This window comes from Ochotona curzoniae, unplaced genomic scaffold (assembly GCF_017591425.1).
Source record: "Ochotona curzoniae isolate NIBS_2020 unplaced genomic scaffold, NIBS_Ocur_1.0 scaffold_2587, whole genome shotgun sequence".
NCBI lineage: Eukaryota > Metazoa > Chordata > Mammalia > Lagomorpha > Ochotonidae > Ochotona > Ochotona curzoniae.
In genome coordinates, this window is record NW_024467096.1 from 464551 (window position 1) to 598592 (window position 134042).

At 42.6% G+C, this 134042-nt stretch overlaps 1 protein-coding gene across 2 annotated transcripts; it reads right to left on the minus strand.

Annotated features, from left to right (window-relative positions):
• Positions 1 to 7606: 7606 nt before the first annotated feature.
• On the minus strand, positions 7607 to 76438 carry GPR156 (G protein-coupled receptor 156). 2 transcript variants are annotated; one of them, XM_041002885.1, is made up of 9 exons: positions 76329 to 76438; positions 75974 to 76110; positions 41174 to 41303; positions 40817 to 40927; positions 29983 to 30096; positions 29012 to 29107; positions 25317 to 25553; positions 18944 to 19099; positions 7607 to 8899 (listed from the first exon to the last, which is right to left on the minus strand). In XM_041002885.1, exons 1-9 carry the CDS (start codon positions 76422 to 76424, stop codon positions 7607 to 7609), a joined length of 2370 nt encoding a protein of 789 aa, XP_040858819.1. In that variant the 5' UTR covers positions 76425 to 76438. The 2 variants fall into 2 exon arrangements, with proteins under 2 accessions (XP_040858819.1, XP_040858818.1); XM_041002884.1 differs by having other exon boundaries at positions 29971 to 30096.
• Between the last annotated feature and the right edge of the window lie 57604 nt (positions 76439 to 134042).

A 134042-nucleotide genomic window follows, 5' to 3' on the forward strand; every position in this document is an offset into this window, starting at 1 on the left:
AAAAAAATTTTTTTTGAGATTTATGCATAGTTCTTTGCTCTCTCCTCCTCACCCCATACATGTTTCCACGAACTCTGGAAGCCCCTTATAAAGGAGGCTTCACACAATGTGTTGACTCCCTTGTCCCCCAACCATGCAGAAACACAGCCTTTCTCCCCTCCAGAGGCTGCAGCCCTGGTCCGACAGCTGAATGTGCCTGCAACTTGATTTGCAAACTCTCTGTGGCAAATGCCTTTCTGTTTTTTACCGATTTCCCACTCTGGTCTAGCCAGTTACAGCAACAAAAAGCAAAGCCAGAGTCCTGCCTACTCTGTCTCCCCCAGCAGGTGGGCAGACTCCTCTTCTGGGCAGGCATTCAGCATGGCATGGCCTCCTCCTTCCCGGGGGCATCAGAGCGCTCAGAAATGCTCTGCTTCAAGGACTGTCTGTGGGAAAACCACCACCCAACCATTTTTCATCAGCTCGGGATCCTTCTGGTACAAACAGAAAGGTGGAAACACAGGCAGAGCTGGCCCGTCTTCAAAATAAACCTGGAGATGTTTGTTGAGATCTACTAGGCATCAGGCATTGTGTAAGATCGTGTGGAAACACGATGATGAATTAAACATGGCTCTTGCCCTCTAGTCTCTGCTAATCCATTTGAGAGGCAAGATAAGCGCATGTGAAAAGCGAACAATAAAAGATTTATAGAACAGTCCAAGACAACAATAGAATCACTGTCAGGGGGCCTATCAGGAGTATATGATTTATTGCCTAATAAATCTCAGGACAGCTGGAACTGGACAGAGGAAGAGGAGGCCACTTCAGGCCATGGTGGTTAGAAGGATGGAGATTGGGGGCTGGCGTGAGCAGCTGTGTGGAGCTGTCTCTGGAAGCAGACAGCAAACTTGCTCGGCTGGACCAAAGAGAAGTTGTAGATAAACTGGGCATGGGAGAGGGTGGAGCTCCACCTTGGAAGATCTCAAATCTCAGGCCAAGGGCAGATTTCCTGGGGCAGGAAGTGAGGGAGCAATAAAGGTTTTTCAGCCCAGTAGGGGTGAACTGACCCTTCATGGTGCTTGCGCAGCTTCAGCAGACGGGGGCGCTGCACTGTTTCCAGTTGCTACAGGGTGGGCTGGGTCTCTTGCCAAGCATCACCTCTTTCTTCCAAAAGTTTAATTCCAGGGACTGATGACTGGGGTCGTTTTCAGGATCAACTCGGGGTTAGCGTTGAATGACAGGTAGCTTTAGAAAGTGCCCTCTTAACCTCCTGGACGGTGATTCAATGATTCAGCAATGAAAGGTTTTGCAATAGGTTCGCAGAACCAGACCAGCCTGCTTGTCCTAAGGAAACCTCAGGCTGTGTCCCTACCCTGCCGGGTGGAAATTCCTCCTCTCCTCTGGTAGCATGCCTGCAGCACGTGCTCTGCAAGCAGCCCTGGGAGGCGGGAGAGGGATTTGGAATCAAGTCAGATTTAGGCGCAGACTCTGGCTCTGCTGCTCACCAGCAGTGTGACTCTCCACAACTCGTCTGACTTCTTCCATTCCAGGTTTCCTCATTTGTACAACAGGCAAAATCATTGCTCTTATGAGGTAGTTATAAGTTAAAGCAAGACAAGAATTGATTAGAACATAGAATACACACACACATACACACACATTTAAGATAAATTTAAGGTTTTTTTTTATTTATCTGAGTGACGGAGAGAGAGAGAAAAAGGATACCTTTTATCCACTAGTTCATCTCCCAGCACTTGCAGGGGCTGGGTTGGTCTGAACTTGGGAGCCAGGAGCTTTCTCCAGGTCTCTCATGTGGGTGCAGGGGCCCAAGAAGTGAGCCATTCTCTGCTGCTTTCCTAGGCCATAAGCAAGGAGCTGGATGGGAAGTGGAGCAGCCGGGATTAGAACCAGTGCCCATAAAGGATGCTGGCATTGCAGGCAGTGCCTGTACATATTTTTTTCTATTTCAAAGTGCATGATGTTGCTGCAAAGGATGTCCCTTGTGGTTTTGGCTCTCCCCCAAAAGATTGTATTTCTTTTTTTTTTTTTTAAGATTTGTTTATTTATTTATTGCAAAGTCAGATATACAGAGAGGAGGAGAGACAGAGAGGAAGATCTTCTGTCCGATGATTCACTCCCCAAGGGAGCGCAACGGCCGATGCTATGCAGATCCGAAGCCAGGATCCAGGAACCTCCTCCAGGTCTCCCACAGGGGTGCAGGGTCCCAAAGCTTTGGGCCGTCCTTGACTGTTTTCCCAGGCCACAAACAGGGAGCTGGATGGGAAGTGGAGCTGCCGGGATCAGAAACGGTGCCCATATGGGATCCCAGCGCGTTCAAGGCGAGGACTTTAGCCGCTACGCTATGCCACTGGGCCCAAGATCGTATTTCTTGACTGTCCAACTATACCTTTCCCTCTGGCCTAGCCCTGCTGTTGAAGTCCCCACAGATGGATACGCTTCCTATAGTAGGGGCACATGATTCAGCTCAGGGAGAAGATTCAGATGCCCTTAAAGTAGTTTGAACCAAAGGTCCATCCTCAATTTGACAAACCTTTCTCCTCAGGAATAAATTGAAGACAGAAGTAGGAATTTTGGTTTAAATTGGGGGAACATAAAGAGGACTTCTGATTCTAAACCTGTATTTTTCAGATACCATGCTAAGGCATTTCATGTGTTTAGGTTCACTTAGCAAACAATGCTTGCCGTGTGCCCAGCACAGTTGGAGTTATTCTACAAATACAAAATCATTTCACCCTCAAAACAACCTTGGGGAGTAAATATTATCATCCCAGTTTACAGTTGGGGAAACTGAGCCATAAACAGATTATTCAGCTTGACGAAAGTCACACAGACACTGCGTGACTCTGTGTCCAGACATTGTAGTGAGGGCAAAAAATGTTTATGCAAAAATTAATGGAGGGGCAAATGTGCGGCCTAGTAGCTAAAGGCCCATGATCCTATGCCTGTGTGCCAAGGAGGAAACCCGCCACCAGTTCCCAACTGCAGTTTCCTTCTAATGCGACCATGAGAGGCTATGGTTATGGCTCAAATACTTGAATCCCAGCCACACATGTGTGAGATCTGGGTTGCTTTCCCAGCTCCCAGTTGTGGTCTGGCTCGTTCCAGCCACTATGAGCATTTGGAGGTGAACCAGCAGATGAATATCTCTGCCTGTATTTCTACCATTCAAATAAACAAATACAATTTTTAAATAGAGATAAGAGCCCACCTAAAATGCCTTCTTTTGACATAGGGTTTGGATATTACAGAGCAGTTAAACTTAGGTAACCAGTAGCATTGTCTTCTGTCTCATACTGGTGAGGCCTAAGGCCTGCTTACAGGTGCACATAAAGATCTGCCTCCCTGCTGGCTCCCTTGTCACGTGGCCACTCCTCCTTCTCCAGTTTGTTTCTTTAGGCTGACATTTGTCAGTCATCAGTCACGTGCCAGACTTTGTTCTTGGTACAGTGGAAACCTAGGCAATCATAGTTCAAGATGCTCACAGTATATTGGGAAAGTGAGGAAACAGATTAACAACCACATGCATGGCCAAAACAGGACTCTGCTGGGCCTCTCAGCCTTCTTGAAGGAAACATACCTCACCATCTCTTGACTCAGAACTGGAGCCAACACGTTTCTTTACACAAGAGGCAGGAGCCACTCCCCGCTAGCTGACTAGGTCAGGGACAGTTGGTTGCTTGCCTGGCTTCCTCCTTCACCATCTCCCCCAGTTGTCTTTCCCTTGTTCTTTGGACATTTGCTTCCTCTCTCTCTTCCTTTCCTCTGCTTTGCGCTTAGTCACCCACCAACCTTCCCAGAGCCTGTCTCTGGGCACTTCATGTCTAAGCCTGTGTGGCTTGGGAAAGCCTGACCCAGGTCTTGCCACACTCACAGGAAGTTGTTTTGCTCCATGAGCTTGGGATTTCTCATCTCTGGGAACTCGACAGTGAATGGAACATCCCAAGATATCTCCCTTATTCAAGCATAGTTTGGTCAGAGCTGCTAAAATCAGAAACTTTTCTGGAAGAAACACATCAGAATGGGTGTTAGAGGAGATAGCAAGCATGACCTGAGGACAAAGCAGGTGAGCTCTATCCTGCTCTCGGCCACCTGTATGCCCTCAGTGCATCAGCCCCTCCCCTCACAGGGCCAGGCAGTATTCCCAGGAAAGAGCCACAGCCAAGGGCAACTGGGGAGCAGCTCGGCTTGGGATTTCTAAGAGGACTCACGAAGCTGATGGTGATGAAGCTGAACAGGCTATCCCCCTACTAATGATGCTCTGTATCCATTAGCAGGTGTGTGAACAATACATCTTGAGGAAAAGGTCTTTATTAACTTTTTTGTCTTTCATGAACTCTATTTCCACATCTTAGTTTCCACTATAAAACCTCGAATACTGTCATTTCCAGATTTTGGTTGCCCCTGGATCTGCTTGTGATGTTTCATGTTCGGAACTTGCTGGTAGGAGTGAGGCCAGTGACTCAGTCTTCCTTCTGCATTTGATGCTTTGTTTTTTCTTCTAGAAATGCTAGGAAAGCCAAGTTGATCTGTTCAGGAATAAGGATTTGGGACAGGCTGGGAAGCAGAGGGATAGACTTTGGGATGAGGGCAGATGCCTATCACCCCAACATTTTCATTCAGTGGCAAGCAAGTGCTGGAGTCAGATGCAGGCCTGGCTCTGTGCCACACTCAGGACCGAGAGAGACCAAGAGCGCTGGGATGATGGCAGCAGGGGCAGTGTTTACTTCCCCAGAATTCCTCTGCACTGTTCACTGCCTGTTCTTCAAGAGCAAAGCCACCAAGGCAGATCAAGCATCACAGTTTGCTCATCCCCTGAAGTATTTCACCACAGGATTAGCCGATTTCGGGGAAAAGATTTAGGAAAAGAGCTGGCAAGGATTGGGAGCTGGGAGATGGGATGCAGAACAAACATTGGTTTGGCAGCTTTTCAGGCAGGCAGTCACGGCGTTCTTCAGCATGTAGTTTTTGACCCACACGCTCAGTGCGAACTTGGGCTGGATTCTCCATCCTTTGAGACAGGTCTAGCAAGGATTACAAAGTTGTTCCAGGTAAAATGGATAACAGAAGCTTCAGGCTTACTTGGGTTTGTCCAGGCGAGCCTGAAAAGGAATGTTCCACCTGATTTTAGAAGTATCAGTGACTGCTGATGTTATGTTGGGGCTTTTGATTGATCTGGATTTTACTCTGTTGGCTCTACCTTCAGACCAGAGAAGGTCTCCCCAAGAAGCTGTTGAACTTTTCTGGACAATAAGATGCTGGACTCTATGCTTGGTATATGCTTACAATGAAGGAATTTCAACTGAACTTGAACTGTGGTTACACAACAAGGTAGAGGAATCCACCATGGAGGGAGGGTTATGGGAGGGGTGGGGGGAAATCCCAGTACCTATAAAACTGTCACATAATACAATGTTATTAATAATAATAAAGAAAGAAAGGAAAAAAGAAGTATCAGTGATTCATCAGATGCACCAAGTGGGGGAAAGAAATGATGGGTAAAAGGATGGAGAGGTGGGAAGGCTGAGCTGGCAGGACTGAGGGTCTAGAAGCACGGTGAGGGTCTAGAAGCTGGCAGAACTCAGGGTCTAGACATGGTGAGCAAACTTCAGGAGTGGCCAGGCCGAGTGCCTGCCTGCTCCCCATGGATGAGCAGGGGCTGCTGCTGGCAGTCTTTGGGGAGGAAGGGAGTGGAAGAAGACAAAGCCCAGCCCTAGGCCCCCATGCCCACCCCACTCTGGGATTTCCAGGATTCCTTCCTTCTCCTGTGGGAGTGTTTCTGGAATGGGATGGCTGACAGACAGACTGCAGAGAAATCTGTTCCCTCTGGATGTTTGGTAAAGGATTCTCTTGGTACAAAAATCTGGAGCCAGAGGACTCCAGAAGCAACTCTAACAGTTCTAGCATCCAGCTCCCTTGCCAGATTCAGCCTTCCCCCAGGTCCTCATACCCAGCCTGAGACCATGACAACTGAAGGGACTTGCCTTCACTTCTCTTTTATTCAGACACCACTTGGATAGTGGTCAAACAGCAAAGGCAGAAACTACAAACCCACACACAGTATAAATTATGAAATCCATATTGTACAGTGTTGACAGAAGATGCTGAGCCACAGGAACAGCCTCCACAGTCCAGTGTCTGAAGAGCCTTGAGATGTCTCAGCCCCCGAGAGTCTGTGACAGACTTGTGGCACATATCGAGCCACCATAGCAAGACCAAATTTTCCCATGATCCTGGGCACACCCACAGAGGCACACACTGTAGTGAAGTGGGTTCAGGGGACAGTTTTTAACTGACCGGCAGCTCAGTAACAAGTGAAGTGGACCCAGTGACACCTTCTTGTGGCTTTGGTGGTAGGGAACCCCTTGGCTCCTCTGGGAGTGACAAGTACCCCCACAACAGTGAGGAAGGGAACCCAGTTTTGTTAGCCTGGATATTGGGGGAGCACATCTCAGCTATTCCATGCTAGCCTTGCTCCACTATCTGGCCCACCAGTCCTCACCTATCGCTCCCAGAATGAACGAATGAAGTGCATACCCAGGGACCTGCACGAAACTGGATGGTCCCAAACAGTGAGCCAGAGCTCCTTCAGCCACTCGCCAGCAATATGGTACTGGGAAAGTTACCTCACTCCTCTAAGCCGCCTACTTTCCATCTGTAGAGCTGACAGTGTCAACACCCAGGGTTATCACAGGAATTGCTCAAGTCAGATATTGCAAGAACTGCACTGGACTCAAGTCAAATGCTGAACACCTGCTTTCTTCCTGGCCTCTCTGTCTTCTAGTTCTTCTTATTTTCCCATTTTGTTTTTTCACATTTGTCTGTTGCCAGTTATGGAATACCAATGGCACCAAAATTCTCTGAACCAGTAGTCCCTCCTCTCCCAATACTTTTCCAGTATAAATCTGTGCCGTGGGGATGGCCAAAGTATATGCCACAGGTCCAGACACCATGTGAGCCCAGGAGAGAGAGGTGTGTGGCTTATGGGTACGCAGAGACCTGACACTCAGGAATGAGGGGCTGTGATGGTGGAATGATACGAACAAGGAATTTGAGTCAGGCCAGAAGCTGGAAAACGAGGGTTGGTGCTGTTCATAACTTTTAACACGAGCAGTATCTTCCACCTCTGCCTTTTCCAGGAGTGGGCAGCCCAAGGATAATGGAGACTTATCTTCCAGGTTGGCTTGTCCATCAAAAAGCCAGTTGGATGGGTCCTGTTCCACAGCTCAAGTTCTGCAGCTACTTCCTATCCATCCCATCTTACCTACACATCCCTTTATGCATTGTTATACAAAGCTCTCTAGAGTACAGGCTGCCCTGGACAGAGACCCTGTGTGTTCACTTAGCACCTTAACTTACAGTCCCTTAATTGAAGTCTTTTATGGTAAAGCTGTGAGGTAGTAACACGACAGGTAGCCCCTATCCTTTGACAGTCCCTCTCCTTTGCTAAGGAGCCTACTCAAGGTAACACAGTAAGTATAGCTGCCACACAATAAAACTAGGCCAGTGCAGGACACTGGGCTGATGCCCAAAGACCAGAAATGCACTCTCCTTCCCCAGGCTTCAGTGTCATGGTCCTGGGCTCTGTCCAGACCAACTCCACTACTCTTCATACCAGCGTGGGTTTCAAGTCATCTTTGAAGTTCACGATAGGCTTGGAGCGGGCCCACAGCTTTTCCCAGGAGGCCAGCCCCTGAGCAAGTTCAGGGTCAGAGTCGGAGGTGTCACTGTCACTGGAGTCCAAAGAGCTCTGGAAGCAGATTTCACAGTAGGGCCGGTGGCAGCGGCAGAAGAACTCATCAGAGCTGCTGGATTCCGTGTCAAGGTAGGGGCACTGAGAAACCAGGGAGGGGCAGCCCTGGGCTGGCGGAGGCCACAGGGGCCGCTGCTCTGGGAGGGCAGTGGAGGCTCTGTGGGGGTGTGGTGCTGCAGGACCTGGCGCCTGCCCCTGGAGGGCAACACTGCTCTCTTCCGCCCCTAGGGTTTCTGTCTGGCATGGTTTGCTGCCCTCCAAGAGGCCCAACCTGACTCGAGGGTCTGGGAGGAGTAACGGTTTCATGGGGGAGGGTCTTGGGATCCTGGAGTCAGCAGTTTGGGGGGCCAGCCTGGGGCTACCTGCATTCTGCACCTTCAGCCCACCATGTGTCCCAGAAAGAGTCCGATTTGCCCGACGCCCAGCATATGAGGGCACTGAGCCTGGAAGGTGGGCACGAGCTCGTCGCCTCCTCACCAGGTAGGGGCTGAAGCCCAGCTCCCTGTGGACAGCTGTCTTCTGGGGATTGGAGGCCACGCTGTTCTTTGAGGGCTGCTGGGGATGAGCCAGGGAGCTTAGGAGGGGCGCCTCAGGGCTGACACCCAGGTCTTCTAAGACTTCCTGCAGCTTCTCCCTGATCACAGAGTTGACTCTGGGCAGGCGCCTCGGAGATCCTTCCAAGTTCTCCAGCTGCATTGGGCTCTGGGGACGGGAGCCCCCTCCACCTGGCATGGCACCCTGGCTAGGGGCCACCAGTCCCTGGTCTCCTCTTTCCGGACTCTTGCTGCAAACCAAGTCTAAAGGGTCAGAGAAGTCTTTCATGTCACACATCTTCTTCTGCCTCGTGGAGGGGCTGGTGTTCCCTGAAGGCTTCTGGAGGCACTGCCCATGTAGCAAAGGACCTGGGATGTCCTGGGAGCCCTGGGCAGCACCACCACCATCATTTGGAGAGTCAGGGGGGGCTTCCAAAGGCCGCTGAGCTGTCAGGCCGTGGGCAGAGGCCAACTCCAGGTGGTCCTTGCTCTGGGAGGAGGCAGGGAGGACAGCGGACGGTGGGGGCTCATAGGGGCACTCTGCTGACATCAGCCTCACCAGCTTCTCTTTGGCATTGTTGACTTGTTCCTGCAGGCTCTCGATCATGGCATTTTTCTGTGAAATAAAAGCAAAGCCATCAACCAAACATGCTGCTGGGGTCTCCGTACCACTTCTCATGGGGACTAAATGTCGTGCCACAAGAGCTTGGGCTGAATCTCAGGCCTTCCACTGTACGGGCTGATGACCTCTGAGGAGGCCCCTGCCTCAGGGGATTGGAGCTGATGCACGCTGGGTGCTTCAGCACAGTGACTGACATGTGGTGCTTGACTAGGCCAACCACGACTGGCTGCTGTTAGGATCTGTACCTCCCCATGTCGTCCATGAGGAAGCAGAAGACACATCCTAGCTCCCCATTAGCTCCTAAGAGCCCTCTCCTCTTGCCCCGAACTGAGAGAGCTAGCTGCCTTTGTGGGCTACCTGCTTCCATCTTGGGTGTGTCACACTTTGGCAGAGCACACATACATCTGAGCACATCCCAGGGCATGAACAGACAGAGGAATGAGCACTTGCCTCTTGCTAAGGAGCCTAGTCAATTGGAAGGACAGGGAAGAGGGTAGAGACTCTTTGTTCGAAAGAGTAAGAACAGAGTCAATGAAGCACCACTGAGAATCTCGGGTTAGTTGAAGCTTGGCGAGGGGGGGAGGAGTGGGGACAAAAGGACAAAGCTGCCCCATGGCAATATCAATTGCCAATATCTCCCAAAGAAGTGTGTGCATCAGGAGTATTGGAGAAACGTCATAAGAAAAGGACAACAAGGCTTGTTGGGACCAAGTCTCTGGCTATAGTAGATCTAGAATGGAGCACAGATGAATGAGGCTGGGGCACATCTCCTGCTGAATGGCCTTCCTGTTACATGGATGTTAGTGGAAGGCCAGGCAGTGCTCAGTGGGTTTGGCAGGTAAGAGCACAGGAGTGTGCCACTTGCAAGCACAAGACTGTGGGGAATGGATGGCAGCATGGGCAGTGGGTGTGCTGGGTACAGCTGTGCCCTGCATTTCTGACTGTACATTCACTGCTCGGGCTTACAGGAACAGCAGCAGGACGAGATCTTCACTACAGCTGCAGGTCTCGGGGCACACAGCAGAAGGCAATATGCCAAACCTGAAGTTCTAGGATGTGCTTGTTTGAACAGCAAAATGTTGCTTCTCTGCTACCATCCTCTAGGAGCTGAGCATGAGCACTTGGGTACCCACTGGTGGGGCTCTACAAACCAAACCAAAGCATCTGCCCCCCTTTCAGGAGAGCTAATCCGGCTGCCTATAGGTTGGCCCCGTGGTTTCTACTCAAGTTCACATGGGAGAGTTACCTATAAACAGAAGAGTAACATAAGTAAAATAGCTCAACAATTTGTCCAGCCACAAGGCTAGCTGTCCGTGGATACACAGGGAGAGGAATTTTCTGGTACTTCTGTTCCTCCCAGTTTTACCCTGGCATAGCCTGCTGCTTTCATCATTAGGACAGAGGCCAGGGCCACTGAATGACTGGAGAAGAAGGCAGGGAGGGGGCTTTCAGCCAAGCACCTGACTGCCTGTTCCCCTTCTCCCTGCCTGCAGAGTGATAAGGTCTGGGTGTTGCTAGCTGAGTATGCATGACTCAAGGACTCACCAGGAGCAGAGTGGACGAGGAACACTGAGACATGAGGCTCTTTGCAACATCTGGGCTGTGGCAGCTCTCCCTCCTCTCCCTGTCTGTCTCTGAAGGTCTCCTGGGGGTGACTGTGATGGCTGCACACGACCCCCATCTTCTTCCACACGCCCCTTCTGCAGCCCACCCCACATACTGTCAGGCTGTCTTCAGGAGGCTCCTTCCTGCTCCCAGAGTCGGGGAAAAGCCTTAGCCAATGACAACCATGTTAGTGGGTGAACTGTAAGTGCTGCCTCTCTGTCCCTTTATTGGCAACCTCCTTCGCCTGTCAAAAACCAGTATAAACCGTGACGGAGGAAGGGGCTCCACTCTCAGCAAACCCAGCATCCAAAGCTGTCTGTGGACAGACTTAGACATGTCAGCCCCAACAGTACATTTCCCTTTTACCAGAAAAGGAAGTGGGACTTTGTTTTCCTCATGGCTGCATGCTAACTAGAGGCAGGGTGTGAGGCTCCTTCATTGTCAGACCAAAACCGCTGCAGCTGGAGCCCAGCAGCTGCAGTCACACGAACTTATGAATGATGACTGTGGGCTCTCCGTGAGGAAAGGGGGGAGGGGCGGCGGGAGCCAAACACGAACAGACGCCTTTCACAGGGTGTAGGCCACAGACGAAACACAATCCACCTGTGGTTTCTGTGCTTCAAGGAAGAAAATCAAGAGGTGAATTTTTTTCTGCTGCAAAGTTCAGAAGAGGCATCTTTCCAGTTCTTGGAAGCTTCTCGCTACTATTCTTCCCACATACCCGGAAGTCAATGGCAGATGCTGTTCAGTTGCCTGCAGACCCCCAGTTATCTGGGCAAAAGGGTGATGAATGAGACAATGAAGGCCAAAGAAGAGGAAGGATGCATGGGAAGGAAGTCAGGACTTGCACATGTAACTGTCTACCTAAGGAGTGGGGATGCAGATACTGAGCACCCCTTAGCCTGCCACGGGGCCAGGGAGTGCTGCTGCTGCTCAGGCCAATGCTGGGAAAGGCACACCAGTTGTTGTGTGGGTCAAGGAGGCCAGCTCGCCCAGCCTGCATAGTCTGCACCTGTGCTGGGCCCTTCCTGTACAGGTGCACGATTCTTTCCTCCAGAGCAGAGTCGGGGGGTTCACTGTGTGGGAAGCCAGGCAGCATGGCAGAATGGAAAGCATGTCACAAAGCAACATGTGCCAGGCAGGATGCTTGGCTGTTCCAATCTTAGCTGACTATGAACGAAAGCCATCCTGGATGTTCCAGCCAAGCTTCTGGCCTCCTGTTTAGAAAAAAAAAAAAAGAAAGAAAGAAAAGCTTCTTTGAAGACTTCACAAGTGTCAAGGCAAGGTTATTCCCTTGCCAGGTGTGAAGAGGTCTGATTTTGAAAGCATGGCTAGAAAGCTTCATAAGCAGCTAAGAAACAGGCAGGATTGGCTCCAAAGGGCAGCAAAGGTCCATATATACAGGAAAGGGCCATGGAGCAGAGGGATTAGCTCAGAATTACCTGGGCAAATCTCAACCCCCTCACTAGGAACTCCGAATGCCCTAGTCAAGTCCATGGTGATAAGAAGCAGTTTCCCATAGAATAGCTACTCAGGCATGTTCTGTACCAGAAAAAAATATGGCCTTGTTGTTCAGCTGGAGTCCAAACACTGACTAATTCCCCTGGGCCTGGTGCCTTCTTCCTGAGGAATACAGCCCCTGCATTCTGCCATGCGCTCTCTTTCAGCCTACACCATACTGTCCAGGTCTGGGAGAGGGGCCAGCCCTGGCTCAGGAACTGAGAATGGCTGGGGGCTGCCTGTCAACCAAGTCTCACTCTACCAGTGCTACAGTGACTCTCAGAGGTCCTTGGCTGACCCCCTTCCCTGGCTGTGCACATATCGTGCAACAGCAGAGGTTTGTCAGGAGGTGGACATCTCTTATCCATACTTGAAAAAGACAGGAAGGGCCCTGTAAGATCTTGGACAAGAGGGTACTACTCCACAGGGGAACATCGTGGAAAACTGAAGAAAAATAGAATTAAAAGCTAAGCTCATTTTGGTACCAAGAGTTTTGAAATCCAGATATACAAGGGGTCTTCACAAAATTCATGGGGGAAAAAAAAAGCAACATGTGGAATTCAAAACAATTTGTACCAAAATACACAGAGCCTTTAATCCCATCTCGATGACCTTTTTGAAAATGTCCTCATCTGTAAAGAAAGAACATATCACACAGATACCATTATCCTCTACAACTCAAGGCCTTTGTAATGCTCTCTCTCTCTCTGCTTACAATGTTTTTCCCTAAAACTCTTTGCCTGAGCCAGTTTGTATTTCATTTTCAACTTTCTGCCGAGAGTCTTTGCTCTAATTTTGGTTCCTCAGCCCTTGCTACTCTTTTTCCTTTAAAGTTCTTATCACAATTTATGATTACATGTTTATGAGGGACTTCAGAAAGTTTGCAGAAATGGATGAAAGGTAAGTTTAAAGGTGGGCATTTGGCAGAGTGGTTAAGATGCCTTAGCATGCCAGCAAAACTTTCCTTTGTCTTTGAGAATGAAATAAAATTCTTCCACACTAAAGAAAAGCTCAAAGAATTCAGTTCCTTCTGACCTGCCCTACAAATGACACTCAAAGATGTCCTCTTGACAGAGAAAACAAATAGCACCTAACAAAATCAAAGGGAAACATGGAGAACATCCCAATAAAATGACAACAGAGGACTAAATCAAACAATGAACAACCCATTGCTAAAATGACAGAACCAAATTACTACCAATCCATATTAACCCTGAATGTAAATGACTTAAACTCATCAATCAAATGTCACAGATTAGTGGACTGGATCAAAAAATTAAACTCATGTATCTGATGACAACAGGAGACACATCAACAAAGATGTGAAAGTGGAAATTGAAAGGATAAAAAAATATTCCAGGCTAATGGAAAGGAAAAGCAAGCTGGTGTAGCCATTCTTATGTCAGATAGTATAGACTTTAGCATGAAAAATATTAAGAGATGAAGGGTGCCGCATAATGATCAAAGGATCCATTCAGCAAGAAGATTACCATAATAAATATATATGCACCAGAGCACCTAGCTACATGAAACAAAGATTCATGGATTTAAAGGGAGAAATAGACTCCAATACAATAACAGTGGGGGACCTTAATACCCCATTAACATCAATGGGACAGACTGAGGAGACAGAAACTCACAATGAAACAACAGAGCTCACCCAGACACTAGAGCAAATGGACTTAATTGATATCTATAGAACCTTTCATCCTACAGACAGGTAACACACTTTTTTCATCAGTACATGGAACTTTCTCCAGGATTGACCATGTTATAGGCCATAAAAAAGTCTCAGCAAATTAAAAAAAAATGAAATTACACCATGTACCTTCTCAGACCATCATGGAGTGAAACTGGAGACCAATAGGTCAAAATCCCCCGGAAGATATGCAAACACCTGGAGACTGAATAATATGCTATTAAATGAACAGTGGCTTATAGGGGAAATTTAAAAACTTTTTGAAACAAATGAAGGCATCAACACGATGTATCAAAACTTATGGGATGTCCACTGCACATGTTGGCAGGCACAGGAACTGGAGTTGGGGGCCAATCTAACAGAGTTATGGGGGTCTCTCTGACTGGGCTTCAGCTCCCCCTAGATGCCAAGTGTGTGATGGGCATGGTTGGACTGGGCTGCAGCACCCATTGGTTTACAAAGGAGACAGCAAAACAAATTTATCAACTACTTAGTGAAACTTAATAGCAAACTTCTAGGCGAATGGAGACTCTGAGGTGGACTATGTCAGCCAATTGACCTCTGAAGAATTTCCTCATCCTTGGAGCAGTGATATTAGAACTATCAAAAACATTTGAACGGGACCCTCAGAACCTGATCCACCATGGGGACATGTCTGGGATGACATTGGGTACTGGGGAGGCTGGGTGCGGTCTCTCCCATTGTATCTTCTCCTCTCCCAAATATAGGAAGAAGAAAAAGAAAATGTGCAAACAATGGTCTCACCCACATTCCTCTGATCCATGACCCTTCCCACACTGATCAACTATGTAAACATAATCAAAAATAAAATAAAAATTTATGGGACATGATCAAGGCAGTGTAAAGAGAAAAGTTTATCTCAATCAATGCTTATGTTAAGAAATTGAAAAGCACCAAGTAAATGGGCTAACCATACATTTGGAGGAGTCAGAAAGATAGCAGGAAAGCAATCCCAAGATTAGCATGAAAAAAGAAATAACAAAAATAAGGGAGGAAATAAACCAGAGACCAAAAAAACAATACATAAGATCAATGAATCAAAGAGCTGTTTTTTTTTTTTTTTGAGAAAATCAACAAAATAGATTCTCCCTAGCCAAATTAATCAAAAAAGGAGGGAGAAGATACAAATCAATAGGATCAGAGATGAAAACGGATATAAAACAGATATCTCAGACATACATAGAATTATTAGGAAATACTGCAAGCAACTGAATGCCAACAAGTTTGAAGACCTAGAAGAAAAGATACATTTTTTGACACATACGATCTACCAAAATTGAATCGTGAGGCAGTTAATAATCTAAATAGATCTATAATAAAGACTGAGATTGAATCAGTAATTGAATCCCCTCCAACCAAAAAAAAAGCCCTGGACCAGATGGTTTCACAGCAGAATTCTACCAGATGTTTCAAGAAGAACTTACCCCAATTCTCCACAAGCTATTCCAAACAATACAAAGGGAGACAATCCTTCAATACTCTTTCTATGAAGCCAATATCACCTTAACACCGAAGCCAGATAGAAAAACAAAAGAAAAAGAGAACTGTAGACCAATATCCCTGATGAGCATAGACACAAAGATCCTCAACAAAACACTAGCCAACAGGATCCAACAGTACATCAGGCAGATAATTCACTAGGACCAGGTGGGATTTATTCTTGGCATGTAGGAATGGTTTAACATTCACATATCTATAAATGTGATTCACCACATCAACAAATTAAAAAATAAAAACCATATGGTCATCTCAATAACTGAATAGAAGACATGTGAATAAATCCAACATCATTTGATGCTAAAAGATAGGCATAGAAGGAACATTCTACAGTACAATCAAGGCAATGTAAGAAAAGAAAAACAATGCCAGCATCATACTAAATGGGGAAAAACTGGAAGCTTTTCTACTAAGAATTGGAACTAGATAAGGAATGTCCACTCTCACCAATGCTACTCAATATGGTACTGAAAGTTCTTGCCAGAGCTATTAGGCAAGAAAAAGGAATTAAAGGAATTCAAGTTAGAACAGAGGATTAACATTATCCCTGTTTACAGAGTACATCATTCTCTACATTGGAAAACTAAAAAGTTCAATCAAGAGACTATTGGAACTCATGAGAGAATTTTAGCAAGATAGCGGGATTCAAAGTTAATGAACATAAATCAATGGCCCTAGTATATACAAATAACTCCATGGTGGAGAAATAAATTGAAAGTACAGTCCCCCTTAAAATAGTGGGGGCAGGGAATCTTAAATACCTTGAAATTAACCTAACCAAGGATGGTGGAAGACTTCTATGATTAAAATTACAAAACATCAAAAAAGAAATTGAAAAAGACATTAAAAGATGGAGAAACTTAGCATGTTCCTGGATTGGTAAGTTCAACATCATCAAAATGTCCATAATATCAAAAGTAATATGCAGATTCAATGCAAAATCAAAATCCCAATGACGTTCTTTTCAGAAATAGAAGATACAAAAAGTTCATCTGGAAACACAAGAGACCACAAATAGTCAAATCTATCCAGAATATTAAGGATCAAGCTGGAGGAACCACAATTAACCTCAAGACATACTACAGGACAGTGTTCATCAAAACAGTCTGGTACTGGTAAAGAAACAGAAAAGATCAATGAAACAGAATAGAAACATCAGAATAGAGCTCACACATGTATAGCCAACTAACCTTTGACAAGAAAAGTAAAAATAATCTAGGGGAAAAAACCTGGTTTCTACAACAAATGCTATTGAGACAATTGGATAGTAGCTGGCAGAGATAAGAAACAAGACCTGTCATGTTATACAGAAACCAGCTCTAAATAGGTCAAGAACCTAAATTTATACCTAGAAACTATCCAACTATTAGAGAAAAACAAAGGAAGCACTCTCCAAGATATAGAAATAGGAAAAGACTGCCTAGAAAAGTCACCAAAACACAGGTAGTCAAAGCCAAATAATAAATGAGACTGCATCAAGCTGGGAAGCTTCTGTACAGCAAAGGAAGTGATCAACAAAATGAAGAAGCAACCAATGGAATGGGAGAAAAATCTTTGCACACCACACAAGTGATTAGAGTACTAATATCCAGGATTTACAAAGCTTCAGAAACTCAATGACAGCAAAACAACAACCCTGTGAAGAAATGGGCAAAGAAAATGAACATTCTTCAAAAGAACAGATTCAAATAGCACATAGACATGAAAAAATGCTCAGGCTCCCTAGCTGTCAGGGAAATACAAACGAAAACCACGTTGAGGTTCTACCTAACTTCAGTGAGGTTGGCCTACATTCAGAACTCTACTAACAACACCTGCTGGCATGGATGTGGGAGAAAAGCACCTTTCCTCACTGCTGATCAGAGTGTGAGCTAGTACAACCACTATGGAAGTTAGTATGGAGAGTGCTTAGAGAACTGAAAACTGACCTGCCGTATGACCCAGCTATCCCACTTCTGAGAATACATCCAAAGGAAATGAAATCTGCATAGGAGAAAGGGGTCTGTAATTCTATATTTACAGCAGCAAAATCTACTATAGCAAAGAAATGGAGACTACCTAGACGCCTGTCAAAACAGAAGTGGATAAAAACAAAAAACAAAACAACAACAACAACAAAACCCCTGTGGTACATCTACTCTGTTATTCAGCCATTAAAAAGAATGAAATTCTACCATTTGCAACAAATGGTCCCGACTAGAGAGCATTATGCTCAGTGAAATAAGTCAATCCCAAAAGGGCAAGTGTTATCTGTTCTCCCTGTCATAAGGCAACCTTCATGCAAAATACAAGATCAATAACCCTTTCAATACCGTCTTTGCTACATCTCAGGGGGGTTGTTATTTTTTATTTTCATTTTTTAAAAAATATTTTTTCTTACTAATCTCTTCACTAACACTTCATATGGTAGCAATATTTGCTTCAAGAAGGTTTTTGAATTTTTTTTTTCATTTCTCAGTGACATATTGGTCATTCAGAAGCATATTATTTAACTTCATTCTGTTGTGAATTTTCTATTTTTCTTCCTGTTGTTGGTTTTTTTTTTATGGCTTTTCATTTAAGGGAATATATAGTAACTGTGTAATAGAGACTATAATATCCAGTTGGGAAGAAACAATGCAGTGTACACCTCTACTTTCAAATTAAAGATGGACCACCAATAAAACCGTTAAATATATCTTGACACAAGGATGCTGGACTCTGTCATTGTCCATACCTACAATGTCAAGATAAACTTTAATGGCAGAATGAGGGACTTATAAAAAAGGACTAGACCATTGTAATAATATAGGGGAAATTGGGGAGGGGTGGGACATTTTGGAGGGGGGGAAGGGAAATCCCATAGCCTATGGTACTGTATCATAAAACAATTAAATACATATTAAAAAATGCCTGAGTATGTGAGTTCGGTTCCCAGCTTGGACACCAGATTTGAGTTTCCTGCTAATGCAGATCCAGAAAGGTACTGGGGATGACTCATATAAAGCCATGCAGAATTTTTTAATAAAATATATTTTCATGACTTTTTCTGAAGGCCCCTTCTTATGTACACATTTCCAAACAAAAGAAATTTAGCTTTAAATTCCATTTTCCACAAACTTTTTTTAAAGATTTATTTTATTTGAAAGGCATAAGTTACAGAGTCAAGAGACAGAAATGGAGATCCTCCATCTGCTGGCTCATTCTCCAAACAGCTTCCATGGCCTCGTCTCGACCAGGCTGAAGCAAGGAGGCTGGAACTCCATTTGGGTTTTCTATGTGGCCAACAGTTGCCCACACACCTGGACCATCTTTTGCTGCTTTTCCAAGCATAGTATCAGGAACTAGATCAGAAGCAGAGCAGCCAACACTGTTGCTCACATGAGATGCTACTGAGCCAGAGGGCTGGCCCCATTTCCACCAGCTTTTTGAAGTCACAAAATTGACCACTTCATCAATGGTCAAGACATATTTTCTGGACTAGACTGCGAGATCCATGAGGGTGGGAAGTTGTTGGCTTTATTTACCACAATTATCACAACACCTGGCAAACAGGAGTGAGTATATACAGCAGATAAAATATATTCATCAGATGAAGAGCCAGGGAAAGTCAGAGATTTTGTTTGCTGTTGCAGGGATTGCAAGAGTGGGAGGAAAAGGGAACCTTAGCAATGAGGGCACCCATGGGCGTGGCGCACGATGAGAGCTCTGCCTCCACCAGGCAGGGGAGTCCTTACCTCTGTGAGAAGCCTCTCCATGGAGCTCTTCTCGCCCCTCAGGTGGCAGTTCTCCTCGCCATACTGCGCATGGGTGCTTTTGCTGGGAGTGCTGAAATACTTGGCCATGCATCTGATTGTTTGGTTTTCCTCTTCAAATGCCTTCCATCGCTTCAGCTGTTAGAGAAAAGAACACATGCTGTTTATTTAATTACACACCCAGAAACACATTCCCTCACTCTTCCTTGTCCACACCAAGGAATGGCACGGTCACAGACACACATATGCACGAATTATTCTCCACTCAGAATATACTTTTACCCTGGAGGACTCACAGACAGAAACACCAGAAAGTACAGGGAATGTTAAGATTATCTCAGTTTAAAAATAACAGAGGAAGAAATGACAGGTTAGATAAGCCAATAAAACTTTAGGGGCGGGTGTTGTGGTACAGCAAGTTAAACTGCTGATTGCAACACTGACATCCCATATGGGAGAAAAACAACTCTCTCTCTCTCTCTCTCTCTCTTTTTTTTTTTTTTGTCTCTGTTCCTTTCTGTATCTCCCTTTCTCGCTGTAACTCTATCTTCCAAGTAAATAATAAACCTACCTACCTGTCTACCACCAACTGATCGAAGCCAGAGCTGAAGTATACTTCTAGAGCCCTGTTTCCAAGCCGCAGTCGTCACAGAGATCAAGCAATTTAAGCATCATTTGTTTTTGAAAGAAACTGCTTTGCGTCGAACCTAGTGCTTCTTAATTATTTTTTATTCTTTGGCTAATGGTATGCTTGCTGTCACTGAAAACTCAGCTCTTTCCTTTTGAATGTCCAATCCAATGAATAATCAAGGCTCAGGCAGACAGAAAACCACCCCCATGTCAATGGGAATGATGACACTGCATCTGAGACCAGACCATCATTTGAAGGGCTGAGGAGCTTGATTCATCCAAGCTGACACAGAGTCAGCAGCAAACAGGGTACCAGGCCACAGCACATATCCTCTCACAGTTCCTAAGGAGAGAGCCCATCAGCTACAGTGGTCTTAGAGAAAGTTCTTTGGAATAAGCTAGCCTTGTGAAACAACCTACAGAAGCACAGGCTGGTTAACTGAACAGGGATGGGGCTGAGCCTAGAACATTCACAGGAGGCAGCTGCTCTGGGGCCTGCGGGATGCTGTATCCCCTCAGTTGACGCCAGTGATGTACAGGTGGAGGCATCCCTTTGGCCCACAGGACTCTCCATAATGAAGTGTCCTGGTGATGGGTGCTGAGGACTCTTCTGCTCTAATGAAGCTGAGGTGACCACTGTTTCAGCTCACTCATCAAGCACTGACAATGCAGTGGGACCTACATTTTGTAAATCTCAGATAGGATTCTACATGTCACCATTCATTTCCATATACATCCAAATCCTCTCAGGTCCTCTCTTGACTCAGCGTGAATCTTCTGGGTACCAGGATCTGTGTGGCCTGTGCCAAGTCACAGGCATGCACCCTCTCAGGCGACGGTCTCCTTACAGAGGGATGCCACAGGCTTCTCACATACTCAGGATCTACCGGCCACTAACACCATGGGTCACTCCATGGCTTTCAGCAGACGAGGCAGCTATTATTCTCTTAGCACTGATCCTAGCACTGCTGCCTTGATCTCTCTCAGTGCCCACCCTGTACTAACCACACAGGTCTTCCTTTATTTCCTTGGCATCCCTAGATGCAGCCCTCTCTGCAGGGTCCCTGGAAGACCAGCCCAACCTGGTGTAAATGTTCTTGCAAGACTTCTGGTTCATTGCTCCCTGAGCTGGTATCAAGAGCCAAGGGGCCCCTTGACTAAAATCGCTAGCCTCCTTGGTAAAGATCCTGACTCTTAATACCTGACCCTTTCAGGATTTCCAGAATACATGTGTAAATGATCCTCACATGCCAGTTCCAGGACCGCTCAAAAAAAAAAAAAAAAGTCTTGTTTTCACAGCCTGTGGGCCCCATGGGTGTGGTAGGATGAGTAATGGTCCCTCAAAGACAGTCATTCACCTCATGCCTGGGATCTGGGAACGCATTACTTCACATAGAGAAAGGAGTGATGCATACGTGATTAAGAGTGGTGAGATGGGGCGGCTACTCTGGATTAGCCAGGTGAGCACATGAGTCCTTACAAGAGAAAGACAGGAGGGTTGAAGTGACAGGAGGTGTGACAACAGAAACAAGTCAGAAAGAGAGCCGAAGATGTCTCTGCTGGCTCGGAAGGCAGAAGAAGAGGCCATCTTCCTGAGCCGACAAGTGCAGGAGCAGAGATGAGAAAAGGGACTCCCCTCGTGTCTTCAGAAGGGGACACTCTGGGTTTAGCCAAATAAGTCCTGCCCCAGATTTCTCAGCTCTAGATCTCCAAGATGTTATAGGTGTGCTTGTGGTAAGGTGTTGACTCTGCAGCGGCAGCAACAGGAAATTAATACTCTAGGCTAAATGTCAAGTCTACAACAGGTGCACCAGGGTCCGCAGAAGCTCACCACAGCGGCTTTTCTGCCCTCCTGCCACTTCCTCCTTATTTCGCTCGGTGCTTCTTGGCCAAGCATAGCATACACCCACAGAAAATTGCCCCCCACATCTCTTTGCTGCTGGCTGTGGTGTGATCCCATCTGTGGTGCCACCCACTGTCCTTCCTCCACATGCTCCATGAACTTTCGCTGTTCCTTCCAGGTTGACCCCAAACACCCCACATCCTGCAAAGGTGCGACTGAGTTCCCAGAGAGTCAGGGTGCGCCCTCCTTGACCTTGCATGACTTGCCATCTTCAAAGCACTTAACAGGCATATTGCAATTCCTTTCATGTCAGCTCCCCACTGGACTTAGAGGTGGGGCCATGGCTTTAACTGCATGTCCCCAGCAATTAACAGATGGATGGAAGGCTATAGAAACAAACAAGCTTTAAAAAGCTCACTAGTCTGGCAGAGGTGTTGGGACATCAGTTGCCCATTAGGCAGAGAAGTCCTAAGATCATGGAGGAGCAGGTGAAACCCTTTAGGTGCTAGAGCAGAAAGCAATAGTGTGCCTCAGGACCCTCCTGCCTCTGCGTGGGAGGATGGAGGAATGGGTCGCATTCAGGTTAAGAGAGCAGAGGCGGGCTGACTGCTGGTGATGATCTCAGCGTTTGGCATAAACACTTAGGCATTTCCTGAGTCCCTGTGTAGAACACTCCTTAGTCCACTTGCTGCACTGTCATCCATTTCACCCAACTCTCTAGCACCGCCTAGTGCCCTGGGGGTGCATCTGTGCCTTTGCTTTTAGCAAACCCCTGCCATCACAGTGCCCGGTGAAAACTCAATGGCAAGCAGGAGTCCACTCCATGGCAAACTGCCATCCCTGTCCTCTGCATAGCTCTCCTTAAACACGTTACCAAATTTACCTAGTGTCCTACTTTTTTCTAGGGAATACACAGTGCAAAGCTCACTGGGAGAACCATTCTTCTATATCAAAGTCCTCGGAGCCAGAGGAGAAAATTAAATTCAGGGACAAACCAGAAAAAACTTTGCTTTGTCAAAAAAGAATGTGCCGGGCCCGGCGCGGTGGTGCAGTGGTTAAGATCTTCGCCTTGCACGCCCTGGGATCCCATATGGGCGTCAGTTCTAATCCCGGCGGCCCCTCTTCCCATCCAGCTCCCTGCCTGTGGCCTGGGAAAGCAGTCAAGGACGGCCCAAAGCTTTGGGACCCTGCACCCACGCAGGAAACCTGGAAGAGGCTCCTGGCTTCGGACTGGCATAGCATCAGCCGTTGTGCTCACTTGGGGAGTGAATCATCGGACGGAAGATCTTCCTCTCTGTCTCTCCTCTCTGTATGTCCGCCTTTCCAATAAAAATTAAAAAAATAAATCTTAAAAAAAAAAAAGAATGTGCCTTCTATACTGAAAATACAGTAGATTGTTGCAATTTGTTTTTAAGTTTTATACCATGTTTAATTCAAAAGGAAAAAAGAATCATGAGAACAAATGAAGGAAATAAAGGAGAGAGCAAGAAAACAACGGACGGAGAGGGCAAGTCCAGCCAAGGAGGTGAGAGAAAGGCCGGCACTGTGTACCCACTAGTTCCTGTGTTCTCCAGCAATCCCCACTGCCACTCCCACTTCGCCAACTCCACAGCTTACTGCTGCTTAGCTCAACCCTAAACAGCACAGTCCAGGCTGTGCTTCGCCCTGCATTTTGTATCAATGAGGACTGGGAATATACCAAAAAAAATTGCCACTGGCCATGGGTCAAGACTCAGACACCAGAAGCTGAGGCTTAGAAATCAAGGTGGGCAGTGGGGAGGGGTGAAGGTCAAGAGAAAGCCATGTCCCACGAATTGCTGATTTGTTCCTCTCCCAGAAGGCAGTCTTGTTTCAAATCAAGAGGGTTGATCTTCTAATCGTTCCTTAATGATTACTTCCTTTCCAAATTCCAGTGTTCTTTCAGAGGCTCCCGCTTTATTCATAAATTTTATTGATAGGTCTGTTCCCTATATTTCTAGTTTCTCATTTTTATTGGTTTTGTTTCCTTAAATTAACCAGTCATTGGATTTTTTTTAGTGTCCAATTGCCCATCCCAAGCTTCTACTAGGGGTTGAAAAATTTTTTTTTGTTTAAAGATTTATTTATTTTTTATTGCAGAGTCAGTTATATAGACAGAGAGGAGGAGAGACAGAGAGGAAGACCTTCTGCCCAATGATTCACTCCCCCAGTGACCTCAACAGCCAGTACTGCACTGATCCGAAGGCAGGAGCCCAGATCCTTTTCCGAGTCTCCCACATGGGTGCAAAGTCCCAAGCCTTTGGGCCGTCCTCGACTGCTTTCTCAGGCCACAAGCAGGAAGTGGGATGGGAAGCAGGGTTGCTGGGATTAGAAACAACACCTATATAGGATCCCAGCATGTCCAAGGTGAGGACTTAAGCTGCTAGGCCATGGCGCCAGGCCATGGGGGTTGAAATTTAATATCATATCTTTCATTCTTATTCAATATTTCATTCTCTAAGATTTTGTCCTTTGACTGGTGGCTTATTGTAATTGAAAAGAGACAATACTCTCTGAATTTTATTGATGAGACAAATCCAATTCCTTCTAAAAATGCATACTTAAGAATTGGTGTATGTGTGTTTTCATATTATCATGCCTCAAAGTGAATTTTTCCCTTTTGTAAGTACACTAAAACCTACACACTTAAGTTTTGGACGAGCTCTTTCATGAGGAAGTAGTTCATCATCACTCAGAAGTTGTGGTGGGAATCAGAATGGTATCCCAACAAGAGAGGTGCGTGAGAGAAGCTTCACGAGGAAGGAAAGAAAAGCTAAGACGACAGGAGAAAGTGCTTTCTGCCAAGTTCATTAACTTGGGTAGATCTTGTTCATTGGTCCTTAGAGCATAACATGAACCAAAAGGCATCACTTTCGTCTCTGATGCCTCAGATTCCTGTTCTTCCTCTTCACTGTCTAGCTATTTCTACTTCTGTCCTCCCTCATTTCATTTCTTTCTTAATCCTGATAGTTGAAACACATTTTGATTTCTCCTTCTTTGTAAAAAGAAGAGGAATGTTCTAAATTTTCCTCCAATAAAAACAGAAAGGAGCTTAAGTCAAAAAAATTCCAGGGCCCGGCACGGTGGCGCAGTGGTTAAGGTCCTCACCTTGCACCCCCGGGATCCCATATGGGCATCGGTTCTATGCCGGCAGCCCCGCTTCCCTTCCAGCTCTCTGCCTGTGGCCCAGGAAAGCAGTCGAGGACAGCCCAAAGCCTTGGGACCCTGCACCTGGGTGGGAGACCCGGAAGAGGCTCCTGGCTTCGGATCGGCATAGTATGGACCATTGCGCTCACTTGGGGAGTGAATCATCGGATGGAAGATCTTCCTCTCTGTCTCTCCTCTCTGTATATCCACCTTTCCAATAAAAAAATAATAAAAAAATAAATCTTTTAAAAAAAATTCCAAATTGGTTTTTCACTGTGACTCTGCAATAACTAATTAGAAAGAAATACCAATTTCCTCATTCCCAGAACAATACTGTTAAGATGGAGAGGGGCTTGGGAACGAGTGAAGCAGAAGAGGGATGCTGGGTGGAAAAGAGGTTCGTGAAAGCAACTTCTGAGGAACAGGCCCTGCAGCTGTGAAGGTGAAGTGGGTCAGCTGCTAGAGCTTGGCCACTGTGGCTGTCCCTCCTGCTGACCAGAGCACAGAATCCGCCTCCTGCAGGACACAGAGCAGGGACAGAGGAGGCCCAGCTCATTAGGATCCTTGCCTTTCTTTAAACTCTCTAATAAATGACATAAAACACTATCAGCAAAAAAACAAAGTAAGCCATGTCATATGGCTGGAGAAATCATGGGAGTAACCAAGATACCTGTTCCGGTACCTCCCTCCCCATCGACCTGGGCCCCGAAAGCATACCTGGGGAACGAAGATGAAGCAGTTGACTGTGGTTGTGCAAACAAAGATGCCTCCAGACGTGAGTCCAAAGACCAGGTTGGGCCAGGACTGCAAGTATCTGGTGACCACCAAAAGCAGCCCAGCAGCCAGCAGCAGGAGGTTGACCCCTACCATGAGAGTTAAGGACTGATTCACAGGGGGTGAGCTGACATGGTCAGTCAGGCCGGCCAGGTAGGCACCACACAGCAACAGCAGACCCTGCAAGCGAGAGGAGAACCCAGGGCTCAGAGAAGTAGCTCAACAGGTCCAAGAGCATCAGGCTCGGGGTCAGGGTCAGCCCCTGTAGAACTGGAACAAAGAACACCTCTCTTAAAGGGTTGCTAGGAGGGATCACAAAGAGAATGCACAGGAAAATCCTCAGAGCAGGGCCTTGCACCTGCTAGGTTCTTAATCAGTATGGTTTCCCTTACCTTGACTGAGCACCACTCAGTCAAATCAGCAAGATAGTCATCAGGGCTCAGGGGTAAGGGTCATGTAGTGGGGTAAAACTGTTCATAAAGGACTGTCAGGTACCAGGAAGGCAGTGGGCACTTGGTATTGCTGGTGGGGGAGTGTCACGGCAACTGCCATGCAGTTTTATATTGCACAAAGCTGCAGGCCACGTGCAAGCCAGAACTGACCTGTGGTCTGCTTGTCAAGTCATGCACCATGGCAGGGGCAGGGCCTGGGGGAAGGGGCTCTTTTTCCTCATGTGCCCACAGGCACCATCTGCTTGCCAAGCTCTGCACCTGCGAGACTGCATCTGCCTGGAAGGGATGCCTTTTTCCAATCTACACAAAGAATCTCTCTAGGCCAGCAGAGGCTCTGTGCCAGTGAATGTTTATGGGAGATGAGGGGTAGAAAAAGAGGAGAACAAAGGCAGGCTGGGACCCGGGTAAGGCTGTAGCGTAGCACTGGCAGCAAACGCTCCATCTACACTTTCCACTCATTGTGATATTCCCTGCCCCCACACAAGGCACCCTGGGTCCTATTCTTTCTTCTTCCCAGGAATAAAAACCTGCTCTCAGATTTCTCATCTGTACTAAGGCAAAAATAACTCACAGCACCTCTTAGTGAGTGCTGCCTCTCCCAGAAGGTGCTGCATTCAAACGAGATCAAAGCTTTAATCAATAATACAGACACTGGAATGCAAAAAACACTCACCTCTGCGACTATGTGCAATGTGCTACACCAGGCATAGGGCAGCAAACAGTGGTGCAAGGCAGAAGGCATGGTATAGGCTTTCTAAGTGCCAGGTCCGGTAGGATCAGGATGAGCAGGATGTCTATGCTTATATCAAAGATGCCAGAGGGGAAGGGGTAGGGGAGGGAACAGGCACTTGGAGGGAGAGCTAATAATGAGATTGCAGTCAAGTGTCAGCAGGACACTTCCCAGTAACCCTGTCATCACATGACCAGCCAGCCCCACTGGCAGAGATAGCTCTAAAGATATGGTTTGGGGGGACTGGTTGGGCCAGTCAAGGAGGAGTCCGCAGGGCAGTGGTGCCTTCCAGGTGTCCTTAATGTTCACTGTCCCACACCTGGATCATCACTGAGTCAAGGACACAGGAAGCCAGTGAGGCTTTTGGGTGGCTGACGCCATCAGGTGTAGAGTGAAGACATTAGTAAAGCACTAAAAAATAAATGAAAGAGGTCAGCATTGTGGCAGGGTGGGGTAAGCAGCTTCTTGTGACTTCAGAATCCCATATATTTGCGTCCCAGTTGCTTTCCTACTGACTCAGCTCCCTGCTAATGTGCCTGGGAAGGCGGTGGAAGATGGCCCAAGTGTTTGGGTTCCTGTTATCCAAGGGGCAGACCAGGATGGAATTCCTGGCTCCTGGCTTCAGCTCAGCCTGGTATACACCCTGGAGCATACAGACCTGTAGGTATCTGGGGCATGAACTAGCAAATGAAAGATCTCTATCTCTGATTCTGATGTGTTTATTCTAGAAACAAATAAGACTTCCTAAAACTGAAAATAATTTTGTGATTCTAAAATGGTCAAATATGATTCTACTAAAATGTTTTCATTCCATAAATTCTTGATCAAATTCTTGATAATAAAGCTTTTATACATTCATGGCTCCTGTTGAATGGCTCACGGCTGATCTTTGTGTCATTCACTTTCACTGTGGAAGAGGAAGGGGTATAGGGTAGGCAACAGGCTCCGATGGGGAGTCTTGGAACTTCATGTGGAGACTAGGGTGCTGCTCTGGTGATGTTAACTTATGGCAGTCTGGCTCAGTTTTCAGATGTTTAACATCTTTCTCCTTTTTGTGCAGACATTACAGTGAAGTAGAAAGAAATGGTAGTGTATAAAAGGCAATGGAGATGGACCAGCATGACGGTTCCATTGGCTAATCCTCTGCCAGCAACCACCAGGATCCCATGTGGGCATCAGTTTGTATTCCAGCTGCTCCACTTCCCATTCATCTCCCTGCTTATGGCCTGGGAAAGCAGTGGAGGATGGCCCAAAGCCTCAGAGACCAGGAAAAAGCTCCTGGCTCTGGATTGGTTCAGCTCCAGCCATTGTGGTTGCTTATGAAGTGAACCAATGGATGGAAGGTTTTTCTCTGTCTCTCCTTCTCTCTGTAAAAATCTGCCTTTTGAATAAAAATTAAATAAATCTTAAAAAAAAAAAAAGCAGGGCAATGGAGAAAGATCCGTTGGGCCAGAGAGTGTCTTGCTGGGGGAGTGGGGCTAGGTTTCTGTGCTAGGGAGGGCATGTTCTCCCACAGGGACCCAGCTGTCGGGAGAGGCAGTGTGTGTGCAAAACCACTGGGGGCAGAGGGAAAAAGAGCAGCAGCACGGACACTTCTTGAGCTTTGGCCATGGGCTGGGACTGTATGAAAGCAGAATGTGGAACTGCTTCCAGAGGGCATGGCAGAATTCAAGCTCAGTTCTGTTGCATGCTGAAAAAGTCCACGTCCTTCAACATTAGCAAGATCCTAGAGACCCATACCTATTCACTTCCTGGAAGCTCCTTTAGAAAAACGCACATGGTTTAAAAGCAATGTTCCCTGTGCGGGTCTGTCCATCTCCAGGCCTGTGTCTCAGAAGCAACCACCTGAAAACTCTTCAAGGGGTAGTAGAATCGGGAAATTGACCTTTAAAGAACTCCAACCTCTGTCAAAAACTCCGTCTGCCCTGTCAGTGCTCGGTCAACCAGATAGCTCTGCCCTGATGGTCAATGTGCAGACTCCACCCACACTGGGTTGTTTGGGGGCTGAGAGGCTCCATGGGGCAGCTGGAGCCCCTCAAAAGACACCATGGATACTGATGTGTCTATAGTCAGTTTTGCCCCTAACCAGCATGAAAAAGTTAGGTGGGCCTGACCCAAATATTCAAGACACCAGAGGCACGATAAGGGCCCTCAGGAGGCCAAGTGCAGCTGGATAGGCTGTTTTCTCATCATTGCCCTTGAGTAGGAGCAGGAGAGACCAAGAAACAAGATAAGCAGCGGGTAGATTCCAGGTGGTCTAGGGGAAGACTTAAGGAAGGCACCCAGAGTGGCTTCCAAACACATCAGAAGTATAGGGAACAGAAAGGGTCATGGCTGTGAGATAATACATTGACAGTGCTCTCCTCATCAACAGACCTCATCGATCCTGTGGCTTCTTCTTCACGTGCATTTTGTTCATGACAGACAGATTCATCCAAGGAGACGAGGCTACCAACCTTGCATCCCAAAACAAGAGTGATCCAGACATCAGAGTACCGGGAAGCACAGAAGTGTGTGTTGGTCAAAGAGCAGGACACGTCTCTCCCTGTCACCTAGGAGGGACACAGAGTCAGGCCTGAGGACACCCACGATTACTGAAGACACACACACAGTAGATCTTGGTGAACACCTCAGAGTGAGAACTCTGCAGCACACGAGTTCCCCTTTAGGCAGTAATAACCATAGAGCACAGTGACACCACTGGAAGGAGAGGCACTCTGAACTCAAGCATATGTTGGTTTGGTTGTGCTGACATGGGGATGCTGTGGCAGCAGGGCTTGTCCCTCAGTTACATACTTCCCTGACAAAGCAACTCAAGCATTGGCTCAGCAAAATGACCAATTGTCTAGTGCGAAACTAGAGACACACACACTACTTCCTATTAGCTGAGTGTGATATACCAATACAGTTAAGTCCTTCAGCTGATTGCTTCATTTAATTTTCACCTTAGCATTATGAAGCAGTATAATTACCGCCATGTTCCTTATGAGGACACAGGCACTTAGAGAAGTTAAATAACTTGGTAGCTTGGTAGAACTGGGATCTGAGTTAAATCTTAAAGATCATCTCCAAATACAACCTCTACCTCTCTAGAGGTGGAGAAAGACAACTTTTGCAGCTCACAGTTCTCATTATTTCGCTAATGTGGAAGCAGAGACCATAATCAGATAGACTGCAGTGTGCTGACATCTCAGTGGATTGCCTCCAGAGAGGCATGTGGGGCAGGAGGGAAGGCAGCTGCCCAGCAGAAGGGATAAGGTGCTCATGGTAGCCACAGTCCCTGATGCTCCTTCCCCTCAGAGTCCTTTATCTTCTTGTTCCAAGGAGAATGCTGCTGGGACAATGACCCCTGTGTTTCCACAGAGGCTTATACGGTACACACATACAGTACACACCCAGGAACTGAGCCCCTCACCGTCACACTGACACCAAGGATCTGCAGGCACTGGATGGGATCAGTCAGCACCCAGGTCACGAGCAGGATCACATCAGCCATCACCAGGGCTGTCACCAGCCCCAGCAACTGCAGGTCTTTGATGATCTGCAAAAGAACCAAGGTTCAAACTTGCCCTTGTTTCCTGGTTATACAACACCGGAGTGAAAGTGGCTCGTGTGCTCTGAACAAGGCTCCAGAGTCAGTGCCCCCAGGAAGCTTCAAGTCTATAAAGATGAAACACAATAAACTTTCAGGAACTCTATATTGACATCATCATTGTCACCATGAACTTTATCATTGTTTAATTTATTCATATCCTACATTTTGGCCAAGGATTTAAGGGGTCTTAAATACAATAGTTTTTCTAGATATGTTTATATGAGCACATAGAGATGTGGTAGTTTTCACATCAAATTGCTGATAGCTATTTTAAAAATGTTCATTTATTTTTATCTAATTTGAAAAGCAGAACGAAGGAGGAAGAGACAGCTTTCATATATACTAGTACATTCTGCATATGTCTACAACAACCAGGGTTTGATCAGGAACTCTACCAAAGTCTCCGACATTAATAGCAGGGGCCCACCTACTTGAGCCACCCTTTTCCCTGCTGTGGCTGCACTCGCAGGAAGCTTCAGCAGAAGCAGAGCAGCTTGGACTCGAAACAGCATTCTGATGTGGGAACTCGGCATATCAAGAGGCAGATTAACCCCCTGCACCACAGCACCTGCCACTCTTGCTTTTAACACCTGGGGTGGTATTGAAGGATGAAGTGGGTAAAGGAGAAATTTTTAGGATTTTCATAAATGTATGAACTCCTTCAGTTAAAATAATGAGAATGTGTGATTTTTGCGACTATAAAAACTAAAATGAAAAATATACATGCCGTGACAGGATAAACACAATGAAAAATATCAAGGAAGAGAGAAAAAAGAATTATGATGTAGGCTCAGGCAAGGAGTATACACAGCATTCATAAACTGGGACAGAAACGAGGATCTGAACTTTTAGCAACCTATAAAAGGAAAGGAACCCAGCCAGTTCGATGGTTTAAGGTTTCTGCAAGGGAAATACAAATCAACTGCCTGATCAAATTGCTCCACACCAATGACAAAGACAAATTAATCAGAAAAGGCATACTATGTGTAGAGAAACATAAGGGAGAAAACAGACTTATCCGAAACAAGAGCAAGTAAGACAACAGTGGAAAATCAGCTTCAAGGTACTGAAAAAAGAAAACGAAACCTTCATACAGAATTCTACACTCAACAAGGTATCTTTTAGAAACAAAGGCAAAATAAAGACTTTCAGATGTCTAAAAGCTGAAAGCATTCATCACTAACATGCACTAGGATGGCAGATAATGAGACAAAAGGAAAAATGATGCCAGATGAAACTGTGGATTCATGTAGAAAAATAAAATCATTGGAAAGGGTCATGACATGGCAAAATACAGCATTTACTTCTGACAAATATCTTCAAAGATAATCGATTATTTAAACAAAAATAATAAATTACATGGACTTAAAACATATGCAAAAGCAAAAACAGTAGTGTTTTTTATTATTACTATTTTATTTGTATTGGAAAGGCAGATTTACAGAGAGAGAGACAGAGAGAAAGATCTGTTTCCTGGTTCACTCCCCAAGTGGCTGCAACAGCTGGTGCTGAGCTAATCTGACGTCAGAATCCAGGAACTTCTTCTAGGTCTTCCACGCAGGAGTAGGGTCCCAAGGCTTTGGGCCATCCTACCCTGTTTTCTCAGGTCAAGAGCAGGGAGCTAGATGGGGAGTGGAACTGCCAGGACACAAAGCACCATCCACATGGGATCCTGGTGCATACAAGGAGAGGATTTAGCCACTAAGCCTTTGGGCCGGACCCAATAGTGTTTTTCAATAATACATCATTGTGAAGTACTTAAAATATTTTTAAGTACCAATTGTACAATCATATAAAAGGTTTCCAGAAATTGAAAGAAATACTTTCTAACTCTATCAGACTGCATTATCCTAATATTGCTACTAGCAAAAAATTGCAAGAAAAGAAAATTGTAGAGCAATGTCCGTTAATAACATGAACACAAAAACATTAAGCAAAATTGTATGAGTAAGAACCTAACAATACACAAAGAGGACAATACATCATGGTCAAGTAGAATGTAACCCAGGAATGCAGAGTTGCTTTGACATTCAAAGATCATTTATTTTAATCCATCATCTGAATAAACTAAAAACAAAAGATCAACTTAATAGACACATTAAAAGCATTTAACAAAACTCAAAATTCTTCACAAAAAGACTAAATAAAGTAGGTAAGCTGGAACTCCTCTATTAGAACAGATTGGGAGCAGCCCAGACCAGGTGGGTCAGGTCACCTGACCAAGTGGGTCAGGTGTGGAGGAAGGCCATGCTGGACCAGTTCATAACACCCACTAGGCAGGAGTCCAGGTAAGTCTGAGCAGCAGAGTGGGTGTCTGGATCCCCCAGCCATGTGGCTTTGGTTGGAAGTACCCGTGCCAGTCCAGGCTTCATGTTGGGGATCCTAGCTCCCCATTCACTGCTGTTAGGTGGGGGAAGGGTCCTGAGCTTGTGGGCCTTGGCGCCAGGCTTCGCACACTGGCTGTTTGGTGGTGAGCTCTGGGGACTTGGGTGTATGGAATTACTGCCTAGGGACATCCATGGATAAGGCCACTGTATGTGTAGGTGAGGAATGAATCCTGAGGGACACCCAACGACAGGGCCATTGTACTTGCAGGTAAGTGAGGGGATTGAGGCCTGGTGGTTAGGAGGGGAGAGACCTGAATATCTTTATGGATCAGACTGATGCACCAGCCTATATGGGAATCCTGTGTTGGGCTTGTTAGCATGGAACGTGGCTGACCACCACATGCCAGTGCACATGCAAGCTATGGCTGAAGGCCTGTCTGTCAGGGCTAGATCCCAGTACTTGACAGTGAGAGTCAGATCAGGGGATGGGTCACATTAGATGGGCCATGACACCAACCAGCATGCAAGAGAACGAGGTCTGGGTATAGATTTTGTGGCGGATATGTGGGCCCAACCCTATGAAATTACAAATCCCGCTGGTTTGAGAGTTGGGATGGTGATGGGCTGAGCTAGGAGTGACCATGGAATTCATGAATGCTCACCAGCACAACTTGGCTGGGAACAAGTTAAGCAGGTCTAGCCTGCAGCACCCCTGTGACCACCCTAAAACATGTTGTTGGGTAGATCAGACTGCATCAACTCATACAAAGGCTGGCATGGATAGGGCAGACCATGTCAAGTAAGGGCCAAAGTGCCTGCTGGCATGCATGAGATCTGGGTCTGGGAGTGTGCCAAGTGGGGGAACCTGAGTAACTTCCCTAGGGGTCATAGTTCCTGCTGATGAGCATGTGGTCAAGGCCTGGGTGTTCAGCAAGCTGGGCAAGGTGACTCCAGCCGTCGGCAAGTATGTGAGTTGGTTTCGGAATGGGGTGGACCGGGCAGGGTGGAACAAAACCATAGCCCACTGGCAAGTGCAGAAACAAGGATGCAGTGCATGGTAGGTCGGGCTAGGCTGCCACACCTACTGGTTTACATGATCGGGGGATGAGAGCAGACTGAACAGGGCCAGGTTGCAGCACCTGCCAGATAGAGTTAGGACTGGGGGCCAGCTGGGCCAGGCCAGGCTGCAGTATTCAAAAGCAAAGGCCAAGACAGGGGAGTGGCTACGTTAAGCTGGGTCAGAGTAACCATTGCCATGCGTGAGATCCATGGCTGGGATCAGGCCTGGTTGGGGAGCTAAAGGGGACACTATGGCTGGGTTGTGGGTCCCACTGTTGAGCACGAGGGCCGGAGTGGGGGCTGCAGTCTGGTCTGGACATGGTTTTAGTCTCCCTTGACATGGATGCTGACTGTGTCTGGGGCATGCCAGACTGGGTTAAACTCCAGCATCCATTGGTGTCATGATAACCAGGGTGGGTGTAGGATAGGCTGGGCTAGGTCTCTGCCCCTATTGAGCCATGCATGAGCTGAGTTGGGTATGGACTAGGCTTGACTGGCTGGGCTATATTACCCAACAGTAAGAACCAGAATCAGTGAGGACCGGTCAGGAAACGCCACTGTGCCTGCCAGCACAGTGTAGGGCTGGCTATGGACTCACTGGTGTGTGTGAGATCTGGCACTGGGAGAAGTTCTGATGGAGGAGCTTGGCAACTCCTCTGTCAGGACACAGTTCCTGCAGTTGAGCACATGAACCAAGAAAGGGAGCAGCCCAGACCAGGCTAGGTTATGGTACCCATGGGCTCACCTTTGGTTTAAGTAGGGGCAAGCCTGGCTGCACCAGTTCATATCACCTACTGGCAAATACGAGAGCCAGAATGGTATATGAGTGATGCCAGGTCAGGCCGCAATACCAGCCAGTTCACATTAGGGCCAGGACTGGGGGATGGTTGGGCTGGTTAGGTTATAGTCCCCACCAGCGTGAGCTGGAACTGGAGTGGGCATGCTGAGCCAGGCTACAGCACCCACTGGAAAATGCCGAGGTGAGGTGAGCCATGCCAAGATGAGCCTTGTACCCAACCTTGTACCTGGGGAAAGTGGGTGAAGTCAGTAGGGGGGCTGCAGGGAGCTCCCCTGCTGGGCCACTATTCCCACGGGTGAGCATGAGAGCTGGGATTGGGGACCAACCAGGCTGGGCAGGGCTACAATACCTGTTGGCCTGCATGTAAGCTGGATCAGAAACAAGCCAGGTTGGGTGGACTGTACTTACTGGTACATGCATAAGCCAGAGGGGATGAGGACTGGCTGTGCTTTGCCACAGCATCAGCTAGCAGATGCTGGCACAAGGGGATAACTCTGTCGAGCTAAACTGCAGAACCCCTGCAGAGTGTAAGATCCAGAAGTGGGAGTAATCCCATTAGGGAAACTGTGGACACCTCCCTCTTGGGTTGCCATTCCAACTGGTAAGCATGAGAACCGGGGCTAGGACAGGGATGGCTAGACCAAGAGTGGCACCTGCTGGCACATATATGGGCTGGATAGGGGGTGCTGTTTGGGTTGAACTAGGCTTCAGTGCCCATTGACACATATAAAAGCTGAATGGGATGTGAGTCAGACAGAACCAGTGTGCTGTACATACTGGCAAGCATGGGAACCGGGGCAGGAGGTGCGCCTATTGGGAGTTATTGCAGGTTGTTCCGACAAGGCTTCAGCTCCCACTGGTTCGCATGGGGGATGAGTGTGTGGTGGGCAGGATCAGGCGGGACTGCAACACCCATTAGTTTGTATAGAAGACAGGGCTGGAGACAACTGACCCAGCAATTGCAACTAACAGTGTGTGTGTAGGCCAATTTGGGCGACAGACTGTACTGTATCTAGTATTGGCATACACACACAATAATCAAGTCTGGGATCACTTCAGATGAAGTAAGTTTGGGAATCCCCCAACTGAACCACTTGGACTCAGAACTCCAAACATGAAAAGAATTGCAGGTTCCATAGTCTGACCATGGAATACATGTGTCAGAGCTGGGCCTCCTCAGTGGCTTAGACAGAGCAGTGGACAGCATATCCAGGTGCACATGGAGGATGTGGCAGCACACTGGAACCTGCAGAGGACACCTGGTACTATAAGAGAGGATGGAGGATAGAACAAATTGATCAACTACGCCAGCCAACCATTGACAGTGAAGATCTGGGCAGATGGAGACTATTTCAGCCAGTGGCATCTGGAGAGATTTCATTGTTATTGGATTGGCAAGATTGGCAACAATACAGAACTTTTGAACTATCAACACCACTAGAGCAGGACTCTTGGAGCCTGCCCCACATCAGGGACCTTGGGATGGTTGGAAGGCTGGATGAGGCTTCTCCCCTTATCTCTCTCCTCCCCACAGATACAGGAAGGAAAAAAGAGAATGTAAAAACAATGGTCTCACACCACTTTCCTCTAGCCCTTAACCCTTTGCACCCTAATCAAATATGTAAAATTATCAAAAATAAAACTTATATAATTAAAACAAATAAACAAATAACACTCACTGATAGATAGATGTAAGAAAAAAGGATGGGTGCAGGACAGGCTGGGTTGGGTTATAGCACGAGCCAGTTCATATTAAGGCTAGGACTTGGGGACAGCTAGGCCAAATTAAGCCACAGCACCAACCAGCATGAGCTAGAATCAGGCACACTGTGCTAGGCCAGATTACAGTATATGCTGGCAAATTCTGAGATGAGGCACGCCATGACTGACTGGGCCATGGCACCTACTAGCACATGCAAGGCCATGGGGATGGGGAGGTAGTTAGCCTGGTTAGGGGGTCTGAGGACTCTCCTGCTGGGCCATTGCTCCCACTGGTAAGTGTGACAGTTGGGACAAGGAGCAGACCTGGCTAGGCAGGGCTACAATACTCATTGGCCTACATGTGAGCTGGGTTAGTGGGAGAGTCAGGCTGGGCTAAGCAGCCATATCCACTGGGGTATGCATGAGCCAGAGTAAGTACAAGCTGGTTGGGCTTTGCTGCAGCATCAGCTAGCAAGTGCTGGGAGTGGGGGCAAGTCCTGTCAAGCAAGACTGCAAAACCAACTGAGATTGCAAGATCTGGGTCTGGGAAGGCCTAGTAGAGAAACTGTGGACACCTCTCTGATGGGCGGCAGCTCCAACCAGGGAGCATTAGAACCAGGACTGGGGTGGACCTGGCTAGACATGTAGCACCCATCAGCATAAGTGTGGGCTGGATAGTGGGACTGGTTGGGCTGAGCTAGGCTGCAGCACCTATTGGTGTGTACAAAAGCTGAATGGGATGCGAGACAGACTGGACCAACATATCAGCATGCGCAAGAACCAGGGCTAGGAGAAGGGTTATTGGGGGTTGCTTCGACTTGGCCATAGTTTCTGCTGGTGTACATGAGGGCCAAATGTGTGGTGGGCAGAGTTGGGCTGGGCTGCAGCACCCATTGATTTGCATAAGAGATGGAATGGGAGACAGAACTGACCCAACACTGCAGCCATCAGTGTGTATGTAGGCTGATGTGGGTGACAAACTGAGCCAAACTGTACCAGCTAGGACCCAAAAGAATCAGGTTTGGAGTCGCCTCTGTGGAGGTTCCTTTGGATACCCCTCCCCTCCAGCTGAACTGCTGGACTCAGAACTCCAACTACGGTGAGAATCATAAAATCTGTGGTCTGACTGTGGAGTGCATGTGTCAGAACTGGGCCTCCTTGGTTACTGAAGACAGTGCAGTGGATGGCATGCCCAGATGAACATGGGGGATATGACAGTCCATTGGACCTGCAGAGGACATCTAACATCATAGCAGAGGATGGGCAACAACAAATTGGACAACTCTTTCAGTCAAGTGTTGTCAGCAAGTATCTGGGAATAGGGAGACTTTAAGGTGGACTATGTTAGTCAGTAGATCTTGGAAGGATTTCTTCATCCTTGGAGCAATGAAATAAAAAGCATTTCAGAACTATCAAAACCATTTGAGCAGAAACCTCACAGCATGCTCCATATCCGGCATCTGGGGATGACACTGGGTTTCCATTCCCCATCTCCAGGTACTAATGTGGTTAGGATGCTGGGTGTGGCTTCTCCCCTCCCCTCCCTTCTTTTCCCAGATACAGGAAGAAGAAAAAGAAAAATTGGAAACAATGGTCTCATCCACTCCCTATTCCTCGACCTTCCCACCCACTAGCATAAAAAAAATTAATTACATGCTTTTATATTAACAACAACTAACTTGATGATGAAATTTAGGGGCCGACACAGTGGCATAACAAGCTAATCCTCCACCTGCAGTATGAGCATTTCTCTTGGGCAGCTATTCCTGTCCTGGTTGCTCTACTTCTGATCCAGATCCCTGTTAATAGCCTGTAAAAGTGTCAGACGATGGCCCACGTCTTTGGGATCCTGAATCCACATGAGAGATATGAAGAAGCTCTGGCTTCTAGCTTTGGACTAGCCCAGCTCTAGCCATAGCAGACATTTGGGGAGTGAACCAATGGATTCAAGTTTAAAAAAAAGTGAAATTCAAAAAATAATTGCTTGTGCATCAGCACAAAATACTGAGGAATAAATATGATAAAAGATGTGGAAGGCTTACTTTGAAAATAGCCCCCAAAATTGCTGAGAGAAGTTAAAGACTTAAATAAGCAGAGAAACATACTACATTCATGGGTCAAATGACATAATATTAAGAAACTAACTATCTACAATTTCATCTATAGATTCAACACAATCTCAGTCAAAATCCCAACAGAATTATTGTGTAAATTAGCAGACTGGGCCTTGTGTGGTAGCTCAGTGACTAAATTCTTGTCTTGAATGCTCTGGGATCCCATATGGGCACCAGTTCATATTCTAGTTGCTCCAGTTCCTATCTAGCTCCCTGCTTGTGGCCTGAGAAAGCAGTAGATGATGGCCCGAATCTTGGGGCCCTACATCCACGTGGGAGATCCAGAAGAAGCTTCTGGCTCCTGGCCTTAGTTAGGTTCAGCTCCAACTACTGTGGTCACTCGGGAGTGAAACAGCAGATGGCAGATCTTGCTCTTTGTATCTTCTCTCCATAAATCTACCTTTCCAATAAAAATAAATAAAGCTTTTTTTAAAAAAAAATTAGGAGATTGACTCAAAATTCACATGAAAATTCAAAGGACTTGGGCAAAAGAGAAGGACAAAGCTGGAGAGCCAATACCCTCTGACTTGAAAATTTAATTCAAAGCCATAGAAATCAAGGCAATATGGCATTGGAGTCAATATGAACAAACACATTAATAAGGCAGAATGTCCAGAAATAGATCATCACATCTATTTTTAATGAAGGCACAGATGTAACTCATTGAAGAAAGGACAGTGTAGGTTGTATAACAATGTATATAATAGTATCTCATTGTGACTTTAATTTGTATTTCCCTAATGCAGTTCTGGCTATCTTTTTCTAGGCTTATTTGCTGTCCACATATCTTTCTGGATGGAGAATGTGCTCAGACCTTTCACTCATTTTTAAAAGTTAGATTTTTTTTCTCCTTGTTATTAACTTGATTTAGTTCTTTCTATACTCTGAATGTAGTTTTGGCTTTATTGCACATATCATTTGCAAAGACATTCTTCCAGGTTTTATCTTTCCATTTTATTCACTTAGGAGTAGCTTCCAGGAGCTGGTATTACGGCACAGTAGGCAGAGTCAACACCTGATATGCCAACATCCCACACTGTTACTGGTTCACGAACCAATTGCTATACTTCCAGTCCAGTTCCCTGCTAATGGCTTAGGAAAAGCAATGGGAGATGGGCCCAGAGCTTGGACACCTGCCACACATTTGGGAAACCTGGATGAAGCTCCTGACTCTAGGCTCCTGGCTATAGCTTTGGCCTGGATTAGCTCTAGCTATTTCAGCTGCTTAGGAAGTGAACGAGAGATGGAAGAGCTCTCTCACTATCTCTGTATCTCCCCCTCTCTCTGTAATTCTGACTTTAAATAAATGAACTTCTTTAAAAAAATAAGTGAATAAAATATGTCTGACAAAAGAGTACATACTGTGTGACTCCCATTGTAACACTCTGGAAAATGTAAACTAGATAGAGAAAGCAAATCACTGATTTTCTGAGCACAGGGGAAGGAACATAAAGATTGGGTATGAGAGGAGACTAGGAAAATGAGGACGCTATGTGGGTTGATGGATATGTTCACTTCTACCATGTTTCATGGGTGAACACATCTGTCACTTTTGTGTTGTCTATTGTGTCCACCGCACCTCAGTAAAGCTGTCTGTAGAAAAGGAGTTAGGGTTCTTGCCTGATGGATGAACTTTTTGTGCCTTTAGGCAGTCTTCTTCATTTGTATAGTTACTTTCTTTCTTTTTTTTAATTAATTTATTTTTTTTTATTAACGTTGTATTATGTGATACAGTTTTATAAGCACTGGGGAGTCCCCCCACCCCTCCCATACCCCTTCTCCCATAGTGGATTGCTCCATCTTGCTGCATAACCACAGTTCAACTTCAGTTGAAATTCTTCCATTGTAAGCATGTTCCTAGCATAAAGTCCAGCATCTTATTGTCCAGATAAGTTCAGTGGCCTCTTGGGGAGACCTTCTCTGGTCTGAAGGTAGAGCTAACAGAGTAAAGTTCCGGTCAGTTAAGACCCCCAACAAAACATCAGCGTCGCTATACAATGTTATGGGGTGCCTGATAACTCTTCACCAGGATTCACCAACATTTACTTAACAAAATGCCATCATTCTGAAGAAGCAGGCTCCAATGGAGTGATATGCTGGGCTGGAGAAGGCTGACACGTCTAGGGAACCCTATCACAGAACCTGGTAAGACAGGGATGTGGCTCAGGTGACACCTGCTATTAGGGACATGCATATGGCCTGGATGACACATAGCTTCTAAGTTCACTCTTGGTGTCCTCTCCCTGGCTGTCTGCTTTAGCCCCATTCCATCCCAGTTCAGAGGAGTGGTTTCTACCTAGAACAGAATTGTGCTTCAGGAATGAAATTAACTTCCTTGCAATAGCTTCTCTATAACCATACTCTCCCTCCTCTACTGGCTTATATGTGCACCAAGCAACAGTCTTTCAGGGTTTCTTATTCTCTCTCATACTGGTGCCAGGTAGTGGCCAACTCCCACGTTCTTACAGGGCCCGAGGCCTTTGTTCAAACATCTATCTCCCAACAGTGCTGACTCTCTGGGGCCTTGTAGGCCTGGATATCCATGATGCCACAGGACTCCCAAGAACGTCAGCTGGACCCAACAATCCACACAAGCTTCTGTAGCTTTCAGTCCATAGTGGAGCTGCTGTTTGCAACCACACACAATAGAGTGGCTGCCTACTCACCACTCTCTTGTCCGGAACCCTCTGAGTAAACACCTTATAGAGTCGCCAGCTCTTCCCCAGTATGGGGCCAAACACAAGGGAGGTGCCGATGCACAGCATGGACAGTCGTACCTACAGACGCAAGAGTCCCAAGAAGAAACTGTCAGCTCTCCGTGCACTCTGATCTACAGAGCCTTATCCCACAGAGGGCACAGAGGCGGAAAGTGGGCCTCTCTGCCTAAGTGTCCCAGGGAACCCTGCCAGGGCTCACATCAGAGGTACAGGGAGCCAGACCCTGGAGGAGCAACTGATTTAAAAATGTAGCAAAATTTTAACGTTACTTTCTAAAAAAAAAAAAAATCTAAAAACATCACCTACCTGAATGAGAGTTTCCATTGAGGTCCCCACTGAAACATCCTGAATCCCAAACAGGTAAGCACTGCTGTAAGTCAGACAACTGCCCAGTAAGGTCACAATATTCAGATTGGGGCTGGACATCTTCACAATCCTACAACAGAAGTGGGAGCGAAGACTTCAACCCTGATTCTTGGAGTCATGGACATTGCAAGATCAAAGTTTCTCCACACCAGCTTAATCTCCAAGGCAACCTCAGAAGGAAGGACCACTGTGGAAAGACCACACCTTACATCCTCATGAAAATGTATGACATATTTTAACTTATTTTCAAAAGGACCAAACCCTGACCCTTCTTTCTTGTAGAACTCCAAGTCTTTTAAAAGAAACCTGACTTTCTACAAACAGGTGGTATGAGAGACAGAATTTTATCTGGGAAGTTGATGGTTGCTAAGGGACTGATCTATATGCAGTTTAGTGAATAAACAACCAGCAGGTGGATACCCACAGAGACAACTGGAACCTTTAGAATGAGCTATGAAGTAAATTACTAACTAGAAAAAGGTTTGGGAATTTTTTTCTACAGTATTTATTTGATATGCAAATTGTCTTTCTTTTCCTATAAGATCAAGAGAGAATGAAGAAACAGGGATGAAAAGTAGAAAATTAGGGGAAATATTTTCTGGAGTAGTTTTAAATGAGGTCAGAGAGCAACCTGGAGGTTCACGGAAGATGTGAACAAATCCTGGGCATCAACAGAGTTTTAGAACCTGAATTAACCTAAATGGAAAATTAGACTTGTTGAAGTGACGGTTAACAAACGAATCAGAGTAACAAGTTGGAATGTAATTTTAAAAATGTAAATACTTTAAACAGTCATGTGATAACTGCATTTAGCTATACTTTTAAAATATGTATTTATTTAAATTAGGGAAAGAAAGCACGACGGAGAGAGAATATGATAGAGAGATTCCATTCACTTGTTCACTCTTCAAATGCCTGTAACAGCTGGAGCTGGACCAGCACCAGGCTGAAATTCAATCCCTGTCTCCCATTAACAAGAACCTAATTACCTGAACCATCATCAGTACCTTCCACAATCCACATTAGCAGAAAACTGGAAGTGACAGTAACACTGGGCAGGAACAAGGGCACTCCAATGTAGAATGCAGGTGTTCCAACCAGTGTCTTAAAAGCTGGGACAAGGAGCAGCATTGTGACATGGCAGATAAAACTTCTGTCTGTGACACTGGCATCCCATATGGGCACAGGTTCAAGTCTCGGCTGTTCCACTTCCAATCCAGCTCCCTGCCAATGTGCCCGAATGCTTGGGATCCTGCATTCCTGTGGGAGACCTGGATGAAGCTCCTGGCCTTGACTCAACGCAGTCTATTGAGGCTATCTGGGAGTAATCCAGATGGAAGATCCTTCTTTGTAACTCTCTGTGTAACTCAAATAAATAATCCTTTAAGAAAAAGAAAATGCTGGGCTAATGCCTACCTCTGCTAATTTTAAATAACAAAGGAAGAACACATTCTTTGCTAGGTCTCTTGATTATCTTAAAGGCCAACACAAAACTATCCACTTCATGAGACTATTTCAAATATACTATAACCAAATTTAAGGTCTAACCCCATCTACTACTTATTTAAGGTCTGCCTCCTCTGACTCCATGTAAGAACAATGTTCACCAGTAGCTTCCCAAACACTTTTTAAAAGAAACTAGTTCCTTAGTAGTGAGACCAATGTTACCACTGATCTAAAACACAGGTTACCACTGATCTGAAACTGGTCTACAGGTACAGCCAGAAGCAATCTTCCCATGGTCATATCCATGATCCTATATGTAAGGCATTGCGTGCAGTGGACAAGATGCTGCTTGGGACACCGGAAGCCTATATCGGAATGCCTGGGTTTGAGTCCTGGCACCCCTTTTAGTATGAGCCTCCTCCTTATATACACTCAGGGAGGGAGCAGGTGATGGTTCAGGAAGAGATGCAGATTAGATTCTGGGTTCCTGATTTCTGCCAGCCCCAGCTCTGCCTACTGCAGGCATTTGGTGAATAAATAAATTAGTAAATAAAACATTTACAAAGGCTCTTCTGGTGGTCTCATCAACAAGGAATAACCTGGGTCTCACAGTGATGTATTAGCTTGTTTAGATCACTAATAACTAGGTTTCTTGCTTAATTTGTCTCTGAGCCCATTTTATCAGGACACAAGTGTTCAATCAGGTGTCCTCTGAGGGATGTAGCACTGTATGACATTCCGATTTGGACTTCCTCTCTTTACTGATTTTGTTATGAGGAACTCAATTAATTTTTCAAAGGAAGATTGGTTTGTTGCTAATTAAGTAATTACTTGACAAAGGCAGAGAGGGGAGAGAGAGAAAAAGTATCTCCCATGCTCTGGTTCACGTCCCAGATGGCTGCAGTGGCCAGGCTAGGCCACAGCTGGGAGCCAGGAACTCCATCAGGTCTCCCACAACGGGCAGCTCCTACCTGGGCCTCCCTGTGGCTTTCCTCCAAGCATTTCCAGGGAGCTGGCACAGAAGTGAAGCAGCCAGGATCTAAACTGGCACTGTGATGTGAGTTATTGGCATCACAAGTGGCAGCTTAACTCTTTGCACAACAGTGTCTCCTCCTCAATTTAGTCATTTTTTTATGAAATAGACATTACATGGTCACATCTCACTTGTTGGTACAAATTCCTTGTTTAATTATACATTGTTTAATTATACTTTTATTGTTTTAATCATGTATATTCTGATATTTCTCTTGAACAATTTTATAGTAAACTTGCCTCAAGAAAAAAACGGATATAACATGATTTCGTTTGGCCAAGTGAGCACCTGTGAGACCCCTGAAAGGTTAATCATCTTCAATTCAGACAGTGAATTACGTATGTCTAGGCAAAGTCAATCATTTTGATAGGAATTCAACTACCAACATCATTTATATCTTTTTGCTGAACTGAAAGATGAAGCCTACACAGATGAGTATTTTTGTTCAGTCACAAACACAGTTAATTTCCACCAGGCAGGCAGATTTAAGTATTATACACAAATTTTAATAGCTACTACCATTTAAATTATGACTTCCCCCTATGAAGACTTAAAAGCCTGGAATGGGTGACTAGTGGGAAACAAGTAGATCATCTTATGTGTTTTGATTTTCATTTTCCCTTTAAAGGCTTAGACATCATCATCGCTTCTTACTTTGTTGACTAGAAATGTAAAGCAAAACCTGTTTTGATTTTTTTAAATTCTCAAATAAGGTTTCAATACATGAACTTGTCTATACCTGCAGAGCCTGTGCAATCATGCATGATCAACTCAATAGTCTTCCACAAATTCAGATGTTGAAGTGACACTCATCAGCACACAAGTATAATGTTTTAGCAGTTTTAATCAAATATTGGTTTCTGGACTTGGAAGTTTATAATATTTGGAGTTACTATCAGGGAAAAATCACCTGAAAATGAGGCAGAAGGTACCTCTTGGCATGCTGTATCAGAATATTTTCCACTGATGTCATAAGATCATGCTTTTCAGAAATGCTTCCTGAGTTGATATGAGCGGCATAAAGTGAAGTTTAACATGTTTAAAGCAAAATAAAAATGTTTTCCCCAAAATATTTTTAACAAAATAATTAGTTTTAAGATGCAAAAATTAATTTTCTTTTTCAATCCAGTTTTTGATCCATGCCACTATGGGATTATAAATCGATCTAAATCATATGAAGTTCCAGTTATATCATAATAGCATTTAATGTGTTTCAGCAAGTCTGACATTTTTGCTATTATCTTATACCTAATATTTTGGTCAATCTCAACATAATTCAAATTATGTATACCTCAAACTTTATTAGTGTGGCCTCTCATAATTTATATTTAAACTCTGTAAGTACAAAGACCTGGCTCTTCTCCTTTTGTCTGTACCATCATCCCAGGAGATTTAATTAACTTTCAACTGTCAGAGTTATAAATTCTTTAATCATAATGACTTTACTTTATATTCCAGTTCAGACACCATTCCCCAGGGTCACACCATAGGTCTTATGACAAGTCAGAATAGTTGCACTGCAGGAATTTTAAACATCACTGTCCCCTCTTTGGCCACTAGTTATTCAACATTTAACTCCTAGACTCCTACCTCAATCTGTTCCTCCTACATTCTACCCCAATTCAGATTATGGGAACTACATCCTTCCAGTTGCTTAGACCAAAACCTTGGGAGTCATCCTTGACTTTTGCTCACCACCCACATCCAATCTGTCATGAGATGTTGGCTCTTTCCTGAACACACATCCAGAATCCAATGATTTCTCTCCATATCTGCTATCACCACATACCTAAGTCATCCTTACTTTAGACTCCTAGCTGGTCTTTCCAGTTATGTTCTGGAACTTCCCTATATTTTATTTTCAACGCAGTAGCCAGAGATCCACTGAAGGTGGATCATGTCACTTTTTTGTTGAAACATCCATGAAGGCTCTGCATCTTACAGAAGCAAAGCCAGTTTTCACCTGGGTCTACAATGCTTACACATTTGGGCCCCTTCACCTCCCTACCCTATCTCCTACTTCACTTTCCTGCTGCACTCCAACCTCTGAGGCCTCCTTGCCATTCCTTGAAAACGCATGGCATTTACATGCTTCAAAGCTTTGAGGTGGATGTTTTCTTGATCTGGAATATTTCAATCCACCCAACTGCACAGCTTGCTCCTTTCTCCCTTCATATCTAGTACAAATGTTGCTTTCTCAACCAAAGTCATAATGACAATCCTATTTAAAATTAGTCTCTTCCCTTCCCCGCCCCTAGAATTGCAAATCCTTACCCTTCTTTATTTCATCCTGGCCTCCCATGGTACTTGTTACCTTTTTGCACATTATATAATTTATCAATACTACTTTTTTTTAACCCCCTTTTCTCTCCCCAACTAGAATTGTTCATAATATACTACAAGCATTGGAACACTACCTGGACATCGAGGGCACTTGATAAACACATGATGAATGAATTAATGACGTTCCTTACACACTTGTTCACTGGCAGTCTCCACACTTTCATTTACTTGGTTCTTTTGCTTACTCACAGCCTTTCTTTAATTACAATGATCAAGTTGGCCATTCAAACTCTTCTTTCAAAACACCTGGTTCCCTTCCAAACTTTTGCTGCATCTGCTCAATAAAACTCAGGTGAGAATTAGCATCTGCTGTGTGCTATTACCTCTCGTCTGCTGAGCGTGGCCAAAGAAAATGATGCAATTTTAAAGATTGTTGCCACCCAATTACGTGGGCTCCAACATCAATCAGTCAAATTACTGTGCTGCCAATCTTTCTACTTGTTCTGTAAAGTATTTCTTGACATTTTCTCTGTGAGTGACTCATCTCACTGCATGCAAAGAAATAAGGGCATATATCTGTCTGGATGATGTTCTCAATCTAGGTTTGGTGCCATTTGCTATGTCCCTGGATCACCCCAGGGTACACAGATACCTGCATCAGTACACAGCTGTCATGTTATACCACCTTGCTATATTTGTTTCATTGGACAATTTCTACTTTGAAAAAAGTCATGGTGTCTCTGATTTATTGATAACTAATCCTCTAGTGGTTCTTTGGAAAATGTCCCATAACCATTTGTTGAATGAATAGAGAATTGATTAAAAGATACAGAAAGTCTCCTACCTACTCTCATTTTCCCCCTGGTAAAGTTCCCCTCTGGCAGGTGAAGGGGCAAGAGCCAGGCAAGTAAGCTTAGGGATGGAAAGTGCCAGAGATCCCCGAGTTAGGGCTGGGTGGGTCAACACCTGTGTCATAGGTCAATAAAGGTATATTTTGGGCACTGGAGGTGTTTTCTCTTCCCTATGGTCTCTCTGGGAATGGCTGAGAAATCCTCAGTATTACTGAATAGAGAAAGGCCAGAGATATTTTGCACATTCTGTGTGCCAGAGACGTCCACAGACACCGAATCATGACTACCTGACAAATCCCACACCCCAAACTCACAGTGAACAAGCTTGTCATACGGGTGAGCCTCTCCTTGGCTTCCCCTCTCAGTGTTGTGCTGAAGGAAATTTAAATACACAGGGAGAAAGGATCTTAACAGAATACTTGTGAAGCTTTCTGCTTTCCTTTTCTCTGCCTGTAGGAAAATTCACCCTCCCAGGGGAGTCAAGATTCACAAACATATAGGCACGGACATGTTTATTTGTAACCAATGAGATCAGGCCACTTGAAGGGTTCCCTTCCCTTGGCTGAAATCATCCTGGAGAACTCCCTAAGGAAATGCTTTCATCCAATAAGCCTCTTTCATCATGTGTTGAGAACCACATAGGCCCAGAGCTATGACAGCCCTTGTTGAGTATTTGATGGATGAGACTTCATCATTATGACCACACAGATTACCGACTCTCAGCTGACATCTGCAACAGAGGTTAACCACACGCACCCCACTCCTGGGCTTCAGAAAACCTGCTGATTCTGGCTTGATCTGCTGCTTGCAGCTGGGCTAGCAAGCATGCCTTCTTTTTACATCCTGAAGCCAGTAAATCATGTTTTGTTCTAAGCCCCAACGCTCAGCATTGCCTGTTGTGTTGAATGGGTCTGGCATTCTAAATTCTTTCCTGTAGCCCTAAGTGTCTGTACAGCTTGGTGAGCATACTCAGCACTGTCAGTTCAGCCCTGCAGCTGCTGACACTAGCGAAGCCCTGCAGGAACACAGGCATTCTGCCCTTTGTGCTCTGAGGTGGTAGAACACGATGCGAGCTTTCTCCTGCTGCTGATTTATTGATAAGCTAGGCACACCTGCAGTTTTGCTTCTTCCTTAACCAGCATCATCAGGTTGCCCTGGTTATCAAAAATGCAGTTGAATTTACATCCCAATTGATCAACCAAACAAAACATTTATTTAGCCATTAGCACAAAAGAAATCTTACTAAATATTCCACCCTTAAATTCTCCCGTAGTTTATGATGTATATGCTTCCACGCCCCACTAATTATCTCTTAATGCTCTTCCTGCATTAAACATTAATTCAATAAGTCCTGAATATCAGTTTTAATATTAGGTTTTAAAAACTGCAGCTGGGAGGGCAAATGAGACATGTTCTCTGCTCCCAGCTCATTAGTCAGTACTCCTTGCTTTCTTTTGCTCTATAAAGACATCTTTCTCATTCTTTTAAAATAGAGCAAGTTCCAAATGTAATCATGAGAGCTGTTTTCATGTATATATTGTACCATTCATGTATACACTGTACTATTAACAAAATTTATGTATGTGGGTCTATATTATGTGTTACTGTGTGAATGCAAATATAAACTTACAGTATACGCATTTCTGAATTCATAGTTCTCCTGGATGATAAATAAACCTAACGACCAATTTAAAAGGGAAATCTTGCAACAATATTAAAAGCTGAAATGCAGGAATCTAGATATACAACCACGTGTTCATGAGTTCATTATAATTGCTCAAGTTTAGGAACAATAGTGAAAAGGCATACTGAAAGCTGAAGACAAACTGGTTGTAAAGAAGAATCAGACTGCTAAAGGATAAACTTTCTTAAAAGAAGTCTGTGCGGCTTTACCTAGCTATATTATGGCCACATTCAAAACTGTTTTTAAAAATACAATTCTCAACTGTGTTTTTTAACATCTCATGCAATTGTAACACATTTTAAATCTGCTTTAAAATATCAGGATGAAAAAAAAAATCCACCCCCCCCCATTTTATTTTTGTTTCTAGAACCTCGGAAACTAAGGTTACAATCAAGACATATATTAAAATTTACAAGGTAGCCAGTTCAACGTCCTGTCTCTTCGCAGCTGTAGGAAAAGGCTTTTAATGTGTCCCATCAGGAGACCTGCAGCACTTCCAAAAGGGCTGAGCAGACGCCCCCATTTTAAGTAGGGCATAAAACACAGGCACAATTAGCCATGTGAAATGACCAATCACTGGGAGTCTGCTGTTAAACCAGAATGTCACCAGCTACCAGGTGGCATGGCAGTTGATCTCTCTCAAGCACAAAAGAATTCCTGTTACAGTAGGGGCATTTCCTTTCCCTCTGTTTTCATCCCTGGGTTTGCAGAAGGAGAACTTTGGACTCCACTATTTCTGAGAGGAATCCTGGATAATCCCCATAGCTACTGCAATCGTTTCCTATCAGCCAGAAGCTGGGAGTTCATGATTCTGGGACTGGGCTTGACTCAGTTTTGTCAGTAGCTCCTTTGGGGCCTGGAAGCCAGCAGAAATGTACTAAATATCAAACTGGATAATCCACCTAAATTAGAGAGGATCTTAGGAAGATAAAAAGGGTGAACTTGGAGCTTCTGCATCACCTCATCACCTCCCTAGGCAGGATGAGAGACCTGGGGTTCTGAAGAAGGCCAATGAACTCCAGTTAGCTGCCCCAATCACCTCACTGTACGAAGAAGGGACTCCTGACATGGGATCACATGGCCAGCTCCACATGTGCTAACTCCAGATTCCTCCAGATTCCTTTCACTTTTTTTGTTTAGCGTGGTTCTCTGGGACCTCATGTCCTTCCTACTGATTAACAAAAATCTGCCAAGAGCTCTCCTGGATTTTAATGTTCTGAGGTAGTGCTGCTAGGTCCAGGGTTACTGCTAGCATCCTAAATAGGTGCTCTTTTGGCTGACAAGTATCAGAGACTCAGAAGGAGTCTCCAGTGCTCTGGGCAGTATTGAGCTTACAATGCCTTCCGCTGGATTTCCCTGCCATGCAGATTCTGCTTGCTGGCTCTTATCTTGGACTTGGCAGAGTGCCCATGATGCCTTTTGGATCTGTCTATGGGCTGGCACTCCAAACTGAATTCTTGTTGCAACCCACTTTGAGTTCTTGGTTTCTGTCATTGTCTAGTGTCCCTTAGACTTGACCTTTGTGGTAGTCTGGAAGGGCTACCCTGGACTGTGATAAGGATTAGATATTCTGTGCTACAGTCTGATATTAAATAGATAATGTGTGTTTGGTGGGTGGGGAATCTGTTGTGGACTGAGGTAGCATGGTATAGAGGAAAGGGCATGGGGAAATCAGACTAATTTAGATTCCCTAGTGGTATGAATCAGGTGATTTGCTTTGACACTCTGAGGCAGTTTCTTCAGCTGAAAATGAGGGAAATACTACTTATCCTGTATGCTGCAAAGGATAGAGAGAATGCACCTAAAGGACAAAACACAGATACAACAGAAGACACAATAGGCACTACAGAAAATAACTATGCATTTTAAGTTGAATTGAATTAAGACACACAGGGACAAAATCCTGATGTTTCGAGTTGGAAGAACTGAAGGGTCCTAAAGCACCACTGAGTCTTCAAACATTTCATTCACTCAGAATCATCTCAGTGTATTTCCTCCTACTTCTCATAATGCATCTATAACATATAACATCTATATCACAATGCATCTATAACAACATTAGAAAAAAATAGCCAGCACTGATTATATATTAAGTATGTGCTGGTGGTTGTGAAGTACTTTGAATAGATCATGGCATATGTTCTCAAAGCATCCTGAAATTAGTCTTATCATTCCTATTTTGAAGTTGGCAATTGGGGTTTTACACAGTTAGGGGTGCAATCAAGCCACGTGGCTGCTGACAGAAATGGGATCTGAGGAGGGTTTGGGCCTGAGCTCTTACATTGTCTCCTCACTGTTCACACACATAACCTTTGTGAACATTGCTACAGATGAAACCTTACTCACTTCTTTCTTCTTCCTTTCCCAGGCCTTCCCAGGTGGGAAGCTGCTTGAAGGATATTTTCTTCTCTCACATCACCCCACACTGGACATCTCACCGGGAGCAGTCTATTCTAGTTCAGCTTTCACCAAACACCCCTGAGCTTTCTTTATTTTGTAATGATTTGAGATGCACAAGCAGTTGCAAAACCAGCCCAGGGGATAGTCATGAAGCTTTCACTCAGCTTTCCTGGGTAACATCTTACAAAAATCAGCACAAAAGCAAAACCAGGAAGTTGACGCTGGTGTAATACTATCATCTAAACTCCAGACTGTATTTGCATGCACCCTTTGTGTCTATATGTGTGTGTCTATGTAGTTCTGTGAAGTTTATCCCATGTATACAATAATGTAACCACAACTATAATCAGGATACTGAACTGCTATACATGCCTACCCACCCACTATCCACACAACTCCCTCACATCACCCCTTTGTATTCATACTGTTTTGCCAACCCTAACTCCTGACAATTAACCACTCATCTTTCCTCCATTGTTATAATTCATCTTTTTACAACATTATGTAAATAAAATCATGTAATGTCTAAACTTTTGAGATTGGCTTTTTTGTCACCTAGTATAATGTCACTGAGACCCATCTAAGTTGTGGCATTTATCGATATTTTGCTCCTTTTTTACTATTAGGTAGTATTCCATAGTATTTATCCTTTCACCTGTTTTAGGACATTTGGTTTATTCTTATTTTTCCCTCTGATGTATAAAAGTATAATCAATAAATATTGCATATTTACCGCATACAATGTGACATTTTGATATATGTTGCAACACAACTAAACCAAACTTTAGCATATCAAACAGCTCACATTCTTTTATGGCAAGAACATTTAAGATCTGATCTCTTAAATGCAATCTTCAAGTACACATTAATACAATATCTCTCCAAACCTTCTCCTAACTAAAATTTGTAGCTTTTGACATAACCAAAATCTCCTCACTTCTATGCCCACGCTCAAGCGTGGTATTCATCATTTTATTTTGCTACTGTGAGTCCAACATTTTAGATTTCAAAAGTGAAATCACATAATTTTTGTCTGTGTTTCACTTTATTTCACTGAACATCATGTCTTCCAGATTCATTCATGTTGTAAATTATAAGATGTCTGGCTTTTTAATTTTCTTGAAAGATTTATTTATTTTTATTGGAAAGGCAGAGTTACAGGGAAAAGTAGGGATGCAGAGAAGTCTTCCATCTGCTGATTCACTCCCCAAATAGCTGCAATGGCTGGAGCTGAGCTGAGCTGTAGCCAGGAGCCAGGAGCCTCCTCTGGGTCTCCTACGTGGGTGCAGGGTCCCAAGGCTTTGGGACGCCCTCTCTTGCTTTCACAGGCCATAAGCAAGGAGCTGGATAGGAAGCAGAGCATCTGGGACACGAATTAGTGCCCATATGGGAACCTGGAGCTTGCAGGTGAAGGATTGGCGTATTGAGCCACTGTTTCAGTCCCAATTCTTTCCTTCCTTCCTTCTTTCCTCCCTTTCTTTTTTTCTTTCTTTTTTTACAATATACAGACATATCACATTTTCTTTATCCATTCCTTGGTCAATAGACCATTAGGTTCGTTCCATAACTTGGCTGTTGTGAATAATGCTGTAATGAATATAGGAATGCAGATATCTCTTCTACACACTTATTTCATTTTTGTTGAATATACACACAGAGGTAGGATCATTGTATCAGCAGTTTTACTTCTAATTTTATAAGGAACCTCCATACTGTTTTCTCTAATTATATTCCAATCAACATTGTATAGTTCCCACATCCTTATCAACACTTATCTTTCATCCATTTGATAAAAGCCATTCTCAAAGACAGAAGCTGGTATCTCATTGAGATTTTAATTTCTATTTTCATGATTAATGTACTGAGCATTTCTTTTATTTGTAATGTATGCCTTCTTTTGAGAATAGTCCATTCAGTTCCTTTGCCAATTTCTAAGTTGGGTTATTTGTTTTCTTGTTATTGACTTTAGTTCTTCATATCTATTTTGGATATTGATTTCTTACCAGGTTATGGTTTGCAAATATCTTCTCCCATTCTGCAAGGTCCCTCCTTACTCTATTGTTTACTTTGATGAGCAAAAGCTTTTAAATTTGATGTTATGTCATTTGTCTATTTTCATTTTGTTTGCTTTTACTTTTGAGCCCATATTTAAAAACTGACATGTAGATCAACATTACACAGATTTTCCTTATGTTTTCTTTTAGTAATTTTATGATTCTTAATCTTACATTTAACTCTTTAAACCAGTTTGAGTTTATTTTTGTATATGCTGTGAGAAAAAAGGATCATTTTATTCTTCTCCATGTGGATATCCAATTTTTTTGTTTGCTGAAGTGACAGTCCTTTTTTCTCCATGTCTGAAAATCAATGAACTATAAATATGTTGACTTATTTTGGGGTTCTCTATTCTGTCCCATTGGTTCATAGTCATTGTTATGCCACTATTGTGCCATTTTGATTACTTTAACTTAGTAGTAGTCTTTGAAAATCGGTAATATGATTCTGCCAGCTTCGTTCTGTTTTTCTTTTTTTTTCCACTTAACTCTGCTTTGGATAATCGGGGTCTTTTGAGTTTCACAGAATTTAAGACTGTTTTCTCCAGTTTTGCAAAAAATGGTCCTGGATCTGTCCATCACTTGGGTAGCATGAACATTTTAACAAATCTTCTTCCAGTCTACAACTACCAGAAATATTGTCATTTATTCGTGTCTTCTTCAGCTTCCTTCATCAGTGTTTTATAATTTTCAGTGTACAGATCTTTTGCATCCTGATTTAAATTTATTCCTGTTATTTCTTAATAGTATTATAAGTGGGATTATTTTGATTTCCTTTTCAAGTATGTATTCATTGTTAGTGTTTCCAATTTTTGACTAACATAAACCAAAGCTGTTGTAAACATCTGTGTACAGATGTTTTCTGTGAACATGCATATTTATTTATCTAGGGTAATACACAGGATTCTAACATCTGAATCACACAGTGAATGAATAGCTAATAGGTTAAGAAGCTGCCAGTCTTTTCCAGTGTAGATGCATACCAATGTATGAACATTTAATTTTTTTGCATCCTTGCTAAGATTTGGTTTTAGTAGTGTGTGTACTTTTGGTTTATATTGGCACAAACCAACAATGGACAACATTTGATTTTCAATCCATATTTGTTTATACTCCAGACTAAATCCTAGAGAGGAAAAGAAGAATCTTTGCATGGTGATTTCTACTTTTGTTTGTTCCTAACGCAGAGAGAGAGACAGGGAATACACACATGCACTTACACACACACACACACACACACACAGAGAGTGAATAAGGAAGATCCCATTTGCTGGTTGTTTCCAAATGCCCACAATGGCCAGAGGTGGAATGAAAGTGGAGTCAGAAGTAGAGAATGCAATTCAGACCTCCCATACAGGTACCAGGGACCTCATTATTTGAGCTACCATCTACTGTCTGTCAGGGTTCCCAGCGGTGGAAGATAGAACTGGAATCAGGAATCAGACTCAGGCAGGAAACAAACTCAGTGATGGTCAGTGTGTTTGGAAATTCAGGTATCTTGACCATTTGACTGCAAGGTCAAATGCCTGCTTCTAAGATGCCAAATTTTTATTAAATACCTCTGATATGCCAGACATTGTAGCAAGTGCTACAACACTAGATACTGTATTTGACTTGGAAAACTCAAAATTTAGCAGAGGAGATGGATAAATAAACATGATTATGAAATAATGTATTGGATAATACAGGTGTGTGTAAATTGCTATGGACACTGAGGGAGGAATTACAGCTTAGAAGGGTAGTTCTCAAATATTAGAATGCATCTGAATAACCTGAACAGTTCATAAAATACAGATTGCTAACCTTTATTCCCCAGAGCGTTGGATTAGAGACCAGGATGAGCTCTGAAAACTTGCATTGCTAATAAGTTCCCAGGAAATGCTGCTGCTTCTAGCCTAGGATCCACGTTTTGAGAAATAGAATTTATCCCTGAGGATGGAAAGAAGTTTTTCAGATGAGAAAAGAATAATGCAGTAAAGGACAGCATGAACAAGACATGGTGAAGGATGTACATGTTGTGACTAAGGAATAGCTATTTCTTTGTGTAATTAGAGTACAACTTAACTGAAAGGAAAAAAGTGGAAATCATATATTAGGGCCAGATTATAAAATATCTTAAATACTTACTTAAGAAATTGCACAAGCAGAAGTCTGCATCTGAAAACCAGGTTGTATTTGAAAGTAAAAAGTTGTCAAGAAGGCAGTAGCTGAAAACATGGGCAAAACTAGAGGACTACTGTAATAGTCCAAATGAATAATGTATGAGTCCACTCCTGGGTAATGGAAATGAGCAGCACAAGATGGAATTGTGAGACACTTCCGAGATGAAGGCTTTGGTACTGCCTGAATTTCCAGAATGAGAAATGGATGAATTGTCCTACTAGCAACCAAGATGGGAATGACACAGATGGAGAGCAAGATTACTAGTAAGATATGACTCTGGTTTTGGTTACTAAATCTAGACTAACGATGAAAAACCTGTTTGATTATACCAATTAGGAAGTTAGAAAATGGGATCAGAGAGGCAGGGCTGGGGTTGTGTCCTATAAAAGGTTAAAATCAAATGTACCGTGGTGTAAGAAGCAAAATAAAATTAGAAAACAGGTTGATAGCAAAATTAAATGAACAGATGGAATTCTGGAGCTAGTGAAAGCAACTGGGGGCAGTGCGGTAGGCCATGCAGCAGTATGGTACCTTAAGCTACTGCTTGGGATGCTTCTATTCCCTGTTAGAGTGCCTTGTACAAGTCGTGGGTGCTCTGCTTCTGGTCCAGTTTCTGGCTAATGAGACAATTCTGGCTAATGGTAGACAATACATGATGGCTCAAAGACTTGATCCTTGTCAGCCACATGGGAAACCTGGATTGAAATCCAGGCTCGTTCTGCCTGGCTCAGCCTAGAAGTTGCAGGACATCGAAAGTGACTAAGAGTTCAGAAGATTCTGTGTGTGTGTGTGTGTGTGTGTGTGTGTGTGAAATTCACCTCTCCCACCCTCCTCACTCTGATTTTCAAATAAATGTTAAAAAAAAAATAAAACAGAATGAGAGAGGGAACACCAAGCATTCATCTATAGAATACAAGAATAAGTTCAGAAAGGTGGGGCAGAAGAAATAGTTAATGGTATTTTATATATATGTATATATGTATGTGTATGTATATACATATATGTGTATGTACAGATATAGATATATATACAGACATATTTCAACTAAATATATATTTATAGGTACCCAAATATATATAAGAATATAAGATATATTTAGATATACAATATCTATAAGATCTATGACATATGTGATATATATTTAGATATGTAAGTATAATATAGCATATATATATCTTAATATATATATCAGCTGTATATGTATATGTAGCAGCTAAAAAGGATGAAGTCTGAAAGTGTTGCTTGATCTAGTAATCTTATCAACAAGTCAAACGTAATGATCTTTCGAAGAAGTGAGAAAAATGAGTTAAAGAGTGAACTGGAGATGAGGAAGCAGAGCTGACCAGCAGACAGTATTGTAGAGAACTCTTTTAAGCGGGTTAGTGGTACACAGGTAGAACAATACTGGGCCAATAGCTTGAGGGAAAGCCATGATTAATGGAAGAATTTCTTTTGGAGACTTTCAAAGGTTTCAAGAGACCCATCAATAGTTTCTGGTGATTAATCAGGATTTGTTCTCTCCACCTGACTTGAAATACGCATTACACAGAAAACTCTTTGATCAACTGCCTATTCATTGGCAGCCATAGGAGTGTGATCACCACTTTGGTATCTTTCTCAATAAATTAATAGAAACATGATTAATTTAGTCAATTTTTTTTGTGGTGCCTGAGCACTTCTTGTATTCGGGTAATACCATCAAAAGATTCTTAATAGATTATGAAAAAAATCTCTTTATATATTCTGGACTCTCTTCAAAAATGCCCCTGAAAGCTTTCCCCCTCCCCTATTTTGTACCTAACTTGACATACTCTACAGGCTTCCTGGTCTCCTCTGGGCAGCTTTCTACATTCTTTGATAGATGTCATTTTTCCTCCATAACTATCACTGTGACTGTAATATTTTACATGCTTGAATCTCTTCAAAAACCTATTACTGTTTTCCTATACTTTCAGTAAAGTTTGATAAAATTTTCTAATCTTTCAATGATGTTTAAGAGCCTGTCTTTCTCTTGAAAATATTTTTGACATTTATTTTCATTTTGTTCAAAAGGCAGAGAGGGACAGATTCTTTCTGCTGGTTCACTCCCCAAATGCCTGCAACAGCTAGGGCTGGACTGAAGCCAGGAACAGTTAACTCCATCTGGGCCTCCTGGCAAGGAGCTAAGTGCCTGGTCATCTCCTGTTGCCGCCCCAGGTGTTGATTAACAGGAAGCTGGAGTCTGAAAGCAGGGTTAGATATTCTGATATGGGATGCTGGCATCCATTACAGTATCCACTGCACTGAACACCTGCCCTGAAATCCTTCCTTTCAATTTCTCCCATCTAATACTAATGATTTTTTTTTTCAATTTGCTTAGTGAGCACTGAACAGTTGAGATAAATTTTCTGCGCTTATGAATGCAACTGCATTATGATTACTCGTATTTATTGTACCCAGGATTACCTCATAAAACCCAGCTCCTAGCTGCTGGGCAAGAACGTAGCCAGAGGATTTTTCTCTTCACTGTAGGTGAGTTGGAATTTCCTGTCACAGGAAAATTCATCTTATCAAAAACAGTTATTAAAAAGCTCGCTTCTAACTCTTGACCTGATTGTGGACTTTGTGAATCCACATTTGGGTCAAATCTTCCATTTTAAATGCCTGGCCAAAGTCTGAAGTTTCTAAGTCCTTAACATTTCTTTATTGGTATCATCAACTTACCTAGTCTATAGCAATGTTTCTCAAACATGAGTAAATAAAGATTTGTTTGCAAATGGCATCTTGGCTCCTGCACCTAGATGCTTTAATTCAACTGGATCTAGAATAAGACCTGGGCACCAGGATTTTTTTTTTAACTATCCCGGGAGACTCTAACGGTCTTTAAGTACTGAGTAAGGTTGACACTCAGCAGTATTAACCTTTTTTTCCATACATTTGATATCACTGACAGAAGAAAAGCTATCGGACTTGAAACTCAGATCATGGCTTAAGAGTTTAGACCATGAGTTTTAAATTCAGGAGTCGAGGTGGATGCATAAGACTATAAAGACGTATATGAGATGCTAGGAACATGAAGGTTAAGGACAGCATAATTTAGGAATCAGATATGCTAGGATGCTGAAAACTAGCTGATGGTAACTAAGAGAAGGCTGTGAATGAGAACCAGTGTAGCAAGCAGGGTGTGGGAGTACAGAAAATTCTGAGAGCTCCTCGTGAGTCAGTCAGAGGGTGTACTAGAAAGGCCCATGCTAACATGGGGCTCTGTGGCAGAGGTCTAGGATTTGGGGCATCTGGTGAGCCACCAGAAAGAGATGAGCAGACTCTCAGTAAACACTGTCCACTTCTCTTTAACTTCTGCTACAGGGAATAGTGACTTAATGTGAGATGCTGGGTAGAAGAGAAATACAAATAAATCAAAGGAGCTTAAACTGGACTTTGGGGTTGACTCTCAACATCCAAAGGGATATGGCTACTTCGACTTCCATCCAGGCTGGTGTTATCACAAATTAGATTTGGTAAGATTTACATGGAGATCTGCAGAGTGGTGATGTTTGGGGCCAAGGCAGTGTTATTTATGGCCTGAAGTTGTGGTTGGGCTTACTATTACATAAATTGAACACTAAGTAAAACCCAGATCACTTATTTTCTTGTGTCTAAGGCCAACATTCTGGTGGCAGGAACTAAATTGATCATTCAAATTAAAGAGGTCAGTAGTACAAAGGACATAGAGGTTAGAAGACAATTAGGTCTTTGCCATGCTGGGCTGGTTGGCATGACACTGATGCAATGTGAAAATTCTCAGGATGGGAAGTCATGGTTCAGATGTTACAGAGACAATATTACCAGTTTGTATTCTCTTTCCTCCACCTCATTGAAAAAAAGAAAAAAGAGTCAGTAAGTACAGATGTGTAGAAAAAAAAAACATCCTTTCGAAAATTAGTCTTACAGATATGCTGTTCTAATTTGCTAGTTCTTTTGTGCTGAGGCATGTTTTCCAGCAAACAAAACACACTAATAAATCTATCAAGGGTAGAAAGGCAGTGGGGGACAGCTGCAGCCGCACCATCCAGGAATGACAATGATTAATTCCTACATCTGCTCAGTCAGACAGAAACAAAGGTCACTGTGCATAGATTAGCATCCTGATCACCACCCCCTCCCATCACACACACACACACACACACACACACACACACACACACACACACACACACACTTTCACCACTAACAATGGCAAAATTCAAGATGCCTTTAAAAATGCTTACTCTCTGACCAGAAGAGAGAAAAAGCAAGCTTCTTAGCAGGGTGGTGATGGAAGAAGGCTCAGAATAGGATCAGGCACTGTTTAATGTCAGATTACTCCCTAATCTTGTTAGCATCCCGATTGAGTGAAATTTGGATGTTCAGTTACATTCACGAGAGCAATGAGAACAGCAAATCGAAGAACAAATCCTGATGCAGTGATTTGATCAAAGGATGAAAAATAATCATGATGAGGCAGCTGAACACATGTGAACATTTGGTTGATTATTACTACATGTTGTGGGGCTTAAACAATAGCAGCGTATCTTCTCACGGTTCTGGGGGCTGGAAACCTAAGCTCAAGGATTAGTCAGGCATGGTTTTCTGGTGAGATCTCTCCTCCTAACTGATAGGTGACTGTCTTCTCATCATGCTTCGACAAGGCCTTTTCTCTGTGCAGGCATGGAAATCTGGTTCTCCTCCTAGTCTTTCAAAGACACAAGCCTATTAAATTAAGGACCTACCCTTACTACCTCATTTCATTTGAATTACTTTCCAAAGGCCCTATCTCCAGATATGATCACACTGAGGTTGGGCCTTCAACATGTGAATTTCAAGGCGAACACAGGCAATCCAAATATCTTTTATGTAGCAAGGCATCTGGAAGCAGAGTGTTTCTCCTCACGCTCACTAGTCTGCTGAAATCATTGCTTCTTTCTGTTCATGACTCTTATCGCAGTAGATCCCTGAAAGATTGCCATTAAAAAAATATCTTGGGCTAGGAAAGGTATTTTTAAGTTCACAAATTATAAACATACAGCTCAGAGAATTATCACAAGCAATTCAGTTCCACAGAGAAGAGTACAATGCCTCAAAATCTCACCCTGTAATTATGAACTTTTCCTTCCCTCCAAAGGCAAACTTCTGTATTGACTTTAAATAATGGTTTAGTTATGCCAGTTTCTGAACTTGATAAAGGGGATCCCCCAGTGCATGCTGCTTTGCACTGGGCTTTTCTGTTGGATGAAATTCATTCATGTGGCTAGGAAAAACTATAGCATGTTCATTTTCACTGATGTGTTATAGTATCTCATTGCAGGATTATATCACCATCAGTTTATTCACCCACAACTGACAGACATTTGAATGATCACAAACAATGCAACTATGACTATGTTTATGCATATCTGCTTATCAATGTATACATAGCTCCACTGAGTGTAATTTACAAGTTGACTTGCTGGTCACGATGTATATGTATAAATTTTGGAGGATATGTCAAATTATTTTCCAAATTGATTATACCATTTACACTCTCACAAGCAGATCAGACTTTCATAGTTTTGCATTTTTATTTCAATATCATTACTATAATATAAACAGTTATTATATCTATATATTTTAATTTGTATTTCTCTAGCCATATAAAACCATTCATCTATTTTCCCTTTCTATACATTTGTCTATTCTTGACAATTCATATGAATGGAATCTTATATCCTGTAGTCTTTTGTGGTTGGCTTTTTTCAATGAACATATTTTCAAGTTTCATCTATTTAGCATAAACCATGCTGAACAATGTTTAGTATATGCCTGTGTCACATTTCATTTACTCATTTATCAGTTGATGAATATTTGGGCTGATTCTACGTTTAGGCTATTATGAATAATGCTGTTATAAACATTCATGTACAGATTTTTGTTTGGACATTTTTTTTTAAGATTTATTTTATTTATTTGAAAGGTGGAGGTACAGGAGACAGATAGAGACAGAATTATCCATGCACTGATTTACCCCCCCAGATGGCCAGGGTTGGATTTGGGTGTTGGAACCCAGATACTTGAGCCATCTTTTGCTGCTTTACCAGGCTGGGAAGTTGGATGGCAAATGGAGTAATTAGAACTTCATTGTTGAGTCACATAGCAGCTCTACATTGAGCATTTGGGGAACTGCAGGCTATTTCTACCGTGGCCCCAGTTTTTATAGTTCCACAGCAGTGTAGGAGGATTCTAACTTCTCTACATCCTCACAAACACTTGTTAAATTTTTGGGTGTAAAGTGGTATCTCATTGTAGCTTTAATTTGAATTTCCCTCATGTATGATGATGTGCCCACTGGAAATTTACGTATCTTTGGAGGCAGATCTGCTCAAATTCTTGTCCATTTAAATATTGGATTACCTGCCTTTTTTGGAGTTATAAATATTCTTGGTGTATCCTAATGCAAGTCCCTTAAAACATATTTACATTGATGATACTTTCTTTGTCATGTGGGTTCTTTTCACTTTCTCAACGGTGTGCTTCCAGGCACAAAAGTTCTTAATTTTGGTGATACTTAATGAACCTATTTTTCTTTTTTTAAATTTTATTTTTTATAATATTTACATAGTTGATTAGGTGGGAGGGGTCAAGGATTAGGGGAAAGTGGGTGAGAATATTATTTCTACATTTTCTTTTTCTTCTTCCTGTATCTAGGGAAAGCAGGGACATAAGGGGAGAAGCCACATCCAGCCTCCCAACTGCCTGGGGATGGGGAACCTGTGCAACCTGTGTGCCAGTCTAAAAAGGAGCATTACCTGTGCTCTAGAACCTTCTGCTCTTTTCTGATCAGCCCTGTCCCTCACTTCTAACCACCAGCATAGCTACTACTCTGACTTGTGACATTCTAGATTGGCTTTGCCTGTTTTTCTGCTTCATGTAAATGGAATCATGTAAGTTATGATCTTTATATTAGCTTTTTGTCCTCAGCAATCTTTTTGTGAGCGTCTTCCCTACTGTGGCATGCAGTTGCTCACCGTTTATTTTCATTGCTGTATGGGATCCACGCATTGAAATGTATTCAGACAGTAACAGCTAATGGACATTCGAGCAGTTTCCAATATGGGCCTATTACAAACAGTGCTGCTAAGTATACTCTAGTATATGTGATAAATACTGTTGACCTTTTATATCTGAAGATTTTGCATCTGTGGATTCAACCAATTTCAGTTAGAAAACATTTGAGAAAAACTGCTTGTATTGAACGTGTACAGCCTTTTTGATCATTCATCCTCAAACGATGGAGGATAGCAATTATTTGAATTGTACATACATTATATTAAGCATTGGTAATGAAGAGTTGATTGAAAGTATACAGGAGGGTGTGCTTAGCTTTTATGTGCATAGTTATATGTAAATCCTTATGTAATTTTGCATAAGGCCTTTGAGCACTCACATTTGAGCATGAGGCATCCTGGAAGCACTCTCCTGTGAATACCAATGAGTGACTCCATGTATATGCAACTTTGCTGGACTTATTGGGACATAGGATATGAATTACGGTGAACATCAGTAAAAATTGCTACATAGTTTGATAAAGTGGATCCTTGTGTATTCCTGTATTCCCACTGCTCCTCATCCTTCCCAAACTCAGTCTATTTTTATTGTAGACATTCAGACAAATCCTGTGTTATCTCATTGTGTCTTTTGTTTGTTCTTCTCTGATGACTAACGAGGTTAGTTGCCCACTAATGAAGCTAAAAATTTTGGTCTTGTGTTTTTCTTGTTGATTCATCAGTCTTTATTCTGGATAAAAATTCTTTGAAGACATACACACTGTGAATTTATTTTTCCAACCTATACCTTGCCTTTTCCCTCTCCTACAGGAGTCTTTACTAAATGGAATTTCTTGATTTTAATGAAGCACAATCTTTTCCTTTAAGAATAATGTCTTTTGGGTCCAGTGCAGTAGCCTAATGGCTAAAGACCTCACTTTGCACACGCCGGGACCCCACTTCCCATCCAGCTCCCTGCTTGTGGCCTGGGAAAGCAGTAGAGGACAGCCCAAAGCCTTGGGACCCTGCGCACGTGTGGGAGACCAGGAAGAGACTCAGGACTCCTGGCTTCACATTGGTGCAGTCCCAGCTGTTGCGGTCACTTGGGGAGTGAATCAACGAACAGAAGATCTTCCTCTCTATCTCTCCTCCCCTTTATACATATATCTGACTTTACAATAAAATTAAATAAATCTTAAAAAAATAATAATGCCTTTTCTGTTTTGTTTGATTGCTTTCTTGTCCCAGGATTAGAAAGACATTCTCCACTGTTCTTTTTGGAAGTTTTATTGTTTCACCTTTTTATAGTTTAGCTGGAATTGCTCAGTTGCATTTTTCCCTTGTGTGGACTGCCAACTGGCCAATGTACTGTTTATTAAAAAGTATCTGCATCCCAGTAGCATATTTAGTATGTCTTAATTACTAGCTTTGTAATACATCTTGTTTTTTTTTTAAGATTTATTTATTTATTGCAAAGTCAGATATACAGAGAGGAGAGACAGAGAGGAAGATCTTCTGTCCGATGATTCACTCCCCAAGTGAGCACACCAGCCGATGCTATGCAGATCCGAAGCCAGGATCCAGGAACTTCTTCCGGGTATCCCACACAGGTGCAGAGTCCCAAAGCTCTGGGCTGTCCTTGACTGCTTTCCCAGGCCACAAGCAGGGAGCTGGATGGGAAGTGGAGCTGCCAGGATTAGAACCGGTGCCCATATGGGATCCCGGCGCAACCCTGGCACGTTCAAGGCAAGGACTTTAGCCGCTAGGCCACGCTGCTGGGCCCAGCTTTGTAATACATCTTAACACCTAAGAGAAAATCTTTCTTCCCCTTCAGTCTATTTCTCCCTGCCCCCTGAATTTCCAGATAATTCTGAAAAACAGCTTGTTGGTTTTCTCTCTCTCTCCCTCTTACACACTCACACACACACACAAACACACACACACACAGCCCAAGCTGGAATTTCTATTGCAATTGTATTGAATCCATGCATCAGTCTGGGGAGAAATTACATCTACACAATATCAAATCTGCCAATAGAGCCGGATCAAATAACCCCACTTAAAATTCCCAGTGAACATCTCTTGGCTATTTTGGTTCTCTGTCCTTAGATCTGTCAGATTTCTCTTGACTTTCTGTCTCACTGACACACATGGCACAGTTCTGCGGCCACAGGTGGTCTGTCCCTGGAGGAACATCATGGAATCAAGGTTTCCTATCACTGTGCTTTGTATTGCTGCCCTTGATGCGCTTGTCTCTCCTATCTGCACTATTTTCATGTGGAGATTCAGCAGCATCTAAACTCTACGCTGCCACTGCCAGATGCCCAGAGTCCCTTGCCACTTACTGCTATTATTACAATTATTTACTTTACAATGTTTTTATTTATTTAGCTTATGGGAAGGCAGAGATAAATACAGACAGATGGACACACACACACACAGAATACAGGGCACTCAGTCGCGGTCCCCCATATCGATCACAGTGACCCAACTACTTGGGGCATCACCTGATGCCTCTCAGGTCGTACACTACTATTACAGCCTTGTCACTTACTCATTCTAAAAACTTAAATGAATACTTTTTTGAATTATTTATACATAAAATTGCATTATCTTTAAGTAACTTACTTTCTTCCTCATCAGTTTTCGGTAGATGATATATGATAGTCCTTTCAATTTATTTTTAGCGCCCATGTTTGTTCTGTAACCCAGGCTTCCTCTAAGTGTGTACAAGGAGTGTCCCTGGAAGTAGACTTGCTACTTTGAGACTCTCATCTCTCTTGGCTTGGATAAAGAAGGGCTCTGGCCCTTGACACATCTCTGGTGTACTGCCAACCTTAAGGTATTGCTGCAGCAAAGTGTGTAGAGCAAAGGCCACATCCATGTAGTTAGCACTCAGCCTATGAACCCCAGCCTCGCCAGAGACAGAGTTGGTGCTCACCCAGCCGGTATGAGCAGAAGGGAACCAAGAAGGACTCCCCCAAACATCTAAGTTTTTCAAGTCTCACATTTAGCCTTTCACGTCCTTGCATTAAGATACCCAAGGAGGGTTTGGCATGATAGATGGCTCAGTGGCTAAATCATTACCGCGCAAGCGCTGGGATTTCTTAAAAAAAAAAAAAAGACAAGGAGGGATACCCAAGGAGCCTGATTTTATTCAAGATAGTGGTACAAGTATCTCTTTCCAATGGTAAAGGTCTGTTCTTGGGGCCAGAGCCGTGGGTTAAGGGCCCACCTGCTGTACCAGCACCAACTCAACTCCCAGCTAGTCCACCTGTAATCTAGTTCCCTGTTATTGCACCTAAAAAGCAACCTAAGATGGTCCCGAATCTTTGGAACTCTGCATCCACATGCAAAACTGGAAGAAGCTCCTGGCTCCTGACTTTATCCTAGCCCATTCCTGGCTACTGTGGCCATTTGAGGAGTGAACCGCAGATGTAAATCTCTCTCTCTCTCTGTCTCTGTCTCTCTTTGCAACTCTGCCTCCCACATATATAAATAATTCCTTAAAAGAAGATAAATGTTAAAAGTCTATTCTCAATAGAGCAGCCAAATTTTTTGATAAAGTAAATCAAATTGCGTCATTCATCAGCTTCAAAACCCCACAACAGCTTCCATACACTCAGAGTAAAAGCTGAAGGCTTCACATTGACCTACAAGATCCTCTGTAATTTTCCATCTCCTCTCCTACCCTCTGCCTCCTTTACTCAGCTCCTGGTCTGCTTTTCCTTGAACACTAAGTATATTGCCACCTCAGTGCTCTTGCATTTTCTTTTCCCTCTATCTGGAATACGAATAGAGAGATCATTTGTCTCAAAGACCAAATGGTTTCAATGCTTTGCTTTTTAAAATGCCTTTCAATTCTATTATTAAATGTTATTTTCTTAGTGAAGCCTTCTGACAGACAATCTAAAATACTAATTATTATCCCATTTTCTTCTAGTAAGAATGGTTTTCCTGTTTTGCTTGTTTTTCTGTTCACTATCATTTAATGTATTTTATAATATTTAATTTATTGTCTGCTTATTCACTAGGAAAGCTAGGTTCATGAGGCAAGTGATTTTTGCTTAGTACCTAGCACACTATCTGATACATTGCTGGTCAATTCAATGCATATTTAAAAATTATTTGTTTGAGAGAAAGAGAGAACTCTCTCACCTTCTGATAGACTCCCCAAATGCCTCCAATGGCTGGGACTGGGCCAGGCTGAAGCAAGCAACTCAGTCTGAGAGACGGATTTTATGTGAAGTTGATACTATGTTTAACAGGTTAAAAAATGTGTGTCTTCTAACGACATAAACTTTATCATCATATCCTACTATATTTTAGTCCAGTTAATATGTTCATTCAGGAAACAGTGTAGTATAAGCACAAATAAGACACAAAGATGAGTAAATTCAAGTTGCTTGTGATTGATGAAGGAGACAGAGCCTGCTCTCCTTGCAATCCAGTAGGTGCCAATCAGCTGTGATGGGGCAATGCTAGCCAAGTCTGTAATAGTAGGTGCACTAGGAGGATGTAGACACTTCATCAAGGCCTGATGTTGATGGAGGCCTGACTGCATCATGGACCATAGTCTCATACTACTTCTGTGTGTAAACTCTTACCCTGCCTCACAACTGCCACTGACTCATCCACTTTCTACTCCACAGTTAGTAGCCAAAAAAGACTTCATCCTTGTTCACAGTCCCAGACTTACCACTCTCACCTCTATATTAAATCTCATTTCCCATTTATGCTTACATTCCAACAGCTTTTTCTTTAAAGATTTATTCTTATTTTTGTTGGAAAGGCTGATTTACAGTGAAAGAAAAAAGATCTTCCATCTGCTGGTTCACTACCAATGGCTGCAACAGCCAGAGCTGAGCTGATCTGGAGCCAGGAGCCTCTTCTAGGTCTCCCACATGGGAACAAAGTCAGGAGGACTTTAATCATTCTCCACTGCTTTCGCAGGCCACAAGCAGGGAGCTTGAGAGGAACTTCCTACATGGGATGCTAGTGCTTGCATGCAGAGTATTAGCCAATTGAGCTATCATGCCTGACCCTATCCCATCAGTTTTGACATTATTATATACTACTATCTACTTTTGGCTCCATGCCCAATATCTACAATTGATGACCAAGTCTATTCTTTGTGTTGTGAATTTTAGCTTCCTTTTTGGACAAGGCTATACAGGATCCTGGATGCTGGGCTTCATCTAGTCCTTGGACTTGCAAGACTACCCTTTGTGGAGTTATAGAGCAGGTGTTTTATTCTGGGTCTAACAGGGTTCTCCTTTTCCTCCTTGGCCAATAGTCATCAGAGAAGATTCCAGAAATACTTGTCAGCAAATATAAAGTACAAATCGTTTCATGACCAAAAAGATCAGTACTGCTTTCCTTCATCTCTAAGTATGCAAATCACAAAGAAGGATAGACCTGAAGCAGTTAACGTGAAAGGTACAGGCCCCCACTCCTGCAGCAAGGCATCAGTGCTTGAAAAGCTACTTTCAAAAAAAAACCCAGGATGTACTCTTTTGAATCGCTCCTGCTTTCCCTCTAAGGTGATGCATTTAGAGCTGCTAGAAATCCTTGAAATTCTATCTTATACAGTATCTTGAGCACAGTATGTGGTCAGTTCAGCACATAGTTATTAATATTGCTGAATAAACTTCAGTTGTATGAAAAGGGTGATCATGAAACAATAAAGAGAAAAAAATGAATGCAGTCCTCTTTGAAAGCATAGAGATCCTGAGGACTTTTATAATAATAAAGGACAATGAGAGATTCTCAAAAGGGTATGGAAATAACAGGCTTGAGAACCAGGACTCACGCAGTATGTCAGATTTTCTGAAGGTGGAGAAAATGAACACAGCAGGTGGACATTACAATAAGTAAGGCAACTCTTTCAGATGCAGCCAGAGGGCCTGTACAACGACCTTAACCAGGAAGGAAGTGATAACCAAGTGAGGTGACCTTAGGAATGGACAGAATTCAGTCACTCGCCAGTGTCTGAGTCTGCCTGCCACTCCAGGCCAGGGTTCAAGTAGAGATGGCAGGTGCCTCTGTGTACAGTTCTCAGTGTTGGGGGATGCAGCCCTGAGCAGCACTGTACATTTTTGCTGGGTACACCAAGAGGCAAGACCTTAATTGCTCTCTATTCAGCCATTTCTTAGGTTTACCTTGCACTGAGTACCTTGAGGGATCAGGTAAAATCTACTACCAAACAAGGAACAGGCTTGTTATAACTCTAAAAATAGTCAGCCTTCTAGGATCAAGGCTTCTCTGCACTGTGTGTGCAAAAACATCCATTCATTGTCAACAAAGGATACAGTAAGGCAGGGGTGGAGAGCCAGCACAAACCCAACCTCAAGTTCTGACTACTGCTCTTGCCAAAATTAAGTACTTTGTTTCTGAGCCAAGAGTCTAGATCTTTGCTAATATCCACGATATAGTACTAAGCTAACTTGTTAATCCACATGTAAAGTAAAAGCTCATACTCTATACAATTCATATTACTCAAAATTCTTGATTTCCCAGAAAGTAAAATTTCCAAACTGGGGATTATGATGCGAATGCTACCTTTAACTATGAGAAGTAAAAATATGTATATCACAATTACTATGAATTAATATTCATCCCTCCACGTGTCTCTTTGTAACTTTCCTTTCCTACCCCTGTTCATTAACCCTATTCACCTGCAGGCAATCATTACTCTGCTCTTTGTAGCTACAGACTAGCTAACAACACAACTGTTCCATTTTCTAGAATTTTCTATGATTGAATTACACAGCTTGTAAATTTCTTCTGTTTCTTTCCTTCAGCTTAATTATTTTGAGACTTATCCATGTTGTTCCAATATCAACAAATAATTGTTTCTATTGCTAAATACTATTCTACTATATGCATATGTATAATTTATCTACTCTCTCACTCTTGGTGGATATTTGTGCTATTTTCAATTTTAGGCTATTCCAAATAAAGCTGTTAATAGTGTACACTTCTGTGCAGACATTGGTGGGTACTTTAAAACATTTGTGGAAGAATGCAACTGAAAGGTAATATTTCCCATAAAAATTTTCAAGAGTCCTCATATAGTTTCACTTCTCTTGAGAAAAAAAAAAAAAAACAAAACTCAAAGGCCTAACAGTATAATAGGGTACTGTTGGATCATAGGGAAGGTCTGTGTTGAATTTTTACATAAAATGCCAGAGAATTTTCCATAGTGGTTGTACTATATTATCACCAATAAAATAAGCAAATGCTTGATTTAGCCTTTTAAACTTTCAAAAATTTTTAGTCATTTTACCAGACAGTGATAATTTATTGTCATTTTAATTTGCATTTCTATAATAACTAATAGAGTTAAGTATATTCATATCTTTACTTGCCATCAACTGTTTTTTTGGTGAAATGCTTGTTTAAGTCTCACTCTGCAGACCCAGTGTGATACTGCAGTAGTGAAAGTCCTCACCTTGAACGCGCCAGGATTCCATATGGGCTTAATCCCGGCAGCCCTACTTCCCATCCAGCTCCCTACTTGTGGCCTGGGAAAGCAGTGGAGGACAGCCCAAAGTCTTGGGATCCTGCACCCACCTGGGAGACCTGGAAGAGCTCCTGGCTCCTAGCTGCTGGCTGCGGATTGGCTCAGCTCCAGCTGTTGCGGCTGCTTGGGGAGTGAACCATCAGATGGAAGATCATCTTCTCTGTCTCTCCTCCTCTCTGTATATCTGACTTTCCAATAAAAATAAATAAATCTTTAAAAAAGAGTAGATTTTCATTATCAATTAGTTTTCAGATTTCTGAAGAAATCTGAGTATAGGAGTACTTAAAAATGTTCACAAAAAATGAAACTAAAATGAAACTAAAAATGTTCACAAAAAATGAAACTAAAAGGTTCTAGTGTTCAAAATTTTGAAATGTCTATTTTTTCATAAAATGTAAGTTATGAACTTTTTCAAGACTCCCCATGTGCATGAATTTTAAAAATTTGCACCAATATAAATCTTTATTTTAATTCACATTTCCATGAACTCTTGAAGTGCTCACATTTTCTGGATACAAGTATATTACCTGGGATCTGCTAATTTCTGAATATGGTGTAATAAATAAAGCAAAGTTCATTTTTGTAAATGGATAGCCAATTCTCCCAGCACCATTTGCTAAAAAAAATTCCCCTTTTCTACTGAATTGCCTCTGCATTTCTGCTGCAAATTGGTTGCTAATGCATTTGTGAGTGTATTTTTGGAATTCATTCTGTCTTTTGAAGCATATTTTATCTTTGCCCAATATCAAGTTGTTTCCATTACTCTAGTGTTATTATTAAGTCTGGACACCATTCCACTAAGCCCTCAACTTTATTTATCTTTAAAATTGTCTTGACTTCCTAAATGCTTTATACTTTCATATCAACTTTAGAATCTGTTTTTTTTTTTTTGATATGTGTGAATAGGAAAATATACTGATAGCTGCAGTTATAACCGCAGGTCACCTAGGGAAGAACTGAGATCTTAACAAAACTGAGTCTTTAATTCATGAACACAGTACCTATTCATTTATTTAGGCTTTCTTTAATTTCTCTCAACAAAATTCTATAGCTTTCAGTGTTCAGGTATTTCATATTATTTGTTATATTACTCCTGAGTATTTCCTATTTATTCATAATATCCTAAATGGTTGCTTTCAATTTTACTTTTCAGTTGTCTATAGTCAGCATATAAAAACACAATTATTTATTCATTTTTATTTATTTGAAAGGCAGAAAGAGAAAGACAAAGAGAGATCTCCCATGTTCTGTTTTACTCCCTAAATGCCACAACCATGGCTAAAACCATGACTGAATCCAGGAACAAATAACCTAATCTAAATCCCCACATGGGTGGCAGGGACCAAATCCCTGAACCATCACCTGCAGCCCTCTAAGGTGTGCGCTTGCAGGAATCTGGAAATAGAACTAAAAAGAGAGCTGAGACTTAAGGCCAAGCACTCTGATATTGGATATATGTATCTCAAGCAACAGCTTACCCACAGCATCAAACACCTACTCTTACAACCAAGTTTTGTACATTGTTCCTGTGCCCTGGAAACTTGATAAATGCATTTATTAATTCTAAAAGCTTTTTAGAAACAGATGACACTGAATTTTCTATATAGGTGGTCAAGCACCTGAGGTAGAGATATTTATTTCTCCAATTTTAAAAGTAAGCATCTTTTATTATGTCTTTTTCATGTATTATTACAGAGGTTAAAAACTCCAGTGCTGAAGCACAGTAGTGAAAAGAATTGTCTTCCTCAGAAGACAAAACAAGTCAAACAACCACCTCAGCTATTTGTTGGCAGCGAAATACTGGGCAAATGGAGACTCTATGAGGGACTGTGTCAGTCAGTGGATTCTTCAACGACCTCATTGTGCTTGGAGTGGCGAGAGTGGCAGCAATTCATAAATGGAGAACTATCAAAACCACTTGAGCAAGTATCTCGGAGCATGCCCCACATCTGGGACTTGGGGCAGGTGGGAAACTGGGTGGGGCTTCTCCCTCAATATCCCCCTTTACCTCAGATACATGAAGGAAACAATATGGAAATAATAGTCTTACCACTTCCCTATAGCCCTTGAACCTTTTTACCCTAATTAACTATGTAAAGATTGTCAAAAATATAATTTAAAAAAAGACTATCAGTTTGAGAAAAAAAATTGTCTTCCTTCTAACTTTAATAGTAAAACATTCAGCCTTTTATTAAAAAAAAATAATGTTAGCTACAGGTTTTTCATATGTGCACTGTATCGGGTTGAGGAAGTTTTCTTCTATTTCTAACTTGTTGTCACTTTATTGATAATGAAATCTATCAAATGTGGGTGCTGTCACAGGGGCATAACAGCCTAATCTTCCACCTGCAGTATTGGCATCCTATTTAGATGTTGGTTCTAATCCTGGCTGTTCTGGTTCTAATCCCAGCTGCTCCACTTCTGATCAAGCTCCCGTTATGGCCTGGGAAGGTAGTGGACGATGGCTCAAGTTCTTGGGCTCCTGCACCTACATGGGAGACTTGGAAGTATCTCCTGGTTCCCAGATTCAGACTGGCCCAGCTCTGGCCATTGTGACGATCTGGGGAGTAGCCCCCCTCCTCCATATACACACATTCCTTCTTTTTTTTTTTTTAAGATTTATTTTATTTTTATTGGAAAGGCAGATATACAGAGAGGAGAGACAGAGAGGAAGATCTTCCGTCCGATAATTCACTCCCCAAGTGACTGCAACAGCTGGAGCTGAGCCAATCCGAAGCCAGGAGCCTCTTCCGGGTCTCCCAGGCGGGTGCAAGGTCCCAAAGCTTTGAGCCGTCCTTGACTGCCTTCTGGGGCCACAGGCATGGAGCTGGATGGGGCCGCTGGGATTAGAACCAGCACCCATATGGGATCCCGGGCGTGCAAGGCGAGGACCTTAACCACTGCGCCATCGCGCAGGGCCCACACATTCCTTCTTCTAATATCTTTGTTGGGTTGGGAACTCAGGGTAATGCTATCTTCACAGAATGAATTAAGGAATACTTTCTTATTTTCAGCTTTAAAGAAGAGTTTAAGTTGACCTGATAATATTTATATCACAGTACAAGCACAACTCAACTGGGTGCCTCAGGTTCAGGGTCTTACAGAAGTTGCAGCCAAGGTGTGGCCATGGTTATCTTCCTCTAAGGAGTGACAGAAGAGTTCTTCTAACAAGCTCATTTACATGGTTGATAGCAGGCCTCAGATGGTATGTTTGAAATTCACTAACGTGGTTGTTAGTAAGTCCCAGGCAATTGCTAGATGCCAACTAAAAATATCAATGCCCTTCCACGAGGTGGCCACACCATGATGACTAACTTTCCTCAGAGTGAACAAATGGAAGAGTGAGAGTCCAAAATGCAAGCCCGTCATTTTTTTGTGTGTACTTTAACACCAGAAGTGATATAGAATGAAAAGGAGAATCAGTGAATCTAATTCATGCTCAAGGAAAGGAAATCTCATTAGAGCATGACTGCCAGGAAATGGGAATTGTTGGAAAACATTTTACAGGCTTCCTACCATAATTAATCACAATTTTAGCTTATTATCCTTCTAACAGCTATAGAATCTACAGCGATTTCTCTTATTCCTTATTCTAGTAACTGTGTCTCTCTCACTTTTCCTGAACCTTTTGTCCTAAGATTGGTCAATTTCATTACATTCATAGACAGCTTTTGGGCACACTGACTTTTTTTTCTACTATTCTTCTATTTTTTATTTTACTGATTTTTCACTGTGATTTTCATCATTTCCTTTCTTCTAATTTGAAGGCCTCATTTGACGAATTTTTTTCCTTTCATAAAGTAGAAGCTGGAGTCATTAATATGGAACCATTTCCCTCCCCCCCAGAATGGAACTTAGTGCTCTAAATTCCCTCTCCCCCAATTTGATGTGTTATATGCTTATTTTCATTTAGTTCAAAAGACTTTTCTAGTACCTTTTGATTTTTTACTTACGATTTTATTTATTTGAAAGGTAGAACACAAAGGCGGGGAGGGGGGAAGAAGAGGAGAGGAAGACAGAGAGGAAGGCAGGGAATGAGGCAAGAAGAGGGAAAAAGAAAGACAGAAACAGATTTTCATTCACTCCCCAAATGATTTCAACAGTCAGGGCTGGGCTAGGCTGAAGCCAGGTCTCCTGCAAGGGTGGCATGTACCTGGGAACTTTAGCCATCACCCACTGCCTTCCCAGGCACATTAACAGGAAGCTGGATTGGAAGCACAGCACCTCAAGACTTAACCCAGCACTCCTTGGCAAACAATGGCTTAAACCACTGCACCACAATGCCAGCTCTTTGCTTTATTGTTTGGTAGTAAGTTATTTTGAACTGTTTTGTTTAGTTTACGATTAGAATTTTCCAGAGACTTTTCTGTAATTGATTTTTAATTTGATTCTATTGTGTTCAGAAAACATACTTTGCATGACTTGTATCCTTTCAAATTTAATAAGATTTTTTTTCCTATGGCCTAGAATGTAATCTGTCTTGATAAATGTCTTACATGGATTTGAGAAAAATGTGCATGATGCTGTTGAGTGGTGGATTATATAAATCTCAATTAGGTCAAGATTGTTGAGAGTGTTTTTCAAGTTTTCTGTGTCTTTATGGATTTTTCTTGAGAGACTACATTTTAAAAATTCTGATAAAAATGCAATATCTGCAACTGAGTGTAAGCATTGTTATGCTAGTAAAATATTGTTATTCATCTGGCATCCACACTCACATGTTCACACAGAGTCACATATTTAGAGACCACAGAACTGAAATGAAATAAGCATCTGATTGGGATACTTGCTGCACCTTTGAACAAGCATGATTGTTCAGTAAAGCGGGTTGTTTCATCTTTCCTTGTTTGACCTTGTAAGCTACTTAATTGCAAAATGTGTTTTCACTCACAGATCTTATTACTTTACTCTTTATGCCAAGTCATGCTCCCAACTGCAAACAATACAAGCTGAAAAATCTTTAAGAGAATGAAAGAAATATAGGTGTTTCTACTTTAATGCTGCTTACAGCTATTCCTGTTTGAATAGATAAATAATTCTTGGCAAATCTTGCATGCTGCAAAACTGTACAGAAAAAAATTATGATGGGGTCATAACACTCAAAACATTCTTATCTTTGTAACCAGAGTACTAATACAATGACTATCCCAATTAAAATACAAGTACAACCTTTTGTAGCCAGTATCAGGAAGACAAAAAAGGGTCATTGGATATGAAATGAGAGCATTGGGTAGAGACTTTGATAGATAGTTAAAGCGAGTCTTGAAGAAGAGGTGACAAGAGTACCAAGACCTAGAAGATGAGGAGGGACCAATCATGGAACGACGTGAGGAAGACTGTCAGGTAAAGGGAAGGGTAGGAGACAGGAGTACAAAGCCTTGAGATGGGCGTTAGCTTGGTGTGCTTGAGGAACCAAATGAAAAGTGACTGGGACAGCCTGAGGGTGTACTCAGGTCAGGGTGCCAAGTGCTGATGTCATACTAAGGTTGACCCTGCCAGCCAAGTGTCTGTTGCTTAACAATTCCCCATCCTCTGTGCCTAAAATTCCAGAATGCCTGCCAGACAATTACAGTTGGCTGATCCTTCGCCAAACTGACAGACTACGGAGCCCAGCATACTTGCTCACCACAAGGTATAATGCTGGAAGAGACTGACCTTGGAGGGAGTTGTTGGATTCTGAAGCGGGTGATACAAAGGTGGGCTGGGGGATAGTGGTGAGCGCTGCAGTAGAGCCTCTTAGGAGCCAGTGGTAGACAGCCGAGCAGGAGGAAGGCAAACAGTGCCTTTGTGGGAGAGACATGGTGGCCCTGAGGCAAGGCTCCAGTATCAGCAACAGCAGGGCCTTGCAAGTCCTTTCTAATGAAGTCATCACTTTGCTTCTGCTGTCAGCCTTGAGAGATACTTTTCCGGATTAGCTAGTGAATTCACAGGCAGCCAGAACTGTCTAGCAGAACAGCTGGGTAGCAGGGTTTGCTCAGAATCCTTAACCCACCCATACTGGTTCTTCCCTCCATATGGTCTCTTTTTGTATCTGTGTTAAGAATAAACACAAACATCTCACCTTCTATGAGGAGAGACTCCTCCTTCTCTTGGCTTGTGGAAACTAGTACAATACTACGATGGACCTGCCTCCTCTAGAGGGAATCTGTACTGCCAGGTCAGGACAATTTCAGGCAGAGTTTGTGCCTGAGAGGGTGAGACAAGCTTTGCTGCTCCTGACTATCCACCTCTGGGAGATAAGAAACTGGACCCGGGGCTGCTTACCTGTTGTTTCTGCAGCGAATGGTGAAGGCGAGAAAAAAGAGCACCAGAAGAAGGCCACAGCTGAGAAAAGTCCAAACAATACCCAAGAGGACGGGAGACAATGAAGGGCTGCTCCTACTGCTAGGGTGTGTAGACGTCTGAGGACAGAATCAAGGAAAAATGGTTAGGAAGGCAGGTTCTCCCTAGGTCAACCATGGGCTACCCCATCACCATCAAAGCTGGGAAATAATATGTCCTGCATGCGTGGCTCCTTTTCCTTTCTCCATCCCTCCATTTCCACCCTCAATGACAACACGACCAACACCAACAACAGGACTGTCAGAGCAGTCCTGCTAGCTCACGGCATCTCACTTACAATTGTTGTCCCACAGAGATCGTGAAGGGGTCTCCTCTCCAACTGCTGGCCAGGAAAACTGTCACACAAGTCAGAGCAGTTGATTTCAGACTCCATGTCACCATTCGCTGCTGTGGTGTGTACTTCCTCACAGTCTTAGGAGGGATGCTGCTTCTCTCGGACTCAAACACAACAGCAGATCAAGTCTTTTCTTCAGAGACCCCATTTTGGAGCCGGTTCCTGGCTCAGAATGTGGGATGAAAATCCCATCCATGTGTAAGTGAAGGGTTATTTCATGAAGCTCCAGCATTAGAGGCCCTCCAGCATCAGACATGTCTAACTGGTCCCCTGCTGCCAGGGAAATCAAGAAAGGGACCACTTGGCAACCATCTGTTCCACACAGAGACGATTCTGGCTTGCCACCAGAGGGCAGTCACTGCTCCAAGTACTATCACCCTGAGCCCTGAAGAAGGAAAGAAACTGGTTACACACACACACACCACCTATAATACAATGTATCACAGAGGTCTAAAAATATTTCATATATTTTACTTACATATAGCTACACTTTTATTACATATGGGACACTTCAAAAAGTTGAATTAAAATGAGTTTATTTTGATACAAAATATTTTGAATATCATACATAGTTTTTTCATAACAGACTGTCAAGGAACTTTTGGAATTATCTTCATAAATGTATACACTTAAATATATCACAAAGGTTTAAAATGGATTTTAAAATAATTGTACAATATCTTAAAAACAAAGGGAAAGCATAGCTAATAATTTCTTGGCTTGACTGTCTGTAGTTTCTCCTTGGGTCTCATGTGGACCAGCACCATAAGAATTTCAGTTTAGGGGCCTGGCACGATGGTGCAGTGGTTAAGGTCCTCACCTTGCATGCCCGGAATCCCATATGGGCGCCGGTTCTAATCCCGGTGGCCCTGCTTCCCATCCAGCTCCCTGCCTGTGGCCTGGGAAAGCAGCCGAGGACCGCCCAAAGCTTTGGGACCCTGTACCCCGCATGGGAGCCCCAGAAGAGGCTCCTGGCTTCGGATCGGCATAGCATTGGCCATTGTGTTCACTTGGGGAGTGAATTATCGGATGGAAGATCTTCCTCTCTGTCTCTCCTCTCTGTATGTCTGCCTTTCCAATAAAAATAAAATAAATCTTAAAAAAAATCAATTTTTAAAAAAAGAAGTTCAGTTTAGGCTTGGAGAGCACATTGCCCTTTTTACTTCATTGGGAAGCCGATGCCATTCCAAGATCTCTGGGTTAGGCTCTATTTGATGCTGCGAGGCATTTGGCTTTCTCCATGCATGACTGCTGCTCATTCAAGTTCTCTCAGTGAGTGGAGGAAAAAATTATAGATTTATTTTTACTTGAAAGGCATAGTTACAGAAAGAAGGAGAGAGAAAGAGAAGTTTTCCATCTTCTGGTGCACTCCCAAAATGGCCAGTCTGAAGCCAAGAACTGCTTTCCAGTCTCCCATATGTGTGTTGGAACCCAAGAACTTGGGCCATCCTATGCTGCTTTCCCAGACCATAAAGCAGGGAGCTGGATTAGAGGTGGAGCAGTCAGGACAGAAAAAGGCACCCATGTGGGATGCCAACACCACAGGGGGAGACTTAGCTTACTACATCACAGTGCCAGCCCCAGAGGGAAATTCTATATCCCATTAGCTGAGTCAGAAGGGCAGCCAAGCTCTTTACCAAACTATTAGGAGCGAGACTGATTATTCAGGTAACTGGGAAGAAACAGCAAAGTAGGAATACCCGCAGAGTCCATGGCCAGGAATTTTTTTCTCAAATGGTGCTTGCAATATGAATATTATGATTTAACAAGAAATTCAACCTTGTGGAACACAGGCAGAGAAATAAAAGCTCAAATTAGTGGCAGCAGAAAAGGCAGACGCAATCCTAATTCTGTGAAGCAATCCATATCTTAACAGAGAAAATGGAGTTGAAAATCTACTAATTGGAATTTAACAGAGAATGTCACTCCTGCTTTATGCTTTTTTGAAGCAGCTTAGCATAGTCTTCTTTGATTGTGGGGTAAAATTGGCCAAGGCAAAAACATATCAATTACTATAATTTCAATAGGCATTGAACATAGGACCCAGTTTCAAGACAGAACAATACTGACAGGTGTAGAATGCCATCTTTGGATTCTGTGTACTTAGGCATGAACAATACAACACCAGGTGCTGCCCATTCAGTAGCCTCTCAAATGTTCCTGAATTATTTACCAGGTTCATTACAATGAAATCCCAGAAGAATTAAAAGCCACTATCTCCCATTAAGACATTTAAATTCTTGTACAGTCTGATCAGATCACTGAATGCAAAATGAAAAGCAAATGTAAAATTCTGGCTATTTGCATTCTAATTTAGATGAAATTTCAATTGATGGGGAAAAGACTTTTTTTTCCCCTTTTCCTTCTTTTAAAAGATATCTCCTGTTGAGCCTTCAGGTATAAAGCAATATCAATCCATGGAGGACTAAAATACATGATGTACTGGATAAAAATTATTTCTTCTACATTGTCTTGACAATTATACTGGCAAATAAGTGTGCTTGTATTTGAATCATTAAATCTATATTTGTGTTTTCTTATATAAATATAGTTGTGTAGATATGAAATTTCCTTTGGCTTTTACTACTGTAGTATTGTGTGATGTAAACAACATTACCCCTCATTTTCAAATAAGAAAAATGAGGAACAGAGCAGAGGAAAAAGTTGTCCTGTACATGCAAAGGAAGGACCTGAATCTAGGAGTTTATACTCCAAGGTCAATATTTTCCCAGTATACTCTCTACATGGGCCTTCCACTTGGACTGACTTCCCCCAAGAAGATATCCATAGTCTATTGGGTCTCTCCAGCATTTGTACGTGTGCAAATCCCCTGGTGCATAGTACATTATAGTGCATCAATACCAGTGTTTCCCAACTGGGGTAATTTTGTACCCCAGAGGACACTTGGAAAAGTCTGGAGATATTATCAAAACTGTGATGATGGTGCTGCTGATATGTAACAGGCAGAAGCCAGGGATGCTGGTAAGCATTCTACAACTACAGCATGCTTGAAACAACTAAGAATTATCTTTGCACCAAGTGCCATCAGTGCTAAGGTTGAAAAAGTCTGTGGATCCCAAAAGGGTGGACAATCTTAAGCCTAGATTCTCTTTGAGAGATCCTACAGACATGATGTGATTGTTCATCAGGACATAAAGTTCCAGGAGGTACAAATCTGACTCTTGGGTCAAAATGAACTTTCTTGCATGGAGGTTTAAAATGCTAATCCTTCTTTCAGTCTCGGATAATCTGTAGGAACTTTATATGCCATTGTATTGGGGTCCCACAGAGTAGGTATTCAACAGCAACACACATTGGCAAACAGTCACAGAGACTGGCACTTGAGGAGAGGGTAAAACAATAAATGACTCAGTTACTCAGAGGAGAGAGCTGAATGGTGTCAAAGTTTTGGATAATTGGAAAAGTCAGTGGCATTTAGTCACAGGGTAACAATGAGGCACCAGAATCTAAGGCATAAAGGTCTTACAGGTCCCTCCTAAAGCAAATGTCCCCACACAAAGTCACTAGAGATAAGCCATACATGTCACAGACATACCAAAAGCCATGCATGGTAGTGAAATTTACTAGAAGTACACTACAGAATCCTGCCAAAGATTTAGATCATAACAAAATAGATGCTGCATTGGGTATACATTGGTGCCAAGGGCAACATGGTCTTTCACAGGCTCATAGCTCTTAACAGCCCCCTGTTTTTCCACAAAAATCTTCCCTGTTTGTGTTCTCCATTACTTCTGGCAACTGAAAAACTAGTCATACAACTACTATCTTATAATTTTTTTTTGCAATAGTAAGGATTTTTGCTTTATCTCATGAAGAACTGACTGGTATTGGAATTTTTTTTTCCCCAAACAACAAATTGAAAGCCAGACAAAACATAAGAAACAACACTCTGCAGACATTATAGGAATGTGGTTCCTAAGAGAGAGTGTCTGGACCACTGCATATGATGGGAATAGCAAATAGAACTTAAAGTCTTGCAAAGATAAAAAGAATAGACAGAGGCATTGGGTGGTTGGGATATGTAGAACTTGTGTGAATAATGAATGGTAAAGAAGAGGAAAGGCAAGATGGAGGGAGAAATGGGTAGGGGAAGAGAGGGAGAAAAAGAAGAAACAGAGAGAGGAAGGATGTACTTTGGGAATAGGATGGTGTTTTTCTAAATACTGGTATCATTGTGAGAAAGAAAAAGTTACTCAGAGTTGGAAAAGTAACTACTGGTAGGCAGTGGCTGAGCCCCACTAACAGAGCACAGAGACCCTATCATCTGGGTAGAATCCTCAGAAAAGCCAGTTGTTACTATAGGAACTAAATTCTAGACCAAAAGCTACTCTGCGCTTTCCTAATAATGCTCAAAGGAAAGCCTTAAAGATCAAAGTAATCCATAAAGAACTGAATGTCAATTCAGAACACAACCAAATACTCAATATATAAGATCTAGCACTCAACAAATAAAATCCAAAATGTCTAACTTCCAATTTACAATGAGCAGGCATTCATGGAAGTGACAAAAATGATGTAGATTTTTTTTTTAAAGATTTACTTATTTTTTATTGAAAAGCCAGACTTTACATAGAGAAGGAGAGACAGAGAGAAAGATCTTCCATTCACTGGTTCACTCCCCAGTCGGCTGGAGCTGAGCCGATCTGAACCCAGGAGCTTCTTCGGGTCTCCTACATGGATACAGGTCCCAAGGCTTGGATCATCCTCTACTGCTTTCCCAGCCAACAAACCAGAGGGAGCTAGAAGAGAAGTGGAGCAGCCAGGATACAAACTGGCGCCATATAGGATCCCGCCACATCACAGCAGGCCTGATGTAGATGCTTTTGAAAACATATTGATAAAAACAAATAGAAAAAAAAAAACCCAAAATTATGTAACTAGTACACACAAATTTTAACTACTATAAGTGTGTTCTAGGATATAAAGTAAATATGAATAGAATGAGGACAGGAATTAAAAATAGAAAAATGATTGCTAAAAGTAACATTCGCCTCAGTGGCCACTGAGCACTACTTGTCTAACATATTGTAGTTGGAGATTTAGAGGGAAATTGAGAGTAGGAAAAAATACTTGAAAGAATTGATGGTCCAATTTTTTTTTTCTTACATTTGATGTAAATTCTAAACCCATGGATGCAAGTTCAACTAGCCACAAGAATACACACACGTACACAAATACACATCAAGATTACTGAAAATGGTGATAAAAATGAAAATTTTAGAGTAGCCAGATTCTATACAGAGGAACAGGAGAAATATCTATGGCAGGGGCTAGCATTTCGGCATAGCAGGAAAAGCTGCTGCCTGTGACACTGATATACCAGTGTCCCAGCTGCTCCACTTTCAAGCAAGATCTCTGCTAATGAATGGCCTGGGAAAAGCAACAAAAAGCAACAAGAGAGGCCCACAGACTTGGGTCTCTGGAAGACCCTTCTCGACCACATGGAAGACTCAGAGGAAGCTCCTGACTTGGCCAGACCCAGCCTTAGATATTTCACCCATTTTGGAAGTGAACCAGCAGATGGAAGACCTCCTTTTCTGTCTCTCTCTATATAGACATATAACTGATCTTCAATAAATAAATAATAAAAATAGTAGTAGGAACATTTGAAAATAAACACTACATAAATTATGCAAGACAAATAGAATGGAATATCTTTAGAGTGCAGAATATAATGCACACTGAAAGTCTCTGAAATGAAGACCAAGTATATTTTCAGAGAAAAAAAAATCTTAGGGATTTGCACTGCATGAAATGTTAGAGGTAATTTTTAAGGCAGAAGTAAGATGGTACTAGATGCAAATACAGATCTATGTAAAAGATTTAAGAGTTCTGTAAAAAAAATGTGGGCAAGAATTAATTTTTTTTGCTTTTTTTTAAAAGCTATTCTCATAAGCATGTACTTATTGGTAAAATAATTAATCTTTCTTTTTCCAACACAATCACTGAGGTTCATATTCTCCCTGAGTTGTAACCTGAATTGGCAGCAGTAAAATTGAATCATGATGGAGTTTGAGGGCTAGTAACTGATGTGATGAATGTGTAAGGAAAGAGTTTTCATACGTTAATATATTTCTCCATGATTAGAAATTCCCTTTTTTTTTCCAAGAGCTGTTCCTGCTGGTATTCATTATTTATCAAAAATGATTTTGAGTATCAACAATGTGGGGGACCTCTGTTGCAGGCACTGAACACACTGGTGAAGAAAATAAAGATCACCAACATTCAAAGAATTTGTATTCCAGGGGAAGACAAAGAGTAATCAGTGGACACAATACATAAATGAATGAAATATTCTGTTAAAAGATATTGAAGAAGGGCTGGTGCTGTGGCATATGGGTTAAGCTGCCACTTACAAGCACCAGTATCCCATACAGGTGCCAGTTTTAATCCCAGCTGGTCCACTTCCAACCCAGCTTCCTGCTAATGCGCCTCGGAAAGCAGAAGATGGCCCCTGTGTTTGGGCTCTTGTACCTGCATGGTAGACCTGGAAACTCTGGGTTTCTGATTTCAGACTGGTTCACCACCAGCTATTGCCTGTCTCTCCTCCTCTCTGCCTTTCAAGTAAATAAAAATAAATAAGTCTTTAAAAAGTATAATAAAGTATTGAGTACAATGAAGGAAAGGGCAGATCAGGGAAAGAGCATTTGGGAATTTCAACGATAGTGTGAAGAAATTCTAAATGGAGTTGTTACATTTGTCCTCATAACCCTAAAACATCAAATGCTGATTCTGCAGTGACAACTATTACAACTTACTGCAGTAATCTTTATTATCAAAGAGAATATGGCATTTATGACAAAAAAGTAACAGTCAACTGACAATTATTAGCTAAGCAAACTAAATTTGGGGAAGATTCATTTTCTTTCTTTTCTACAACAAATTTCTCACATTTTTGGTAACCTTCACAGATTGTTTAGACATCTCTGCTTAATCCCAGCTCTATTTTCTATAGAACTTTCCCATGAACATCGTCACTTGAAATCCCTCCTCTTTGTTACAATTCCATTTATTTTTCATATTTTAGTGTTTCCTGAGAGTTTTGTTGTCTTGGTGTATAGTTCTGTTTTACATTGCTTTTAAAATTAAATTTTAATCCTTCTGCTGTGGCAACAGCATCCCATATGGGTGCTGGTTTTTATCCCAGCTGCTCCACTTCTGATCCAACTCCATGATTCTAACCTGGAAAAGCAGCAGGGGATGGCACAATGTCTTGGGATCTTGCACCCATATGTGAGATTGGAAGGAAGCTCCTAGTTCCTGGCTTTGGATCAGCTCAGATTCAGCCATTTGGAGAGTGAACCAGAAGACGGAAGACCTATCTCTCTCTCTTTCTCCATCTCTCCTTCTCTCACTGAAATATGCCCTTCAAATAAAATTAATAAAATTGTTTGAAAAATTATAGATATAATTTAAACTCAGAAAAGAGAAGGGTCCAAAATGAATCATCAATACTGTGGCATTCTCATTCCAGACCACCTGATCCCATCTACTTGGATTGTCTCCTCCAACAAAAGTCACTCTACCATTTATTTTAAACACGTAACATGTAATTCAAAAAGAGTGAGAATCTCAGCTTTAGGCAACTGCCTAGGTTGCCTTGTACTTAGGCAAGTGTTACACTGCTGGGAGAAAAGCAGGCATTCTGAGCTTGGTAAATGCCAAACTTGTGTTGACTATACAAGTATGCCAGCTATAAAATCGAGCTCCATTTTCCCTTTTTATCTTTAAGATTTTTTTTTTAATTGAAGAGCAGAGTTACGTAGTGAGCAAGAAAGATAGACAGAGAGACACATCTTCCATCCTCTGGTTCTCTCCTCAAATGTCTATAATGGCTGGGCCTGAGCCAGGCCAAAGCCATGAGTCAGGAGGTTCACCCAGGTCTCCCACATAAGTGCAACATCCAAAGATTTGGGCCATCTTCTGTTGTTTTGCCCAGGCCATTAGTACGAAGCTAGATTGAAAGAAGAGTAGCCAAGACTTGAACCGGAGCCCTTATGAGACATCAGCACTGCAGGAAGCAGCTTAACCCACTGAGTGACAGGACTGGCCCCTAGTGACCTTTTATCCTTGGTCCTGATTTCTTCATCATTTTAGCTTTTCTGTCACTACAAGTTTTATTTTAAAAGCAGAAGGAAAAATTGGAGTATTATGAACGTTCCTACCAAAGATGAGCAAATAGATACATCATTTGAAATATTTAAGCTTTAGGTTATCCACTAAGCAAAATAAAACAGATTTATATACAAATCCACACAAAAACATAAATATGATGAGGTTTTAAAAGTTCACGGAAAAAAGCTTTAGGGAAAAATACATGGATTCAAAACTTTCAGCACAGTGAGCCCCAGGGGCGTGGAGTCTGAAGAGGTCTCGGTAGTCTGTCCCAGACCCTTGGGCCCACCTGTGAGAACTGGTCCTCCTCAGTAGAAAAGGCAGAGTAGAGGATAGCTGGCTCAGATCCACATAGAGGACATTGCAGCCCATGGGGGCCAGCAGAAGACATCTGTTACCATTAGCAGTGGAAGGAGAACAGAACAAATCGGACATCTACCCTAGCCCAACGATGACAGCAAACCTCTGGGAGAATGGAGACTCTAAGGTGGACTATAGAAGCACCATATGGACATTGAAAGTGTTCTCTCATCCTTGGATTGGTGAGATTGACAACATTTCAGAACTTTCTAAACCACCTAGGCAGAACTCTCAGAATGCACACCACACTAGGACCCTGGCTCAATAATGGGAGGCCGTGCCCCATTCCTAGGTGGTGCTGGGGTGGGTGGAAAGCTGGGTGTGGCTCTCCCCTTGTCTCCCCTCTCCCCTCAGATACAGGAAAATGAAATAGAAAACCTGGAAACAATGATCACTCCCACTTTTCCCTAATCCTCAATCCCTCCCACCCAGATCAACTATGTAAGCATCATTTGAAAATATATATATATATATATTTTTAAGTTTCAGCACTACTTTTCATTGACATGAAAAGGCAATAGTGTCATAGGAGGCATAGTGTCACTAGCATCCCATATGGGCACTGATTCAATTCCCAGATACCCTAAATCCAGCCATGTGGGAGACACAGATGGAGTTTCAGGCTCGTGGCTTTAGCCTAGGTCAGTCCCGGCTTTTGTAGCCACTTGGAGAGTAAACCAGCAGATGGACGATTGATCCATTCTTTATGTGTGTGTGTGTGTGGTGTGTGTGTTTGTGTATCTCCCTTTCTGTCACTCTGATTTTCGGATATACAAATGATTTTTTAAAAGATTTGTATATTTGAAAAGCAGAGTGACAAAGAAAAAGGAAGAAACAGAAAGTGGTATGCTCCAAATGACTGCAATGGCCAAGGCTATCCCAGGACAAAGCAAGGAGCCAGGAACTCCATCTGTTTCCCATATGAACGGCAAGGGCCTGAATGCTTGGGCCATCTTCAGTTGCCTTCTGTATTGTGTTAGTAGGACCTGGACCAGAAGCAGAGTAGCCATAATTCACATTTCAACAGAAGAGTATAGGAATAAGTATTGGGACTCAGTACTTCCTCCCAAGTCATGTAAAGTGGACTGACTCAATCTGCTTCTCAAAATCTCAGGTTTGGAGGCCAGTGTTGTAGCAGTAAAACTGCCACGTGCAATGTCATCATCCCATATGGATGCCAGTTCAAGGCCCAGCTGTTCCACTTCTTGTCCAGCTCCCTGCTTGTGGATTGGGAAAGTGTAGAGGATGGCCCAAAGCCTTGGGATCCTGCACTGTGTGGGAGACCCAGAAGAAGCTCCTGGCTCCTGGCTTTGGATCTGCTCAGCTCTGACCATTGCAGCTACTTGCGGAGTGAACCAGCAGATGGAAGATTCTTTCTCTATAAATTTGCCTTTTCAATTAAAAAAAATTTAAAAACAGTGTAAAGATATATGCAAAACTAAATGATGTGTAATAGGTCTTTTGAAAAATATTTGCTCCTTTCATTTCCACAGTTTAGAAGGGTCACCTAACAGAAGATTTGGGCATAGTGCTTAGATTATTCACGTTACTTCCCTACATCTACTGGAAGAATTCCCAAGTTCTGAGTCATTAAAATGTCTTCTAATTTGAAGAGCAATGCTCTTTATACCATCTTTAAAAATAGATTTTGTAATAAAATGAATTATAGACTCCCCCAGGGCAGAGATCAAGTTCATTAATTCAATGAACATTGATTGATAACTATTGCACACTAATCATTATGTTAACAGTCAGTGAAATGGCAGGGAACAAGCCAGTGTGGTCTCTTGCTCAAGCACCTAGAAGAGTGCCAGATACACAGTAAATAATCAGTACATATTTGTTAACATGATCCAGAATTATTTAAAAAACATGATATGAGGCAGGCATTGTGGTGCAATGGGTTAAGCCACTGCTTGATGTCAGCATCCCTATCAGAGTGTATGCTGGAGTACTGGCTATCTAGTTCCAATCCTTCTTCCTGTGAATGTCTGGGGAGGCAGCAGAGCATGGCCCAAGTATCTGTATCTCTGCCAGCCATGCAGGAGACTCAGCACTGCTGGTTCCTGGCTTCAACTTGGGCAGATCTGGCTGTTGTGGCCATTTGGGGAGTGAGCCAGTGGAGGGAAGAAGGTCTCTTGCCAGTGGGTGGAAGGTCTCTCTCTATCCCACTCTCTCCCTCTCTCCTCTTTGTAACTCTGCCTTTTGATGGAATGAACAAAATATGTTTAAGAAAGAAAACAGGGGCCAGCACAATTGTGCAGCCCAGGCATCCCATATGGGGGCTGGTTTGAGTCCTAGATGTTTCACTTCCGATCAAGCTCCCTGCCAATGTGCCTGGGGAAGCAGTGAATATTGATTTAAGTGTTTGTGTCCCTGAACCCATATGGGAGACCCAGATGAAACTGCTGGATCTTGGCTTTGACTCTGCTCAGCCCTGGCTATTGTGGCCAACTGCAGAATGTACCAGTGGATGAAACATCTTTCTTTCTCTCTCTGTCTCCTAACTCTGCCTTTCAAGTCAAGTAAACAAACAAATCTTTAAAAACATTATATAGCATAAAGTCCCAGAATAGTCCACAGGAATGACTGGCTATTTCTGTCACTTAGGAGAAGCATGAGAGCCAATTCCCATACAGCAAGGGTTGGCACATCTTTCCTGGGTATCACAGGAGCAGCTCCTACTTTCCGACACAGTTCCTGATATGTTCTGCTAACTCTCGGGCACCAGCTGCAGGACTTCACAAACTGAGCTTTTTATTCAAATCCTAGAAGCTTGGTAATATTCCACACTATTACAGGGACTGGGATTTAGGGATTAAAAAAAAAATAAAACAAAAACCCTCACCAACTTCCCAGAGTTCTTGTCACCCAAAAAACACTTATATACTATTATGCAAATTTTACTTGCATGAATTTCCATAAAAACCAGTCACAAATGTCAATTAGTACTCATTAATATGCAATAAAATTCTCATTTGAAAACTGCTGTGAGCCAAGAATGAATTCCACTTGGCTGCCCTTCTTTAATGAGAAGTGCTGGGACGCACCCTAGGCTATTTCTTGCCAGCAGAACAGTAAGATGCCATAACAAATCAAGCATCAGCCAACAGCAGGACCAGAGAGAAGGAACACTTGAAGCTTTCAGGGGCTGCTTTGGGATGGCTCCAGTTTTCTATGTTGACACTTCTGTCCTGATGGTTCCCTGAACATTGGCTGAGTGAATAAGTGAAGCAACTTTGCCACTGGACTGTGGTGATCCTGAGTGTTGTGTGGAAGGGCATTTGAGGGAGCCACCCAGTCAGGAGAGGGCTCAGTGCATCCCAGGATCTGAACAGTCTAGCCTTCCGAGGAGGCTGAGAGGCTAGGCCCCTGGAATGGCCTGGGACTATATCCCTGAAAGTGCTCCTGGTAAGATGATGTTTCAGAGTGGACTCAGACTGTGTCTCCAAATTCCAACTCCAGCTGGACACTGGGTTTCTTTAAATAGCTGCTCAGTGTTGCCAGGCAACCCAAGAGATTTGCGAGAAAGTGACTGGGGCTCCTTGAGGACAAAGAGACGGAAAAAATAAGCCATCAATATTAGCTTGGTCATTGTGTAACTATTTTCTTAACAAATTTTTTAATAATCCTTTTGTAAAAATATTTTTAATTGGAAAATTAGATATACAGAGAGGAGGAAAGACAGAGAGGAAGATCTTCCATCCAATGATTCACTTCCCAAGTGGCTGCAACGGCCAGAGCTGTGCCTATCCGAAGTCAGGAGCCAGAAGCTTCTTCTGGGTCTCCAATGCAGGTACAGGGTCCCAAGGTTTTGGTCCATCCTAACTGCTTTCCCAGGCCACAAGCAGGGAGCTGGATGGGAAGCAGGGCCGCTGGGATTAGAACTGGTACACTCATGGGATCTCGGTTCTTCCAAGGCAAGGACTTGAGCCGTTAGGTTATTGCGCTGGGGCCTTAACAAATGTTTTAAAACATGGCCTGGAAACAGGGAAGGAGCCAGAATTAGTCTAATCTAAAGATTATCAACTTTGGTCCATACCAGAATCACCCAAGCTTCAACAATACTGGTTGTTACTCCTCACCTCCAGAAGTTTTGGTTCGTAAGGTCTGGACTGGGCCTAAGAAAATTCATTTCTTCAAAAAATTTTATTTATTTATTTTTATTTGTAAGGCAGACTCACAGAGAGACAAAGAGACTAAGAGACAGATCTTGCATTCATTGGTTCACTGCACAAAAGGCTGCAACAGCCAGAGGTAGGCCGGTCCAAAGCTGGGATCCTGGAGTCTTCTGACCTGCACATCTGCTGCTTTCCTAGGATCATCAGCATGGTGTTGGGTCAGAAACAGAGCATGCAGGACTTGAACTGGCCCCCACATGAATGCTGGCACTGCATGTGAAGGCTTAAACTACTATGCCATGCACCAACCCCAAATATTCATTTCTTCTTCTTTTTAATAATCTTACTTAGTTGATTAGGGTACAAAGGGTCAAGGGCTACAGGAAAGTGGGTAAGACCATTGTTTCCACACTAATATCATCATTGGCTTCCCTGTATCTAGGGTCAGGGGAGGAACAAAGGGAGAAGACCCACTCAGCCTCCCACCCAACCCAGGTCCCCGAGGTGGGACATGCTCCAAGGGTCCTGCTCAAGCAGTTTTGATAGTTCAACAGTTCTGAATTGCTGCCAATCTCGCCATTCCAAGCATGATAAAATCTATTCAGAATCCACTAGCTGACATAGTCTCTTCATGGTTGGGCTTCTGAGATCAGCAGTTCAGTTGAGTTGGAGGGATCTCCAAAGAAACTTCATCTGGGATGATCCCAGACATGATTCTTTTGTGTTTGTCAGTACAGGGTCTGGCACCGTCTGTTGCCCCAATCAGCTTATGCACATGCTGGTCGTTGCAACTGCTGGGTCAGTTCTGTTTCCAGCCATGTGTTCCACGTGAACCAATGGGTGTTGTAGTCTAGCCCGATCCTGCCAACTTCATACTTGGCCCTCACATAATCCAGTGGGAGCTTCAGCCTAGATGGGGCAACTCCCCATAACCCCCACAGGCCTGCCCCCTACCCTGGTTCCCATGCATGCCAGTATGTACCACAGACTTGTTCAGTCTGTCCCACATCTCATTTAGCTCCCGTGTATGTCAATGGGCATTGAAGCCTAGCTCAACCTAACCAGCCCTACTATCCAGCCCACACACATATTGGTGGGTGCCTTTCTATCTAGCCATCCATGCCCTTCCTGGTTTGAGTTTCATGCTCTCCCATAGGAATGGTAACCCAAGAAGCAGGTGCCCACTATTTCCCTCCTAGGCCACTCCCACTTCCGGATTATGCACTCTCCAGGTGCTTCTGCAGTTTCGCTTGACAGAATTAGTCCTCCCATCCCGGTGCCAGCCTCTGCCAGCTGATGCTGTGGCAAAGTCCATCCAACCCCCACCCACTCTAATTTTGGCTTGCACCAGTCAGAACAGTCAGCCCAGCCTGCCTTTTCCCTGATCTAGTTCACATGAGGCCCACAGGTGTTGTAGTCCTGCCTGGTCTGGTTTGCCCCCATCCCAACTCATGCTCTCCAGTGGGAGTGGTTGTCCAGCAGGGGAGCCTACATTCCCCCTTCCGGCTTTGCCTCCTCCCTCCCTGGTTCTCACGTGTGCTGTTTGGGCGCTGCGGCCACATCTGGTATGGCACACCTCGCCTTGGCATTCCGTAATGTGCACTGATTTGTGTCGCGACCAAACCTGGCCTGACCCACACTCTATTCTGGTGCTCGGATTCACCAGCAGGTGATGTGAACCGGTTCAGCCTGGTTTGCCCCCAACCTATGCCAAATGTATGCCAATGGGTAGCTTTCTCTGGCCTGGTCTGGATTGTTCCCTATCATGGATCTTGCGCTCACCTGCAGGGACTGTGTCCTGACAGAGGATTTTCCCAAGCTCCTCCATCAGAACATTTCCCTATGCCAGATCTTATGCATACTGGTGGTTCCATGGTCCAGCCCTCCTTGCTGGCCTTCAGTCCATTCTGGTTCTTACTAAGGCAAGTGGAATTTAAGAGCTAAGTCTCAAAAAGAAGAGAAACTCATTGAGTGCTCCCTTCTTTCTAGATTGTTTTCCCCTTTGAGACATTTATCACTTATTGAACAGAACCTGAGGAGAAGCTAAGAATCAACCCATAAGCAGCTGCTAAAAGTCAAAAAAAGCTAAGTAGAATATTCTGCAGCCTGCATGACTGGGCAGGAAGAAAATGGAATTGAAGGATACCACGTGAACCAGTACGTGACAGATCATAATTATTAAGGAAAATAGGCGCAGCAAAATCAGCCCAGTTGTTCAGAGTAATTTTTCTTCAAAGTCATTCACTTCTTTATAAGTAGGGCAGGCCAAGAGGCAAAAAATCCAGACAGAAAGCATGCGTTGAAAAGCTTAAAAACCAGTCAGAGCTACTTGTCATCTTAATGTGCTGGGAAGAGAAAAACTGGAGTGTAGGGAACACCCGAAAGCCAGTCTTAACTTTCCACTGGGGCTCCTGAGCAGTGAGGAAAACCAAGGTGGACTCACTTTCATTCCATTTTGGAATACAGGTCACAATCAGATGAGCCATTGATTGGGTTAAAATGAGCTATTTTTATTTTGACACCCTCACAGAGGCCTTCTTTGAATATATTTTTCCTCTATAGTTTTTGGAGAAGAGAAAACTATTCAGAGCTTCTATATTTGCTATGCAGAATTTATTCAGTGAAATAAAACAAAAAGAGGCATACGAAGATCCAGTTTCTACAATATAGCACAAAGAAGAAGAAGAACCCAGGCTCCCAGAGTTAACACAAAATTTCAAGTCTAGGGAGACTAAGGCAAGTAGAATTTGCACAGCAGTTTTCTAGAGGAGAAAACTATAGCAGAAATTTCAGAGAGCCTCGCAGGGCATGAGTCAATTAACACCCTAAATACAGGTCAGCACATGTGTGTGAGAAAACTACTTAGGGTTTGCAGAAAGACTCTTCCAAAAGGATTAGGGAAGACAGTATTCAGCCAGAATTGAGAATAGTAGTACCAGTTCCCACCAGTCAGAGTAGAAAGCTCATTATCTGTAGGGTATTGGGTGCTGTGCGCTAAAAGGCCACCATGCCCTATTAAGAAGGAATGTTTAGCCGTAAACCGGGAAATGCTCTGATCCTGCCCAGCAGATCTTAAAAGCAGACCTGAAAAGAACAACTTGGACTCACATTAGTTTAACTGCATCTCAGAACAAACAAAGATCACCACTATTTAAAAATATTTGAGCTATCAATATTAAGTATCTGATAAAGTATTGCAAAGCAAATAATATTATTATCAAGGATAAGGAAAGTCATTTCATAATGACAAAGGAGTCAATTCATCAGGAAGACATAACAATACTAAACATTTATGCATCTAATTACAGAATTTCAAAACACATGGAATCAAAATTGATAGTACTTCAGGGAGAAATAGACAAATCCATAATTGTAATCCAAAATTGCATTATCCTCTCAGTAAATGATAAAACAAGATGACAGAAAATAATTAAGGATATAAAAGAGAGTAATAATATCATCAACCAACTTGGCCTCATTGATTTTTATAGAACATTCTACCCAACAATAGCTAGATACACATTCTTTTCAAGCATGTGTGAATCATTTTGAAAAAAATAGGCTGTGCTTTGGAACATAAAATAGTCTCAATAAATTTAAAAGGATTTGGCTCATACAAAATGTATTATTGACTATAGTGGAATTAATTAAGAAATCAGTAACAATCTTCAAATATGTGGTAACAAACATACTTCAGGATAATCATGAATTAAAGAAGAAATAAAAAGGAATATGGTCATTTATTTGGGTCTAAATGAAAGAGTCACTTTTGGAAACGCTACTTGACTGGAATTTATAGCATTAAAAGCTTATAAAAGTTCCAAGTCAGCTTTCATATTAGTAAACTAAAACAAAAGAGAGCAAATGAAATTCAAAGTAAGCAGAAGAAAGAAAATAGGAGCATGAATCAATAAAAATTGACTTAAAAATAAAGAAAATCAATGAAAGCAAGTGCTGGTTCACTGAGAATATCAATAAAACTGATAAACCTTTAGACAGACCAATGAGGAATATATGGGAACAGGCACAAGCAGTGAGATGACATCACCACAGATTCTGCAGATATTAAGGATAGTCAAAGAGCACTGTAAACAGCTCCAGGTTAACACTTTATTGGAATGACACAAACTATCAGAGTTCACTCAAATATTCAAGAATATTAAGTCCCACACCTATAACACATAAAGTTAAAAAAAATAGAGGGGGGGAGTAGAACTTCCCTAACCCAGTAAGTGCAATCCATGTAAAAATTTTATCTAATATCTTTAATGGCAAGAAACAGAATACTTTTTCCCTAATATCAGGAGCCAAACAATGCAGTCTTACTAGTCCTATCCAACACTGTTAGTACAATAAGCTCACAGGAAGAAATGAAGGGCAACCAGTCAGGAAAGGATGTACTAAAACCATTTTAATTTTTTCTATATAGATTTGATCATCTCTCTAAACAATTCAGTGGTGTTTACAAAAGAATTACTAGAACTAATTGTTTAGCATGGTTGTGAAATAAAATGTCAATATGCAAATATCAGTTGTATGTCTCTGCATAATGCTAAACAACTAGAAATGAAAGTTTAAAATGTTTATAATAGCATTGGGAATAGGAAACACTCAGGGATAAATCTAGGAAATGTGTCCAATATTTGCACGCTGAAAACCACAAAAGGTTTCTGGGTTGTTTTTAAAAACTGAAATAAATGGGACCCAGTGCAGTGGCCTTGTGGCTGAAGTCCTCCCCTTGAATACACCAGCAGGTTTCCTCTAATCCCAGCAGCCCTGCTTCCCTCCCAGCTCCCTGCTTGTGGCCTGGGAAAGCAGTTGATGACAGACCAAAACCTTGGGATCCTGCACCAGCTTGAGATACCTGGAGGAAGTTCCTGGCTTCTGGCTTCAGATCAGCTCAGCTCCAGTCGTTGCAGGCACTTGGAGAGTGAATCAACAAATGGAGGATCTTCCTCTCTGTCTCTCCTCCTCTCTGTATATCTGACTTTGCAATAAAAATACATAAATCTTTTTTTAAAAACTGAAATAAATGGAGAGCCATACAGCTTTCCTTGAGTTAGAAGCTCAGTATTGCTAAGATGTCAATTTTCTGATTCATCCGTATAATTTTGATTTTCTTTATATAGAAATTGCTAACCTGAAAAACTCATATAAAATTTTATAGCACCTATAATAACAAAATCAACTTTTAAAACATTACTTATTTGAAAGGCAGAGTTACACAGAGAGAAGGAGAAACGGAGAGAGAGCTTTCATCTATTGATTCGCTCCCTAAATAACTGCAAGGGCTGAATCTGGGCCAGTCGGAAGCTAGGAGCCAGGAACTTCTTCCAGAGTTCCCTCTAAGTGCAGGGGCCCAAACACTTGAGCCGGCCTCCACTGCTTTGCCAGACCAAAAGCAGGAGATGGATCCAAAGTGGAACAGGAAGTGAAGCAGTGTCCGCATAACTGCTATGACACAGCACCAGCTCCATTTTTTTAAAGAACTAAGCTGGAGGAGTTTCACTATCTGTGCATTGTTTTGGATGTAAGAATGGTTTTACGTATGTGTGTCAAAACTCATCAAATTGACACTTTAAAAATACAGTTTGTTGCAATGTCGTTTATGCTCACTGAAGCTGATTTTCCAAAAGCTAACAGGGAAATGGGATAATAGAAAATACCAGAAAGGGGACACAAAGCAGGTTTGACAAATAAAACATGTAGTAATATAATAGACTTTAAATTATACCTTCAGTGAGTAACTCCATCAGACAAACTGTGAAACCAGCTAATAATTGTATCCAAAATGACTTAAAATATTCTAATCATTTATCATCTTACTACGTCATACTATATTAATGGGTAGTCACAGTAAGAAACATTTGCACTTATGAGAATGCCATAAGGAATAATAAAAGAAACGATGTTTTCATCCCTGGCTTCAGCTGAGTTGTGGTTTCAAATCAAGTTTTTTGCTGGAGGTGACTGCGCTTTGCAAGGGGTTTCCTCTATCTTTAATCGTATACATTCAACATTGTGTTTCCATATACTTTTCCAGGGGAGAGTCCATAGTTTTCACCTATTAGGAATCATATGTTTAAGAATAGAAGAAGCCAGTAGTCTCAGCCACAGAGCTTCCCAGGAAGCTGCCTGAGCCATGGAGCAGCTAGCAGTGCCAGTATCCATTTTAGAGCCCTGGTTGGAATCTCAGCTGCTCCGCTTCTTATCCAGCTCTCTGATAGGAGACTTGGGAAAAGCAACAGACAATGGGCCAAGTATTTGGGCTACTGCCATCCACATGAGAGATCCTGATGAAGTTCCAGACTCCTGGCTTCAGCCTGACTCAGTTCTGGCTATTGTGGCCATTTGGAATGTGAACCAGTGGATAGAAAAAAATCCCCCGCTACCCCACCATGTTACTCTGCCTTTCTAACAAATAAATCTTAAGAATAAATTAATTATATATAAAATAGAAAAATAGTGCATAGGTTTCAGATGTTTTTGCAGCAAAATAAACTTATTTTTAATTTCCCATGGATTTTTGAAGCACCACTGTCAATATTACAAATAAAACACTGTATGTGTGAAGGGACCTTGGAAGGCGAATATTGCTGCGACCTTCACTGATACAGAATGGCCATGAGCTTCCATCAAGTCTGTGCTAATATTCATGACAGCAGCTTTGTGTCTCCTCCTTCCTTTCTCCTCACAGTTGCCTTGGAAGTCAGCAATACTTGCATGTGATGATTCCCATGAATGGTTATCTAATCGTCTTCCATTACAGTTTCTCACAGATAACTGGGCACCCATGACCTCAGCAGGTCACTACTGTTCCCCTCTCTGACTTCCACTGATATTGTTCCCTCTCTTTACTCTGAACTTCTGGGTTTATCCCAGCAGCATCCCAAAGCAGGCAACTGTCCATGGCTCGGACACAACCACAGAATCACTGAAATGTCTATCAAGAAAAGGCACTCTATGAAGCCTGTACCCTGTTCAGCCATTCAGAGGAAAGACTGGTTTTTGAGAGACCTCTCTAGCATAAAATCAGAAATATTTTAGATTGGAGCCAAGAAAGGCTTTTGGGGGCTGAGATTTTGCCAGACCAACCACACCAGCAGGCCCTTAGCACTTCCCTAGTTAAGAATTCATCCTGCCAGGCTTGGCACGATGGTTCGAAGGCTAAACCCTTACTTCACAAGCACCAGGATCCCATATGGGCACCAGTTCTAGTCTTGCCTGCTACACTTCTCATTCAATTTCTTGCTTATGCCCTGGGAAAGCAGATGAGGATAGAACAAAGCCTTGGGAGACCTGAAAGAAACTCCTGGTTCCTAGCTTTGGATCAGCTCGACTCCACCCATTGCAGCCATTTGGGGAGTAAACCAGCATATAGGAGATCTTTCTGTCTCTCTTTCTCTCTGTAAATCTGATCTGCCTTCCAAGAAAAATAAATGCATTTAAAAAAAAGATTTATTTATTTTTATTGGAAAGTCAGATATAGAGAGGAGGAGAGACAGAGAGGAAGATCTTCTGTCCAATGATTCACTCGCCAAGCGGCTGCAATGGCTGGAGCTGAGCTGATCCGAAGCCAGAAGCCAGGAGCTCTTCCGGGTCTCCCACATGGGTGCAGGATCCCAAGGATTTGGGCCTTTCTCGACTGCTTTCCCAGGCCACAAGCAGGGAGCTGGGATGGGAAGCAGGGCCACAGGGATTAGAACCGGCACCCATATGGGATCCAGGCGCTTGCAAGGCGAGGACTTTAACCACTACACTATCACGCCAGGCCCCAAATACATGCATTTTTAAAAATCACTTTGCCCTGTTTCTCAATTACCCTTGGTAAATCAAGGTGCAGAGCTAATCCTGCCCTGCTCATAGCCTGACATTCCAGTATAGGCAAACAACAATGGGAAGGCCCAGAGCCTGAGCAGAATCATGGAGTTTCCCTATGAAGACCTACCATGTTCTTTCTCATATTTATCCCAAGAAATTTCTCCCTATTAGCACTTGAGAGGTTTCTGGCTACTCTCTCTCTCTTTCCATATATACATGTGTACACACACACACACACACACACACACACACACATTTGGCCCTCTGTATCTATGGACTTTAAACCAACTGCAGGTCAAAAACATTCAGAGGAAACACACACACACACACACACACACACACACACACACACACAGCTGTGTCTGTATCAAAAATGCACAGGCTTTTTTTTTCCTCATCATTATTTTCTAAACAGTACAATAAAAACAACTCGTTCACCTAACATTTTCATAGTGCAGGCTATGATAAGTAATCCAATGATGATTTAAGCACTTGGGAGGATGCAGTTAGGCTAGATGCAAATACTATGCCATTTTACATAAGCAACTTCAGCATGGGCAGATTTTAGTGCCCACAGGGAGTCCTGGAACCATTCCCCCATGGGCACAGAGGGACAACTGTTTAGATAAAGCTCTGACTTCCCTAGGGCCATTACCTCCACAATGATCTCTTTCTGATCAAAAGCTCAGGGTAGAAATGACTGACAAGTTACACCCTCTCTACTCACTATTTTCATTCTGGTTTTAAAAAAGTACCCTAGGGGCACTTCTTAGTATGATCCTTCCTGCAAGCTGGCTGCACATGGAAGTTGGCCAGCAATCCTGTCCATGGATTAGCAAACTGTATGACCTCAACCTCTTCTACATGTTTCCTCTATCGTCTCAGCTCTCTGGCCGTGCTTCTACAGGGAAGGGTCTGTCAGCCTCAGTTCTTCCTCCGTTGCCTGGCAACTCAATTGGAAGTACACTGGCTCAGTTTTGGATTCAGGTGGGAAGGAGAAACTTAGACCTTCTCACTTCCCTCACTGAGGCTAAGTGGTCATGAGGAAATCAGAGGATGCAGCATGCAGCCTGGGAATTCAGGGTGCCTTGTAGCATTTGGGGCGACATGTACTGCGGAGCAGGAAGGTGGGAGGTGAGGCCTGTTTCCTCTCAGGCCTGGAAGTGCACTGAATCCATCTAACTCCACTTATCCGCCTCCCTTACGCTGCTGCTGGGAGTTTCTAGCACTGGACACGGCAGAATATTCTGGAAGTGCCTTGCATATAAACATATCTCAAGGCCTTGCTGGGGCTGGAATTTTGACCCAATCTCTAATCAAAAGTCATATGGTTCCCTAAGGCAAACAGACTAAAGTCCATACTCCTGTGTTCTTCCTAAACTGACCTTGAGTGCCCTTCTTTATCTCTTACTGCAGCCTTGCCATGGTTCTCTTCCACCCACTTCTCTACTCATACCACACACACACTTTACCCCCAACTCTAATATCCATCTGCCCAAGTATTTATTCTGTCTCTCTGAGTATGCCCTTCCACATCATAGCTGCTCAAACAGGCGTACCTCCTTCAGAATCTGACTCAAATGCCACTTTTTCTTGGGAAGAAACTAATGATTTCTCCTGGAATAGTGTTCTGTCTTCCACTTGGAAGCCCTGGTTAGCCTCCCCCATTGCCTGAAGATACACAATAGGTTGGGATAAGTTATTTAGACTCTCGGCTTAGTTTTAACTTATAGGCCTTGCTCACATCAGTTCCTCCATGTAGAATGCAGGCATTCAACTTTAACAAATCCCGATTATCCCAACAAGCTCCTTCCACTCTCCACTCTGAATCCACGCCTTCACAGGCACGACAAGGACAGGCTCGTCTTTCGCCAAGCCACTTTCATCAACACACATGGTCTGCTCTTTCCCATTCCTAGAAAGCAGAGTGCCTCTGTAAGGTGAAGTTCAACAACATGGGTGCTTGGACCGGCCATCTATCTGTGGGTGCTTTATGATTGTGACAAGCAGCTCAGAGAAATAAACTCCTGGAGAAGTTTAGATGGAAACCAACGCTCCATGGAAACACATCAATATTTCATCAGGCTCTGAACAAGACTCTGGCTCATTAATATTTAAACTCCTTGGCAGCACAGCGCTTGGCGGCTGATTAAAGTTGGCTTGTACTGAGACTGGGAGGCTGAGGGGGTGGGCTCACAGACACTCTCCAGTGTTCCTTTTAAGGATCTGAAAACACTTCCAGTACACTGGAGGAGCCCTTCCACAATGTGTATGGGTACTCTTGCTCCATGTGCTCTCCTTGGGAGGTGGGGGTAAGTCAGCTTGCAGTGGCGCTGTCTAGAGAGGGAGCTGGCTGGCTGCAGTTAAGCTGCCCCATCAGTCCCTGCTCCCATAGTTTTATCCTATGTCTGTCACTAGTGGTGACGCAAGGAGGATGTTCAAATAATATACAGAGGACTCAAAATGAGGCAGATCTTATAACAATATTCATGGCAACTTTCTTTAAACATAGCCTCAACTTGGTAAGAACCTGAGTTCATCGGTAAGAGAATGGATAAATACATGGTCAATGCTCATACACTAACACCCTGGAATAAAAAGAAATATTCTAATATATGCAATATGAATGAATACCACAAATACTGTGCTGAGCCAAGATAATCCAGACACAAAAGCACATCCTGTGTAATTCTATTTATATGAAGTTCAGTATGTAGCAAAACGGATGCATAACAGATATCATAGCAAAGGCTTGATGGTGCAGAATGGTGCATAAGGAAAACTTCTGGGACTGCAGTTCTTTACATCTTATGTGCGTTGTTGGTTTCTCAAAATGAGCTCAGTTTCTAGCACAGGATTCAGCTTAGAAGCATGCTGAGGAGAATTGAAGCCACTGATCTCCAGGATCAACATTTACCACTAAAATATTGATTGGCCTGAATTACTTTAAAGGACTTCTAGTGTTTTACCAAGAGTTTCACAAACCCTTATGGGAGCCAATGCCTTGTTTGTGTCATTTCACTATCTAATTAATTCAATAATTACTGCTTATACAGGGTGACCAGTGCCATGGCTCACTAAACTAATCCTCTGCCTGCAAGCACCAGCATCCCATATCAACATCTAATCCTGCCTGCTCCATTTCCAATTCCAGCTCACTACTTACAGCCTGGGAAAGCAGCAGAACATGGCTCAAATCCTTGAGCCCCTATACCCATGTGGGAAACCCAGAAGCTCCTGGCTCCTGGCTTCAGATTGGCTCAGCTCTGGTCATTGCACCCATTTGGGGAGTAAACTAGTGGATGAAATATCTCCCTGTCTCCTTCCCTCCTGTAAATCTACCTTTCAAATAAAGACAAATAGATCTTTTTAAAAATGTGCCCACAGGAATGTGGCCAAAATAAATAAGATAAAAATATCTTGTCCTTACGGATTTACACCTGAGAGAAAGAAATGTACACAATTTAGAAAGATAAACCATAGAACATCAGGTACTGATAAGTACCAAGAAGAAAGAGGGGGCAAGGTTGGAGGATAAAGGGCTGTTTTAGATCCAATGGCCAGAGGAGGTCCCCTTCTGAGGTCTCAATGAAGAGCGCTCTAAATGAACTGACAGAAGCGTCCGTATCTTTATTCAAGGGCAGAATGTTCAGGCAGAGGGAAGAGCAAGGCAGACAAAGTGACAGAAGAGTGACAGGCAGATCGTACAAGAAAACAGACAAGCTAGATTACACAGGGCTTTGGCCTGCCTTAGTGGAGAGTTAGATTTTATTCTGAGTGTGAGAGAAGCCACTGGAAGCTCAACTGCATAACATAAACCAACTGACCTCTTTAGAATGGGAAAAGAGGATAATTAATACACTGGCCCAAGATTTTTATTAGAGTCAAAAGAATAAGATTCTTAAGTTTGTTGATTTTTTTCTCAACATCCTTCACACAATTACTTCTTAACCACCCCTGTAAAGTCAAGTTCAGTCCAATGCCAGATCACATTTATCTGCATTCTAAACTCTAATCTTTATTAACAAGTTTATATGTTTAGCTAAAAGGATGTGGGTAACTTTTCTATATTTGTGACTTTTTTTCTAATAAAATGATGGAAGGAAAGCAGGGAAATAATTTTTGTATCCTTTATCAGACAAAATTCATCAGCAACAAAATATGAAGATTGTGAATATGAAAATATGAATCTTCATTATTGTAAGATCAAGGCTCTGGCTTCTGACTAAATGTAGAACTTTCCTTTCACCTCTCAAATTCACTATTTTGCCTATATCAATGCATGTTTCATGATTTCTGTGCAGGGCCCAAGCCTTGGAACTTTTTTCTTCTCTCTCATCACCTCTAACTACTCTCTGACAACTCATACGGGAATGGAATAAAATGAGAATTAGGGAAGAAGGGCCACTTTTCAGAGAAGGCCCCATCCTCTGGACATGCCCTTACTTCTATTTAAAAAAAAAAAGGCACAAAGTGAAATAGTCAAATTTTCAACAGGCAACAGAAAACAAACAGGTGTCTATTCTTTCCAGAGACTGTCTCTTCTCGGGTCATTCCTCTTCCACCCTGGGAAAGCTGTGGAGGCTGGAAACTGGTTCACGCCACCCACTGCTGACACTTGATCTATGACTCGACTTGGTTCAACCTTTGTTCAAATGGAAGTTCCCATTTCCCCAAGTTCCCATCAACTCTTTCTTCTGGCCAAGCTTGTCTCCACACTTCACTGGGGAACGGGGAGAGGTTAAACGCAGGAGGTGGGAAAGCAGAGAAAACACAGGAAACACTGCAGAGACAGCAGTGGCCCTGAAGTGGAATTAAGCTGCCAACACCCCCCCAGAGAGCCAGCCCCACGGCTCCCAGGAGAACCCTAAGTCAGGTCAAACAGACCACCGCATTTTATTCTTCAGACTCAAATTGCCTTAGCCTATTGGCAAGCACTTCCCCAGCTGTGCCCCCACCTGCAGCTGCCCAAGGAGCCACTGTGCTTTGCTAGTCCAACCGCTAAGTAGCCTGTAGGGAGACACTGCACACAACTCAACCACTGGTGCAGATAAGCTAGTTTCTCTCTGCCGGCCTGGCTGCCTGATACTCCCACAACTGTCTCAACAACACTGCCTAGTTTTTAATCTCCACCTGAACATCTCTCTGCCTTTTGCCCGGGGACTCAGAAATGCAAGGTTATCGTCTACATCCCGGTTTTAAAGAGCTACACAAGGAAAGGCCTTTCATTCTAGGCTATAATTCGCTGTTATGCATGCAAATGCCCAGAAAACCAGCAAAGAGGTAACAGTAAGCCAGGCCATGACTTGTCTCCCCGCAGATCTCTATCTCTAAACGTCTATTTAGAGATGCCTACTTCCCAGTGGGAAAAACAAAACTGATTTTAAAGAAAGATCTCCAGGTTCTGCAGTAGCCAGCAAGCACCCAGAGCAACAACAAGACCAGGGTGGCCTGGGGCAGAGCTCACAGGCAAAGGCGGCTTGCCCCAAGCAAGACTGGCTTGTGTCCAGAAGCAAGACCCTAGGTCAGAAGGCAAGGCAATTACACTTTCTCTTTCCAGGGCCTCACAGATTCCCGAGCAGGGGCACCCATCCAGGGGCACCCTGCAACTTGGTGGGCCAATGTTGCTTTAGCAAGGCAGATTCAGGACAGGGTCAGCGAGGAGACTCTGGGACATCTCCAGGCGGTGGGACACGTTGTCTGAGGTCTGTAGCTCACCCAAGTCCAAGCAAACAGACAACTGTGGTCTAACCTTTATTCTCCCCTATCACAGACCTCTTACGCCTCTGTGGCCCAGAAAGTGCAACTGGCCACAGGTGGCACCGTGGCGTCTGAAAGTTTCTCAACTGTCCGGAGGAGAGAGAAAAGCCCTCTCTCTTCCCGCTCTATGATGTTTAGTTCACAGAAGAATCCTTACAAACAAAACCCCAACTGGGTATCCTCAGGGCCGCAGCGCTCACCTCACCGGGTCTTTCCTCAAACAATCCAGACGCGCCGAGCCCTCAGCTGTTGGCAGGACGCTAGCTGTCCTCGGGTCGGTGGGGTTCGGAAAGGACCAGGGCGGGCAGGGCAAGGCACAGATGGGGACCCATGCCCATCACCTCCAGGACAGTGAGTCGGTCGAGGGGGGCGGCCGGAGGGTGGCGCCCACGTCTGCCCGGTGCGGTGCCCTGCGGGGCCGCCTGGAGTCGCAGAGCCAGTGGCCCTGGCGCTCCTCCCGCCGCTGGCCCTGGCGCCTCCCCCTCGCGGCGCGCTCCGAGCCGCGCCCCGCCGTGCGGACCCCGGGCGCCGTTCCCGCGGCCGCCGCCGTCTCACGCCTCGCTCGGCCGCCGCGCGCCCCGGGCAGCCCCGCCTCCGGCGCCCCTTCCCGGGCTTGGGGCCAGCGGCTGCCGGAGGAGCTGGCTCCGGAGCCTGGAAGCCCCAGGTGCGGGTCCCACTCGAGACCCGGGAGCGAGACGAAACGCGTTCCACTCAGATACTCGTTTTTACTTCTGGAGTGGGATTACTGGTGCGTTTTCTTATTTTGATACTCTCAGGGGCGTCCCGAGTCTGTGAGTTTGGGTTTGTTGTTTCTTTTGTATAAGCAGGAAACAGAGAATGCAGAATGAAAGGGCTGAGGACGCTGTCGCCCCATGTTCCTCACGCTGTGAGAGGAGAAAGAAGTCAGACAGGGGACAATGGGTCTTGGGGATCTGTTTGGACTTTTTTTTTTTTTTTTTTAATCTCAAAGCTATTGTGCTGTCGTGGGAAATGCCACTGTTTTTCCCGTCTGTCTTGAGGAAACCCTTGGCTGTAGAGGAGGTAAAAGCTGGGTAGAGCAGCCTCACTCGGGGACTAGAGGTGGCGGCATTCTTAGATGCTTTACACACGGTGTCACCTCAGGGCGTTTTTTTGTTTGTTTGTCCTCAGAAAGGATTCTCCTGAGGAGAAAAACAAGAGAGAGAAAAGCTAGCCAGCCAGGTCTTCCTCGGGGTCGTCACCCTCCCCCCGGGATCGTGGCTTTGGTGTGACATTTGTCCCGGGATCGCTTCCGGGGGGCCTCGTTGTGCACGGCCCGTTTTCTCTTGGCCTCGAGGTTGCAAGGCTGGGGGTTCGTCTTTCCTTGGCAGCTGACTTGAGAATCCAGAGCCACTTCTGCCATTTTGTGGGTCTAGATGGAGGATTTATGCTGTTTTGATCCCTGTTGGGTTCCAGAACTCCTCCAGGCTCTGAGCCTGTTTCCCCCATTGTCCTCTCTGGATCACTCAAGATGCTGGAATCTGGTTCTCCAAGCCTGGTCCCCACCTCAGTGGAGTAACCCCAACCTCCTCAGCTGCCAGACCCCAACATTCTTATCTTCCAACCTCTGCCTGCCATGTTTACCTCAGAGATGTTTCTGAAAGGGGTCCCCTCCTCTGTGGCCCCACACTGCTGCTCTGGTTAGATTCGATTGCTTTGGCTGGATGGTTTTATGGCTGTTTACGTGATTTTCTTGCCTCCTGTCTGTCCTCACTACCAACACAAAATTGTTCTTCGGATTACACAAGCAAATCTACTCGTCCTCTCAGCTCCTCCACCCCAACCTGCTGTGGCTCCCTGTGCAATTGAAGTTAGGGTCTAAATGTTTACAGTTGGGATCCACTTTACTTTTCCAACTTTCTGTTCACTCATTATTTGGGTTCCAGTTGCACCAAGCTAGGCCGATTACGATCGTCCCTGGGTTTTTAATGCCTCTGCTTGTTTTGTTCATTATGTGCTCTTATCCTGGATTTCTCTTCAACCCCACTTTTACTAATGAGCTCTTCACATCTCTAAGACCTACTGCTTTCACAATGTTGTTCCTTGGCTTCCCAGTCACACCTGCAAGGTCAGCTAAGGTCTCTCTCCCAACACTCTGGACTTGTTAAAGTCTTTAGGAAATCCACTATAGGTTGCAGTGTATTGTCATTCTGTCTCCCTCAGAGCCTGCATGGCAAAGAAAGTTTCTGAATCATCTTCATCCCCAGAGCAATTGGCCACACATACGTTTCAAAATAAATAACTTCTTTGTGTATATAAGCCATATGCTTACTTTTAAAAAATCAAATACATGGAAGAAGAAATAAATAAATGAACTGCCACATTCTTCAAAAAACACTGTTAATATTTCAGTGATTGGGACCCGCACAGTGGCTCAACAGGCTAATCCTTCAATTGCAAGCACTGGGATCCCATATAAGTGCCGGTTCATGTCCTGATCGCTCCACTTTCCTATCCCGCTCCCTGCTTATGGCTTGGGAAAGGAGTAGAGGATAGCTCAAAGCCTTTGGACCGTGTGTCTGTATGGGAGACCAGGAGGAGGCTCTTGTTTTCTGGCTTCAGACTGGCTCAGCTCTGACTGTTGCAGCCATTTGGAGAGTGAACTAATGGATGGGAAGATCTTCCTCTCTGTCTTTCCTTCTCTCTGTAAATCTTCCTTTCCCATAAGAATAGAATCTTTTAAAAATATTTCATTGATCATATTTTCACAAGTTTGTGTACTTCTCTGTGCACATATGCATAGATGGAATCCTTTGTGTGTGCTGGCTTCTCTTTTGGCCCCCTTTTTGGTGTTTATTTTATTTTTGTTTGATAAGCAAAGAGAGAGAGATAGAGATCTTCCCAATGCCTGCAGTAGCCAAAGCTGGGTCAATCTGCAGCCAGAAGCCAAGAATACAATCTGGATCTCCCACATGGAGAAGACCAAAATACTTGAGTGATTTCATCTGTTTCCCAGGATGCCCATTTCAGGACACTGGGATCAGGAGCGGAACCGGGTCTGAACCCCAGGTGTATCCAATATGGGATGCAGACATCTTAACTGCTGAATCAAATGTGCACCATTCTAGGCTTTCTTAATCTGATTTGCTTTCTCATTACTTTCCCCCACTTCCAACTATTTGAAAGTTAAGCAATTAATTTATAATGTCCCTTAATTTTTCAGTACTTATATCTATTCAGAGTTTTATCCCAGTTTTCCTTATAAAATGAAATATGTTAAATAGAGTTCTGTTTCTTGTGGTTTTTATTAAACAGGAAGTCATAAGACTCCTTCTAATTCAAATGGATAGTTTCCAATTCACTCTTTTATTTTAGACTCTCCACAAGGCTCCAGAGCATAGTATATTAAAATTTTTAAGATACATTTATTTATTTAAAGCAAAGAGATAGAAGGAGAGAGAGATTTTCCATCCACTGACTTAGTCCCCAAATGGCCGTAATGGTCAGTGCTATACCATGCCAAAAACAGGAGCCCAAAGCTTCTTCCAGTTCTCCCACACACGTGCAGGGGTCCAAGCACCTGAGCTATCATCTGCTACATTCCCAGGCTTATTAACAGGAACTGCATCAAAAGCGGAGAACTTAAATGGAGCCCATATAAGATGCCAGCATCATAGGGTATAGCTTAATCACCTACAGCGAAGACCAGCCCTAGACATATTAAAATGTATTCCAGTATTCCCCTGCCCATGACATTTGACTCCATTTAATAGAAAATGCCACAGTTATGAATATTACAACACATTTCCAATGTATATCCAAATGCTCTGATGCTCCAATTTCTATGGGACTTACGTTCAAAGATCAGTTTGATCTATTTGAATGTTAATAAATTTCTATTTACAAGGTTGTAAAATTTTTCTGAGCACAGTTGCAGCCATTCTAATAAATGAGATAGAAACGTTGAATAAGTTAGGACGTGAACTTTGATTGGGTTAAGGCCTTTAATGTTTTACCTCCAGTTACCCATGCTAACCCTTCCTGGGAAAAAACTTAATCTTAGTTCTCCTGCCTCTTGCCTTCTCAATTCTTTTTCATTTTGTTTCACTTGGAATTAAAAATAAAGCTCTAGAATGTATATCTTGAAACTGACCAGGAACTCCTGAAGCTTTATTCTTTTTAATCAACATCAGAAGTTGAAGTTTTAATGTAGCTCAAGTTCCTGAACTTCCTCTGCCTGACCTCGAGTTGAACTCTACTGGCTGGCCTTAGCTTAACACCAGGATCTAGAGTGCTGTGGCTAATTGTGAGAACATTTTAACAATTAACTAGTGTCAAAAACATTAATTCTTTAGTTATTGCTTTTTCAGTAAATATTAATTGTGAGGAGTAAAACCTCTTTTCAGTTTTGTTTTGTGTTTACTTTGACCCTAAAACAGCTCCTTGGCATTCTCAAATGTGTTTGGGAGAAAGCTTCAGACCTCCAACATTTTGCCTCCTACTTGCTTTCCATATGGAAAAGAAAGTGATTTGTAGAATTGTTTTAGAAAAAGGATCATTGGGCCCAGCGCAGTAGCCTAGTGGCTAAGGTCCTCACCTTGCATGCGCCAGGATCCCATATGGACATTGGTTCATGTTCCAGATATTCCACTTCCCATCCAGCTCTCTACTTGTGGCCTAGGATAGCAATAAAGGATGGCCCAAATCCTTGGGACCCTGTACCTGTGTTGGAGATCCAGAAGAAACTCCTGGCTCCTGGATTTAGGGCTCAGTTCTGGTCGTTGTGGCTACTTGGGGAATGAACCAGGAGATGGAAGATCTTTCCTTCTATCTCTCCTTCTCTGTAAATCTGCATTTCAAATAAAAGTAAGCAAATAATTAAAAATAAAAAAGGAAAAAAGAATCGTTGCAATCACATGGCCAAAGCCCTCTGTGACTTTCTTTTGGAATAAAGCTGTCCACAGGAACTACATAACATTGTCTTCCTTAGGTGAGCCCTATTTCTTAGGATAGACTATGGTTTTGTGGTTTTCCAAGTTTTACCTGTATCAAGTTGGGGGAGGAGTATGAAACCCATTTTGACCTCTAAACCAAGCTGTATTCTCATATCTAGTCACCATATAATCTTGGGGTTATAACGGATTCCAGGATTGATAGCATATTGGTCAGAAAACAGGGCAAGATATAATTCTCATTCTCAAACTCTGATTACTGATATTTCTTATGTACAACTCACAGTTGGAAGATGTGAGTAAGTCATAGAATGTATGCACATGTACCATACCCTCATGAAGTCTGCAGATTTGGGGCCAGTCTTGTGGCATAGCAGGCAAAGCTGCCACTGGGTGCCAAGTGGAGTCTTACTACTTCACTTCCAATCCAACATGCTGATAATGGCTTGAGAAAGCAAGGGAAGCTGGCTGAAGTATTTCTACATTCAAGAACCTTAGGGATGCATTTTTGTAGCAAAAAAAGGTGCTTGAATTAGTGTACAAATGGTAAGATATTCTAAGTAGAGAAAAGAGCTTGAGCATGAGCAGAAAGGAAGAGCTCTCCAGGCAAATGGTCCACTTCAATAGGATTGGAGAGATCTTACTGGAGAGTAATGGGAGATTACTAGGCAGCTAGATTGTGACTACTTAGCACAGTTTCTTGATTGCTTTCTAAGGCAGCAAAACTTAATGGTTAGTGTCAGTGATCCTGAATAGAGAATAAGGATCTCACTACAGGTAAGAGAAGGAAAAATGCCCCTAAATAGATATCTTCCCCTACAGTTTATTTGTTATACACCCATAGAATGGACAGAATGTCAAAAATCTTGGAGATAATCTAATTTAATCTATTCACTTTACAAAAGAAAAAAAAATGCTCAGAGAGATGAAGTGACTATTCTTTTGAGCACTAGCCGCACATCTCAGAAAATTAAACACAATTTCAATGTGAGAAATCCACCCCAGGAAATAAAAGCACCAGGAGTGCTGTATTGGAAGGAAAAATGCAAATGCCCTCCAGGAGTCCAATAACAGGGAGTAAGAATTATTTCAGGAACACAAAGTAAGCAATTTTCCATAAAACAAGTGGGAAAAGTGCTGGTTCTTACAGTTGTGGATACTGGTCCTGTGTGAACCAAAGGCATTGAGTCACAGTAATTAGTCGTTTATTGTTGGTTGGTTGCTTTTTTGTTGTTATTATTGCTACAGTCATGTACCTAAATGACTCCTTAGTTAATTCTTCAACCCCCAACAAGGCTTTGAAAAGCTAAGAGGCATCTTCTGTTGGTGCTTGCTGGGATAAATGGGAGGGCATCAGGGAACGTAACCATTTTGAGTCTTAAGAGGAGAGCTTTCTCCTAGGCTTCACTTGTCAGACTGTGTATTCCATGGGGTAGGCAGTCACGAGATGCAGAGGGGAACAGCTGTGGGAAACACAAGTCAACACTATATTAAGAATAACTAAATTAAGCATGGATATTCAGCAATGCACTTACATTATTAAATATTTTATATGATATGACCCCATGGAACCAGAGAGAGAGTTTTAAGAGGCACATCAGACTCCTCCAAATCAAAGGTCCAAGGTAGATGTCTGGTATAGCAGCTAAGATACTGCTGGGGATGCCTAGTTGCATATTGGAGAATGCCCTAGTTTAGAGTCTTAGATACACTTCAATTCCAGTTTACTGTGCATCCTGGGAAGCAATGGGTGATGACCCAAGTACTTTCGAGTCTCCTGATTTGGGCCTTTGAAGAGACATTTGTAAATCTGTGTTCATAGCACACAATTCACAACGGCAAAACTTGGTAGCAGTCTAAGTCTCCATTAGTGGATTAATGGGTAAAAAAAAATATATGATATCAGCGTACAATGGAATATTATGCAGCTTCAAAAGAAAGAAAATTTGGACACATGCTATATCATGAATGAATTTTGAAGACATTTTGCTAAGTGAAATAAGCCAATCACAAAATGTTAAATATTATATGAATTCCTTTACCTTGAGTTGTCAAAAACAATAGAGAAAGGGTAGAGTGGTAATTTCTCTGGGTTAGAGAAGGGGAGAGTGGGAGTTGGTGTTTAATGGACACAGAATTTTAGTTGGGGAAGTTTAAAACATTCTGGAGTTGGGTGATGATAATAGTTGCATGACAATATGAAATATGTAATGACAGAACTATACACGTAAGAATCATTAAAATGGCAAATTTTGATATTTAAATATTTCTCACCTTTTTAAAAAGAACAGCTCTCTTTCTTCCTTTCAAATAGAGGAACCATTTTTAAAAACAACTTTTTTTTGAGAAGAGAGTATTATTCATACCAGTCTCCAACACAGCCAAAAGCCATAACATCAGGCCACAACAGTGGCAGACAAGCATCCTGTAGAGGCAGACAAGCTTGTCACCTTCTTTGCAAGCCATGCAGCCAATACATCCTCTTCTTATTACCTCTGTGACTTTGAGAATATGGAGCTTTTTTGAAATCTGAAATTCTGTTGGACCACTGTAGTGTGTACTCCCCAACATCAAATGCTGTAAAGCACATATGGAGCTAAGTTTTTGAAAATCCCATACTCTTCAGCTATCACTCTCTAGTCCCTGTCTCCCTGCCTCACCCCAGCCCTAAGAAATCAATAACTTTTTTTTTAAGGCTTTATATACCTTTTTTCAAATTAGAAATGCAAACCAAATATATGGAGAGAAGTAGAGACAGAAAGATCTTCCATCTGCTGGTTCATTCCCCAAATGGCCACAATATCTGGAGCTGAGCCAAAGTCAGGAACGGAGCTTCTTCTGGGTCTCACACTGCAGGTACAGGGTCCTAAGGCTTTGGGCCATTCTCTACTGTTTTCCCAGGTCATGAGCAGGGAGTTGGAAAGGAAGTGGAGTAGCTAGGACACAAACTAGCACCCAGTTGGGATCTCGGTGCTCACAAGGTAAAGATTTAGCCATTGAGCCATTGAACAGGACCCCAGAAATCACTAATCTACTTCCTGTCTGTAGGATTCTCTATTCTGGGCTCTTCTATCAATAGGATCACATATAAATTATTTTCCTTGACTGGATTGTTGCCTGTTTTGCCCTTAGTAAAGCTGCACAAAAAGGAACTTTACAATCCCTTGAAGTTGGTGTATTTTAAGAATATGTCATGCCATTTTCTATATACTTCATTCTCTTTAGCAGTTTTATTAGCGATTTGTTTGTTAATTGAGAAATTTGCTTCATTCCTTTTAACAGTTTCTAGTAGTCCATTATATGAATGTACAACTATTTGTCTCAACATTCTCCATTGATAAAATTTGTGTGTCTTCCAACTTTTTACTGAGATGACACAATCAAGATATTTTACTTGTTTTCTGTGCTGGCATTTCCTAGAAATGAAATTGCTGGGTCAAAGGGTATGAAAATACACTGTTGTGTAAGCTGATTTTTTTACCCCGTTAATATATTGCAAAACTTTCCCCAGATCATTAAATATTTCATCTGACAGTCTAATTCTACAATTTATAAAGATGATGAAATGTGTTTTCTCAATCCTCAATACTAGATATTGAGTTATTTTTAAATTTATAGATATTTAATTTATCATAGTTAAATCTTAACATGTATGCTTAAAATTATATTTTTAAGATGAATTCATACATACGTAATTTCTCATTCAAGAAGGATATATATATATATATGTTAGTGCCTTTAATTTTTCTTATTATAGAAACGACATATAGTCATCCTAGATTAAAAATGCACAAAATCAAGAGTCAAATGCACATAACTTCACCACTCATTGGTAATGTAGTGGAGATGGCCACTGGTAAATATTCTGTTTGCATACTTTTTAAATATGAATGCAAACATGGAGTACACACTACTTTGAGCCACTTATAATAAATTTTACTTTAAGATTTATTTATTTGTATTAGAAAGGCAGATCAGATTTATAACAAGAAGGGGAGACAGAGAAAAATCTTCCCTGGTTCACTCCCCAAACGACCACAATGGCTGTAGCTGAGCTCATCTGAAGCCAGGAGCCAGAAGCTTCCTCTGGGTCTCCCACACAGGTACAAGGCTTTGGACCATCTTCTACTGCTTTCCCAGGCCACAAGGAGGGAGTTGAATGAGAAGTGGAGGAGCTGGGACATCAAAGTGGATTGAGTCATGCACTGAGTCCTATAATAAACTTTTAAATTCATGTCCATTGTCACTTTTAATATTTGCATAGCATTTTATTTTATAGATGTACCAAAATTTACTTGTTCTAGTCCTATTCCTGGGCATTTAGGTAGTGAATGTTCTTATTTTGCTTTGGGTTTTTTTGTTTATTTTTGCTTTAAAAAAGTATTTTTGTTAGAAAGGCAAATCAGATTTATGGAGAGAAGGAGAGACAGAAAGATCTCCCATATGCTGGTTCGCTCCCCAAATGGTTGCAACGGCCAGAGCCAAGCTGATCTGAGGCCAGGAGCTTCTTCCTAGGTCACACAAGCAGGTGCAGGGTCCCAAGGTTTTGAGCCATCCTCTTCTACTTACCATAGACAGGGAGCTGAAAAGAGAGTGGAGCAGCAGGGACATGATCAGGCACCCATATGGATCCTGGTGCTTGCCTGATGAGGACTTAACCATTGAGCCATCACACCAGGCCCGAATGTTCGGAAACCTTTTCAGTTTTGTGGTGCTATGGACAGAATCATTTCCCTGTCAAGAACCTTGAACATCCAATTCCTGCCTCTTTATGAATCCAAAGCCAGGGGGCAGGAAAGAAAGAGAAAGACTAGGAATGGAACAAGGTGCCTAGCAAGAATGCCTAGCCAACTTCTGAATGGAGGCACCTGCAAGGATGCATAGGAGTATGATTTGTAGGGGTTACAGGCAGGGATGTCTGAGTCCTAAGTTGCTATCTGCAGAAAGTTGTCAGACCCTGGCCGTGCATCAAGTGTAGTATGAGGGTACAGCACCTCCTCTGTGAGGCTTCCTGGGACAAGCCTTGTAATTGCCTATGTTTGGCAAAAATAAATAAATAATGAAATAAAAATAAATCACACACTGGATTTTTACCTGGAGCTATACTCCTCTGTAAATAAAAGGTAATTGCCAAAATTAGTCAGGTATCCCTTGTACCAGAGCATGTAAGAGTGCTGGTTAAATGGAAGTTTAGAGTGGGCATTGTAGCTGTTTGAATCACAGCTCCTCTGCTTTTGTTCCTATTTATGCTCCTGTGGGCAACAGACAATGGCTCAGTATTTGGATTCCTGCTACCCCTGCGGGAAACCTGGTGTTCCTACCTTTGGCTTCAACCTTTCAACCTGGTCCATCTTTGGCTGTTGTGGCCATTTGTGGATTGGGTGAACCAGCAGACAGATCTCTCTCTCTTTATCTCTCTCTCTCTCTCTCTCTGACTCAGTAGTAGCAGGTCAAAGAGAGATCGGGCAACAGAAGGAGCCCCAGAGAATCCTAAGCAGACTGTGCCAGGTCTGAAGTAATGGCAACCTCCTTTGAAACTAAGTCAAATCCATTCATCTCAACTGATAGCTGTACTTCCAGAGTGGTTCCAAAGCACTCATTTTGTAATCTTGGCTGTGCTCCATAGCCTCAGACAGTTATAATACGTTCCCTGAAATTTATTCTTCCTGAAGAAATCATCTATATTGATGTATCTTTCTTGAGTTTCCGTTCAATTTTTTTTTTAATATTTTAAGCTGGTATTATTTCTTTGAAATGGATGTGAGTTACTGTATGTCCTGCTTGTCTTCAGTTTTCCTGCTTCAAGGCTGAAATACCTAGAAATTTGATGGAGAGTGAGTCCTCTCTGGTTATCTACCCACACCCTTTATGACTCATGCCTTCATGAACTTTAATCACATCTCTTTTCTTTTTTCTCTGTCTTGGCCTTTTTAAAAAAAAATCACAAAATGAATAATTCTCAAGGCTTTTGGTCATCATGTGTTTAGAAATATCAAGTAGAGAGTGAGATAGATATTTCATGCTCCAGTGGATGTCTATGTGGGAACACCTGTGACTACTTGACATGGGGACAAGAGGAAGACAGCCTAGCCGTCTGCTTTATAATGCTTGGGAATACAAGGACTCTTGCTTGTTGAGAAGCTTGAGAGAACTCTGCAGAAATTCTCTGGATTTGGTTCCATTCCAAGTATCCTGCCCAAGAAACTCACCCAAGCAAGGAGCAACAGCTGTGAAGGAGGCACCAATGTGTCTGCGGGCTGGAAGAGATTGAACTGGAGTACAATTTGGAAAATGTGCCACCACCAACTCAAAGATCTTAAATTCTTGATGCCTGACATACAAGTGACACCAACCACCTGCCTGTGTTAGCCGGAGAGGCAGCAACATCAACAATGTTTATTTACTGTAGAGAGGTATTCGCCTTTGCCCAAACCTCCATTCTTCCTCCCTACTTCTAGCACTGAAGGATAGAAGAGAGCACTGAAGCAGCTTTTAAGTTTTAAATGCAATGGGAAACTATGGAATCTTCTCGAGGCAGCCTCAAGATTTTAGGGAGTATTCAGTTTAACGTAATTCAAAGTAATGTTTGAAAAAGCAAAGCACTGGGGCCGGTGTGGTGATACATCAGACTGACCCTCCTCCCTGTGATGTCAGCATCCCATATGGCACCGGTTCATGTCCTGTCTGTTTCACTTATTGTATGTGTGTGTTCCACTTTTGATTCAGCTCCCTGCTAGTAGCCTGGGAAAGCAGTTGAGGATGATCCAAACCTTTGGGACCCTGCATCCATGTGGCAGCCCTGGTTTTCAGCTTTGGATTAGCTCAGCTCTGGCTGTTGTGGCCATTTGGGGAGTGAACCAGCAGATGAAAGACCTTTTCTCTCTGTAAAATCTGTCTCTTTAATCATGCAATTCCAACTATGAATTGGGACTTCAGATATAGTAACTGTCATGCAGTAGCATGACAAATTATATACATAGGGAAATATTTGTATTAGCAAAAGTAGCAATGGAAACAAGGAAAAATAAAATGCAACAACAAATTGAAAGTATCACGTCATCAACAGAACACTGGATAAGTCAATTATCTCACAATTACACATTCAGAGATGACAGAAACAGACAACTGTTTGGCATAATCGTTAAGACTCCATTTGGGGCCCGGTGTGGTGGCCTAGTGGCTAAAGTCCTTGCTTTGAAAGTCCTAGGTTCCTATATGGGTGCCAGTCCTAATCCCAGCAGCCCTGCTTCCCATTCAGCTCCCTACTTGTGGCCTGGGAAAGCAGTTGAGGATGGCCCAAAGCCTTGGGACCCTGCAACTGCGTGGGACACTTGGGAGAAGTTCCTGGCTCCCGGCTTCGGATCGCTGTAGCACCTGTCATTGCAGTCACTTAGGAAATGAAACATTGGAAGGAAGATCTTCCTCTCTGTTTCTCCTCTCTGTGTATCAGACTTTGTGATAAAAAATAAAATAAATCCTAAAAAAAACCCCAAACAACAGCAACAACAACAACAAACCTCCATTTGGGGGCCCAGTGCCGTAGCCTAGTGGCTAAGGTCCTCATTTTACATGGGTCAGGATCCCACATGGGTTGAGGATGGCCCAAAACCTACCCTGCACGCATGTGCAAGACCCAGAAGAGGCTCTGGGCTCCTGGCTTTGGATCGGCTCAACTCCAGCCATTGCGGCCGCTTGGGGAGTAAATCAGCAGATGGAGGATCTTGCTCTCTGTCTTTCCTTTTCTCTGTGTATCTGACTTTCCCATAAAAACAAAGTAAATCTTAGAAATAATAATAATAAAAAAAAGACTCTTTGGGATACTCACATCCCGTATCAAAATGTCTCAGTTCAAATTCTGGCTCCACTCTTATTTCTAGCTTCATATGAATGTGTATCTTGGGAATCAGCAGGTGATGGTTCAAATACTTGAGTCCCTGCCACTCCCTTGAGAAAGCTGGATGATTCTTAGCTCCTGGCTTTAGCCTGGCCAAGCGCCAGCCGTTGCAGCCATTTGGGGGAGTGAACTAACAGATGGGAGATCTCTATCTATCTGACTGTCTCTGACCCAATAAATAACCAAAACCAAAACAGGAAAAATGAAGTAGAGTTGCCTGTGATGTTTCCATGAGAAACTTCATGGTAGTCTCCTTTGGAAAAAATGACTGGAAGATTTTTCACTTTTCATTTTACAGTTTCAAGTTCTATTTGAATTTACACTAAGAACATGCAATCTGTTTTTGTTTGTTTAGTCTAATGTAAAAAGTAATAGGAGCCAGTGTTGGGGAATAATGAGTTAAGTCAGTGCCTATAATGCTGACTTCCCATACGGACTCCAGTTTGAGTGCCAGCTGCTCTGCTTCCTCTCCAGCTCCCTGTTAGCATGCCTGGGAAAGCAGTAAAGGATGGTCCACATGCTTAGGCTCTCACACTCACGTGGGAGACTGGGAAGAAGCTCCTGGCTGCCTGCTTTGGCCTTACCTGGCCCTGGCAATTATGTTATTTAAGCAATGAGCCAGCGGATAGAAGTTCTTTCTCTCACTCTGTATTTCCACCTTTCAAATAAATAAAAATGAATCATCAAAAAAGAAAAGGGAAGTTAACAAGTTGCACAGATATGTGCCTGGTGCTCCAAACTGTATGGATAAAACAGTAAAGTTTGTTGTGCACTGTTCCACAGAAAGGCAAATAAAAAATATGTGTAAGTTCATTTAAAATAGAATAAATACTGGGACGAGGCTAAGCAGTTGCCGAAAGGAAAATGATCTGAGAGTGTGAGACATTCTGAGGCGGCAGTAAAGGCAGGTTCAAGGCTGGCTCAGGACTCTCACTGAGGCTGTCGTGTGGGAGGTTTTTACGAGGGGTTCAGAAGGAGCCAGGACATGTATATTTGTCTGGAAGAAGTTGGGGAAGGGATCCTGGCAACCTTTTATTTCCAGTTGAGTTGTGATTAGACTCCACACGGCTGCGTGAAATTAAAGAGCAGGAGGATTTATTGAGCCATGTGAACAGTTTTCTCACTGACTAATCTGAGTTTGACTTCTACAAGATCCTATAAAAAACCTGGGCTGGATTCTTGGTGGAGGGAAAACTGACTTAGCCTTGTGGCCAGCTGAAGTATTAGAACTGAAAAGAATGAGTAAAGAGTCCTTTCACCTGAGGATTCTGAGGGCAAGACGACCAAAAAGGATCCAAGTCATAACAATGGCAAAATGACTCTAGTTGGCTATGTAGCTGGGGTCTCCAGTCCCTGGACAAGTACTGCTTTTGTCAAAAATTTTTAAATTTTTAGAAGTTGACACTATTACTCTTTCAAATATGGCTTATCTCCTTCCCCTGATTTCCTGTTGTTGTTTTTTTTTTTTAGATTTTTAAAATTTTATTTTTACTGCAAAGTCAGATATACAGAGAGGAAGATCCTCTGTCCGATGATTCACTCCCCAAGTGATCACAACGGTCAGCACTGGGCCGATCTCAAGCCAGGAGCCAGGAACTTCCTCCAGGTCTTCCACGTGGGTGCAGGGTCCCAAGGCTTTGGGCTGTCCTCGACTGATTTCCCAGGCCACAAGCCGGGAGCTGGATGGGAAGTGGGGCTGCCGGGATTAGAACCGGCACCCATATTGGATCTTGGTGTTCAAAGTGAGGACTTTTAGCCACTGGACCACCGCACTGGGCCCTTCTCTTCATGTTAATGGCTTAACTACTTCTTGGAACTAAGAGTTTATTATTTGTTTTAAAATATTAAAAAAATTTTTGTATTTATTTTACTCAGAAGTCAGAATTACAAAGAGAAAGGGAGAGAGAAAGAGAAATAAATTTGGGGCTTTGACCATTTTCCACTGCTGTCCCAGGCAGAAAGCAGAAAGCTGAATCAGAAGTGGAGCCACAAAGAGTGGACCAGGGCCCTTGTGGGACGCTGGCACCAAAGGTGAAGTCTTAATGTGCACTGACAATTCTGGTTGCTAACATAATATCTAGAATGCTTGTGCCTGCATTTCCTAAGTGAGATAAGCTTACAGTCATCTAGTTTTGTGCTACTATATTTTTACCAATTCTATGATCTGTACTTTGTTCACATTTTAGTATCTTTGAAATCAGCATGTCTCTGACAATTGCTGTTGGCTAAGCCTAAGTTACTACATAGCTGTCATCACTGGTGCCTGTGCCTGTATGAACTTGACTGAAGCCTTGCATTGATGCCTGCTGGCATCAAAACTTACAAAGGAAATGTCAGCAGGTTGGAAAAAAAAATCCCAAGATATTAATGTTGTTTCTTTTGGAAGAGGTCATGTTAGTGATGCTTTTGATGGTTTAGAGAACATTGTATGGAAAAACACTAACATTACCTATTGAATAGAAAATGATCAAAAGAGCATGACTTTGAGTATGACATTTCCTTTATGGATACACAAAGATGATAGATGACAAGCAAGAAAAGCCTAAAACTGAGTTGGCTTTGTGGCATACAGAGTTAAGTCTATGCCAATGATGCCAGCATCCCTTGTGGGCATTGCTCTGAGTCCAGGTTGCTCCACTTCCGATCTCAGAAAGTAGAGGAGGATGGTCCAAATGCTTGGGCCGCTGCACCCGTGTGGGAGACCTTGAAGAAACTCCTGGCTCCTGGCCTCAGCCTGGTAGGCTGTTGGGATCATTCAGGGAGTAAAACAGCATAGGGAAGTATAACTCCTACTCTCTGAAACTCTTTCACATAAATTTTTAAAAAAATATTTTTTGAAAAAAAACCTAAAATAATGCTTTCAGTAAAACTTAAACCAAATGAATATTAAGGGAAAGAAGAAAATAAGAGAATGAGAAGGAAGAAAAGAAGGAAGCAAGGTAACAGCACCAAAAATCATCAATGGTGCTATTGTCTTTTTAAAATTTATTTTAAGATTTATTTATTTGTTTGAAAGGGTTACAGCGAGATGGAGAGACACGGACAGTGATCTTCTACCCAGTGGTTTATTCCACAGGTAATTACAATGGCTGGGGCTGGGCCAGGTCAAAGCCAGAATCCAGAAGCTTCATCTGGGTCTCTCATACTGATTCAGGGCCCCAAGGCTTTGCGTCATCCTCTGCAGACTTCCTAGGCCATAAGCAGGAAATGGGATGGGAAGTAAAGTATGTGGGACACTAACTGGCACCCACATGGGATCCTGGGTGCAAAGCAAAGGATGAGCCAATCAAGCCATCAGGCTGGGCCCCGAAGATTGGTTGCTAACCAGTGCCTAACAGGTCCCCAGAGCCCCTACATGTGCCCCTGGACTTGAACCTGCCGTTTGAGGCTTTGGATCTTCCTAGATAAGTGGTTAAAGAACTATGTCCACCAGCTCTCACCCAAACCTCTAGCACAGAGCAAGAGTCTAGCTGCTGGAGAAGGAACAGGAGGAGGAGCTTGGATGCAGGGCCTCTTACAATTGTGAAATCTGGCACAAAATAAAGCCCAAAGGTCTTTATTCCCATGTCAGTGCTTGCCAACTGAGCCCAGAGTGTTACTCGAGCATTAGAGAGCTACATCTTTGTGTGACAGATATGGTTCAGTGTATGTCATCACCAGCCTCACATGGACCAGGCATCATCCCCAAAATGGAACGGGCTTCAGTGACTCTAAGACCCAAGTGTGCCCCATCATAGTACCAGCTTGAGCAGTCAAGGGTCCCCATTTATCACTCTTCCTCCATCCTTGCTCATGTAGTAAAGAATTGTGGAGCTCCTTTTTTAAAAAATCAGTTTAATAACGATGCATTTTTCAAGATTAATTCACTTTCATTTAAAAGGTAGAATTACAGGGAAAGAAGGAGAGTCAGAGAAAGATCTTCCATTTGCTGGTTCATTTCCCAAATGGCAGCAACAGCTGGAACTGGGATGTCCGAAGCCAGGAGCTACAAACTTCCTTCAGGTCTCTCCCCAAAAATGAGCTATCCCTCACTCCCTTCCCTGGCCATCAGCAAGGACCTATGTCAGAACTGGAACCGCAGAAACAAACCAGCATGTGGAGGCTTAATGTACTATGCCAGGGTACCAGCCTATGGAACTCCTGGTTAAAATTCAGAGTTGGGCTGGCTAGTAAAACCCACAGTAGGCAGATATTAATAGTCTTTGCTTCTAGGCTGTTGGGGTGCATATGGCCTGCAGATGGAGCCTGGAGACCTGCTGCAGCATTAGAGACTTGCACCCTGATGGGATGGACTGCTTTGGCTGTGCATTACTGGAAGCCTGATGTGGACCAGGTACACATCTCCAGGATTACCCAAAACTTAATGGTAGCCTGGACAGACAAGGGGCTACCATGGTCACTCCTCCCTCATCCTTGGATAGATATAAGAAGCCATAGGACAGTATCTTGAGACTCGGTGCTAGCTGGAGTAATAAAAAGCCAACATTAGAGCTAACACTGTGTTTTGATAGGCTTATCTTCCACCTGTGGTGTCTGCATTTCTTATGGGCACAAGTTCATATCCTGGATGCTAAACTGATTATCCAGCTCCCTAGTTAATCCTGGGAAAGCAGTAGCAGATGGCCCAAGTGCATGGGACCCTGCACCCACATAAGAGACTTGAAGAGGCTATGGCTACACAGTGGCCATTAGGTGAATGAACCAGCAGATGGAAGATTTCTCTCTGTAACTTATCTTCCAATTAAAATAAAATAAGTCTTTTTTTTTTTTTTTAAGCCAACATAGAGCAAATCTCAATCATCCCTACACCCAGGTCTGACCTAGCAGTGCAGTGTTTGTGGCCACAGGCCTGCGTATTTGGGCCTTCCTTGGCCTCAAGAGAGGCTAATAAGATGAGACTACCTGTTGTTGAATACCTTCTGGTTCCTTCTGGGCAGCAGACGCTGGATTTGGGGCAAATCTGAGTTCAGAGCACCCCTGACCTGATGACTACACTCTGGCAGAAGATATGTCCTTAGCCTTGACCCAAAGCGCAAGTGGTGACGTGTAAAAGTCTTCACTGGCTGAAGGTAAATAAATGATTCCTTAGAATTTCTAAAAGAGTATCCGCAAACGGGCCAACGTCTCGAGAAAAAAATTAATGCTCAATATGCATAAAATATTATATGGTCTCTGAAGGAAGCATGGCCTGACTTAAGGAACTCAAGGTGCTAGACTTCAGTTACCTTCAATCTAAGACTGTCAAATGTACAGATAAAGAGCTGAAAATGGCTGTTTTAAGGATATTCAACCAGCCTCAAAAGAACACAGAAGTGTTTTTACAATCCTTAAAGATTTGACAAAGATGGGAATACATTTTTTAAAAAATAAAATAGAAATACTTCAACTAAAACTATACCAAACAAAATTAAAACCATAATAGAAAGCATAGAACCAGAACAGATCAAACAGAAGAACCAGTGAGCTCAAAAACAGGCTATTCGAAAATTCAAAGGATAAAAAAAGAATTAAGAGGAATGAGAAAAGCTTCAGAGCAAATATCTGCAGAATTAGGGTTTAAGAGGGACTTGAGAACATCAAAGGAATATAAAGAATATTCAAAGAGATAATCACTGGACCTAGAGAAAAATGTACCTCTCAAGGTATAGGAAGGTCTGAAGTCACCAGTCATATTCAACTCAGTTAGCTCTATTCGAATCTATACATATTATAATCAAGGCCTACAAGTTAGACAACAGGAAGACTCCCAAAGTGGCAAGAAAAGGAATAACACCAAGAGAAGGTCTAGTTTTCTGACTGTAGACCAAGTGGCAATGGGATGAGACTTCCACAGCACAGAAGCTAAAAGAATTGCCAGTCAAAACTACTATAACAGGGGCCCAATGCTGTGGCATAGCAGGTTAATTTGATGCATTTAACTCTAGTTACAGGAAACACATTCTTCTCAATAGCATGTGGAATATTCTCCTAGAGGGATCATATAGTGGGTCACAAAACAAGTCTCAAAACAAAACAAAAACCAAAATAACAACTTTTTGAGTGCATGTGAAGCACTTTTTCAGACTAGAATACAATAAAACTAAAACTCGATAACAACAATAACAAGCATAAATACATGGACATAAAATTTATTCTTTTTTTAAGATTTATTTATTTTTTTATTGCAAACTCAGATATATAGAGAGGAAGAGAGACAGAGAGGAAGATCTCCCATCTGCTAGTTCACTCCCAAAGCAGCCACAATGGCTGGATCTGAGCTGATCTGAAACTAGGAGCCAGTAGCTTCCTCCAGGTCTCTCATGCAGGTGCAGGATCCCAAGGCTTTGGGCTATCCTGCACTGCTTTCCCAGGCCACAAGCAGGGAGTTGGAACAGATAAATTCATTGCTGAGTTATATCAAATATTTTAAGAATTAATACTAAGTTCTCTTAAAGCATACCAAAAGTTCAAGAACAGGAAATACTTCCAAATTCATTTTACAAGCCCACCATTGCTTTTATGCTAAAACCAGCCAAGAACATAGCAAAATAAAGGTTACAGGCCCATACTTCTGATGAATATACGTATAGAAATTCTCAACAAAATACCAGCAAACTGCTAGGAGCGGATTGAGTTGAGCTAAAGTGTAGCACTCCCCCTCCTCCTACCCAGTGTGTATAAAGACTGGGTGGGGCTGAGCTTTGGGGTCACCCTAACTGGGACACAGCACCTGCTGGTGCATGCGAGAGCTGAGGTTGGAGGTGGGACTGGCCAGGCAGCTGTACCCAATGGTATGTGCTTAGATGCTAGAGGAGGCAGACTGAGCCCAACCTTACACCAGCTATCACACACATGAGAGCATGGTCTGATGATATCCCAAGTGAGGTTGGAGGCGCCCCAACTAGACCACTGTGCTCAATCCCCAAACTTAGGGAAAATCACATAGATGCATGGTCTGACCCCAGAGCACATGTTGCAGAATTTGACCACATGCAAGAATGGAGAGCATACCCAGGTGAACATGAAAGATAAGACAGCCAACTCATGTAAGCCAACAGAAGAGCTCCAGTACCTTATTAATAGATCGGAAGAAGGACCAGCTTGAACAACACTCCAGGCTCTACAATGAGTGCCTACATCTGTGGGTACACTGAGGTAGACAAGGACAGTCAACAAGCCTCAGAAAGAATTTAACACCTCTGGTGTAACAAAGCTGACAACTTCTCAGAACAATCAAGATCACTCAAGTAACTCCTATGAACATTCCTACCCACGTGGGGCCTCAGAGGTGACTATCTCCATTTGAGTTATGATGTAGTGTGATATCAAAGAGCGGAGTATTCCTTCTCGCCTTTCCTGTGCCCCTCCCACAGATACAGGAGGAAAACTGAAACATTTGTCTCACACATCGTGACCCTCTCCATCTAGGCAGAGGCCCACATGGGTCTGCAACCCCCCATCTTTGTAATAAATATTAAAATAACGTGAAAATTTAAAAAATAACAGCAAATCAAATCCAACAGTAAAAAGCATATTCATCATGATCAAGTGGGATTCATTCTAAAGGAGTAAGAATGGTTTAATATATGCAAATCAAGAACTGTGACACACCACATCAACTACATTAAGGATAACAATTATATTATTAACTCAATAGATATGGGAAAGGCATACGATACAACATCCTACACTTTTATGATAAAAAAAGATCTCTGAATAAATTAGGTAGAGAATGAGCATATCACAACATAATAATAAGTCAGTAGCTAAAATCATACGTGAGAGAAAAAAAAAAAAAAACTGAGGACTTTCTTTCCAATATCTGGAGCAAGACAAGAAGAGTCACTTTCACCAAGATTATCCAATGCAGTACAGGAGGTCTACTATCCTGAGCAAGTAGAGAACAGACAGAAATAAGCAACATCTAAGATGCAAAGGAAGAAGTCAAACTGTAAATTTTTTTGTAGAATTAAACTCCAAGACTACACACACACAGAAAGCTGTTGAATTAATACATTAATTAAGGAGGATTACAAAGTTGATGTACAAAAATCAGTAGATGTCACCTGCAATGCCAGTGTATGAGTGGCGCTTCATGTTCCTGCTATTTCCTCCTCTAATCTAACTCCTTGTCAGTGTGCCTCAGAAGGTAGCAGAAGACGATCTAAGAACTTGGACTGCTCCATCCACATGGGAGATTTGTATGAAGCATATGGCTCCTGGTTTCAGCCTGGTCTAGCTCTAGTCATTCCATCCCTAGTCACTGTGGTCATTTGGGGAATATAGGGAATGTGGTCTTTTGGAGAATGTAAGTTTCTCTCTCTCTCTCTGTTTCTTTGTAACTCTGCCTTTCAGGTAAATAAATACATTAAAAAAAATCAGTAGCATTATTATGCAACAATAACAAGTTATCTGAAAAAAAAAAAACAAGAAAGCAACCCCATTTCCAATAGCCATCAAAAATATATGAAATACATAGGAATAAATTTAACTGAATAAATGAAAGATTTTTACAATGAAAACCATAAGCATTGATGAAAGAAGTTGAAGAGAACATGAAGAAGTCAGAAGATATCTGTTCATAAATTAGAAGAGTAGGTGTTATTAAATGTCCATACTACCCAGGTAACACACTGAATGCTAAAATTTGTGTGAGACCAAAAAAGATCCTAAATGGCCAGAATAATATTGAACAGCACAGGATGCAGCATGCCACCTAATTTTAAAATTTATTATAGGACTACAGTAACTGAAATACCATGATATCAACATAATAGCAGACAGATAAATGAATGGAGCCAAATAGAGATCCTGTAATACTAAATATCTACATCCATTCACAAAGATACCAAGAGCACAAGTTGGAAAAATGACAGTCATTATTTCAACAAGACCTGCTGGGGAAAGCAGATATCCACATATGGATGACCGAAACTAGATCCAAATGTACAAGTCACCTGAAAGTGGATTATAGACCTAAATGAGGGTTCTGAAACTTTGAAACTACCAGGAGAAAGCAATGCGGAGATGTTTCCAGACATTGGAATGGGCAGAGTTTTGTTTTTTTTTTTTTTAAGATTTACTTATTTTTATTACAAAGTCAGATATACAGAGAGGAGGAGAGATAGAGAGGAAGAGATTCTGTCAGCTGGTTCACTCCTCAAGCGAGCGCAATGGCAGGTGCTACGCCGATCCGGAACCAGGAGCCCGGAGCCTCTTCCAGGTCTCCCATGCCGGTGCAGGATCCCAAGGCTTTGGGCCGTCCTTGACTGCTTTCCCAGGTCACAAGTAGGGAGCTGGATGGGGAGCAGGGATGCTGGGATTAGAACCGGCACCCATATGGGATCCAAGGCGAATTCAAGGTTTCTATAGACCAAAATAAAAAGCACAGGAAAATAGAAGCAAAAATAGACACATAGGATTTCCTCAAACTAAAGAGCTTCTGCACAGAAAAGGAAACAACCACAGGGTGAGGAGACAGCTTAGAGTCAGATCAAATGTTTGCCAGTTCTCCATTTGACAAAAAGCATATAACCAGAATATGAAAGACGTGGAAATGACTCAACAGAAGACAATTCAACTATAAGTCGAGCATGAGCTCTCCACAGACAATTCTCAGAGGAAGACGTGTAAATGGCCAAGGGGTACATGAAAAAAATGCCCAGCATCAGTAATCATCAGGGAACTGCAAATGGAAATCCCAGCAACACATCACCTCATTTCAGTTGGATTTGTATCTATTTTTTAAAAAAAGATAACAAGCACTGCAAGGAATGTGGAGAAAAGTGAGCAGTTGCACACTGTAGGATGGAAAACAGCATGGAGGTTCCTCAAAATCCTAAAAAAAATGGAATTACCATATGATCCAGAAATCCCACCACTGGGTATACATTAGGGAAATTAAATCCTCTGTCAAGGAGACATCTGTACTGTGTTTACAGTAGCACTCTTCACAATAGCCAAGAGACAAAAGCAACTGAATCATCATCCATAGATGAACAATTATCATTTGCAGCAAGCATAGAACTGGCAACCATTATGCTAAGTGAAGTAAGTCAAGCACAAAAAGACAAGCTTTGCATAATCTCACTCATGTGGAAGATAAGAAAGTTGATTTCAAAGAGGTTAAGAGCACAATTATGGTTATTAATGGCTGGGGAGGTAGAAGGGAAGTCAAATTAAGGTAAGCTTGAGGAACTGGTCCCAATGTATGATTGTACAGGAGTAAGTTTAGATGTTCTACAAAGTACAGTGACTATAGATAACATACTGTATATTCATAATATATCACCCTGAAGAAATGTTAAATAAAATAGCTCAGAAGCCAGGTATATTTACCTTGATTTGACAGTGTCTAAATATATAGAAATGTCACATGGAATCCCATAAATATTTATGTACACTTTTAGGTGCTAGTTAAAAATAAAAAATTTTTTTTTTTTATTGTGGCTTACATTGTATTATGTAGTACAGTTTTATAGGCGCTGGGGATTTCCCCCCACCCCTCCCATACCCCTCCCCCCATGGTGGATTCCTCCACCTTGTTGCATAACCATAGTTCAAGTTCAGTTGAGATTCATTGCTTGCAAACACATGCCTAGCATAAAGTTCAGCGTCTTATTGTCCAGATAAGTTCAGTGGCCTCTTGGGGAGACCTTCTATGGTCTGAAGATAGATCTAACAGAGTAAAGATCCGCTAGCATTGTTGTGTTGGGTAAAACTGCTGCCTGTAATGTAGGCATTCCAATATGGGCTCCAGCTTGTGTCCCAGCTGCTCCAGTTCTTATCCAGCTCTTGGTAATAGTCTGGGAAAGCAGTAGAGGATCATCAAACTGTTTGAAGCTTCTGGTTTCTGCCTGGCCCAGTTGTAACTGTTGTGGCAATATGGGGAGTAAAGCAGTGGATGAAAAAAATCTCTCCCTGTCTTTTTGTAATTATGACTTCCAAATTAAGAAAATTTTGTGAAAATCTTTTTTTTGTACTGAAATAAACTTATTTTAAAATTTCATTTTCCATAAGCCTCTTGACATTCTCTCAGGAGGGCATATAAATAATCAAAAAAGTTGCTTTCATATTTAATTCACAAGAACTTTGAAAAAGGTTTCTACCACTAATAATTGTTAAGCTTCAGGATTGCTAAAGGAGATTCTTCCCAGCGATAACATGATGGTTAAGTTATTCTTTTGCACAAAGTTGAACTAAAATGACTTTCCAAGTTCTTGCTGTGAAATCTTAGATTCTGTGATCTTTGATTCTGTAAAATCTTTGATTCTGCGATTTCACTAGAGTGAAATTCTGGAAGCAGGTCGGAGTTAAGAATGTAATTATGATTATCCCACAGGATAAACCACAGATAGGCATGTAGTAACCATCTGATTAATTCTCCTTGGCTGGCCAATTGCACACACGCCTTTCTTGGAGGGGGGGATGCTATCCTGAGCAGAAATAACAATCTAAGATTACTTGCTTCAAAGCTGCCCATCAGGCCTGTACCATCAGAAACTTTTAGAAGTGACAATAAAGGGTGGAATTTTAATTAAAGATTAGGTGTAAAGTTCTCATTACCCCCACTAACTCTGCCTTTGGCGAAATGTGTTTAGCTTAGAAGGAAATATGAAAAGAGCTAGAGATGGTTAAAAAGGGTGTGGTGAATGACATAAGAATTTACAAATATTTGAGAAATAAAAGTTTTGAGCACAAATAATTGTCGATTTTTAAAATCAACAAGATCTTCAGAGAGCATTGTTAAGATTACAAAGGTGTTAAAATTAACAACAAAAATAAAAATGCCTATAATTGCAGATGGTTTCTAGCAGTAAGATAAATTACCAAGAAGTTATACTTGTTACATACCTTTATCTAGATCAGCTTCTAAAACTCCTAAAATGGCATTTTAAGCTCAGTCTTTATTTGTAGGGAAATATACCTGTAACAACATTCAAGAATATTTTCTCTTCCAAAGTTTTTGTGACATCATGACCAAATTTTGTTTTTCACTTAAGCATTCCACATAGGAATATTTACTGAGGTTGAAGATTGCATGATTGGAGAGGACATTAAGCTTGGCAGTTAAGATGCCCTTTTCCTTCTGGGAGTGTCTGAGTTCCATCTTCACTCCCACTTTTGACTGCAGTTTCCTGCTTGTGCGGATCCTGGGCAGCAGAGGTGATGATCCAAGCAACTGGGTTCATGCTACACACATGGGACACCTGGACTGAGTTCCTGCCTCCGGTTCTGGCACCAGCCCAGCTCCAGGCCTGGTCTCTGTGGGCATTTAAGGATGAGTCCAAACTCACTTGCTTGCAAATTAAATATATGTGTGTGTGTGTACATGCATATATGAAAAACATTGCGTTACTCTTCAGATTGAAGCAGGAAAAAAATCATAGCTAGATCTAAAAAAAAAAGAAGAAGAGGAAAAGAAATTACAGAATGCTTAAGCACATGTTTGGTTAAAGGAATATGAATGGTGGCTTGTAGGTGATCTGGTCCAGATTCCCCTCTGCTTCACCCCCCTTATGTTGTGCTTTTCTAGGTTCAGCATTCCTGCAGGCCAAGCCTAAGACTATCAGGCATGGGACATTTGGAACCATGATCAGGGAAAGAAAGAGAGACCATGGCAGGACCCAGCAGGGGCATAAGCTTGTGAAATGAATTCAGGATAGAAGCCACAGTGCCACTCAGGAACCGTACACTATGGAACATAGGGCATCATGGGACAGTCCTTGGGTATAATGCTCATGTCCCTTGCCCAGCCACTCCTCTGCCATCGTACAAGCCTGTGGTGGGATACTCTCCCCTGGTGTGAATCTGTCACTACCTCTCCTAGGGAGTATATCCATGTTGCATTGGGATGCCCAGGGAGGCTTGTATTCCATCTGTTTTAGCTTTTCTTCCTCGGGGAATGGGGCAGGACACCCTCCTTCCCCCAGAAGGAGCATCTCCAGCCTGTGACCCAGATGGGCAGGTGAAGGGAGGAACCTGCCTTTCAGTCTTCTGGCTGGCAGTTGTGGCTTCTGGGATATGCCTTCTGGAAGATACATGGTAGGTTTCTCTGGTTGACCTGGGGGAATGAAGGTAATAAGGAGAGGCAGGAGGCAGCAGCAGATCACAGGGAACCTTGCTTTTGAGATTTTCTCTTTAGGCTGCTGTTTTCTAAACCCCTACCCCATTTTGTCCTCAGGATCTAGGAACCAGGAAATAACATGAAAAATAAGGTAGGAGGTATGGTTACCCCACAATTCACCTGTGACTATTCCGTCAGAGTCCAAAACCAGAAAGTGATCAGTGACCTAGCCAACCTGATTCTAATTTTAAAAAAAATGGCAGCAATGTTTCCGTATTTCTTCCTGATACCTTGAGACCACAACCTACTGAAATTTTGGTCACATCTTCAAGTGGGTGTCACAAGCATTGCCCACCTATTTCCTAACTGGTTAAGAGACCACCAAGGAGGAACCTTTTACCTGTAGGTTCCAACAAGAAGGGGTCAGGGAATGCTTAAAATCCCAAGACCCTTCGGTGTCGCTCCCTCTCTCGACAAGCACCCCACCTCCTGGCTCTCTCTTGGGAGATGCTTTTCCCTCCCCTCTTCTTTCCCTACTCACCTGGTCCCTTCGCAAATACAACTGTCTGTAATCGGTTCCCCACTTTTTACTTCTATATTAAGCTGAGGAAAGAACTCACTGAGCTTTTCTGGGAACAATACTGAGAACTAATTGCCCTTAAAAAGGGTTGCATATCATTCCAGAAAAACACACCTAAGGAGGCCCCGTGGAGTGGCTGGGAAGAGCTATTTATTTACCTTAGTCACCAGGTTCAGTTTGATTTGGGTGACACACACATAGGGTCGGTTTCATCTTAGCCACCTGGAGTAACCTTGTAAAGACCCTTTGTTCTTTATTTATACAGTTCATGTCTATTTTTAGATATACCCTTAAAATCATTCAATATAATTTCAGTGATGTTTATCACCAACCACGCTTTAAGAAAGTAACCTCCCATTTGTGAGAGACCCTTCTGCTCACCTAAAGTTTGCCTTTTGGGGCTGAGTCAATGTGTGTTCACTGTTCAAACAAATGAAAAATATACTGTCACAGAATACATAAATTGTAGCTACAGTCTAACTACCCTGGAACACTTTTCAAGATTCATTAAAAGTTGTTGGCCTTGTGTTTCCTAATCTAGGGCATTCATATTCTGCTCAGAATAATTAACATTCTATTAACCTTCTGAGCAATAACACCTACAAATCAGAAAGTGTACTTGAGTTGAACCTTTCTGCTTCCTATCATCGGGGTCTGTGTTGATGCATTAGCTTGTGTCATCCTCTTGTCAGACGTCCACATCTTATCTTTCCTGGGAATGTCATGCCATTTATCACTGTTGTTTAAGATGTGAGTCATGTGTTCATCTGAAGTCAAGAGTCAGTGCGTGACTTGGCAAGGTTTATCTTGTGCCTGAAATGGATGTCTCCTGCCTTGTGGCTGTTAATTTGGAATGCTTGACCAAACTAAAATGTTTCTGGCTACACTCATCTGTTTGCTGCTTTCAACTCAGCAGTCTGAGTGCAGCTGGTTTCACTCTGGCCAACACTCTTGAATAGATCATCTTATGTTTGTGAACCTTCTTTAAAAAAAGTGATTGACAGGGAGAAGCAAGGAACATTAGATTAGCAATCAATGCCTGTTCTAAACATGTAATGAATTTTTTTTTTTTGATGTGTAGATTCTAGCAATAACTGTCACTATCTAAGAGAACTTGGACATGTTGCTTCATCAGTTTGGTCCCACTTACTCACCTGTTTAAAAAAAAAATCTTAGCGTACCAATCTCAAATGAATCTTAAATGAACTTTTATTAAAGCAGTATTACCCTCACTGAGAAGCTGTGTCACCCCGTGAGTTTCTGCAGCTCTGGAGACCTGAAACCCACCTCTCAAGATCAGGCTTAAACTGATCAGTGGAAGAGGCCCCTGCATCGTCATTACCTTCAAAGCCCCCCTGATTGTTTAATTTTAGTTTTGTTTAAATACAGATTAACAGTGACAGAGAATCTTCCATCTGTTTACTCCCCAAATGCCTGCCAATAATCAGGACTGTGCCAGGCTGTGGAACCAGGAATCCAGAACTCCTCGTTTCCCTTGTGGCTGGCAGACTAGAATCATCACCCGCTGCCTCTTGGGATATACGTTAGCAGAAAGCTGGGTCAGAAGTGGAGCAAGGATTCAAACCCAGACACTGGAACACAGGTATCCCAAGGGGCATTCCAATGTGTTAGCCAGGTTTGAGAAGTTTCCCACAGAAATCTTTCTCCTCCTTGTGGGAGAGGCTGACTCAGTTCCCTAGATGGTCCAGATTTCTCCACTTGGCAGTACAAAGGAGTACATTTTTTTTTTTAACCTGTCCTCCTTTGAATTTGCCCGCCCAAAGTGGTGTGTTGCATGTGCCTTGGGAGAATCGTACATGGCGAAAGCAGTGATTGTGATTTAAAGGAATATTTGAAGGAATATTAAGCTCAATCCTGACTTGATAAAGCTGATGTTTAGATTTCTCTCTCAGGTTGACATCAGTTTCTTGATTGACTTCAAAAACCAAGGAGAAAAGGGGAAAGCTTTGCCTAGTCACAGCAACGAAGTTTACCAAATCTATGACTATTAAACACTGTCATGAGGATTAAAAGGTGGGTTCTTGCATGTTCTCTGTGAACAGTAGTTATCCAGGTATTTACTCTTACCCAGGGTCTCTCACCTAATCTTCAACTTCGGGTTTATTAAGACATAGTGCACCAGTTCTAATCCTGGCAGCCCCACTTCCCATCCAGCTCCCTGCTTGTGGCTTGGGAAAGCAGTCGAGGATGGCCCAAAGCCTTGGAACCCTGCACCCGTGTGGGAGACCTGGAAGAAGTTCCTGGTTCCCAGCTTTGGATCAGTGCAGTACCAGCTGTTGCGCTCACTTGGGGAGTGAATCATCAGACAGATCTTTCTGTCTCTCCTCCTCTCTGTATATCTGACTTTGTAATAAAAAATAAATAAATATTAAAAAAAAAAGATATAGTACAGCCAGCATCACCTCCAGTGGCAAGCCAGTGTATACTCCAGTACCTGTAACTCTCCTTGAGCTCCTGTCATTCCTTAACGGAAGCAGCATGCTACAATGGAAACAGTAAGTGAGAATCCAGAGACCTGGGTTCAAGATTCAGCCTTCTGGAATCTCGGCCAAGTATGTTTTTGAATTTTTTTTGCATTTCTCAAGCAAGTGCATCAATTTTACACTTCAAAGGATTCTGTTTAGGTTTAATATTTCAGTAAATGCTGATTAACTACTCACAGCTGGCAATGAGCAGTGTAATGCATGCAGCATACCCAAACCTGACACATTCCCTTCTAACACTAATTCTAAAGAGAACTGGATGAGCTGGTTAAGTGTCATCCTTTGGAAAGAAAGAGATCAAAGTTACAGTTTATTTGTTCTTAACTTCTGAAATTTCTGGTCCTAGCTTCAAGAAGAAGTCATCCTATAAACTAGCCAGGGAAATGCCGAGCTTTTTCTCTTAGCAAATTAGAAACTTGAGCTATTTTGTACAAAGAATGTGTCCTTCCCACACACTACATCTATCCTGGCGCATCCTCTCATATTCAGGAAACAAGAAAAATGTTAGGTGTTCTAAGGTCACCAAAAGGGTACTAAAGAACAATATGAACTATTGTGGTATCACTGAGTTGTTAGTACTGAATTGCTGTCAATTAAGATGGCATGATTCTGGAGTAAATGCAAGAATTAATTAGCCTCAAAAATGACCTCACAGATTTATTTTAATAGGCATCTTTAGTCTGTGTAGAGGGGAAAACGGACCACTAACAGACAGGGGTTTGATCTAACTCATCCTTTATCCCTCACATATAACACAAAGAGTAAATGCCAATACATGCTAAATGCACAAATTCATGTATTGAATAAAAGCAATAAACAGATACACAATGATATAATAAGTAATCAGGTAAATACAAACATTATAAGGATTTAAAATTTTTAAAAAGTAAATGCTGTCAATCAATACTAAAATACTGTTATTTTTCCAAAATATAAAATTGGCTTCTAACAAAACACTTTTAATAAGGCACATTTGAAAAGGCATAATTCATACATATTGTTAGTTAATATTAAGATCACATTCTTCTCCATGTTCAGGGGATGAAGCAGGTAGGAAAAGGAGGTACTACAACTGAAGTAGCTTATTCTTTTTAGAGCATTTAGTATTATAATATAGCAACCTGATATAATAATAAGCTATCTGAAAACAAAACTTACTTGTTGAAATATGTTGGATTACACTGCTTTCCATTATTTTTTAATTATCTGTGTTTACAGATACCTATTCTAATTTACAAGATGTGATATACAGAAAATGATTATTTGCTTAACCAAACTAAAATCAGACTTTTATGTAACCAAAGTAAAACTAAATATATTTTCAGTACCCTTTACTGATATGTTTAAACCCCAAAGCATATTTACTGGCTATCCTGAAATTGTCTACTGTCATCTTCTTGTTTCTCATGAACATCAAGTGGGCTCAGGAATGCAACGAACCTCAATTGCAGGAGCACAGATCTCTGCGGAATTGTTGTACTGTGACTATTATCTCACAGCACTTCAATGTTAACCACTTAAGGTAGTAAAAGGAGTCTTAAACATCAGCTGTGTTTGCAATATTAGCAATACTGATATGAATTTTATCTTATTTCTTCCACTAGCTGGAATTCAGAATAAATAGTTTTATCCAGTTATTCTACAGCCAAAGGAATGCAGACAGTCTTTCCACAAAGACTTTTGGTAACTAACAGATTTCAGCATTTACTAGGTTGAACACTGTCCCTTACAAGACTGAGCCTGACCAATGCTAGGTGGAAGTCCAGTAGCACCCAAATCAGTATTACCCTGTGAGAATTCAGTAATATGTAGTGGTTGTCAGTAAAATGTTCCTTTTTTACATTAATTCTTAGCAAATATGGACCCAGAAGAGATATAAAACAAATGGAGATATTTACATCCACAAATACCAAAACATACATGCCTTTCAGCTTATATTACCATAAAAATTAGTGGCAAAACACATTAGGGATCCTGCAACAGTATATTCACATGATGTTGTTCATACAAAGCTTATCAGGAACTGCTGTCATCTTTTGGTGGCACCATGTACGTTTTTAAAACAGACTAATTTGTTACAGAATGTCTTTTTGTTGATTTCATTTTGAGGGATCCTCATCTGTTTGGCTTTGACAACACACATGATGGAGTTTCCTTCCCCAGGGGAAGGCCTACAACTTCAACCCAAGAGGCTCTGTTTTGGGGGAAGGGATCTCTCTGGACCACAGTCTTCATCTCTCCTGTCAAAAGCCCGAAGCCATGAGGCAAGTTATTCAAAGATGCTGTTTCACAAACTTGGGGTCTGGAGATGAGGATTTAAGGCACATAATTTCTGATCACAACTAAAGATGCTGTTACTTTCACCATGATCATGATTATAATGAAACTACAAAATTGAACACTACTAAATACACTACTGTTATACACATTATAGTGCTTAATACAGTGATACTAAAGCTCAAGAACGCCTTTAAAATACAGATGGAATCAGAACTATGGATTATAGATCATGTGGCGTAACAACCT

Coding starts and splice junctions, on each gene's coding strand:
- GPR156 (XM_041002884.1), bottom strand. CDS start 76,424: ATGGAGTCTGAAATCAACTGCTCTGACTTGTGTGACAGTTTTCCTGGC. Junction 19,100..25,316: donor GCTTCATCTTCGTTCCCCAG/GTATGCTTTCGG, acceptor TTTCTCTAACAG/CTGAAGCGATGGAAGGCATT. Junction 8,900..18,943: donor TGGAGAGGCTTCTCACAGAG/GTAAGGACTCCC, acceptor TTTATTTCACAG/AAAAATGCCATGATCGAGAG.